The sequence below is a fragment of the Salmo salar genome, chromosome ssa16 (assembly GCF_905237065.1).
Source record: "Salmo salar chromosome ssa16, Ssal_v3.1, whole genome shotgun sequence".
Lineage (NCBI taxonomy): Eukaryota > Metazoa > Chordata > Actinopteri > Salmoniformes > Salmonidae > Salmo > Salmo salar.
In genome coordinates, this window is record NC_059457.1 from 32009522 (window position 1) to 32153700 (window position 144179).

General features: G+C 42.7%; 4 protein-coding genes, 1 non-coding gene and 1 pseudogene across 7 annotated transcripts; 4 read left to right on the top strand and 2 right to left on the bottom strand.

Annotated features, from left to right (window-relative positions):
• Positions 1-3376: 3376 nt before the first annotated feature.
• On the bottom strand, positions 3377-3459 carry trnal-cag (transfer RNA leucine (anticodon CAG)). Its single transcript has one exon. It is a non-coding gene; the product is annotated as a tRNA-Leu (tRNA).
• Positions 3460-5444: 1985 nt separating this feature from the next.
• On the top strand, positions 5445-16401 carry LOC106573712 (protein-glutamine gamma-glutamyltransferase 2-like). The gene is made up of 13 exons (XM_014149013.2): positions 5445-6466; positions 7468-7638; positions 7804-8034; positions 8380-8498; positions 9112-9240; positions 9332-9509; positions 10714-10852; positions 10963-11066; positions 11222-11464; positions 11671-11937; positions 12206-12366; positions 12543-12679; positions 15272-16401. The coding sequence occupies exons 1-13, from the start codon at positions 6451-6453 to the stop codon at positions 15417-15419; spliced, it is 2043 nt and encodes a 680-aa protein (XP_014004488.1). The 5' UTR covers positions 5445-6450; the 3' UTR covers positions 15420-16401.
• A 4687-nt stretch (positions 16402-21088) lies between these two features.
• LOC106573790 (alanine--tRNA ligase, cytoplasmic-like) lies at positions 21089-27641 on the top strand (annotated as a pseudogene).
• Positions 27642-32670: 5029 nt separating this feature from the next.
• Positions 32671-80047, bottom strand: LOC106573711 (CMP-N-acetylneuraminate-beta-galactosamide-alpha-2,3-sialyltransferase 2). The gene is made up of 6 exons (XM_045696665.1): positions 79551-80047; positions 39085-41450; positions 36269-36467; positions 34161-34206; positions 33898-34017; positions 32671-33798 (listed from the first exon to the last, which is right to left on the bottom strand). Exons 2-6 carry the CDS (start codon positions 39647-39649, stop codon positions 33625-33627), a joined length of 1104 nt encoding a protein of 367 aa, XP_045552621.1. The 5' UTR covers positions 39650-41450; positions 79551-80047; the 3' UTR covers positions 32671-33624.
• A 3435-nt stretch (positions 80048-83482) lies between these two features.
• LOC100196565 (splicing factor 3b, subunit 3) lies at positions 83483-84642 on the top strand. The gene has a single exon (NM_001141594.2). The coding sequence runs from the start codon at positions 84133-84135 to the stop codon at positions 84454-84456; it is 324 nt and encodes a 107-aa protein (NP_001135066.1). The 5' UTR covers positions 83483-84132; the 3' UTR covers positions 84457-84642.
• A 40567-nt stretch (positions 84643-125209) lies between these two features.
• LOC106573710 (interleukin-34) lies at positions 125210-133416 on the top strand. 3 transcript variants are annotated; one of them, XM_014149010.2, is made up of 7 exons: positions 125210-125446; positions 127079-127216; positions 129232-129335; positions 129533-129610; positions 129834-130016; positions 130111-130273; positions 131017-133416. In XM_014149010.2, exons 2-7 carry the CDS (start codon positions 127177-127179, stop codon positions 131070-131072), a joined length of 624 nt encoding a protein of 207 aa, XP_014004485.1. In that variant the 5' UTR covers positions 125210-125446; positions 127079-127176; the 3' UTR covers positions 131073-133416. The 3 variants fall into 3 exon arrangements, with proteins under 3 accessions (XP_014004485.1, XP_014004484.1, XP_014004486.1); XM_014149009.2 differs by lacking the exon at positions 125210-125446 and adding an exon at positions 125486-125861; XM_014149011.2 differs by lacking the exon at positions 125210-125446 and adding an exon at positions 125879-126735.
• The last annotated feature ends 10763 nt before the right edge of the window (positions 133417-144179 follow it).

Sequence of the window (144179 nt, forward strand, 5' to 3'; positions counted from 1 at the left end):
CTGGACTAAAGCATCCGCCAACTCCTGGACAGTCTGTGGTGCAACGTGGCGTTGGTGGATGGAGCGAGACATGATGTCCCAGATGTGCTCAATTGGATTCAGGTCTGGGGAACGGGCGGGCCAGTCCATAGCATCAATGCCTTCCTCTTGCAGGAACTGATGACACACTCCAGCCACATGAGGTCTAGCATTGTCTTGCATTAGGAGGAACCCAGGGCCAACCGCACCAGCATATGGTCTCACAAGGGGTCTGAGGATCTCATCTCGGTACCTAATGGCAGTCAGGCTACCTCTGGCGAGCACATGGAGGGCTGTGCGGCCCCCCAAAGAAATGCCACCCCACACGATGACTGACCCACCGCCAAACCGGTCATGCTGGAGGATGTTGCAGGCAGCAGAACGTTCTCCACTGCGTCTCCAGACTCTGTCACGTCTGTCACGTGCTCAGTGTGAACCTGCTTTCATCTGTGAATAGCACAGGGCGCCAGTGGCGAATTTGCCATTCTTGGTGTTCTCTGGCAAATGCCAAACGTCCTGCACGGTGTTGGGCTGTAAGCACAACCCCCACCTATGGATGTCGGGCCCTCATACCACCCTCATGGAGTCTGTTTCTGACCGTTTGAGCAGACACATGCACATTTGTGGCCTGCTGGAGGTCATTTTGCAGGGCTCTGGCAGTGCTCCTCCTGCTCCTCCTTGCACAAAGGCGGTCCTGCTGCTGGGTTGTTGCCCTCCTACGGCCTCCTCCACGTCTCCTGATGTACTGGCCTGTCTCCTGGTAGCGCCTCCATGCTCTGGACACTACGCTGACAGACACAGCAAACCTTCTTGACACAGCTCGCATTGATGTGCCATCCTGGATGAGCTGCACTACCTGAGCCACTTGTGTGGGTTGTAGACTCCGTCTCATGCTACCACTAGAGTGAAAGCACCGCCAGCATTCAAAAGTGACCAAAACATCAGCCAGGAAGCATAGGAACTGAGAAGTGGTCTGTGGTTACCACCTGCAGAACCACTCCTTTATTGGGGGTGTCTTGCTAATTGCCTATAATTTCCACCTGTTGTCTATTCCATTTGCACAACAGCATGTGAAATTTATTGTCAATCAGTGTTGCTTCCTAAGTGGACAGTTTGATTTCACAGAAGTGTGATTGACTTGGAGTTACATTGTGTTGTTTAAGTGTTCCCTTAATTTTTTTGAGCAGTATAGATAATAAGCAAAAGTGAAATAACCTCTCTAGGGTATGTGGGACGAAATCGTCCCACCTACTCAACAGCCAGTGGAATCCCGTGGCGCGATATTCAAATACCTTAGAAATGCTATTACTTCAATTTCTCAAACATATGACTATTTTACACCATTTTAAAGACAAGACTCTCGTTAATCTAACCACACTGTCCGATTTCAAAAAGGCTTTACAACGAAAGCAAAACATTAGATTATGTCAGCAGAGTACCCAGCCAGAAATAATCAGACACCCATTTTTCAAACTAGCATATAATGTCACATAAACCCAAACCACAGCTAAATGCAGCACTAACCTTTGATGATCTTCATCAGATGACACTCCTAGGACATTATGTTATACAATACATGCATGTTTTGTTCAATCAAGTTCATATTTATATCAAAAAACAGCTTTTTACATTAGCATGTGACGTTCAGAACTAGCATACCCACCGCAAACTTCCGGTGAATTTACTAAATTACTCACGATAAACGTTCACAAAAAGCATAACAATTATTTTAAGAATTATAGATACAGAACTCCTTTATGCAATCGCTATGTCCGATTTTAAAATAGCTTTTCGGCAAAAGCACATTTTGCAATATTCTGAGTAGATAGCTCGCCATCACGGGCTAGCTATTTTGACACCCACCAAGTTTGGCACTCACCAAACTCAGATTTACTATAAGAAAAATTGGATTACCTTTGGTGTTCTTCGTCAGAATGCACTCCCAGGACTTCTACTTCAATAACAAATGTTGGTTTGGTTCAAAATAATCCATAGTTAAGTTCAAATATCCTCTGTTTTGTTCGTGCGTTCAAGACACTATCTGAAGGGTGACGCGCCCGGCGCGTTTCATGACAAAACAATTCTAAATATTCCATTACCGTACTTCGAAGCATGTCAACCGCTGTTCAAAATCAATTTTTATGCAATTTTTCTCGTAAAAAAGCGATAATATTCCGACCGGGAAACCCTGTTTTCGTTCAAAGACTAAAAATCTAAAATGGACTCTTCTCGTGCACGCGCGTCCCAGTCTCATTGTTCTCTGATCGACCACTTACCAAATGCGCTACTGTTTTTCAGCCATGGCCTGCAAAGTCATCATTCAACGTTCTGCCGCCTTCTGAGAGCCTATGGGAGCCGTAGAAAGTGTCACGTTACAGCAGAGATCCTCAGTTTTCAATAAAGAGAGTGTAGAAGGCCAAGAAATGGTCAGAGAGGGCACTTCCTGTAAGGAATCTTCTCAGGTTTTTGCCTGCCATATGAGTTCTGTTATACTCACAGACACCATTCAAACAGTTTTAGAAACTTTAGGGTGTTTTCTATCCAAATCAAACAATTATATGCATATTCTAGTTTCTGGGCAGTAGTAATAACCAGATTAAATCGGGTACGTTTTTTATCCGGCCGTGCAAATACTGCCCCCTACCCTAGAGAGGATAAACAATAAAAAATGAACAGTAAACATTACTCTCTCTCTCTCCACTTGTGTGTGTATGTTTGCTTTGTATGTAATGAGCAATATCTAGCCAGTTCAGACTGAATTAGGAATTTACATGGTCAGATAAGTGTTTCTTATATACGTTTGTCATATTTCTGCTGTTGGGAAGAGAATAGGATGTTATGCAGAAAAATATGTTGGAAGGACAAAGCTATATATGTTTACGCACATGGAAGTCAGTGATTCATGTTTACTAGGTTAATGAGGCAATACAAACGTGATGTGACTAAAATGAAAGGTAATTTAGTTGACTAAAATGGCCTACTGTTTTCATCATTTTGACAGTAACTAGACTTAATCATTATTCAAATGACAAAAATGTGACTAAGACTTAATGATATTTTAGTCAAAATGACTAAGACTAGACTAAATCTAAAAAAGAGTGCCAACATGAGCACTGTGCCGTAACTTTCACATCACCGCCGTCATTTTACTTTCTATGAATTTGTAACAGTCTACGAATGTGTGTCAACAATCTCGAATACTGTCACGCGCACATAGGGCCAAATCTAACGTTGAGACAAAATAACAAATAACCTACTACCACATGTAACTAGTGGGTGTAGATTCACTTCTGGTTAGTTAACAGTATCTTTCCTGATACCTACAACAAGACAATTACATTTCCTTTCCTAAAAGGAATGTCAGAAGTGGGATTCGAACCCACGCCTCCAGGGGAGACTGCGACCTGAACGCAGCGCCTTAGACCGCTCGGCCATCCTGACGTTCACTTGTCAGAAAATTATAACACTTATGAACACAGACTTCGGACTAGCGCTTGTCTAATAAGACAGTTGAAAAGATAGTTAGTGATAATAGTACGGCGAATAACAACTGATCTAATCAGACGGTTGAAAATATAGTTCGTGGTAATAGTACGGCGAATAACAACTGATCTAATCAGACGGTTGAAAATATAGTTCGTGGTAATAGTACGGCGAATAACAACTGATCTAATCAGACGGTTGAAAATATAGTTAGTGATAATAGTACGGCGAATAACAACTGAATAAGTCATGAAACAAGGAAGTTTATCTGCGAGCAAGCAAGCAAATGAGCAGCTAGCTATCATGCATAATTCCTAGCAGCTAGCTAACGTTAGCATGTGGTTTCAAACTCTAGGCAGATAATTCTGTCTCCTGATATGACCTCCTCCTGGCATCACTGCACGCACTCCGCCTGTGTTGATGGAGATGTCTACACACCAAGTGCCACGGCTGCGTACTTGGGGAAGGAAGGAGCAAGAACAAGACCTCCTGAGGACCACAGACAACTTTAAATCTCTTATTCATAGTCTGTGTACATGTTGACAGAGGTGTCTGACTCGCTGTCCTTACTTCAGTGTTACTGTTGTAGTGAAAGAGGGGATTCATGACTCACCTGGGGTGTAATTTCAGGGAATCACTCGATCTGGGTTGTCCCTGCCCTGTGTGTCTACACAACCAGCCTACAGCAGCAATGCTTCCTAAGGTAGGATGGGCTATGCTCCAAAAATACTCCCGCTCTGTTATTAAAACTTGGCTTATCCACTCACTGACTGTATATCACTATAAACCAGACTTGACCTTTACAGCCTGCCATGTTGTTTTCATATCCTCTCTGACCTCCCAAGAAGGGAGTCACATAGTAGTGGTGTGTGACTGGTCATACTGGTCAACTGTCATCATTACCTAGGTGATATGTGGATGAAGTTCTGTGAGCAGTAGACACCCCATTTTCCCGAAATCTTACTGTCACAGCATTCCTCAGTTCAATGTCTAACACACTTATCTCTCTCTTTTGGGTGGGGCAGAGTGATCACCGGATTGTTTGCCCCCTTTGTCAGCAGGACAGAGGGGCTTCTGTGTGTCAGCAAAAGCAAGCACCACCCAAGCATGTAACAGCACAGTGAGAATCTGCTGCCATCAGAGTGATTAGAGATGTTATTGTTAGAGATGTTATTGTTCCCTCCACTTTCCACTCACACAATTCCATAGGCCTCATTTCTTATTTATAGTCACTGAGAATTAACCAAATATGTCACACACTGTAGCAAAGGGGCTCAGTGCTGTCATGGTGATGAAGAAATTTCCCTCATATTGTTTATCTTGTAGTGTGTCTCCTTACTCCATTATTGGAATATGACTTCCTGACACACGGTCTGGCTGGCAAACACACATACCTCTTACACACTCACCATTCCATTACTCATAAATTGTATCTTCACACAGCCTAATAAGTACAACTGATAGTGAGCATGTACACACTCAAAAAGTACTCTATTATATTTTTTTACTATATTGTATATTAGTAATAGAATGGTGGACTTGAATCCTATGACTTGGACTTAAGTTGAGTCTCACAAATTTAATAATGACTTGAACTTGGAGCGTTGACCCTCATGACATGACATTGAATGACAGATGATATATGAGATGATATTTCAACACCATGCGTTCCAGTATAAAAATATCCCTTCTTGCTTTTACTATTATTCTTTAACTTTGGGACATAGAGACATCATATGGATAAGTAAAAAGATCACCGTTATGATATTTCAACACAATGTATTTTAGTAGAAATACCCTTCCCACTTTTCACATAATTTCAGTAGAAATACACTTTCAGCTTTTTATTTAACTAAGCAAGTCAGTTAAGAACAAATCATTTTTTTACAATGACAGCCTACCCCAGCCAAACCATAACCTGGACAACACTGGGCCAATTGTGCCTCACCCTATGGGACACTCAATCACAGCCAGTTGTGATACAGCCTGGAACTGAATTAGGGTCTGTAGTGGTGCCTCTAGCACTGAGATGCAGTGCTTTACACCGCTGAGCCACTCAGGAGCCCCAGCTTTCACTGTATTGGATGTGTAATCGATGTCCTATAGTTGATGTTAAACATTTGTTTAAATGGATGTTTAACTTTTTATTTAAATCCAGCTTGGGTTTGATTATTTTGCTTTACCATGTGCCAGGAAAAATAGCTCCAGTCAATGTCCTGGACTGCAATTCAGCTGAACAAAATCTTATTTTCCTTCTCAAGTATATCATGCTGTAAACTTATTCAACTTGTATATTTTGTAATTGGTGACTTTCAGGCTTTATACAGAAAGAAAAAAAGTGGCCATATATGCAAAATTGTATATGATGCAAAACATTTACTGGAAAACTGTTGGATTAGTAAAAGTGTGCCCTATGCCCTGAACCCTTTATCCGCTTAACAAAGAACACAGTGTCTGAGCTTAGATCACAGTGGGAGAAAAAGGTTCCCGCACACGGCTGACACAAACTATAGTAAATATTTGGGCTCTCATGCTTTTTTCAGTGGAAGTAAAATATTGAAGTAGGCAGAGCTTGTGCTTCCCAATTCAAGCTTGTACACACACACACACACGCATGGGCACGCATCCAATCACGCACGTACACACACATGCACCCACAGATTGTGGGTACACCTCTGTTCTGGATCTCCACAGAGTGTGATGTCAGAGGTCAGGGAGAACAGTGAACGGGAGGTGTGTATGGGTGAACATGTGTATTGGAGCACTAGGACAGAGCCATTCCTCTCCAGTATAAATACTGGGTCCTGGTGGAGACGGGTAGAAAAGTGATGCATACACCTTCAGGACTGTGTGAAAAGACAAAAGAGGAGTCAAACGTATCATAAAAGGAGGTTACACGGCAGAGAAGAGAAGATTCACAGAGGAGTTATTCACCACAAAGAGTGGAGAATGGCCGACCAAAACGGTAAGGGATTTAGCATTATTTCACATATTTTTTTAAACCATTGGTAGTGCCCTCCGAAGTAGAGGAGACAAATATTCCAAGCAATTTCTATATCTGTGAAAAATGTGCTGCCGGAGGAATTCACAGCAGTGTGCTAAGGTCACTCATTCTAATTTAAGCAATGCATACCAGGAGAGCATGAGACCAACAGGCTCACACGCGCTAATCATACAAATATGAGGATGGAGCAGAGGTGTTATCTGACAAAGTTTATTCTCAAATGTGTACATTTCTAAATTTAAACAGAATATACAGTAGATCTGTGTTTCTCCTTGTCAAAAATGAAAGTTGGTCTGTCTCTGTCTGTGTCTCTGTGTGTGATCATAGTATATGGCACACAAGTGTGTCTAACCTCAGGAATGGCTGGAGGATGACTTCAGTTTGATGGCTTAGATTGGTCTCTTTTGTGCCAATCTGACCTGGCAAACCAGGTCTATACTTACTTATTACTTGATGGTTTATAAAGTATATCTGCAAAAAGCATCAAACTTTGTTATTATTCACCTCTGTTCTTTAAAAAAAGCTTTCTCCCGCGCTACTGTTACAATATAGTATTAACATACATTTCTGGCAATCATTGTCATAACCCTTTAATATCAAAACAGCAATGTTAATGTTTTCACACAGTGCCACATGCTTGAGTGGAGTTGTCTACCTACAGTAGCTTCTATAAATATGAAGTGGGGTCCTTGACTTTATGACTCACACTGATAGTCAGGCTCAAATAGATGACTTGCCTGACCTTTCTGTGGTTTGACCTGTACAACATGGGACCATTATGATTGATATGACTAAACTAGAGATCTCTCTAGAAATATGAATATCTACAAGAGTAATAGTACAGGTGTGGTCTGGTTACCCCCTAAGACATCCTTTTGAACTCATTATTTGTAACTATACAGTAGAATAGGTTTTTATTAGAAGTGACTGAACCCTATGCTTTTTCTTTCATTGTGTTCCAGGTGTATTCATGGGGATGGACCTGCGTTGCCAGGTGAACAGCCATGCCCATCGTACAGAGGAGATGGACGTGGAAAGGCTGCTGGTTCGTAGGGGGCAGCCCTTCTCCCTTGCCTTGCAGTGCTTCACAACCCTGCCCCCTAAACACAAACTAGCCATGATCTTGCATCTAGGTAAGCAACTCAAGGACAAGGACCATAAGCTTAAGTCAGCAATAGAGTGGATACTACTGCACAGTGGGAGGAGGAGTTAGTTATGATTGACAGATATAAAAATAAAATGGTCTGGTAAAACAGCCTTGACTGACAGTATATGTGTGGTTTTGTTTGTGTGTTTAGGTAAGGAGGGTGAGGTGGTTGTGAAGGTGTTGGATGCCCGTGCTGGCAGTGACAAGTGGTGGTTCCGCCAGCAGGGGGCTCAGAGTGAGGTGCTGCTGACGATCCACAGCCCAGCAGACGCCCCTGTGGGACTCTACAGTGTGACAGTGCTGCTCCTCTCCCCTGACGGACACATCCTGGAGAAGACAACACCAGACACGTTCTACCTGCTCTTCAACCCCTGGTGCAAAGGTGAGCTCACATGCATGCGCTGCGTGCACATGCACACACACACTAGTTGAATCAGTAAAGAAATATTGAAAGTGCTCAGTGTTGTGGCACTGCACCGAGTCCTGTTTTATATGCTCTTTTGGTAAGGTGGAGGGCTCAGGGAAGATACTGTCTTCAGTTGCGTATTTGTGTCCGTCCCTGTAATTACTTTGAAATACATTTGAGCCGAACATGAAATTATAACAACATATAGAAAAATATGAAATTAGTGGAACAGATTGCTTATATGAAAGTTGTCAGTTGTGTGATATCACTACAATAAGAATGCCTCACTCTTCTCTGGGTCTTTGTTTTTCTCCCTCCCAGCTGACTCTGTGTACCTCCCTGATGAGGAGCTGCTAGAGGAGTACATCCTGAATGAAAATGGCCTCCTTTACCAGGGTTCCTGGGACCAGATTTCCTCACTACCCTGGAACTTTGGACAGGTAGCAAACATACAGCACTTCTGAAGGACAGACAGCCAACACAGCTGAGACAGAATAGAGAGCCCAAACCTGTTGATCCCATTATCAACCCATCGATCCAATGAGAACCAGATCTCAGTGATGTGCAGCCTGAATCACAGTTCTAGCTGAGGCGGTTCCAAACTGAAAGATAAACAACGGGGCATGTGGGTGGGTGTTGGCAGCTAGTGGTTTCTGTCAAGTCTGAAGGCTTGATGGTGGCCTGTGTGAATTGTCACAGCTTGGTGTCGTTTGGAGACACCATGCACCAGCTGGCAGAGGAAATGTCTTTGGTGGATGTAAGACATTTTTACACTGGATGTGTGAAAATGCCAACCACTCAAACATGGGTTTGTCTCATCTGAGAGAGACAGAGACATAGTCACATAGAAATTGAGAAAGAGACAGACAAACAACCTGCATGGCTTATTGTCTACATCTAGTGAGGAGAAAGTACATAGAGTCACAGTCACACTCAACAATTCTATGTATGTATTTTAACACTGGTTTGAGATTTGTATCTATATCATCATGAGCTCACTTAATGCATTCTCATAATATTTTTACGTATAATCCCTCATGTCATTTTTCATAGTTTGAACAAGATGTGGTGGACATCTGTTTTGAAATCCTGGACAATTCACCTGCTGCACTGACAAACCCAGAGATGGACACAGCCAACCGAGCAGACCCAGTGTACGTGAGCAGGACAATTACTGCCATGGTAAGGTTCACCCTATAACTTCATTATTTCTACACATTGGGAATAGTTATAATCTCACAGTAATTAACCTACCTACTCTACACCTGTGCAGGTGAACGCTAATGATGACCGTGGCGTGGTGTCGGGGCGTTGGGACGGGAAGTACGATGACGGGGTGCCGCCCACACGTTGGACTGGCAGTGTGCCCATCCTCAGGCGCTGGAGTGAGGCCGGGGCACAGAGGGTGCGCTACGGACAGTGCTGGGTGTTCTCAGGCGTAGCCTGTACAGGTGAGAGACACATATGTGGACAATTACAAATAGCTAGGTGTCTGGTTAGACTGTAAACTCTCCTTCCAGACTCACATTAAGCATCACCAATCCAAAATTAAATCTAGAATCGGCTTCCTATTTTCCAACAAAGGATCCTTCACTCATGCTGCCAAACATACTCTCGTAAAACTGATTATCCTACCGATCCTTGACTTCGGCGATGTCATTTATAAAATAGCCTCCAACACTACTCAGCAAATTGGATGCAGTCTATCACAGTGCCATCTGTTTTGTCGCCAAAGCCCCATATACTACCCACCACTGCGACCTGTATGCTCTCGTTGGCTGGCCCTCGCTTCATATTCGTTGCCAAACCCACTGGCTCCAGGTCATCTATAAGTCTTTGCTAGGTAAAGCTCCGCCTTATCTCAGCTCACTGGTCACCATAGCAGCACCCGCTCCAGCAGGTATATTTCACTGGTCACCCCCAAAGCCTATTCCCCCTTTGGCCACCTTTCCTTCCAGTTCTCTGCTGCCAATGACTGGAACGAATTGCAAAAATCACTGAAGCTGGAGACTCATATCTCCCTCACTAACTTTAAGCATCAGCTGTCAGAGCAGCTCACAGATCACTGCACCTGTACATAGCCCATCTATGAATAGCCCATCCAACTACCTCATCCCCATACTGTTATTTATTTATTTATTTTGCTTCTTTGCACCCCAGTATATCTACTTCCACATTCATCTTCTGCATATCTATCACTCCAGTGTTTAATTGCTAAATTGTAATTACTTCGCCACTACGGCCTATTTATTGCCTTTCCTTCCTAATCTTACCTCATTTGCACACACTGTATATAGATTTTCTTTATATTGTGTTATTGACTGTACGTTTGTTTATTCCATGTGTAACTCTGTGTTGTTGTTTGTGTCGCAATGCTTTGCTTTATCTTGGCCAGGTCGCAGTTGTAAATGAGAACTTGTTCTCAACTGGCCTACCTGGTTAAATAAAGGTGAAATAAAAATAAAATAAAAACATAGGAGACAACACATTGACACAAGATGGCTCTCTCTCTTTGGCTCTCTCTCAGCTAATTTCCTAACACTCTCTGGTTCTATATTTGCACTATCAAATATTTCATTCAGCTACACTATATTAGGCTATAAACAGACTATATGCTGTTTGCTGATTGGTTACTTTCTCTCACCCATCACACAGTTCTTCGCTGTCTGGGCATACCCACTCGCCCAGTTACAAACTACTCCTCTGCCCATGACACTGATGGCAACCTGAATGTGGACTATCTGTACGATGAGCAGCTGGAGAGTGTATCTGAAAGCAGGAAGGACATGATCTGGTAAGGCTCACAACCTACACTTCCATAGTTTTCATGTTGCTTTCATTTCTAGATATCAGCTTAGAATTATGCAGAATCAGCACTGTATGTGTGTGTGTGTGTGTGTGTAGGAACTACCATTGCTGGGTGGAGTCCTGGATGGACAGGGAGGATCTTCCTAAAGGCTATGATGGGTGGCAGGCTCTGGATCCCACCCCACAGGAGAGGAGTGATGGTACGGTCCCACTTCATATTCATGACCAGTCTTGGTTTACTAAGCCCCTTTAAAGCTATTTTTTATGGTTGGGCTACTACAGGAAGTTACATTTCATACATGTTTTTTCTGTAAAGCTGTTTTTCTTGCCCTCATCCCTATCTCCTCCTTCTCAGGGGTGTACTGTTGTGGGCCCTGTCCAGTGAAGGCAGTGAGGGATGGTGATGTGGGGATGAAGTATGATGCAGCCTTCGTGTTCTCTGAGGTGAACGCAGACCTGGTCACCTGGATAGTCTACCCAGATGGCCAACGCTCACAAGTTTCCCTCAACCAGAATACAGTGGGCCAAAACATCAGCACCAAGAGTGTGTACGGAGACTACAGAGAGGACATCACTAAACATTACAAATACCCCGAAGGTATTCACTTCCTTCCTTTAAACAAACATACTGTAATGTTCACACCTGCACAAATACTAGCACAGATGGGAAGAGAACCTAAAGAGTACAGTAAGTAGACTGTTACACACTACAAATACCCCCAAGAGAAGGGTGTAACTTTGGACACATACCACACGAACACACCGTTAATTTAACAGTATGACATCCTCCTTCCTTTCTACCAGGTTCAGTGAAGGAGCGTGAGGTGTATGAGAAGGCAGGACGGCGGGTAACGCAGCCGAATGGAGCACCAGGGCAGCTGGAGCTGAAGATCAAACACGCCCAGGCCATCCTGGGGACAGACTTTGATGTGATAGTGGAGGTGCACAACGTGGGTGGGGAGGACACCCCAGCCCAGCTGACTGTGACGTCCAACGCTGTCACCTACAACAGCCTCCACCGGGGGGAGTGCCATAGGAAGACTGCCAGCCTGACTGTGCCAGCCCAGAAAGGTGGGCCTCAACTGCCATCACACAATCAAACGTTTTCGTGAAGTTTATCATTGTGCAATAGGCGAGAGGAATCAAGAATCATGACTGAAAACTTTGAACTAGTGTGAGACCCTGTGTTTGATTTGTTTTTTACTGGCACTGGGTCAGTCTGACCCCTGGTGTTCTTGTATGTTTAGGAACCGAGTAAACAATGCAAAACTATACCATGGAAAAGGTGTGAAACAATACAATAACATACTTTCTCCTCTCATCCCTATTATTCTCAAAGCTCATAAGGAAGTGCTGCGGCTACGGTATGATCACTACGGGGCATGTGTGTCTGAGCATAACCTGATCAGGGTCACAGCACTACTCCAGGTCAGCGGCCAGCCCGAAGTCGTCTTACAAGAGGTCAACATCCAACTGAGCATGCCTCAGCTCCATGTCAAGGTACTATCTGGAACGGGAAATGGCTCTGGTGAAGCAATGCTTAAATTGAGTACTACTGGTCATGAGAATGGATATATTCAAGTGCAAACAGTGGTTTATAGTAATTGATTTAAGGTTGTTTGATACTGAAATGATAATTTCTGATGATGCCTGCACTGTCCATGTTCTTTCTCCAGGTAGTGGGAGATGCAGTTGTATCTCGGAAATTGATTGCCCACATCAGTTTCACCAATCCATTGCCTATTACCCTCAGAGGGGGCGTGTTTACTGTGGAGGGGGCAGGTCTGACAGCAGCGCGGGAGATCCAAGCACCGTAAGTATCTCTGTGTGTTGTATGTGAGAGAGGAGATCCAATCTTCATTGAATTTGTATACGCTTTTTCAGCAATGAGAGAATGTATGTAGACCTGAAACTCTTTCAAACCCAGGGCTCTTTAAAGATCTCGCACCCTGTGCAGCAGCTGAAGATTTAGAGAGGGATAGCATCTCAGAGAGCTCTTGGCTGCCACTGTAAATTCCTCAGCAAGGACATAGTCTGACCACATTGCAGGAGTAAAAATAACAAGATCTGCTTTTCTCTCGCTCCACCTCCCTTAAAAAGACAAAGAGAGAGCCTGACATATCCTCCTCATCATAGGCCAAAGACGACTAACCCCGCCCAGCGTGGCTCTCCAGGACCACAGGCCAAATGTTACCACACATAACCTCAAAAAGAGCTGCCAGTGTAAACATATGCCCTCAGACTAAACACAGGATAATTTCTCTGCCGGCCATCTGGTTGAATTTAACATTCTTTGACAAAACATCACACTTCCTGGATAGACCTAGCCTACCTAATTTTTTGGTCATCTCATGTAGCTCAAGTGTGAAGGAAAAAAAAAATCCACATTTTTATAGAAGCATTAGGGTTGGGCAGTCATATCGTTTCTGTACCATACTGGGGTATACGGTATAACCAAAGATTTTTTATAAATAACCCAAGACAGACCAGAACTTAATCATAGTGGGCCGAACAAACAAGGTGGGCAGAGCCAAGCATGAGCTAGTGAGATCCTATTGGTGTGTTCTAGCATTTATTCGCTCTCTGTGAAACGCGCGTGTGAAATACTCAATTCGTGTGAAATACTTCTAAACTCCTTCTAAACTATTTTTAAACATTGGCAAAGGGTAAAGTCTACAAAATGCAGTCCTCACGGTTTGTTACAGATTTTAGTTTTGGAAACAGAAAACTGTATGGAGATCAAATGTTTTATAGATGAGAAAATGTGCAGAATGTCGGCAAAAATCCATCTCGCTCCATCTTCTCCCACTGCCGGCCACTGGGCTTCCTCTCATCACCATATTTGGTAATGAGTGGAAACACCAACCGGATGCTTCACATTTATACATCCAGTAAAATACCTGGCTCATTGTTCCAGCCATGGTATTACTCAATGTGCATGCACACAAGGGGCTGTATTAAAAAAAACACACAAAAAAATACAAATTTAGGCAGCAGGGATCTTGATCCAGGAGGGGATTGAATGTCTCTGCTGTAAACAAGAAGCTTGATTTTGACATCTAGCCACATATCTAGCCAGTTAGCAAACCAAATGCATAGCTGGAGCCCTGAGATGAATAATTTATTTGACACATCTTAGATTTCTTATAGTCATACTTAATTTATAAGCAGTGGCGTATCAGTTTCCCCCAACCCAATAAACACTTTTTCAGGGGAGTATTGAAAATCATACCATCTGTATTTTGAAATACCCCGGCATACGGTATTAAAGGTACAGTATATCAGCCAAGCCTAAGCAGCACATAGCCACAACTGCAATTTCTGGCAGCTAATCGAGTTTAAAATTCCAGCAGACCTGAATGTTAAACAATTTGTGTGGTCTTTCCCAGAAATATATGGCTACAAAAAGTTTCTATTACCAGACAATGTTTCTGAATGAGCTGGTTTTTGGTTCAGTGTTAAAATACACTGAACAAAAATATAAACGCAACATGCAACAATTTAAACGATTTTACTGTTACAGTTCAATTAAAGAAATCAGTCAATTGAAATAAATTCATTAGGCCCTAATCTCTGGACTTCACATGATTGGGCAGGGGCACAGCCATGGGTGGCTTGGGAGGACAGAGGCCCACCCACTTGGGAGCCAGGCCCAGCCAATCAGAATTTGTTTTTACCCACAAAACTGCTTTATTACAGACAGAAACACTCCTCCGTTTCATCAGCTGTCCAGGTGGCTGGTCTCAGTCGATCACACAGGTGATGGAGCCGGATGTGGAGGTCCTGGGCTGGCGTGGTTACACATGGTCTGTGGTTGTGAGGCTGGTTGGAAGTACTGCCAAATTCTCTAAAAAGACAGAGGCAGTTTATGGTAGAGAAATGAGCATTCAATTCTCTGGCAACAGCTCTGGTGGACATTCCTGCAGTCAGCATGCCAATTGCACCCTACATCAAAACTTGAGGCCTCTGTGGCATTGTGTTGTGTGACAAAACTGCACATTTTAGTGCCTTTTATTGTCCCCCAGCACAAGGCGCACCTGTGTAATGATCCTGATGTTTAATCAGCTTTTTGATATTCCACACCTGTCAGGTAGATTATCTTGGCAAAGGCCAAATGTGCACTGACAGGTATGTAAACAAATTTGTGCCCAAAATTGGAGAGAAATAAGCTTTTTGTGCATATGGAAAAATGCTGGGATCTTTTATTTCAGCTCATGAAACATGGGACCAACACTTTCCATGTTGCGTTTATATTTTTGTTCAGTATAGCGTGACATGTTTGACATGGCCTCATTGAACACAGCAGGAGACCTCCATTAGTATTTTAACCCTTAGTGGAACAGAGCAAGACTGAGTTGAAAGAACAATGTGTGCTTGTAGTGAAACGATTTCTTTTCTCCTACAGAGATGACATTGGACCAGGTCAAGAGGTCAAGGTCAAGTTGTCCTTCAAGCCCACCCGAGCAGGCCTGAGAAAACTGATGGTCGACTTTGATGCAGACAGAATAAGGGATGTTAAAGGCATTGCCACTTTGATTGTGAGAAACAAGTGAACGATCAATTAACAATGTATATCATATCATGTATATTTCTATATAAAAAAAATTACCCTGTAAATGCAATATGAAAGTGAGTTGCAAAATCATGTGTTGTTTTTTTCTATTGTTCTTGATGATCTTATGAAGGGATTTACAAACCTTGGCAAAGAAAGGTGGGTCTCTGAATCCAAAAGTATTGCTAGAGTCCGGAGACTAAATCTATTTGTGAGACAAATATAACCATACCCTTTGTCACGTAGAGTAGGCCAGAAGGCTAAACTGAAAAACCTAACCTCTATCAAATAAAATGATGGCGGAGCCGCAAAAGTACTTCTCTGCAAGGGTGTTTATTTATATAGTGAATCCGGAAGAAAAACAACAGCCATCCAAAGTATACATTATGGAGACAGCTTAAAAACAAACCAAAATGGTTCCCCCCTTGATCTGAAAGAGAGGCTCCTTTTGTAGGGGAAGCTCCTCCCATCAGAACATACCCAGCACTAATTAATTAAGCATTAAGCAATTACCTTCATCAAAGCCTACATTTTCCACTCAGCTAAACATAATTAATTATATTTGGAAAGTATTCAGACCCCCGTGACGTTTTCCACATTTGTGACTTTTTCCACATTTTGTTACGTTACTGTCACGTCCTGACCAGTATAAGGGGTTATTTGTTATTGTAGTTTGGTCAGGGCGTGGCAGGGGTGTGTTTGTTTTGTGTTATCGGGGTTTTGGGGTATGGTTCTATGTTTTTGTATTTCTATGTTTTTTCTATGTTGTGTATTTCTTTGTGTTGGCCTGGTATGGCTCTCAATCAGGAACAGCAGCTGTACATCGTTGTTGCTGATTGGGAGCCATACTTAGGTAGCCCTTTTTTCCACCTGTCTTTTGTGGGAAGTTGGTTTTGCACTGCTGTGTATAGCCTGCAATACTGTTTAGCTGTCATTCGTTTTGTGTAAATGTTCTAATAAAAAGTATTATGAGCATTCACGTACCCGCTGCATTTTGGTCTACTCACTACGATGGCCGTGACAGTTACAGCTTTATTCTAAAATTGATTAGATAGTTTTTTTCCCCTCATCAATCTACACACAATATCCCAAAATACAAAAGCAAAAGCAGGTTTGTAGAAATGTTTGCAAATTCATTAAAAATAAAAAATGGAAATATCACATTTACATAAGTATTCAGACCCTTTACTCAGTACTTTGTTGAAGCTCTTTTACCAGCGATTAAAGCCTCGAGTCTTCTTGGTTATGACGCTACAGGTTTGGGGCAGTATGGAGCTCTGTCGAGTTAGATGGAGAGCATCGCTGCACAGCTATTTTCAGGTCTTTCCAGAGATGTTTGATTGGGTTCAAGTCTGGGCTCTGGCTGGGCCACTCAAGGACATTCAGAGACTTGAACCGAAGCCAATCCTGCGTTGTCTTGGCAGTGTGCTTAGGGTTGTTGCCCTGTTGGAAGGTGAACCTTCACCCCAGTCTGAGGTCCTGAATGCTCTGGAGCAAGTTTTCATCAAAGATCTCTCTGTACTTTGCTCGGTTCATCTTTCCCTCGATCCCGATTAGTCTTCCTGCCGCTGATGAACATCCCCACAGCATAATGCTGCAACCACCATGCTTCACCGTAGGAATGGTGCCAGGTTTCCTCCAGATGTGACACTTGGCATTCAGGCCAAAGAGTTCAATCTTGGTTTCATCAGGCCTGAGAATTTTCTTTCTCATGGTCTAAGAGTCCTTTAGGTGCCTTTTGGCAAACTACAAGCAGGCTGTCATGTGCCTTTTACTGAGGAGTGCCTTTTATTGAGGAGTGGCTTCTATCTGGCCACTCTACCATAAAGGCCTGATTGGTGAAGTGCTGGTTGTCCTTCTGGAAGGTTCTCCCATCTCCACAGAGGAACTCTGGAGCTCTGTCAGAGTGACCATCGTCACCTCCCTGACCAAGGCCCTTCTCCCCCGATTGCTCAGTTTGGTCGGGCGGCCAGCTCTAGGAAGTGTCTTGGTGGTTCCAAACTTCTTCCATTTTAAGAATGGAAGAACCTTCAATGCTGCATAAATGTTTTTTGGTACCCTTCCCCAGGTCTGGGCCTCGACACAATCCTGTCTCGGAGCTCTATGGACAATTCCTTCGATCTCATGTCTTGGTTTTTGCTCTGATATGCACTGTCAACAGTGGGACCTTATATAGACCGCTGTGTGCCTTTCCAAATCATGTCCAATCTATTGAATTTACCACAGGTGGACTCCAATCAAGTTGTAGAAACATCTCAAGGATGATCAATGGAAACAGGATGCATCTGAGCTCATTTTTGAGTCTCATAGTAAAGGGTCTGAATACTTATGTTAATAAGGTATTTCTGTTTTAGTTTAAAAAATGTGCAAAGAACACCCAACTGTTTTCGCATTGTCATGATGGGTTATTGTGTGTAGATTGATGAGGAAAACATTTGATTTAATCCATTTTAGAATAAATCTGTTGCGTAACAAAATGTGGAAAAAGGGCAGGGTTCTGAATTCTTTCTGAATGCACTGTAAGTCCGATTTGGATATGTTTGGCTGTTTTTGTTGCATAACATGTAGAAGCTGTCTCTATTCAGGTTAAGAAGGGACTGCTAAATGCTAACTCCCGTTCACATAAGCTGGTTAGCACAGCTAGCATACCGAAATCGGTGGCTGTAATCAAATACGTTTTTAACTGTAATTCAGTTGATTGGTAACGATGACAAGAACATGTGTTAGGGTTGACATCCCCATACAATCATTATACTCTGATTTGTACCGCAACATAGTGTGAAATACACATATAAACAATAGCCTAAATGTCGTCTAATTATGCTGGGGGGCAATGAGGAGACTCAGGATCTTTCCCCCCCACAGCTCTTTCCCCCACGTGTTTCCATGGCAATTCCATTGTTTTGGTCGAGTTCAATTGACCTCATCACCGCAACTATGCGTAGAACGCATCATCGGGTCGAACGGTCATCTAGCGCCAAACTGCGCATGTGCAGGTCCTCAAATCCAAGGCACTCCTTCGATACAAGGTTGTTTTTGACGAAAATGAATATGTTTGTCACTCACGTGGTTGGAGTAATAACATTTTTCAACTGCTTAACTTCTTGCGGATTAGTGGGACGCTCCCATTTCGACAATTTCCGATTTCCGATTAAAATGCTAATCAATTTATAACATTTTTGCCATGCGTTTTTCTGGATTTTTTTGTTGTTATTCTGTCTCTCACTGTTCAAATAAACCTACCATTAAAATTATAGACTGATCATTTCTTTGTCAGTGGGAAAACGTACAAAATCAGCAGGGGATCAAGTACTTTTTCCCCTCACTGTAATATATGCCTTACCCTTGAAGATCTTCTTCTGTTGGCACTCCAAAAGGTCCCAGTTACAAATGGTCCTTTTGTTCAATAATGTCCTTCTTTATATCCATAAAAACTCAGTTTAGCTGGCGCGCTTCAGTCAATAATCCACTCAGTTTCCCTCCTTCAAAATGCATACAAAATGAATCCCAAACGTTACCAATAAACTTATCCAAACAAGTAAATCAGCATTTATAATAAAAAAATAGGTCCCCTAATACGCAAATAAACGATAAAATTTAAGACGGAGAATCGTTATTGTCTTTACTGGAGAAAAATACCAGAGAGCCCGCTCTCATTCACACGCTTGGAAACACTACAGCCGAAATGGGAGCCACCTAGAATAACTACAATTTCTGGCTCATTTTTCCAAAAACCAGCCTGAAACCCTTCCTAAAGACTGTTGACATCTAGTGGAAGCCCTAGGAACTGCAATCGGGCACGATTTCGCCCTATTATAAAAGTGTCAGCCATTGAAATCAGTGGTAGGATGAAATATTTTTTGGGGGGGATGGTTTGTCCTAGGGGTTTCGCCTGCCATTTCAGTTCTGTTATACTCACAGACATTATTTTAACAGTTTTACAAGCTTTAGAGTGTTTGTGTCTATTCAGTGTCTATTCAAATCTACCAATTATATGCATATCCTAGCTTCTGGGCCTGAGTAGCAGGCAGTTTAATTTGGGCACGCTTTTCATCCGGGTGTCAAAATACCGCCCCCTATCCCAAAGAAGTTAAGACATTGGCTCGAATCTAGGTTGTGCCTTTAGTTTTAGAGAAATTGAACAACTAAGGAAGAATTTTTCACTTCTCTCATTGACTTCTCAAATCCCGGCCTGGTCTCTTTTGAACAGTCGCAATAATTTTTTTTTTCATGGTGCACAAGACACCTGTCTGATTTACGCCTGTCTCAGTGGACTTATACATTGCGGAGACCACGGTGATGGCACTGTCCATCACTCTTAAGAGATGATACTGAAATGGTATATGGTTTTTATGTAAAAAATAATGGTGCAACACTAATAAATCTAATATTTAGGGCTGCACAATATATCGGTGAACATATCGGAATCAGACTCAAATGATGTCAATTAGCCTATCAGAAGCTTCTAAAGCCATGACATAATTTTCTGGAATTTTCCAAGCTGTTTAAAGGCACAGTTAACTTAGCGTATGTAAACTTCTGACCCACTGGAATTGTGATACAGTGAATCATAAGTGAAATAATCTGTCTGTAAACAATTGTTGGAAAAATTACTTGTGTCATGCACAAAGTAGATGTCCTAACTGACTTGGCAAAACGATAGTTTGTTAATAACAATACATTTGTGGAGTGGTTGAAAAACGAGTTTTAATGACTCCTACCTAAGTGTATGTAAACTGTATGGTTTTGCATTAAAGTTTATAATATCAAAGGGAGTTCAATGAATTTATAGCTGCCTAGCCAGCTGTAAAACATGAACAGTCAGTGGTGAAAGTAATGGGTCTATTCTAAAGGCCTAGACTGACCCTGATGGTATTTTTTCAAGATTGAGAATGAGGCCAAACCGGCCATAAACAAGCTTTTTATACAAGGATGTCCTAGTGGAAGGAAGATCCCATTGGTGTTTTATTAGCCCAGACAAGGGATGTGCTGTAACATTGTTTTTTGCATGAACTTTGATGAAACTTACTCATTTTGCCAGAAGCAGATTAATGTTGTGTAGGGCCATTTTTTCAGTTCCTATTTGATGGCAAAATATTGCTTCAGCATTTGCAATGGAAGCAAGGATCAATAACATTTTAATTGGAACTTAAGCTTATTAGGTGCAGTGTTCACACCTGCCTACTTGAACTGGGCGATGTGGAGAAAGATCCTTTCGCGATAATTTGCCTGAATTATAAATACGATAAGTTTATAACATTAATCTGCTTTTTTTGTTTAAATGATCCTTTAAAGCACTACTACTAGTGTGATGGTTGTAGATGGTTGATGGTTGTAGATGGTTGATGGTTGTAGCCATTTGATGGTTGTAGATGGTTGATGGTTGTAGATGGTTGATGGTTGTAGATGGTTGCCCCATTAACAACCACCCCATATTTGCAAACTGATTTGATTTAAAATGTAATATTACTCTAGTATAGGCTACTTACCATAATGAACAATATCAGAAAAATGCCTGCGATAAGTGAATCGGTATGTTTGGTGTCAATCATTTTCTGTTTATTGTCCCAGCTCTACTGCCTACCCATACCCTCTCCTTCACTGGCAATTAATGTGTTTGTTACTAAAATGTTTTCCTATGTGTGTGCATGTGGGATCATTCCTTTCAGAATGTATTCTCCACTGACTGCTGCTCAGATCCGTGAGAAGTTCATTGACTTCCATCTTCATGAACACCAGTATGTCCATTCGTCCGCCACCATACCTTTGGACGACCTCACACTACTCTTCGCCAATGCTGGCATGAACCAGGTACGCTACAATAATATCACTGCCCATCCAACTATCCCTACCCCCTCCCTCCCATCTGCAGGTCCATAGTTAGTGTGGCCCTATTGGCTAATCACGACCTCTCACCTTAGTGACTATGTCTTAGCACAGTGGGATTATACCCTCTGGGAGTGTCTTGCCCTAAAGCAGATGTGTTCTAGTAGCTAGATACCAGTTCCACTCTCCTGATATCAGTTTGTCCATATTCAAAGCTTTTTTTCAGTTGTACTGTTATTAGACTATTTGAAGAAAGTCCCACTTGTACTCATCCCAATGGTTATCTCTCAATCTTTCTTATCTACCCTCTCTCTTCCCCCACCAACCACTCCCAGTTCTAACCTGTTTTCCTGAACACCATTGACCCGTCCCACCCCATGGCCAGACTCAAGCGTGCAGCTAACACACAGAAGTGCATCTGCGCTGGGGGCAAGCACAATGACCTGGATGATTTGGGCAAGGACGTGTACCACCACACCTTCTTTGAGATGATGGGCTCCTGGTCCTTCGGAGACTACTTTAAGGTAAACCAGGCAGACCAACCAACCGCCTGTTAGATAGTGTTGTCATCTTACCTGTTATGATGCAGCAACATTTAACAAGTCTCTCAAGATGGAAGGTGTTGATGTGTGTCAACGATTAACACTATGTAAATGTGGATGCATGTTAGAAAGGGGAATTGCTTTCTCTCATTTCCTTTCCTGCTGACTCCTCTCCCTGCAGCACCTTGCCTGTACCATGGCCCTGGAGTTGCTGACTAAGGAGTTTGGGATTCCCATCGAGTGCTTGTATGTCACCTACTTCGGGGGTCACGAATAAGCTGGGCTGGAGCCGGATCTGTAGTGTAAACAGACCTTGGGTGAGTGAGTTTCACAAGTAGGACATTCTGGTCAGAACTAATAGGGCTATTATGTATCCAAATCTACCTGAATGATACAAATATCCTGACCCCTTTCTACTCTTGTTAATGTGGTTAGTAACACTATGTGTTGGTTGATAAGTCTCTCAGGTAGAGGTCGACCGATTAATCGACTTGGCCGATTATGATGTCACTGAACCTGTTTCCCCCTCCTCACCAGGGAGTCTGAGACAGAGCTGAATCCCCTGCCTATGAAGTGTTGATACAGGCATGGGCCTGGAGCATCTTGTCTCTGTTCTGCAGAACAAGATCTCCAACTATGACACAGACATGTTCATCCCCTGCTTCCAGGCCATCCAGAAGGCAAGCACCACTGCCAGTCATTATTTATTGAATCATGTGTTTTCTGTGCTCTGAATGGCCTAGCTGACTGTACCATCGCCCTCTCTGATGAGGGCAGGCTAGACAACACAGGGAGAGGGTGCCCTTTTAACTGTCTGGCTGTCTTTGTTCTATGCTTGTCTGAACATCAGTCTGTTAATGTGCACATGTTAACCCTCTCCCACTGTTTGTGTGCAGTTGTGTTGCTCTCACGAGAAGCTGGGTGCTCAGAGAGGCTTCTTTGCCACCTTAGTTGATGTGGTGGTAGAGTCCCTAGTATGGAAACTCATCCCACTCCTACTCTTCATGTTATTAACTATCTATATCTCTCTCTCCCTCTTAGTCATCCCCCTTACCTGTCTTCCTCTGCTGTCCCCTCTCTCCAGGGTGATGACTACCCTGAGCTGAAGAAGGACTATGACATGGTGAAGGATATCGTCAATGAGGAGGAGGAGCAGTTCCTCAAGACATTCAGCAGGGGGCGAAAGATCCTGGACAGAAAGATCCAGAGTCTGGGAGACAGCAAGACCATCCCTGCTACTGAAGGGCCACATTAGAATATGGGATCAATTAGAAACATTTAAGTTGTTGTCAAAACAGAATGTTTCTGAACCCGTTTCTCTCCTCTTTCTCTCCCTGTGTAGGTGACACAGGTTGCCTGGTTGCTGTATAACACATACGGTTTCCCCAATGGATCTCACTGCCCTCATCGCTGAGGAGAGGGGGATGATGGTGGACGTTACAGAGGGGGATGATGGTGGATGTTGGAGAAATGGTGACCAGTAGAAAGGATAGAGCCTTGGATTGGCATGGGATTTTATGTGAATTTCTGCATTTGCCTGTCTTGAGTACTGCTTTGCGTATGTACAAAGACAGGAATGCTTTCCTCTCTGTCAGCATTTCTCAGTCAGTATTGCACTATTAAGTGAGAAGTGCCTTGCTCTGCTGATTAGATAAATCAGTATTTACAGTACATTACAGATCCATCACATTGCAGTGGTAATTCATACTGAAAAGCTCCTTTCCACATAGCAGGGAAGAATCACTTCAATAAAGCCATATGATATCAGTGCTAAACATGCAAGTTGGCTTTCTATCTAAAGAATGAGTATGATGCTTCAGCATAATGAATGACTGATCCAGCATTAGAGTAAAGTTAGTTGCAGGTTTTTTGCAATGGAAAAAGAACTGAGATTGGGGATTTGGACTAAGGCTTTCTCCTCCATGTCCCGCCTGCTCTGGTTAAGTCCCAGGGGAAGGGCTCTGGGGATGAGGACCACGTCATGCTGGACATCTATGTCATCGAGGACCTACGCAATAAGGGCATCGCTGCTACTGATGACTCACCCAAGTACAGCTACAGTGCTGACAACAGTGGCAAATATGGTAAGACACAAACAAAATCAACTCAATTTCATTAACCAACTCAGATGGTTTGCTTGATATTTATTCAAATCAGTTTCTTGCTTGTGTCAGTTTTTTAATCCCTTTATATGTTTCTGTGGTTGTCCCACAGTTTGAGCAGGCTGTAGAAACAGTGTTGGTTCTGAGAAAGGAGCGTGCCTTCGTGGATGAGGTAACAACAGGGCAGGAATGTGGGGTTCTGCTGGACCATACCTCATTCTATGCTGAGCAGGGAGGACAGAGCTTTAACGGGGGCTACATGCTGAGGAAGGACGACTCTGGAGATGACGTAAGGACAGGACAATCAAACTATAGCCGTTATTGTAACAAGCATATCAAGCCGTTGAAACAATGTAAGGACAAGCCACAGGGAGGAGAGGTCCATATCACACAAGAAATTCATTACATCTCTCTCTATTGTCCAAACTCCACCGCCTCTCTCCCAGGCTGGTCATAGGCCCATCATGAGTAACCACACTGCCACCCACATCCTGCACATTACCCTGCGGGGGGTCCTGGGAGAGGCTGACCAGCGTGGCTCTTGACCGCCTGCACTTTGACTTCACCGTCAAGGGTGCTCTGAGCACAGGAGTGGTGCGACACACAGAGGAGATTGCCTGCGCCATGATCCATGACGCAAAGGTGAGAGGTCATAGGCCACTGAAAGTATGAGTAGGGGTATGTTATTATCTGTTTGATCAAGTTTGTATTTATACAGATCTTTGGTTTCTGGTGTTATTGATCTCAGGCCTTTTGTCTACTGTTTTATTTACACATTCCTGGGCTGTTTTGCTGCTTCTTTGACAAACAACACCATTGCACCTTAACATTCCGCCTATCTCCCTTTTACTGTTATACAATATGTCACCCCAAGGCGCCTGTCATTGCATTCTGTGAGGAGGAGAAAATAATGTTTTCAAGCACTTATTACCAAGTCACGACATCCACTCTTTCTCTGTCTTTCTACAGCCTGTCTATGTCATGGATGCCCCCCCGGCAGCAGCTAAAGCCGTCCAGGAATTGCGTGCTGTGTTTGAGACCTACCCTAACCCTGTGCACGTGGTGTCCATCTATCAAGGCTCAGGAGAAGACCCAGATGCAGACGGTTTCAAAGTAACAAAAGTTTATTACAAAAATTGGGGGTCTGGCAAGCAACATGTCAAGGGCAAACAGATGTCAGTAATCCAGAGCAGAGTCAGGAAGGTACAGAACGGCAGGCAGGCTCCGGGTCAGGGTAGGCAGAATGGTCAAAACCAGGAAAGCTAGAAAACAGGAAGAGAAAGACAGGAGCACAGAAAAACTGCTGGTAGGCATGACGAAACAAAACAAACTGGCAACAGACTAATAGAGAACACAGGTATAAATACACTGGGTATAATGAGGAAGATGGGCGACACCTGGAGGGAGGTGTAGTTGAGCACAAAGACAGGTGAAACAGATCAGGGTGTGACACCATCGGCATCCCCGTGGCTGACCTCCTGGCTGACCCCAGCAGCGCTGCTGGCTCTTTCACCTCCATTGAGTTCTGCAGAGGAACGTGAGTACAAAGCGCACCTTGAGTTCAGAGGGCCAGTCCCTTGGAAATGGAGCAAATACATTTATTTGCATAATAACATCTGATGATCAGAAATACAAAGATTTTGTTTGAGAATTTACTGTGTAAGGTATTCATTTGTATTCCTTACATGTATAACTTCAGGCACTTGCGGAACTCTGGCCATGCTGCACCTTTTGTCATCGTGTCAGAGGAGGCCATCCCCAAGGGAATCCGCCTTATCGTTGCAGTGACAGGAGCAGAGGCACAGAACGTGAGTGGACAGAAAGGTTCCTAACTGTTGCTGGATGGTTTGAAATTGATGTACTTCATTATACTACAACCAGTTATTTAACAAAAAATCAGATGATCCATATAGATATAGCTCTTTTTATAGCAGCTATTTACTCAACAGTAACTGCCTGTTTTGTTCTCTAACATTAACTTGAACCCCCGCCTCATGCTGCTCTGTCCAGGCCCAGAGGAAAGCAGATGCTCTGACATAGTCTCTGTCTGCTAAGGGGGAGAAAGTGAAGGCTCAGACCACCCCCAATAAAGATGTGCAGAAGGAAATCGCTGACATGACAGAGGTGAGAGCTGTTACAGCACTGTCTGTCTGTCTGTCTGTCTGTCTGTCTGTCTGTCTGTCTGTCTGTCTGTCTGTCTGTCTGTCTGTCTGTCTGTCTGTCTGTCTGTCTGTCTGTCTGTCTGTCTGTCTGTCTGTCTGTCTGTCTGTCTGTCTGTCTGTCTGTCTGTCTGTCTGTCTGTCTGTCTGTCTGTCTGTTAACTTATTCAGTCTCTGTTCTGTGTTGTTGCAGTCTCTGGGCATCACGGTGATCTCCTAGTGGGAGGAAGATGAGATGAGGGAAGCTTTGAAGGGACTGAAGAAGACCATGGATGACCTAGACCGTTCCAACAAGGCTGATGTCCAGAAGAGGGTGAGAGAGAGAGCGGAGGGCCAGGTTTAGGCTAAGAGGGGTTGATATAGGTTTTATGACCGGGTGAAGGGATTAGTACATGTCAGAAAATTGTATGCAGGGCAATTCTATAAGTGTTGATCTCCTCCCCCAGGTTCTTGAAAAGACCAAGGGGATGATTGACAGCAGTCCTAACCAGCCACTGGTAGTCATGGAGATGGAAAATGGAGTCTCTGCCAAGGTAACAATAGTATCCTTTCCTTTCCACTGCATCCCAAAAACTCCAATACCACAACACAGCACAGAGATCCCTCAATTCTAACCATAAGTGTAATTCTAACCTGGTGTTTGTCTGCATCTCTCTGTCCAAGGCTCTGAATGAGCCAAATGTATTTGCATCCATGCACACTATAATTCACAGATGAGCTCCTTATTTGTGCTTAATGCAATAACTTGCATATTTTGTTGGGACAGTATCTTATCTGTTGACTCTCTCCTCTATCAGGACGTTGCCAACCAAGGTCTGAAGGCCAGTGAGTGTGTGCAGGAGCTTAGCCCTCTGATGGATGGCAAGGGTGGTGGCAAGGATATGTCTGCCCAGGGCACTGGCAGGAACACACACTGTATAGAAAAGACACTACAGATGGCCAACCAATTTGCCCGCCTTAAACTGGGTGAAAACTAATATGGAGGAGGAGACTGGGGTGTGGTGAAGAATTGTAGGGAAAACCATTACCACCCCCACTGGAATGTTCCAGCTCTGTTATCTGTGACTCTGGACATTCCAGACAGGAAATTGTAAAGGAACATTCACCCATCTAATGGTTAGAAAGGGAAGAAGATGCACGAGCCCTCTGTCTCTCTCTCTGAAACGGAGATGCACCTGCAATTTAAGGAGGATATCAAGGTTTAATCCGATGCACAATTCTGATGGCTCCTTCAATGGTCTGTGTGCTCAAAGGAGGCTAATCACTTTGATTGGGTAACTGAATGGTGATCGGTGTATGCGAGATGCTAACCCGACAGCCTTCTACCTGATCTGTCCTCTAGTAGTCAAAGCCCAACAACTATCCTCTTAAACCATTCATTTTAAACTAATGATGGAAATACTCAATGGTAAACTGCTTCTGTTCATTGCCTGTTCCTCTCTATTCCAGTGGTCTCTCCATGCCATTGTGTTTGTGTCTCACCTCCCTGCCCTGACTGTGGGGAGATTGTAATGTAGATTCACACCTAGTACAGTAGCCATGAAGGACAGAAGCAACCTTAGCCTCTGTCAGTGCCGCTAGCTTTGTAACGGTCTTGTTGTCCGACATCTCTTTCATATGTAGTGTCCAATAAATAATTGTCAATTAATTAAGTGGATGACATAACATTGTTAATTAAATAAGTGGATGACGTCATTGTTAATTAAATAAGTGGATGACATGACATTGTTAATTAAATAAGTGGATGACGTCATTGTTAATTAAATAAGTGGATGACATGACATTGTTAATTAAATAAGTGGATGACATGACATTGTTAATTAAATAAGTGGATGACGTCATTGTTAATTAAATAAGTGGATGACGTCATTGTTAATTAAATAAGTGGATGACGTCATTGTTAATTAAATAAGTGGATGACATGACATTGTTAATTAAATAAGTGGATGACATGACATTGTTAATTAAATAAGTGGATGACATAACATTGTTAATTAAATAAGTGGATGACGTCATTGTTAATTAAATAAGTGGATGACATGTCATTGTTAATTAAATAAGTGGATGACATGACATTGTTAATTAAATAAGTGGATGACATAACATTGTTAATTAAATAAGTGGATGACGTCATTGTTAATTAAATAAGTGGATGACATGTCATTGTTAATTAAATAAGTGGATGACATGACATTGTTAATTAAATAAGTGGATGACATGACATTGTCAAATCTGTGAAATGCATTTTATTGCCCCTTCCTAAGAATGCATTGTGATTGGTCCATGTCTGATGCATTCCATGTTGTGGAATAAAAATACTGGTAATGCTTGATTTCTGTTGCATTCTTTCCACGAATACTAGTAGTTAGATCTCTCTTCTCCTGTAGTTTATGGGCGATGGTACTGTAAGATGACCTGTTTGACTGGTCAGTCAGATGCTAGGTAAAGATGTCAAGCTTTAGTACAGGGCAGATGCTGTCGCTGCTCCTACTACCCCACTTAAGAAAAGATCCACAAAGCCACATTTGTTTCAATTTGCTTTTATTTTACAATAGCATATGATAAAAACAGTCCATCATACAGATCGAGATTTAAAATAGAGATGGAGTACTGACTGACCCAATGATAGTCATAATACTAATGAGGATTCTATTGGTAATAGTAGTAATACGATAGTAACACTATGTACACTGTTGTCGGTGAATACTGTTTTTGTGCACAAGAGAACTCTAATGAAGAGCTGGAGATGCAGATCACCAAAACAATGCAACAGAATGGATACAGTATGTGTCATAAGTAACCATTTAGGTAACGCTACAAACCAGAACCAATACACTCAAATACATAAAAAGAAACAATCCATTATCCAACGATACACTTAGGGAAAGCAGAGTGGAAAGGGATCTCACCTTTCACACAGTCAATTTCCCAAAAGGTGCACTGCAATTGAACAACATAATAGGGGAAATACTGTATCCTTACTATGTGAAAACAAAATGATGCAAGTTGAGCTAGGATGTGGCGTTCAATTTCAGTGGGCTAGCTTTATTGATACAGTGCTACCTGTCCCAGACCTGCTGTTTTCAACTCTCTAGAGACAGCAGGAGCGGTAGAGATACTCTCAAAGATCGGCTATGAAAAAGCCAACTGACACTTACTCTTGTGTTACTGACTTGTTGCACCCTCGACAACTACTATGATTATTATTATTTGACCATGCTGGTCATTTATGAACATTTGAACATCTTGGCCATGTGCTGTTATAATCTCCACCCGGCACAGCCAGAAGAGGACTGGCCACCCCTCATAGCCTGGTTCCTCTCTAGGTTTCTTCCTAGGGAGTTTTTCCTAGCCACCGTGCTTCTACATCTGCATTGCTTGCTGTTTGGGGTTTTAGGCTGGGTTTCTGTACAGCACTTTGAGATATCAGCTGATGTAAGAAGGGCTATATAAATACATTTGATTTGATACATTACATATGGGCCTTATATACTGTTGGATAAACATTTATCAGTTCCAAAAGTGATAGGGAGTAATGGAATTAAAGATATAGAAGTCATTAGAACAATGTCAATTATGTTTGATTCTCTTTGGTGAAGTATTGCACATTCTATTTCTGGCATGAACAGCACCACCCAGAAAGTGGTGGGAATATTTAGAAACTTTCCATGTAAAACATGGTGGAGATGTTTTAAGCGCTAGATACATTGCCATTGGCTGTCATCTTGGAACACGTTAGCTCACCGACAATGGCAAAACACAGATTGAGCACAGCAAATTAATTCAGCCATCGTCATATCACCCAAAACTAGTCGTCACAGATCGAGTTCATGTCAAGGTAATGTGTTCTGTGTAAAAAGTAACGTAAAGGAAGCCTTTCTACGTGGCTCCTAGAGAAAGGCAGAGTGAAACGTATGTGTGTGGGTCCAGAAGGCACAGCTCTCAGCCAGGCCGAGACCAGGGGTGTGTATAATGTACGGTGTGTGGTCTAAATCAGGGAAAAGAAGCCATTTGAATCCCTCAGAATGTGCATGTGTAAGAGACATGACTAACAAACAGTAAGATTTGAATAGCACATGCAGGTATTTATAGTAGGTGTGTGAATGTGCATGACTACCAAAACTTCAGATAGCACTGTACTGTAGCTGAGGTTTATGGTGCACTATGGGAAAGGTACTGTATGTCCAACAATGGGAAAAGGCACGCAAGCATGGACGTGTGTGTTGTCACATGGCTGTAAATAAATGATATGTGTCTTTGTTAAGAGGGCTCTTCCTGAAAATCAAACTTCGACAAAACTAAGAGAATCACATTTCTTTCTTCAGCTCTCGCTCTCTCTCTCTCACACACACATGCATGCACAACTATGGCTGTGATGGTCATGGAATTTTGGATGACGGCTATTGGTCAGCCAAATGACCACGGTCACCCGGCTGACCCATCTTCAGTCAGCTGTTCTTTCCACACACGCAATGTTTGTAAAAACGGTTATGAGGGTTATTTTAGTTTCATGACGGTCTACATCCATAACCGGCAGTTACACGGTTATATGCTAATTGCGCCAGCCCTAAGCACAACATACTTAAAGTAGGCGTGTGTGTCAGGTGGAGACACTTACTTGAAACCAACTAAAATTCCACACAAAAATTAGACATAGTAATGGAGTCAGTTACACTGATCTGAGACCTTCCCAGATCAATGTCATGGTGTCAGATAACAACATGACATCATGATAGGATTACACAACAGCACACATTGTAAACTGGTTGGAGCACTGGGGTGAGGGCCAGAATGTCACATTTGGCTAATAACTACTGCAGCCAGGACTAATGTCTGAATTTTTGTCAGAGTTCCTAAACTCTGTTTATAACTACCGATCTGATTTGAAACTATAATGGCATTTTTTACCTGCAGTCGGTTTAGTTATGTTAAGCCATATTACTCTCAGCTATCAAGTGGTCATCATTAGACACAGAAGAGGCAGCCTTCAGTTTGTGCTATGCATGCATAATGTCTGGGCTTCAGAGTGATGCAGTATCCCTTAACAGGCAGCAGGAGGCGGCAGGCCATCTTAGAGTGGGATCTTTTTACTCAGTCTTTTATTCTTAGTGGTATTAGCTTGAATTGACCAAGAACATTGTGTGAACTCGTGTATGGGTGGGAGAGTGTGTATGTACCTTCAGAAAGTATTCACACCCCTTGACTTTTCCCACAGTTTGTTGTGTTAAAGGCTGAATTGAAAATGTATTACATTTTAATTTTTTGTCACTGGCCTACACACAATAAATACCCCCAAAATATAAAAGTGGAATGATGTTTTCTGATATGTTTACAAATTAATAAAAAGCTGAAATGTCTTGAGTCAATAAGTATACAACCCCTTTGTTATGGCAAGCCAAAATACGTTCAGAAGTTAAAATGTGCCTAACAAGCAACATGGACTCACTCTGTGTGCAATAATACTGCTTAACAAGATTTTTGAATGACTACCTCATCTCTGTACCCCACACATACAAGTATCTGTAAGGTCCTTCAGCTGAGCAGTGAATTTAAAAAAAGATTCAACCACAAAGACCAGGGAGGTTTTCCAATGCCTCGCAAAGAAGGGCACCTATTGGTAGATGGGTAAAAAAAAGAAAAACAAAAAAGGCATTGAATATCCCTTTGTGGTGAACTTATTAATTATACTTTGGATGATGTATCAATACACCTAGCCACTACAAAGATACAAGCGTCCTTCCTAACTCAGTTTCCGGAGAGGAAGGAAACCTCTCAGGGATCTCACCATGAGGCCAGTTACAGAGTTTAATGGCTGTGACAGGAGAAAACTGAGGATGGAGCAACAACATTGTAGTTACTCTACAATACGAACCTAAATGACAGAGTGAAAGGGAATCCTGTAAAGAATCTTCCAAAACATGCACCCTGTTTACAAAAAGGCACTGAAGTAACACTGAAAAACATTTGGCAAAGCAATTCACTTTTTGTCCTGAATACAAAGTATTCTGTTTCGAGCAAATCCAACACAACACGTCACTGAGCACCTCTACATATTTTCAAGCATAGTGGTGGCTGCATCATGTCATTGGTAATGCTTGTCATCAGTAAGGACTAGGGAGATTTTAGGATGAAAAGAAACGGAATAGAACTAAGCACAGGCAAAATCCTATAGGAAAAACTGGTTCAGTCTGCTTTCCAAAAGACACTGGGACAAATTCACCTTTTAGCAGGACAATAACCTGGCAGCGTGAGTGGCACAGCGGTCTAAGGCACTGCATCTCAGTGCAAGATGTGTCACTACAGTCCCTGGTTCAGATCCAGGCTGTATCACATCTGGTGGTGATTGGGAGTCCCATAGGGCGGAACACAATTGGCCCAGTGTCGTTCGGGGTAGGAATTTGTTCTTAACCGACTTGCCTAGTTAAATAATGGTTAAATATATATTTTCAAATAACCTAAAACACAAGGCCAAATATACACTGGAGTGAGACTTAGATTTACCCAGAAAGACTCACAGCTGTAATCCCTGCAAAAGGTGATTCTAAAATGTATTGACTCAGGGGTGTGAATACTTATGTAAATGAGATATTTCTATATTTCATTTACAATTAATTTGAAAAAATATCTAAAAACATGTTTTCACCTTGTCATTATGGGCTCTGTGTGTAGATTGGTGATATTGTTTTTTAATCCATTTTGAATTCAGGGTGCAATACTTTCTGAAGGCACTGTACAGTATATGTGTGAATGAGTGGTTTTAGTCTTATCTGTACGTCTGCTTGTGTTTGTGTCTGCTTGTGTTTGTGTCTGCTTGTGTTGTTGACCGTGTGTAAGCCTCTCCCCAATTTACCTAATCAGCAAGATGATTAGTCACTTAAAATGGTTAACACAAATAAAAGGGTTAATAGCGTATATGTGGTCAAATCCCTGTGGGCTGTACATACCTTCAACATGATAGTCATGTAATTATAACAGGAAGTCTTATTTTGAAGTAGCCTCTGGGCTTGAAAGCATGTAAACTTCAACTACCTAGTCAACTACCTAGTACTCCCAGCTCCATGCAGGTGTGGCTAGAGAGAGGGCTTTAGCAGCAGCTCTGCAGGTGGGTGTGGACATGGCAGGGATAGCTCAGTGACCGTCACTGGTTGCCATGGTATTTATGGTGGGGGCGACAGAGTGGAAGGGGGCTGAGTCTCTGGGCTTGAGACCCCCAAGGCGTGTGATGACTCAACCCCCAATGGCTGAGCAAGAGGGGGGATCGTGGATGGGACTGGTTCACAGGTCCATACAGTGGCTAGGCCAGACTTATCTGCCCCCTCTATAGTTCTGTCGTTTCTATAGAGGTAGTAGGCCTGTTGGGGGCAGAGTGTAATCACATGTAGTTCGACCCAAAACCACCATCATCTTACCATCCTGCACAATGGGAACATGATTAGCAGGCATTGTATAATGTACTGTTTTGGATCCCTCTCTATGCAAAGCACAAAGAAGCAGATGACAACATAAAAAATCCTTGTGGTGATGGGTGTTCCGGTGTTCCTGTAAACCTGTCCAGCCCAACACACCTCCAGCCCTCGTCACTTTCCTGGGAAGATGGTGATCTTGCCAGCCTTAACCAGCGAGTCAATGACCAGGGCCTCATAATCTGCATCATGCACCCCTGTTTTCCGGAACTCTCCAGAGTAGCGGTTCTGCTCCCAATAGTGGTGCCAGTTGCCTCGACTGTCAGCGCCAAAGCCAAACACATTCACCTGGAATATAAGATAACGTTTTAAAACAGGCAGAGAGACTGGCTGAGAGACGTGTCTGTATTGTGTGTTTGTGTGAAAGTGTGTTAGCGAGGTCCTCACCTCGTCACACACGTGCAGAGCGAAGAACAGAACTAGCATGCCTGTGGAAGGGTAGCGGCCATGGTGCCTGGTCCAGCGGTCATGGATGTACTTGAAGAAGGCTGGATTGAAGATCTGAACCTGGGGAGATGAGATAGCAGCACAGTGTACCATGCTGGGTTTACCAATGACATTGGAGCCAGAGAAATGTATTTACAATTCTGCACTATTGAACAAATACATGACAAAGGTTGGATGGAGAGATTATAAATATAGATTAGCACCTTGTCTTTGTCCACCCGTAGAAACTGCTTCACAGGGGCGTAGGTACTGAAAGAGAGAGATAAAGGGAGAGAGAAAGAGACTTAGCACACTTTTATCCTTTAATTTGTAAATTGCTGTGAAATGATTGACTGATTCACAGATGGCACGTTGTTCCTTTTTCCACAGAGAGAGTGCTCTGTTGATGATGCGCTCTGACCTGGAATGGGATCAGAGAGAGAGAGAGAGAGAGAGAGAGAGAGAGAGAGAGAGAGAGAGAGAGAGAGAGAGAGAGAGAGAGAAAGACAGAGAGATAGAAAGACAGAGAGATAGAAAGACAGAGAGATAGAAAGACAGAGAGAGAGAGAGAGCGAGAGAGAGAGAGAGAGAGAGAGAGAGAGCGCAGCGTGAGAATGTGTTCGTGAAGGTGTGATTGTGAAGCCAGCATTTCACTTTGAACAAAATGTGCTAGTGCGAAAAGGTGTGTTTATGTTAAACAATATAAATGGACTCAGGGCCGGCCTGCTCACTAGGCAGGATTAGGCGTCTGCCTAAGGCTGCAGATTGACGAAGGCAGCACTTTCTGAACTAAACTGACCAAGACGCAACTCCAACAACAACACATAAATCCTCACACAATTCTGCCCCCCATAAATGACAATTTCTCTCAACCAGGGGCATTAGGGCTTTTTAGACGAGCGTTGATTCCACCCTGGATAAACAGTGCCCACTTTGTCAAAGGCAGGGGCGCAAAATATTTTGCTTGTCCAATCCCTGCGCGCCTCTCCAAGGTGCTGTTGGAGAGACGCATCGCTGCGGAGCTCCACCAACGTTCTGTCAAGAAAATTATCTAACATAAATCATGTAGCAGATATAGGATATGGTAGAAAGAGTGTGTGGATTTTTCTGTAGGCTACTGGCTGGAGATAAAATGTCAATGTAATGAGATGGACACTTTTTAACATCATGCAGTTTTCTCCAATAATATAGCCTAACCCAAATGGTGCTCAATCAAATACAAAATGTGCTGTCATGTTAACAAACAACATATCCTAAAAACAGAACAGGGCAAAGTAAAATGGACAATCACAACCATCGTCATGATCAGTGGTTTCAAGTTTGTATCGGTACATTTTTGACAACCTGATCATAGCGAAAAAGAGAATACTTCTGCATTTCCCGCTGTATATATGTAACAGTATAGCTTCCGTCCACTCTCCTCGCCCCGAACCAGGGACCCTGTGCACACATCAACAACTGACACCCACGAAGCATTGTTACCCAACACGCCACAAAAGCCGCGGCCCTTGCAGAGCAAGGGGAACAAATACTTCACGGTCTCAAAGCGAGTGACGTCACTGATTGAAACGCTATTAGCGCGCACCACCTCTAACTAGCCATTTCACATCGGTTACATAAACACATTGCAAATAGGCTCACGATAACTTCTGATAAAGTTGGGTAGCTGATATTCAGAGCTTAAATAGACTAATTGATTAGTCACAGGAATCAGGACTAATAAAGCCAATTCAACAGCCTGTTTTATAAATGGTGGGCCTACCACATGGATGGGCATTCATACAATTCCATTGTGGGGCAACACAGTATGCTACATCCCATTAAGCACAAGCCAACGTCTTTTGGACATCTTTTTGGGGTATTTTACAAACAGTAGGCTTATCACATAGATGGGCATTCATAAAATGTAATTTCAGGCAACCCTGTAGGGTGCACCTCAGTAAGCACGGACTGATGCCGACGCCTTTTGGACATCTTTTTTTGGTGCAGTCCGGACCGGCCCTGATTTCCACATCCGGTACGGACCAAATCTGAACCAATCATAGAGGTCTATAAATTACGTATTTTCAACCTTCATTCAGAACCAAAAATGAGCCTGATTTCAACATCTGAAAAATAAGTTAAAATAAGTATTCTAAACATACGGAAAATCCATACTTTCACCATTCATTCAGAACCTAAATTGAATCTTTTAGTTGTCTTTTCAACGTCATTTTGCTTACTGGGACTTTTTAAAGTCTAGGTAGCATTTTTTGGTCTAGCTTAGGGCTGCAGAACGGCAAGGACCGGAACTGAATGGACTGTGTGTGTGTGCTGGCAGTTTTGTTCTCACAAGCGAATCTGTCCAGTGGAGAGTGCGCTGGTGATCCACAGCAGGTCCAGGGTCTTGAAGGGCACCAGGACGAAGCTGACATTGGCTGCCAGGTTCTTGGCACTCTCTGGGTACATGAAGTGGTGGGTGGTGTGGCTGCCTGCGTCCTCCTCATAGCCCAGCGTGGGAGCCAGATTGATCCTGACAGACACAGGTAATCAGACCATGATGGGAGCAGCTTCAATGATAGACGAACACATAAACAGAGGGATATCAAGACATCTAGACAAGACTTGCCTAGTTAAATAAAACTCTCTCTCCCTACAATAACTGTAAATAGCCTACAGTAGCATAATAGCACAACACATAATATAACTTACTAGTTACTAAACAGATTAACCTAACCTATGTTCTAAACCCCCTCAGCTACTAAACAGATTAACCTAACCTATGTTCTAAACCCCCTCAGCTACTAAACAGATTAACCTAACCTATGTTCTAAACCCCCTCAGCTACTAAACAGATTAACCTAACCTATGTTCTAAACCCCCTCAGCTACTAAACAGATTAACCTAACCTATGTTCTAAACCCCCTCAACTACTAAACAGATTAACCTAACCTATGTTCTAAACCCCCCCCCCCCCCCCCCCCCCCTCCCCCCCCCCCCCCCCCCCCCCCCCCCCCCCTTTGTGGTTGTGCTTGGCGGGGGCCCGCCCCCCGCGCGGTGGGGGGGTTCCCCCCCCGGGCCGGGGGGGCGGGGGGGGGGGCCGGGGGGGGGGGGGGGGAAAAAGTTAAAAAATACTCACCAAAAACAGTTCCATCAGGCTATTGGAACCCCCTTTAAATACCTCTCTCTCACACAGCTCTCACTCGCTCTCTCACACAGCACTCTCTCTCACACAGCACTCTCTCTCTCTCACACACAGCACTCTCTCTCTCTCACACAGCTCTCTCTCACACACACAGCTCTCTCTCTCTCACACACACAGCTCTCTCTCTCACACAGCACTCTCTCTCTCTCTCTCTCTCACACAGAACTCTCTCTCACACAGCTCCCACTCGCTCTCTCACACAGCTCTCACTCGCTCTCTCACACAGCTCTCTCTCTCACACAGCACTCTCTCTCACACAGCACTCTCTCTCACACAGCACTCTCTCTCACACGGCACTCTCTCTCTCTCACGGCACTCTCTCTCGCTCGCTCGGTCACGGCACTCTCTCTCTCTCTCTCTCTCTCATGGCACTCTCTCTCTCTCTCTCACGGCACTCTCTCTCTCTCTCTCTCACGGCACTCTCTCTCTCTCTCTCTCACGGCACTCTCTCTCTCTTTCACGGCACTCTCTCTCCCTCTCACACAGCACTCTCTCTCTCCCTCTCACACAGCACTCTCTCTCTCCCTCTCACACAGCACTCTCTCCCTCTCACACAGCACTCTCTCCCTCTCACACAGCACTCTCTCCCTCTCACACAGCACTCTCTCCCTCTCACACAGCACTCTCTCCCTCTCACACAGCACTCTCTCCCTCTCACACAGCACTCTCTCACATACCACTCTCTCTCACATACCTCTCTCTCTCTCTCTCTCTCTCTCTCTCTCTCTCTCTCACACAGCACTCTCTGTCTCTCTCTCTCCAGCTTCTCCCCGTGCCACCCCCTCCCCAATTCTAAGTTTCCCCTGCATGACCTCTCCCCAATGCTCCCTCCCCCTCCTCGATACCGGCACCTGGCACAGCACACCGGCTTTCTGCAGGGTCACTAATTCTTGGCAGATGTTCAGTGGGCACTGCTGCTGCCAAACAGTGTCTTTACTGCTCTGCTCCACTCCTGCTCTGCTCCTCTCAGGCTCCATTGTAGAGAAACTATGACATGCTCTTCATTGCTGGTCTGCCTCTGTTTGCAATCACCTAATTATCGAGTGGGATATATACTGAACAAAAACATGAACACAACATGCTACAATTTCAACAACTTTACTGAGTTACAGTTCATATAAGGAAATCAGTCAATTTAAATCAATTCATTGGGCCATCATCTATGGATTTCACATCACTGGCCAGTTACACGTGGGCTGCGGTTGTGAGGCCGGTTGGACGTACTGCCAAATTCTCTAAAACAACTGTGTTGCATCACAACCATCCATCTACATAGGGACTTATGGTAGAGAAATGAACATTCAATTCTCTGGCAACAGCTCTGGTGGACATTCCTACAGTCAGCATGCCAATTGCACGCTTCCTTAAAACTTGAGACATCTGTGGCATTGTGTTGTGTGACAAAACTGCACATTTTAGAGTGGCCTTTTATTGTCCCCAGCACAAGGTACACCTGTGTAATGATCGTGATGTTTAATCAGCTTCTTGATATGCCACACCTGTCAGGTGGATGGATTATCTTGGCAAAGGAGAAATGCTCACTGACAGGGATGTAAACAAATGTGTGCCCATTTTAGAGAAATAAGCTTTTAATGCATATGGGCTCTTTTATTTCAGCTCATGATGAAAAATGGGACCAACACTTTACATGTTGCGTTTATATTTTTGTTCAGCATACATAAAGCAAGGCCAGAAACTCAAGGATGTGACACTAAATAAGTTACACTTCTGACCAAACAGAAAGTAATTTACATTTCTAAATGCTACTTCTCACAGGTCAGCATCTTTCTCTCACACGTCTTCTACCTCAGTGTTCATGTCTGTTAAAAATAACAACCTCTTTTAGCTACGTAATTACCTGGGCGTGCTTTCCTGTCTGTGATTCAAACAGAATTACGGGGTTATTTTTCCACTGGACCTCTACAGCTCTGTCTGACTTGTTCATTTCAATTTTCAGACATTACTCAATGTCCTCTTTAACAGACACATCATGTGCTTGCCTTCCTTTAATATGATTGGCAGAGCTGCTCTCGTTCTTTCCAGGGAGACCAGAAGAACGATAGAGGATGGGTAAAATGGAGTAAAACATAGAAGCTGTTCAGCTGGATCACTTACCACCCACCAGTAGTAGACGTCTGAAGGCAGCTGGATGTTGTCCCGTGTCCACACAGGGGAGATGTCTGGGTTGTAGTTCTCATCAAACCAGTCCGACACCCCAGGGTCCCCCACACAGCGGGGACAGGCACATGTCTTCTGCTGCTGGGTGCTCTCCAGTGGGCCCAGCTGGTGGACACCAGAATAGTTGGGCACTAGTTTGACTCGGCTGGACTTCTCCCACCCGGGGGGCTCCAGGTAGGGCAGGCCAACGCCCCCCCTCAGAGAGATGGAGAAGAAGAGGGAGGTGAGAAAGGCAAGGCCCAGGGAGCCCAGCAGAACCCACACCCTCAATGAGCACCGCATGCCCCCTCCGCCGACCCTGGCCCCTGCCGTCCGACCACCCCGCTCCACGCTGGTCCCGCCTGTCAACATGGGCCTCAGCTCCCCTGACCTTTGGACCTTCACCCCTCCAGGGCTGCCCCACACCCAGCCCCAACCCCAGTGCCCCTCCCTGTGCTGGGTGACGGAGGGCACCCGGCCCCCCCAATTCCATGCGCCGTTTCCTGCCACCGTCCCCACCCTGCTGGCCTCAGCTCCACTCAGTGTGCTGGCTGGCTCACGCTGGCTCAGAGAGAACACTCTCCCAGCGCGACAGACAGAGAGAGGGAGAGCCGCTGCTCCACAGCGAGTCTCTCAGTGTCTCACACTAAACAGTTTGTCAGAGAGTCTGTCTGTTGCTTCTCTCCGTCTCTCCGCACACAGCTTCCCCTCTTCACACCTATCACCCACCAGCCCGGCTCTCCACTCCCTGCACTGCTCCAGTCCTGGATGGGAGCTCCAGCAGTGTCTGCACATACAAAACTCTGACGAACTCTGCACAAATTGTACACTGCTAGAGTCTGAGAAACTGTCAGAGCTTATCACGCTGTGTTAGCAGTCATATCCACCTATAGTGATATCCATGGTAAAAGTCAGGTAGCGAGTCATTAGTGTCATCTCAGCCGTCCTTGTAAGTAGCCCACCCTGGTGTTTGGAGGTCCTCTGTCAAGTGCTGAAGCAGTCTTCTGATTAGTATGCTCTAGCGGGCTAGACGGGAGAAGGAGGGTAAAAGGCGGCGGCGACTGCAGGCAGGCTGGCATGAAAGAAGTGCCATCGAGTCTCTAGTCAACCTGAACAAATAACACGTCTCCCCCTCTCTCTTCTCACTTCTCTGCCCCTGTCTCGCGCAAGCTTTATTTTTTCTGTCAGAAGATCCACTTTGGAGATTCTGAGACTTGCAGAAAGAGCAGAGCTACACAGGACCTTGTGTTCTCCTCTGCTAGAACATAGGGCCAGGTGTCCTGTAGTCTAGTTGTCATTGAGACTGTGAGTGGTGTGTGTCTCTGTGTGGCAGACTGAGCATCTACCAGCCCTCCAGAGAATATGGGCACAAATATTCATAGCAGTTTGGCCTCAAAAAGTCTGCGCGACCATCAGAATTCCTGTGCTCTTCAGCCAGAGAAAAAGCAATACTGTAAAACCTCCTAAAGTAATCAAAGCATTCTGGCCGTAATGACAAAGAGGATTGCCACAGAGTCTTAAGAAAAGTAGATATGAGGACCTTAGAAGGGCTTACCAATGAATGCCCTGAAAGGAACTGAGGCTATGAGTGTCTGGATTAAAAAAAGACAAATCAATCAGAAGAAAAAAATCCCATCTGGTGCTGAACATCAAACAGGACAAGAGGAAAGGGGAGCTCAGCAGCTGTCCAGCAGTGGAGATTCTTTGTATATTTGTGTGTGAGTGTATGTGAGGCTGGGCCACTGCCTGCCAGTAGCTGTAGGGTTTAATTGAATTCTGCTGTGTAGTGTTGGTGGAAGTGCAGGCTTTGTCACGATGATGTGCCCTGACCTGCTGCTCTCCCTAATCTCCAAATCTGTAATCTCGGCACTGCAGTCGCTTGCCCACCACATTACCACTCTCTTCCCTCTCTCTGCCAGCCAGATGCCAACCTTCTGCCCAGTGTCCCTCCAGTGCCCTGCAAAGTGGTGCAGTCCTGCTGTTAGACAGTCCTTGTCTGTGTGTGTGTCCACCTCTTGATCCCTGACACAAAGACAGCCTCACAGGGGAACTGAGGAGCAGATAGACACCGTGGCCCCTGTAGCCCCTGTAGCTCCTGCTCCCTATCTGCTTGTTTCCAGGTCCCTGTCCTCCTGAGACACCAACACACCGCTGTTCAGAAAGTGGTGGACAGCTGGAGAGGAGAGAGAGGAGATAATATCAGTGAGGGTGTGAATCAATAGACTGTGCATTTATAACACACAGGCATCGTGGCATTTCCGGCAATAGAGATACTGACATTTACCTGGGTTTTTGACTTCATGACAGTGTTTGATTTGAAAGCTTTTGTGTCGTTCAAGTTATTGTGTCTGCTGTAAAGAAAGCCCCCTTGTCTGAGCCCCTCTCGGCCTTTACTCTTTCCTTGGACTTTATATTCAAAACAAACCCCAAACCTCTTGAAAAATAAGATGAACCTACTTACCCTACCAGAATAGCACAGAATAATGATGCTTATCAGACGTTACATTTGTGGTTTGGTGCTTGTCAAGTCTGTTCAGCTACCACATACCCAAACACAAACAACCCAAAACAAAACAAAGCCCCATTCATTAGGAGCATATCTAATTGAACAGAATTAGAGTTTGTTATATCTCAGTATAGCAGCCTCTTCATCTCCCTTATTCCCCTGCCTCAGCCAAAAAACACTTTCCATCTCTACTGCTAAATGCATTTTGTGACTTCGTCTATCCCCCAAAACACCTCATCTCGCTCTCTCTCTCGCTCAGGCCAGTCTCTGAGGGAAGAACAGGGGATGTGCTTCTATCTTTGGGCCTCTGTGGGGACCGGAGCTTACAGATGAAAGGAGACAGAGTATCTGCAGCAGGGCCAAAGCACTGGGTCGACAAAGACCAGACATGACATGTAGAAAGAAAGGGACAATCACCAAATAATGTTACACAGTGACTGGCCCATAATACGTTTGTGCTGAAAACCACATTTGAATGCAGCTCTTAAACTCTCGGGCCACAGTGTAGGTAGGCCCTACGTAGATGGATGGTTGTGATGCAACACCTGTGCTAATTACATGTTTGAGTCATTGGTAATGGATGGATCAGTCATATAAATATAATCTCTCATTCTAGTTCAGTAGGATCAGTGTTTGTACTCTAACTATGCCATCCAATGAAAAATGTCCTTGCTTTCTCCAAAGAAAAGACTTCCGGTTTCCATGGCTACATACCGGACTGTTCCCTCTGTGCGATTGTGCAGAGATGCGTGTTACTCTCACTGAATCAGATTTATAGAAAGACTTACATACAGGAAAGACTGTTGATCCACAAACATTTCAAAGTTTACAAATGGGCCAGCCTGGACTTGCCAAAATGCTTCCAAAAAGCTTGGGAACCATCCCAAAAAAAGACAGAACAATAGCATACAGCACACACAAATACTTAGGAAGAAGAGATCAGTAAAATATACAATAGCATAATAGCTAAACATGTGGTCATATGGCAGGCAGCTGAAGGATGCTGCCTCAGCTTCAGATTAAATGATGGGCACTGAGATTATATGTGTGGGAGTACCGCTAAAGCGTCGATAATGCCTTGATTTTTCACCAATTAGAACATTTTTAGATGACATATTCACCAGTAAGCGTTGCATTTGTTCCTTGAAGCTGCAGAGCCCACGTAAGTGTCCTTGAAAACAGGGAAATTGGAAAAGCGCAAGAAAGTGGGATGGTCAGGGCGAGAGATTGAAAGAAGGAGTGTGGGAGTTGGAGGGAGATACAGGAGAGAGGATTGAGACTTAAGTGATTGCAACCTGTAGAGATACGCTATCTATCTTCACTGTGACAGGAACATAGAGTACCAGCAACAAGCACAGGCACTGATCCCCTACAGGCCCAGCTCGCAGGCACAGCTTTAAAACGGAACAAAATGGCTCTCTACCCCATGGCAAAATGGGTAGAATTGCAGGAAATGTACTTTAAAACTTTAATTATTCTCAAATGTTTTGAATGCAAGGTGCCCCCCAACCAAATCTCACTTAGGGCTTCAAAAGGGCTAGGGCCGGCCCTGATCCCCTATTTGAATATGTGAAGAAAAGCATAATCATGTTGGAGAGAGAGTTTACCTAGTGACAATCTGGCTTACACTCTTGCAGTGTCTGCATGGATCATCTTTACCACAGAGATGATCTTTTCTAATCAAATTCACTGACGTCAATCTAAATATCTCAAAGCTGGAAAAGCCAACAGACAAGCACACATTGGCGGATGAGATGGACACGCTCTAAATACAAGCATAGCCATATGAGATTGGCTGGGCTTGACTCTGGACCCACTCACTGCTCCTGCATGATGCAGCTATCGTGGTGCATGTCAAGTCCAGGAGTGACCTCACCCAAGTCTCTTCCATCAACCAACACTTCTATAAACACACATGTATGCAAGAACACATGTGCAGCTTGCGCACAACCACACACAAACACAGTAAGACTCTTTGTTCCATCTCTGTCCTGATTGTCTACACAGGGTTGTGGGGGGTTGGAGCGGTGAGGCCCCTCTGTTGCCCTGGAAACATTGCCTCACAGCTGGCTGCCATGGCAATGTAGCAAAACGTAGAAAAAGATATTCCATGGACAACACTGTGTAGCCGCATTAAGAAAGTTCATGCATAGCTGTTGGTTACAGGCTCTATCAAATCAGTGGAGGCTGCTGAGGGGAGGACAGCTCATAATAATGTCTGGAACAGAGTGAAGGGAATAGCATCAAACACATGGAAACCATGTGTTCGATGTATTTGATACTATTCCACTAATTCTGCTCCAGCCATTACCACAAGCCCGTCCTCCCCAATTAAGGTGCCACAGACCGCCTGTGCTATCAATCAATCAATCAATCAATCAAACGTATTTCTAAAGCCCTTTTTACATCAGCAGATGTCACAAAGCGCTTATACAGAAACCCAGCCTAAAACCCCTAAAATTCCATCTATATTGGATGCCTTATTCTGTGGACTGAGACTTTACAATGCAGCCACAATGACAGTGTTTGCTTGCCTCTGTCGATTAATCTGAACAAAATACACAGATTTTCAATGGCTGGACCGAGAGGCCTAATCAAATTTAAAGCATTTAAGCGTTATCAAATCAAATTGTATTTGTCACATGCGTCGAATACAACAGGTGTAGACCTTACAGTGAAATGCTTACCTGTCTGTCAAAGATTTTCAGAGGGGACTGGACCTGGGGCTTTCCTTAAGGAAATCAATGTGAAATAACTGTCTGACTTTTCTGTGGGATTGTAACCAAGAGTAGGCCTAAATCTACAGTAAATCTACTTTCCTCATACAATATCAGAGTTAACCCGTATAATTCCAAGGTGAGAGTCTGTTTGAGAGCTGCATGTGTGGGGTCAGCATCAGCAAATCTCCATCAGCAAATTAAAACACTCACGCTCAATCAAGGCTTGTTGATATTTAAATATGAATGTAAAAAAATGTTTTTTTTTTCAAAGTGAGATACAAAAATGTGTGAACCTCAGATCTGAGGACCCTCGGTAGAAAGGATCTCATGATGAGGCGTGTAGTAGAGGCTAGCTACAGCTCTGTGTATCAGAAGGTAGGTAGCCTAGCAGTTAAGAGTGTTGGGCCAGTAAACGAAAGGTGAGAAAGGTGAAAAATCTGTTGATGTGCCCTTGAGCAAGGCACTTAACCCTAATTGCTCTGCTAAATGCCTACAATGTTAAAATTAGATACTCTGACAGCTCCAGTGGAGTATTGTTCCTTCTCTGTTGTATGTCCCTAGCTAACAACAAACATTCCCACAACTTTAGAGAACGTTCACTTAGGTAATTACCTACGGTTTTCCTAGTGATGTGCAAGGACTGTTTCCGAGAGACCATTAACGTCAAACAGAACTTACCTGGAACGTGGCTACCATGTTCTCAGAACATAAGACACTAATGTTCTAGACACGTTTCATGGGAACTTTGCAAGAACATTCATGTGTCCAGTTTTCTGAGGGTTTGGATAATATTTCATCAACGTCACACCAAACATGTTCACAGAATATAAGATATTAATGTTCTAGACTCATTTCATGGAAATGTTGCAAGCAACGTCACACCAAACACACACAGAACATGATTGCCATGTTCTCAGAATATAAGATATTCTTGTTCTAGATATGTTTCATGGGAACATTGCAAGAACATTCCTGAGTCCAATTACGTTTAACACCCCTGGAGGTGTTTGTCTAGTTCCCAGCTTGTTCATGGGACTTCCCTGAAGACGTTTTCAAGACGTCCATCTGGTGGTCCCAAAGAAACTTTCTCCCCCCAAAAATGTGTTTCTTTACACACCACCCCATGTCACTGTTGCCAAGCCCATCAAGGCTGTGATTGGTAAACCAGTTATCCAATCACAGCTCTTTGTCTGTTAGCAAGCTTAGGGAGACACACACACACAAACGGTGCTTTTGACATACAATGTTTGCAACTTACATATTTGACACACTTGGACATACATGATTACATTGTGTATGTTCAATTATACAGTAATTATTATTCAATAATAACGACTTTGAGCTGCCAAGGAGAGCCCCTGAGGACAACGAGGGCCACATGCTTAAGGACCTCTATGCAAGTCATTCAAGGGTGTTAACCCTTGCAAGGCTGCCGGCCCAGACGGTATCCCTAGCTGTGCCCACAGGCTGTTATCCCCACCTGCTTCAAGATGTGCACTATCACCACCATGCCCAAGAAAGGGAAAATATCTGAACTTAATGACTACCGACCTATATCACTCACTTCCGTCATCATGAAGTGCTTCGAGAGGCTAGTCAAAGACCACATCACCTACTCCCCGACACACTCAACCCTCTCCAATTCCCCTACCGCCCTGACAGATCCACGGATGATGCAATCGCCATTGCACTGCACACTGTCCTCACCCACCTTGACAAAAGGGAGGGAGGAGGTGAGGGCCCTGGCAGAGTGGTGCCAGGAAAATAACCTCTCCCTCAACGTCAACAAAATGAAGGAGCTGATCATGGACTTCAGGAGACAGCAGAGGGAGAACACCCCCATCCACATCGACGGGATGGGGAAAAGTCTGAAATGGTCTACCCACACAGACAGTGTGGTGAAGAAGGTGAAACTGCATCTTCAACCTCAGGAGGCTGAAGAAATCTGGCTTGGCCTCTAAGACCCTCAAACTTTGACAAATGCACCATTGAGAGCATCATGTTGGGCTGTATCACCACCTGGTTCGGAAATTGTACTGATCGCAACCGCAGGGCTCTCCAGAGGGTGGTGCAGTCTACCCAACGCATCACCGGGGGCACACTGACTGCCCTCCAAGACATTTACAGAACCCGATGTTACAGGAAAGCCAAAAAGATCATCAAGGACATCAACCACCCGAGCCACGGTCTATTCACCCCGCAATCATCCAGAAGGCGAGATCACTACAGGTTACAGGTGCATTAAAACTGAAAAACAGCTTCTATCTCAAGGCCATCAGACTGAATTTAGTCACAGCCACTAGCCGACTACCACCCGGTTACTCAAATCAAATCAAATGTTATGTGTCACATGCCCCGAATACAACAGGTGTAGACCTTACAGTGAAATGCTAACTTACAAGCCCTTAACCAACAATGTAGTTTTAAGAAAATAGAGTTAAGTAAATATTTATTTAATAAACTATAACGAGGCTACACACAGGGGGTACTGGTACTGAATCAATGTGCGGAGGTACAGGTTAGTCGAGGTCATTTGTACATGTAGGTAGGGGTAAAGTGACTATGCATAGATAATAAAACAGCGAGTAGCATTACTGTAAAAAAAAAAAAAAAAGGGTGGGCAGTGTCAATGCAAATGGTCCAGATGGCCATTTGATTAATTGTTCAGCAGTCTTACAGCTTGAGGTTAGAAGATGTTAAGGAGCCTTTTGGACCTAGACTTGGTGCTCTGGTACCACATGCCATGTGGTAGCAGAAAGAACAGTCTATCACTTGGGTGACTGGAGTCTTTGCACATTTTTGGGGCATTCCTCTGACACCGCCTAGTATATAGGTCCTAGATAGCAGGAAGCTTGGCCCCAGTGATGTACTGGGCCGAATTGACTACCCTCTGTAGCGCCCTTGTTGTGCCCGCTTCATGACTTTCCTGGTGTGTTTGGACCTTGATAGTTTGTTGGTGATGTGGACACCAAGAAACTTGAAACTCTCGACCCGCACCACTACAGCCCGTCGATGTGAATGGGGGTGAGTTTGGCCTTCCTTTTCCTGAAGTCCACGATCAACTCCTTTGTCTTGCTCACGTTGAGGGAGAGGTTGTTGTCCTGGCACCACACTGCCAGGTCTCTGACCTCCTCCTTATAGGCTGTCTCATTGTTTTCTGTGATCAGATCTACCACCATTGTGTCATCAGCTAACTTAATGATGGTGTTGGAGTTGTGTTTGGCCACCCAGTCATAGGTGAACAGGGAGTACAGGAGGAGACTAAGCACGCACCCCTGAGGGGCCCCGTGTTTTAATTTTAATTTTTTTATTTCACCTTTATTTAACCAGGTAGGCAAGTTGAGAACAAGTTCTCATTTACAATTGCGACCTGGCCAAGATAAGCAAAGCAGTTCGACAACATACAAAAACACAGAGTTACACATGGAGTAAAACAACATACAATCAATGATACAGTAGACAAAAATAAGACTATATACAATGTGAGCAAATTATGTGAGATAAGGGAGGTAAAGGCAAAAAAGGCCATGGTGGCAAAGTAAATAAAGTGTAGCATGTAAAACACTGGAATGGTAGATTTATAATTTGAAGAAAGTTCAAAGTTAAAATAGAAATAATATGGTGCAAAGGAGCAAAATAATAAATAAAATAAATAAATACAGTAGGGGTAGTAGTTTGGGCTAAATTATAGATGGGCCATGTACAGGTGCAGTGATCTGGGAGCTGCTCTGATAGCTGGTGCTTAAAGCTAGTGAGGGAGATAAGTGTTTCCAGTTTCAGAGATTTTTGTAGTTCGTTCCAGTCATTAGCAGCAGAGAACTGGAAGGAGAGACGACCAAAGGAGGAGTTGGCTTTAGGGGTGACCAGAGAGATATACCTGCTGGAGCGCGTGCTACAGGTGGGTGCTGCTATGGTGACCAGTGAGCGGAGATAAGGGGGGACTTTACCTAGCAGGGTCTTGTAGATGACCTGGAGCCAATGTGTTTGGCGACGATTATGAAGCGAAGGCCAGCCAACGAGAGCGTACAGGTCGCAGTAGTGGGTAGTATATGGGGCTTTGGTGACAAAACGGATGGCACTGTGATAGACTGCATCCAGCTTGTTGAGTAGGGTATTGGAGGCTATTTTGTAAATGACATCGCCGAAGTCGAGGAATGGTAGGATGGTCAGTTTTACGAGGGTATGTTTGGCAGCATGAGTGAAGGATGCTTTGTTGCGAAATAGGAAGCCAATTCTAGATTTAACTTTGGATTGGAGATGATTGATGTGAGTCTGGATTTGTATTTGTAGTTGTCCACAAATTCTAAGTCAGAACCGTCCAGAGAAGTGATGCTGGACAGGCGGGCAGGTGCAGGCAGCGATCGTGTTGAGGATCAACGTAGAAGATGTGTTGTTACCTACCCTTACCACCTGGGGGCGGCCCATCAGGAAGTCCAGAATCCAGTTACAGAGGGAGGTGTTTAGTCCCAGGGTCCTTAGCTTAGTGATGAGCTTTGTGGGCACTATGATGTTGACCGCTGAGCTGTAGTCAAAGACCAGCATTCTCACATAAGTGTTATTTTTGTCCAGGTGGGAAACGGCAGTGTGGAGTGCGATTGAGATTGCCTCATCTGTGGATCTGTTGGGGCGGTATGCGAATGGGTCTAGGGTCTCTGGTATGACGGTGTTGATGTGAGCCATGACCAACCTTTCAAAGCACTTCATGGCTACTGACGTGAGTGCTATGGGGTGGTAGCATTTAGGCAGGTTACCTTTGCTTTCTTGGGCACAGGGACTATGGTGGTCTGCTTGAAACATGTAGGTATAACAGACTTGGTCAGGGAGCGGTCTGTTTGGAGCCCCATATTTTAGCAACAACAAATAAAACAAAACCCAACATTCTTTTTTGGGGGGGGGGGGCATTAATATGTGTCACATATCAGTTTGCAAACAATGTAAAAAATATACACTACCAAAGTTTGGGGTCACTTAGAAATGTCCTTGTTTTTTTAAAGAAAAGCACATTTTTTGTCCATTAAAATAACATCAAATTGATCAGTGTAGACATTGTTAATGTTGTAAATTACTATTGTAGCTGGAAACGGCCGATTTTTTTTATGGAATATCTACATTGGCGTACAGAGGCCAATTATCAGCATCCTGTGTTCCAATGGTACGTTGTGTTAGCTAATCCAAGTTTATCATTTTAAAAGGCTAATTGATCATTAGAAAAACTTTTTGTAATTATGTTAGCACAGCTCAAAACTGTTGGGCTGATTAAAGAAGCAATAAAACTGGCCTTCTTTAGACGAGTTGAGTATCTGGAGCATCAGCATTTGTGGGTTCGATTACAGGCTCAAAATGGCCAGAAACAAAGAACTTTCTTCTCAAACTCGTCAGTCTATTCTTGTTCTGAGAAATTAAGGCTATTCTATTACGAGAAATTGCCAAGAAACTGAAGATCTCGTACAACGCTGTGTACTACTCCATTCACAGAACAGTGCAAACTTGCTCAAACCAGAATAGAAAGAGGAGTGGGAGGCCCCGGTGCACAACTGAGCAAGAGGACATGTACATTACAGTGTCTAGTTTGAGAAACAAGTCCTCAACTGGCAGCTTCATTAAATAGTACCCGCAAAACACCAGTCTTAACGTCAACAGTGAAGAGGCGACCCTGGGATGCTGGTCTTCTAGGCAGAGTTGCAAAGAAAAAGAGTCCTTTAGATGCCTTTTGGCAAACTCCAAGCGGGCTGTCATGTGCCTTTTACTGGAGTGGCTTCCATCTAGCCATTCCATAAAGGCCCGATTGGTGGAGTGCTGAAGAAATGGTTGTCCTTCTGGAATGTTCTCCCATCTCCACAGAGGTACTCTGGAGCTCTGTCAGAGCTCTGACCAATAACACGATGGTGTTATTGGTCACCTCCCTGACCAAGGCCCTTCTCCCACGATTCCTCAGTTTGGCCAGGTGGTCACCTCTAGGAAGAGTCTTGGTGGTTCCAAACTTCTTCCATTTAAGAATGATGGAGGTCACTGTTTTTGGGGACCTTCAATGCTGCAGAAATGTTTTGGTACCTTTCCCCAGATCTGTGCCTTGATACAATCCTGTCTTGGAGCGCTATGGCCAATTCCTTTCGACCTCATGACTTGGTTTTTGCTCTGACATGCATTGTCAACTGTGGGACCTTACATAGACAGGTGTGTGCCTTTCCACATCATGTCCAATCAATTGAATTTACCACAGGAGGACTCTAGTCAAGTTGTAGAAACATCTCAAGGAAGATCAATGGAAACAGGATGCACCTGAGCTCAATTCCGAGTCTCATAGCAAAGGGTCAGAATACTTATGCAAATAAGATATTTTTGTTTTTAATTTTTAATACATTTGCAACATTTTCTAAAAACCTGTTTTTGTTTTGTCATTATGGGGTATTGTGTGGTGTGATTGATGAGTAAACAATTTCATTTAATCCATTTTAGAATATGGCTATAACAAAATGTGGAAAAAGGTAAGGGGTCTGAATATTGTGGTATTTTGTGTTGTGATTGATGAGTAAAAAATGTAATTTAATCCATTTTAGATTGGCTGTAACATAACAAAATGTGGAAAAAGGGAAGGGGCCTGAATATTTCCGAATGCACTGTATGTACAAGTGCATCAAAACCGGGATTGAAAGACTGAAAAACAGTTTCAAACTCCAGGCCATCAGACTGTTGAATAGCCATCACACCATCTCCTGTAGTAAGAGACAAAGAGTCACAAAACTCACACACACACACCTCATACACTGTTTGTGGGTATCCGTAACCTTGCCAACAGACAAAGAGCTGTGAATGGACCAGTAGTTCACCAATAAGGGCCTTAATGGGCTCGCTAACACTGTAATGATGTGTAATGAAACAACGTTTCTTTGGGACCATCAGATGCCGTCAGGCGTCATCTTTAGGGACGCCCCCGGAACAAACCAGAAAACTCCTGTACTCACATATACACTCACATACACGCATATGCCCATGCTCACAAACACACGCACATACACACACTCAATCAATCAATCAAGTCAAATTTATTTGTAAAGCCCTTTTTATATCAGCCGATGTCACAAAGTGCTGTACAGAAACCCAGCCTAAAACCCCAAACAGCAAGCAATGCAGATGTAGAAGCCTGGTGGCTAGGAAAAACTCTCTAGAAAAGGTAGGAACCCAGGAAGAAACCTAGAGAGGAACCAGGCTCTGAGGGGTGGCCAGTAGTCTTCTGGCTGTGCCAGGTGGAGATTATAACAGTACATGGCCATGATGTTCAAACGTTCATAGATGACCAGCAGGGTCAAATAATAATACTCACAGCCAAAGCTGCTGTCCCATGTATAGAGACATTAACCCTTTACACTCATGGGAATTGGCCTAAATGGATCAGGCTAAATGTAAATGTTTCTTACAGAAGGAATATGATAAGCATATGCATAAGTATTAGGGCTGTAACGGTACATGTATTCGTACCAAACCATTCGATACTGGGACCTCGGTTTGGTACAAAAGCGTTCGGTACGAGGACCTCGGTTCGGTCCGCACTGTGAACCCGAATGAATAAATTAAAAAATCTAACTTAATAATAAAAATGTCTATAGGCTATGCCTATGCTACGTTGTATGCCATTGCCTCGTGAGTAAATCTGAGCTGAAAAAAACATTCTAGGCTATTCCGTTAAAACAACTACAGCATATTCGCACGTTGTAATCAAAATTAGAATCTTAAAAAGTGGTGGATTTAAAGAGTGGTGCATGTAGCTTGTTGTTGTTGGCCAATCACAAGTCAAAGCGCCACTTAAATGATAATGCCCAAGAAGCCGGTGTTTGGAGGGTATATTGGCACGGGTGGTGTTAGGCAAACCATGCCAATATATCCTCCAAACACCGGCTTCTTGGGTATTATCACTTTTATACAACAGGTTACCAACATATTCAAATAATGATTTACATATTTTCATTAAAAACGTTATATTGATGAATTTATTCATACTATTTCATCCTTCCACAAGATATAGTCCTGAGACAAATCTAGGGTTACTACCCAAGCCGGCTGGTCGTTCGATCTATCGGTTTGGTTAAGCTAGCCAGCAACGGCTAACTTACAGTCACGTCAAACAGTTCAGCCAGAATAACAGCAAAGTATCTGCATTTACGTTTGTTTAAGCTGTTTTCTATTTGATATTTATTTGGGTACGTCCATAACAATGAGCTATGATGCGCGATTTTGCCTGGCATAGACAATGTGCTCTATTGTCAAGACACTGTTGTTCAAAGGACATAGCTGTGTTGTTGGCTGTGTTGTTGGCTAACACAATCACTTCAAACTGAAGCTGGAAAGACAGCAAACTAGCTGTATTTAGTTTTGTTTGACCTGTTTTCTATTGACTTTTCTTTGTATATATCCATAAAAAATGATGCCAGCTGATTCATAATTTGGACTGGCCCGACTCCCAACACGTTCATTACTATGGGACAGCTGGAGATCGAATTTGAATATTGAAATAATGTTGCAAATGACGGAGAGACAGACAGCAAGGTTTATACAAATCGCCACTGTTGAAAATAAAATGCTAGTCTGAAGGAAATGGGAGATAATGACTAGATGCTTTTCATAGAGGAGATCAAATGTAAAAACTGCCTGGCTGGGCTGATGACAGTGGATTGCGAGTGAGATGTAACAGAGTAAATAGGCATTTCAACATCATAGCTTCAACCGGTGGTAATTTGTGGAAAAGACACCGGCTGGAATGCGCTTTTAACCAATCAGCATCCAGGATTAGACCCACCCGTTGTATAACACAATCATAGAGCCTCCTTGTGTGGCAAAGCAGTTAGGAGATTATCTAATCAATGGAAGATGGGATTAAAATTATGGAATAATTAAAAGTTAAATGAGAAGTATATGCTACAACGAATAAGAGCCAACAGGTTGGCTGATATTTAATACTTTGAATGGAGGTTTTGTAACTTGTAACTGTAGGACAGTATAAAAGTGCATGCAGATTCAATTAGCTTAGCTAGCCGGCTTAGCTAACTTAGCTAGCCGGCTTAGCTAGCCAACTTAGCTAGCCAACTTAGCTAGCTAACTTAGCTGGCTAGCCACGTAGTCTACAGTTCTGAGGCCGGTTGGACGTACTGCCAAATTCTCTAAAAATAAATTGGAGGTGGCTTATGGTAGAGAAATTAACATTAAATTCTCTGGCAACCGCTCTGGTGGACATTCCTGCAGTCAGCATGCCAATTGCACTCTCCCTCAAAACTTGAGACATCTGTGGCATTTTGTTGTATGACAAAACTGCACATTTTAGAGTGGCCTTTTATTGTCCCCAGCACAAGGTGCACCTGTGTAATGATCATGATTCAGCTTTTTGATATGCCACACCTGTCAGGTGTATAGATTATCTTGGCAAAGAAGAAATGCTTACTAACATGGATGTAAACAAATGTGTGCACAAAATTGAACAGAAATAAGCTTTTTTTGCGCGTATGGAACATTTCTGTTGCGTTTATATATTTTTTTACATGTTGCGTTCATATTTTTGTTCAGTATCATTTTAATGTACTTTTGTGTTCTATTGCCAGCATGACTAGCTAAGTTATAAAATGCGATCTTATTGTATTAAGCTTTCAAAAGGCATTTCTGAAAAACAGATCGTAATTTTGGTGCACACAGAAAGGAGTCATGAGTGCGTTCAGCTGTATGTTCCGATTTTCTTCACAATAGACAAACATAGGCTCATTCTGTTCAGAACAACCAAGTGTATGACGACATGTCTTCTTGTAACTGAACATCAAAACATAGTCCAATTTAGGCGCTTCTCAGTGCCCAAATCTGCCATTTTCAACCCTTATACGGGTTTGAGTGTAAAGGGCTACATACACACTAGACACTTCCTGTTTCTTTTAGACGTTTTTTCACACTGTGTATGTATTTACTGTATTCTTCAAATAGCTCACTCTAATATATCTACTACTATACATTGCATTGTGTTAAACTGTTTATACACATCGCATGTTTATATACTGGATTATGGACATAGCCCACTGTAATATGTCGACTGCTGTACATATTCTTAGTGTTTTTTTGTTGTTGTGTATATACACATAGATTGTACTAGGATTACTGATAGCGTTATTTGGGTTGTTAATTGGATTCATTCTGAAATGTTATTCTTTTTGTACTTGCCTAACATTTTACTGTACCGTTAGGAGCTAGTAACACAAACACTTCGCTGCACCCACTATAAAATCTGCTAAACTGTGTATGCGACCAATAAACATTAATTTGATGTATTAGTAGCAGTAGCAATTATCCAATGAAAAGGGAAACGGTGGTAGGCTACAAGATGGGGTGGATATCAAGGTCTGAATCCCTCCTCAAATAAAAAGTGTGTGTGGGAGAAATGCGATATTAGATTCAGGAAGCATCTTTACTTCTGCAAGGGTTGAGTACACACCAAATTTCCCAGGTGAGGAGAAACTTGTTACTGACAAGATCAAAAGCCTGACTGCACAAAGCCATCACATTTTCTGTGATGCCTGTCTCTACCAGGAGACTTTCCCATCTGTTAGGAATCCAGAGCCAGTAACGGCAGTAGCAGAGCGAACATACACACACACACACACACACACACACACACACACACACACACACACACACACACACACACACACACACACACACACACACACACACACACACACACACACACACACACACACACACACACACACACACACACACACGGGAAGCACTTTTTTGAAGAAGACGGGCATTTTCATGCTCCTTTTTGCTTCAAAAAGGAGTTTCCCAAAGTGGAGTAAGGACGGATGTCGCAGTCCAACTTCAAATCCAGATAGCTATGCAACCCGCCACGGTTTGCCTTGGCCAGCATGTTTTCTAATCGAGCCCAACATCAACATACAATATCTTCCCTTCTATATGACATACCTATCTATCTACATGGCGACCTGCCTATTTACGGCAAACTCAGTGGTCCTTGTGCACAAGGACGTTACAGTAGGTTGCTTTGGAATTGAATCATTGAGTGAAGTAGCCTATTTGATGTCATAATGGAGGATGCTCCTTACATTAACCCACTTTGACAGCACTCTGTATGGCCTTAGAAGTGAGTACTCTAGTTACAGCTGTGTCGCCTGACTTCTGCAAGCAGTTTGAATTCCCTGGTTAGCGTATTAACCTAGTTAAATATAAAATGTATGAATGTTTGTTGAGCTCAATTGGATTATACTTCAGAGTGGACTAAATATAAGTCTACATGTCTAGCCCCTTACAAAATGTCCTCTATAGTGGATCGGAAAAATCTGTAACGCTAAATTAAGGTACCCTTTAAAACCTCTTCAGCGTCTCATCCCGTCAGCGGGATCAAAATCCAGCGAAAAATCATATCGCCATTAGCATAACAAAATTTTATCATTTGAAAAAAAAAAAAAAAAACGTTTTATAGATACACCTCTCCTGAATCGACCCACGTCGTCCGATTTCAAAAAGGTTTTACAGGAAAAGCAAATCATTAGATTATGTTAGAGGAGTCCATCGTAAAAAGCAGCAACATAGCCATTTTCCGACCAACCACATGCATCACAAATAACCAAAAAACAGCTAAATGCAGCACTAACCTTTTACAAACTTCATCAGATGACACACCTAGGACATCATGTTACACAATGCATGCATTCTTTTGTTCAATAAAGTTCATATTTATATATGAAAACAGCATTTTACATCGGCGTCTGACGTTGACTAACTATTTTCCCGTCAAAAGCATCCGATGAAACAGTGCTACAATTTACTGAATTACTATTCGAAAACATGTTTAAAATGTAATATTGTCATTCTAAGATTTATAGATGAATATCTCTTGAAAGCACCTGTCATACCAGATTTAAAAATAACTTTACTGGGTAATCACACTTAGCGATAAAAGGGGATGCGATACTCAGAAAATGAGCTAGTAAATACAGCTCGGCGCCATCTTGGAACAATCGCATATCACATCTAATGTTGTATAATATTGTCAATAATCCCTTACCTTTAGTTGTCTTCATTAGAAAGCACTTCCAGGAATCCCAGGTCCACAACAGATGTATTTTCGGTCGAAAAAGTCCATCCTTTATGTTCCATTAGCTTGCTGTTGTTAGTGCTGTTGTTTTTTTTCACATTTAGGTTCGTTCAAACATGTCAAACGTTGTATAACATAAATCTTCAGGGCCTGTTTCAACAAGAGAGCCAATAAGATTCGAGGGGGATGATTTCATTGTGTTTCAAAACGTTTCCAAAGGTGGGGGTAGACAGGGCCGCCGGCGTCATAATGGTGATGGCCCTCCCGCTGTGACCAATTTCCAACGCGTCTCATTCACCGAGTTTCGACAGTAGAAGGCTCAAAACACTTTGTAAAGACTGGCGACATCTTGTGGAAGCAATAGGAAGTGCTCAATAAACGATATCTCACGGTGTGAATAATAGGCGACGACGTGAAGTTGAGTCCACAATTCAGAATTCCACTTCCTGGTTCAATCGGTCTCGGGGTTTTGACTGCCATATGAGTTCTGTTATACTCACAGACACCATTCAAACAGTTTTAGAAACTTTAGGGTGTTTTCTATCCACAGGTATTAATTATATGCATATCCTAGCTTCTGAGTCTGATTAGTAGGCCGTTGAAAATGGGCACGAATTTCTTCCAAAATGCGCTGTGGCGCCCCCTATCCTAGGGTAACGTCAAGAGGTTTTAAGTGGGTTTTAAATTGTTTATTATAGAGAGAGTTAAATATTAGCATGCACTTTTAAAATCATTGTTATTGGTTAAATATTGCGTGATTGTCATTTTGGTGCATGCCAAACAAGGTTTCTACATGGTTACAAAGTTAGTAGTCCTTTAAGACAGCTAGATGCTTTATAGGGCCTGGGAGATATTTAGGGAAGGGAAAGGGGATACCTAGTCTGTTGCATTCAACAAAAATGTTTCTTCCACATTTAGAATCAGAGAGGTGCGGGGGGGCTGCATTAATTGACATCTACGTCATCGGCGCCTGGGGAGGAGTTGTTGTTAAACTGCATTGCTCAAAGGTAAAACAGCAGATTTTTCCAGCTTGCCGGCTCGGGGATTCAAACCAGCGACTATTTGGTTACTGGCACAATGTTTTTAACCATTAGGCTACCTGCCGCCTCGCCACTATTACCCAGCAGTGCCACTGACATTATAGTCCCAAAACAGGACATTGAATTTGCGCCGAGACCTCAGCACTATATTGGTGAATGAGCACAGACTCAAACTGACTCACTGCGTCTCTTATCCAATCTATTCCAACAAACCATGGGCAGAATGACTCCTACATTCTGTCGGTCACATAATCAAAATTCATATCAGTGAGAGTAGAGTTTATTAATTAGGCTGAAGCAAATGCATGTCAGATGAAATCAACATGAATTCACATCTCAATAATACACTGAACAAAACATGTAAAGTGTTAGTCCCATGTTTCATGAGCTGAAATACAAGATTCCAGAAATGTTCCAAATGCACTAAAGCTTATTGAGCTCAAATTTTGTTTACATCCCTGTTAGTGAGCATTTCTCATTTGCACAATTTTTTATTTAACCTGTATTTAACTAGGAAAGTCAGTTAAGAACAAATTCTTATTTACAATGACAGCCTAACGGGGAACAGTGGGTTAACTTCCTTGTGTAGGGGCAAAACAACAGAGTTTTACCTTGTGAGCTCAGGGATTCGATCCAGCAACCTTTCAGTTACAAGCCCAACGCTCTAACCTCTAGGCTACCTGCCGCCTCAAAATAATCCATCCACCTGACAAGTGTGGCATATCAAGAAGCTGATTAAACAGCATGATCATTACACAAGTGCACCTTGTGCTGGGGACAAAAAGGCCACTCTAAAATGTCCAGTTCTGTCACACAACACAATTGGCATGCTGACTGCAGAAATGTCCACCAGAGCTGTTGCCAGATAATTTAATGTTAATTTCTCTACCATAAGCCACCTCCTACATCGTTTTAGAGAATTTGGCAGTACGTCCAGCTGGCCTCACAACCGCAGACCACGTGTAACCATGCCAGCCAAGGACCTCTACATCCGGGCTTCTTCACCGGAGGAATTGTCTGAAACCAGTCCCCCGGACAACTGATGAAATTCTGGGTTTGCACAACCAAAGAATTTCTGAAAAACTGTCTCAGAGAAGCTCATCTGCTCGATCATCATCCTCACCAGAGTCTTGACCTGACTTCAGTCCAGAGTCGTAACCGACTACAGTGGGCAAATTCTCACCTTCGATGGCCGCTGAACCATGAAGAAACTTCTCCAGTGTAATCGCAGACAGCGTGTATGGCGTTGTGTAGGCGAGCGGTTTGCCAATGTCAACGTTGTGAATAGAGTGCCCCATTGTGGCGGTGGGGTTATGTTTTGGGCAGGCATAAGATACTGTCAACAAACACAATTGCATTTTACTGATGGCAATTTGAATGCACAGAGATACCTTGACGAGATCCTGAGGCCCATTGTTGTGCCATTCATCCGCCGCCATCACCTCATGTTGTTTCAGCATGATAATGCACAGCCCTATGTCGCAAGGATCTGTACACAATTCCTGGAAGCTGAAAAATGTCCCAGTTCTTGCATGGCCTGTATACTCACCAGACATGTCACCCATTGAGCAAGTTTGGGATGCTCTGGATCGACGTATACGACAGTGCGTTCCAGTTCCCGCCAATATCCAGAAAAGTTGCACAGCCATTGAAGAGGGGTGGGACAACATTCCACAAGCCACAAAGAGCCTGATCAACTCTATGTGAAGGAGAAGTGTCGCGCTGCATGAGGCAAATGGTGGTCACACCAGATACTGACTGGTTTTCTTATCCACACCCCTACCTTTTAAAAAAAAGGTATCTGTATTCCCAGTAATGTGAAATGCATAGATTAGGGCCTAATGAATTCATTTCAATTGAACTGATTTCCTTATATGAACTATAACTCAGTATAATCTTTGAAATTGTTGCGTTTACATTTTTGTTCAGTGAAAATTCATTCACACAGCTTACACAGCTCACACAGTATAAACAAAGTGTTCTTAGTGTGTGTGTTTGTGTGCTAATTACAACATAACTGTTTGTTGTAAACATTGTTTGAGTGAGTAAAAGACTACATGAAACGGTGTCCAAAGTAAACAGGGTACGGAAAATATAGCCAGTCTTTTAGACAATCTGCACCATTGAGCAGGATGCCTAGGCTCTGTCTAGGTTTGAATATTTTCCCGGTATCTAACAAACATTAGAGAATAAATCACTTTTCACCCGGGTAAGCCAGTATTTCCCACCAAAACCGGAAGTGTTATTCAAAAGCATTTAAATAGGCTGGATTTGATTAGAGCTTTGATCTAAAATTCAAGCCTGATTCAACCTGAGCCTGATGAGACATACATTAAATACATTTCATGAGTCTTACAATAAAGACATTTAATGAGCCCTACATTAAAGACATTTAATGAGCCCTACATTAGACATTTTATGAGCCCTACATTACAGACATTTAATGAGCCCTACATTACAGACATTTAATGAGCCCTACATTACATTAGACATTTTATGAGCCCTACATTACAGACATTTAATGAGCCCAAGCCCAAAAAAGGCCAAATGATTTTGTCCTAATTCCAATAAATAGCTATATGATATAGGCTACTGCACATTACGCATGAGAGAAAAACATAAAAGACCATAGATGTAGCTAGCTATATGCTCTCTTGGGTAAATAAATGAAATTAGCTCCAGTAGGCTAATCTTTTTGAGTGTGAACTGTATTACTGTATTACTGTATTGTATTATATGGACTAGAATTTGGCACATCGTTCAAACATGATAAAGCAGGGAGAGAACATGAGATTCTGGTGCAGCACAAAGTTACAAGTATAGCGAATTTGAATTTTAGAAAAATAATAGGGCCTATTTGTATATTTAGTAGGCTGAGGCATATATACACTGCTCAAAAAAATAAAGGGAACACTTAAACAACACAATGTAACTCCAAGTCAATCACACTTCTGTGAAATCAAACTGTCCACTTAGGAAGCAACACTGATTGACAATAAATTTCACATGCTGTTGTGCAAATGGAATAGACAACAGGTGGAAATTACAGGCTATTAGCAAGACACCCCCAATAAAGGAGTGGTTCTGCAGGTGGTGACCACAGACCACTTCTCAGTTCCTATGCTTCCTGGCTGATGTTTTGGTCACTTTTGAATGCTGGCGGTGCTTTCACTCTAGTGGTAGCATGAGACGGAGTCTACAACCCACACAAGTGGCTCAGGTAGTGCAGCTCATCCAGGATGGCACATCAATGCGAGCTATGGCAAGAAGGTTTGCTGTGTCTGTCAGCGTAGTGTCCAGAGCATGGAGGCGCTACCAGGAGACAGGCCAGTACATCAGGAGACGTGGAGGAGGCCGTAGGAGGGCAACAACCCAGCAGCAGGACCGCTACCTCCGCCTTTGTGCAAGGAGGAGCACTGCCAGAGCCCTGCAAAATGACCTCCAGCAGGCCACAAATGTGCATGTGTCTGCTCAAACGGTCAGAAACAGACTCCATGAGGGTGGTATGAGGGCCCGACGTCCACAGGTGGGGGTTGTGCTTACAGCCCAACACCGTGCAGGACGTTTGGCATTTGCCAGAGAACACCAAGATTGGCAAATTCGCCACTGGCGCCCTGTGCTCTTCACAGATGAAAGCAGGTTCACACTGAGCACGTGACAGACGTGACAGAGTCTGGAGATGCCGTGGAGAACGTTCTGTTGCCTGCAACATCCTCCAGCATGACCGGTTTGGCGGTGGGTCAGTCATGGTGTGGGGTGGCATTTCTTTGGGGGGCCGCACAGCCCTCCATGTGCTCGCCAGAGGTAGCCTGACTGCCATTAGGTACCGAGATGAGATCCTCAGATCCCTTGTGAGACCATATGCTGGTGCGGTTGGCCCTGGGTTCCTCCTAATGCAAGACAATGCTAGACCTCGTGGCTGGAGTGTGTCAGCAGTTCCTGCAAGCGGAAGGCATTGATGCTATGGACTGGCCCACCCGTTCCCCAGACCTGAATCCAATTGAGCACATCTGGGAGATCATGTCTCGCTCCATCCACCAACGCCACGTTGCACCACAGACTATCCAGGAGTTGGCGGATGCTTTAGTCCAGGTCTGGGAGGAGATCCCTCAGGAGACCATCCGCCACCTCATCAGGAGCATGCCCGGCGTTGTAGGGAGGTCATACAGGCACATGGAGGCCACACACACTACTGAGCCTCATTTTGACTTGTTTTAAGGACATTACATCAAAGTTGGATCAGCCTGTAGTGTGGTTTTCCACTTTAATTTTGAGTGTGACTCCAAATCCAAACCTCCATGGGTTGATAAATTGGATTTCCATTGATTATTTTTGTGTGATTTTGTTGTCAGCACATTCAACTATGTAAAGAAAAAAGTATTTAATAATATTATTTCATTCATTCAGATCTAGGATGTGTTATTTTAGTGTTCCCTTTATTTTTTGGAGCAGTGTATATAGCTTTCATAATATTTCCCCTCTATTGTTGCTTCATCAGTTAAATGAAATCAGTTTTGTTGTCCTTATCTTCATCAATCTAATGACATGCTTGAATAATATAGGACTAGAATGAGACACAGAAGGCTTTCACTTCTCTTCACGCGGACTGAATGGTTACGGGTCTGAATAAATAACTGCTATAGCCTACCGCCATCACGCGTTTGCCCTTCTTTCAAACTACCCGTGAGTTCTATTGGCTGCTATAGTTAACATTCAGCAAACAAGAGCTTGCGTCCCTCTTCGAATAGTCTATTTGTATAAGAAACGCTAAAATAATTCCATAATGTCCAGCAAGCTATTCTAGTTTAGCTTTTTCTGCATGGGACTCCAAGAGCTAAAGGGCTCTGTAAGTTTGGATGGGGAGCGTCGCTGCTCAGCTATTTTCAGATGTCTCCAGAGATGTTCGACCGGGTTCAAGTCTGGGCTCTGGCTGGGCCACTCAACGACATTCAGAGAACTGTCAGGAAGTCACTCCTGCATTGTCTTGGCAAGGACCTTAAGTACGCTGCCAAGACAACGCAGGAGTGGCTTCCGGACAAGTCTCTGAATGTCCCTGAGCCGCCCAACCAGAGCCCGGACTTGAACCCGATCGAACTGAAAATAGCTGTGCAGCAACTCTCCCCATCCAACCTGACAGAGTTTGAGAGGATCTGCAGAGGAAAATGTGAGGAATGTATATCTAAACAAACCCCTGTATTATAAAAGTAAGAGAGTAACTACAGAAACACAAAATGTAATATTGATATGGACCAATAATGCTGTTTTTTTAGGGAGGTACGACTGTATTTTACAGTATTGCTGATTATAGTTAAAGTGTGCCTGTTTCAAGATAGGGAACTAAGAGAGAGAATGGAGACATGTTGTACTAAGAATGAAAACATAGGTCGCTCTAAACCTCGAGCCCCTTGCAAAAATTATGAGTCAGAAATTTGGAAACCAAACAGAGAAATGGACTAAATGGACAAATGGAGCATCCCCTTCAGATGGGACCCTCAGTACAGAGAGACTTGGAAAAGTTAGAGAAAAGCTGGAAGAGGCAGAGAAGGGACACAAGAAAATAAAAGTTAAATGGGATGATTTTCAAAAAGGGAAAGAGAAGTGGACGATATGGAAGGACAGAACAGTGAAAGGATTAATGGTGAAGCAAGTATGGGCTCCCGAGTGGCGCAGCGATCTAAGGCACTGCATCTCAGTGCAAGAGGCAACACTACAGTCCCAGGTTCGAATCCAGGCTGAATCACATTTGGCTGTGATTAGTAGTCCCATAGGGCAGCGCACAATTGGCCCAGCATTGTTTGGGGTAGGCCGTCATTGTAAATAAGAATTTGTTTTTAACTGACTTGCCTATTTAAATAAAGGTTAAATAAAAAAATAAAGTAGACAAAGAAAAGGTAACAGAGGAAAGTGAGAGAAGGCCACGAGCAAAGAGAACAGCCCATATCCAGCATTTCCAACAGCCCCACCGGAGGCTCAGTCCTTACTGCAGCTGATGTTCTACAGCGGTTGAGGACGGGGAGAGGTGGGAACTCTGGACCCCTGGAAAGAAGCGGTTGGAAATGTTATAACTGTGGTAAACCAGGACATTTAGCCAGAGACTGCCAAGAAAATTAAGGCAGGGAGGACTGGAATGGACCCGCCAGAAACATGACGGTGGATGACCTTTTTGGAGGTGGACAATAGGATTACATTTATTTATTTTATTTTATTTTTGTAACATTTTTTGTAATTTAGCAGACGCTCTTATCCAGAGCGACTTACAATAGTGAATGCATACATTTCATAAATTTTTTCCCCGTACTGGTCCCCCGTGGGTGAGGCGGGATGAAGAAGGGGAACCACCCCTACAGATGCTGCACCTTACAACCTTCTCAACAGATAACCCACTAATTGACATTGAAATACTAGGAGAAAAAAAAATACAATCCTAGTAGACACAGTCCTGAAAAAAAAAGGATCTGCCTTAAGATGTATTCCCTCCAAAAGAACAATGCAAACTGTCGGCGCATCGGGAATCCCCTCTATCGAACCCCTCACATACCTCCTCCCAGTGGCATGGGAAACTGGGAAATGGAGACATCGATGCCTGTATTCATCATCATGCCCAGTAAATCTACTGGGAAGAGACCTCATGTGCAAAATGAATACTCACCTCTCCTGTGACTCAGTTGACGTCTCCATTCAGTCACTAACAAATGAAGTTTTCCCATGTATGGCACAGTCCTACTATGCCTGGTATTTGTGGAATGAAAACTCAGAGAAACTGGGAGGTTCCCAGTAGAGGTCGACCGATTAATCGGAATGGCCGATTAATTGGGGCCGATTTCAAGTTTTCATAACAACCGGTAATCGGTATTTTTGGCCACCGATTTGCCGATTAAAAAAATATATATATATGTACGCCTTTATTTAATTAACTAGGCAAGTCAGATTAAGAACACATTCTTATTTTCAATGACGGCCTAGGAACGGGGTTAACTGCCTTGTTCAAGGGGGATTCGTTTTTGCAACCTTCCGGTTACTAGTCCAACACTCTAACCACCTGCCTTACATTGCACTCCACGAGGAGCCTGCATGGCAGGCTGACTACCTGTTACGCGAGTGCAGCAAGAAGCCAAGGTAAGTTGCTAGCTAGCATTAAACTTATCTTATAAAAAAACGATCAATCTTAACATAATCACTAGTTAACTACACATGGTTGATGATATTACTAGTTTATCTAACGTGTCCTGCGTTGCATATAATCAATGCGGTGCCTGTTAATTTCTCATTGAATCACAGCATACTTCGCCAAACAGGTGTTGATTTAACAAGCGCATTTGCGAAAAAAGCACTGTCGTTGCACCAATGTACCTAACCATAAACATCAATGCCTTTCTTTAAAATCAATAAACAAATATATATTTTTAAACCTGCATATTTAGTTAATATTGCCTGCTAACATGAAATTGTGTCACATCTCTAGCGTTCATTGCACGCAGAGTCCGGGTATATGCAACAGTTTGGGCCGCCTGGCTCGTTGCGAACTAATTTGCCAGAATTTTACGTAATTATGACATAACATTGAAGTTTGGGCAATGTAACAGGAATATTTAGACTTAGGGATGCCACCCGTTAGATAAAATACGGAACGGTTCCGTATTTCACTGACAAGAAAAACGTTTTGTTTTCGAGATGACAGTTTCCAGATTCGACCATATTAATGACCTAAGGCTCATATTTCTGTGTGTTATTATGTTATAATTAAGTCTATGATTTGATAGAGCAGTCTGACTGAGTGATGATAGGCAGCAGCAGGCTCGTAAGCATTCATTCAAAACAGCACTTAAGTGCGTTTTGCCAGCAGCCCTTCACAATGCATTGCACTGTTCATGACTTCAAGCCTATCAACTCCCATGATTAGGCTGGTGTAACCAATGTGAAATGGCTAGCTAGTTAGCCGGGTGCGCGCTAATAGCGTTTCAAACGTCACTCGCTCTGAGACTTGGAGTGGTTGTTCCCCTTGCTCTGCATGGGTAACACTGCTTCGAGGGTGGCTGTTGTCGATGTGTTCCTGGTTCGAGCACAGGTAGGAGCGAGGAGAGGGACGGAAGCTATACTGTTACACTGGCAATACTAAAGTGCCTATAAGAACATCCAATAGTCAAGGTATATGAAATACAAATCGTATAGAGAGAAATAGTCCTATAATTCCTATAATAACTACAACCTAAAACTTCTTACCTGGGAATATTGAAGACTCATGTTAAAAGGAACCACCAGCTTTCATATGTTCTCATGTTCTGAGCAAGGAAACTAAACGTTAGCTTTTTTACATGGCACATATTGCACTTTTACTTTCTTCTCCAACACTTTATTTTTTGCATTATTTAAACCAAATTGAACATGTTTCATTATTTATTTGAAGCTAAATTGATTTTATTGATGTATTATATTAAAATAAGTGTTCATTCAGTATTGTTGTAATTGTCATTATTACAAATAAAAAAAATGAAAAAACATCGTCCGATTAATCGGTATCGTTTTTTTGGGTCTTCCAATAATCGGTATCGGCGTTGAAAAATCATAATCGGTCGACCTCTAGTTCCCAGACACCTTCAGTGCACAACAGCAGTTCCCTCCATTGAAGAAGACCAAGCCTATGATACACGCTGGAACAAACTCCTGGAAAAAAAATTGAATTGATGGAAGGTGTTATGGAAGCAACTGATTGGGTGGCATGGAAAGCAAATGGGAAATGGTCACCCTCAACAGCTACCTTTTTCTCACCCTATTGGGCAGCAGCAAGAGTAAGAAGCACAAAACTACCCCGAAGCCACAGAAGAAGTAATGGTAGTGGCTGAAACAAATGACACGATTCCATAGCTACAGGAAGTGCCAGACAAAATACGGGTTAAGGGGAAGACGGACATTGGCAAAATGAAAGGAGCAACGCCATTGGTGGTTGTACCAAAAAGCACCCACAGGCCTTACAAGGCCCAGGACCCCTGAACAAAGAGGCAGAAAAGGGCATTATCCCAGTACACGCCGCATTATCCCAGTACACACAGCATTGGTGGAGGCTGGCGCTATTATACCATGCCCAAATTCACCTTGTAGCACCCCAATCCTCCCAGTAATAAAACCCTCAGGGGAATTCAAATTCGGTGACCATTATCTCCACCTGGAAGCTGTGTTCTCAGTTTTTGATTTGGCTAATGCACTGTTCAGCATTCCACTAGCTGAGGAATCGGAAGATTGTTTCTCTTTCACATTCGTCAAAAAAATTAAGAAAAATTAAGTGGAAGCCTATCATGAGGACATGAAGTCGTTGTTGATCTTAGCAGAAAATGGCATAAAGTTTCACCATAAAAAATGCAGTTGTGTAGAAGTTCAGTTAAACATTTGGGTCATGATATTACTTGAGGTTCGCGCCCTCTCAAAAGACAGATTTGAATCAATAAAGGTACAGTTGAAGTCGGAAGTTTAGATATACCTTAGCCAAATACATTTAAACCCAGTTTTTCACAATTCCTGACATTTAATCCAAGTAAAAATTCCCTGTCTTAGGTCAGTTAGGATCACCACTTTATTTTAAGAATGTGAAATGTCAGAATAATAGTAGAGAGAATGATTTATTTCAGCTTTTATTTCTTTCATCACATTCCCAGTGAGTCAGAAGTTTACATACACTGTCACGTCCTGGCCAGTATATAAGGTTAATTGTTTTGTAGTTTGGTCAGGGCGTGGCAGGGGGTATTTGTTTTATGTGGTTCGGGGTGGTGTGTTTGTGTAAAGGGTGTTTGATTTAGTATTTCCGGGTTTTGGTTTATGTTTAGTTAATTCTATGGTTAGTCTAGTGTGTGTGTTTCTATGTTTGGTTGATTGGGGTTGGGACTCTCAGTTGAAGGCAGGTGTTGTCTATCTGCCTTTGATTGAGAGTCCCATATATTAGGGTGTGTTTGTATGTGTTATTTGTGGGTGATTGTTCTGTGTGTAAGCCGTATGCTTTACCAGACTGTTTGTAGTTGTTCGTTCGTTTCGTTATTTTGTATGTTCATTTTTGTAGTTAATAAAAATCAAGATGAGCATACACGTACCTGCTGCGTATTGGTCCTCCTTCACCGACGACAACCGTGACATACACTCAATTAGTATTTGGTAGCATTGTCTTTAAATTGTTTAATTTTGGTCAAATGTTTCGGGTAGCCTTCCACAAGCTTTCCACAATAAGTTGGGTGAATTTTGGTCCATTCCTCCTAACAGAGTTTGTGTAACTGAGTCAGGTTTGTAGGCCTCCTTGCTCGCACAAGCTTTTTCAGTTCTGCCCACATATTTTCTATAGGATTGAGGTCAGGGCTTTGTGGTGGCTACTCAAATACCTTGACTTTGTTGTCCTTAAGCCATTTTGCCACAACTTTGGAAGTATGCTTGGGGTCATTGTCCATTTGGAATACCCATTTGCGACAAAGCTTTAACTTCCTGACTGATGTCTTGAGATGTTGCTTCAATATATCCACATAATTTTCCTTCCTCATGATGCCATCTATTTTGTGAAGTGCACCAGTCCCTCCTGCAGCAAAGCACCCCCACAACATGATGCTACCACCCCCGTGCTTCACGGTTGGGATGGTGTTCTTCGGTTTGCAAGCCTCCCCCTTTTTCCTCCAAACATAACGATGGTCATTATGGCCAAACAGTTCTATTTTTGTTTCATCAGACCAGAGGACATTTCTCCAAAAAGTACAATCTTTGTCCCCATGTGCAGTTGCAAACCGTAGTCTGACTTTTTTATGGTGGTTTTGGAGCAGTGGTTTCTTCCTTGCTGAGTGGCCATTCAGGTTATGTCGATATAGGACTCGTTTTACTGTGGATATAGATATAGTTTCCTCCAGCATCTACACAAGGTCCTTTGCTGTTGTTCTTGGATTGATCTGCACTTTTGCACCAAAGTACGTTCATCTCTAGGAGACAGAACGCGTCTCCTTCCAGAGCGGTATGACGGCTGCGTGGTCCCATGGTGTTTATACTTGCATACTATTGTTTGTACAGACGAACGTGGTACCTTCAGGCGTTTGGAAATTGCTCTCGAGGATAAACCAGACTTGTGGAGGTCTACAATTTTTCTTGATTTTCCCATGATGTCAAGCAAAGAGGCACTGAGTTTGAAGGTAGGCCTTGAAATACATACACAGGTACATCTCCAATTGACTCAAATTATGTAAATTAGCCTATCAGAAGCTTCTAAAGCCATGACATAATTTTCTGGAATTTTCCAAGCTGTTTAAAGGCACAGTTAACTTAGCGTATGTAAACTTCTGACCCACTGGAATTGTGATACAGTGAATGATAAGTGAAATAATCTGTCTGTAAACAATTGTTGGAAAAATTACTTGTGTCATGCACAAAGTAGATGTCCTAACCGACTTGCCAAAATTATGGGTCCCGTGTAGCTCAGTTGGTAGAGCATGGTGTTTGCAACGCCAGGATTGTGGGTTTGATTCCCACGGGGGACCAGTACGGGGAAGAAAAAAAAAATGTATGAAATGTATGCATTCACTACTGTAAGTTGCTCTGGATAAGAGTGTCTGCTAAATGACTAAAATGTATAGTTTGTTAACAAGACATTTGTGGAGTGGTTGAAAAATGTGTTTTAATGACTCCAACCTAAGTGTACGCAAACTTCCGACTTCAACTGTAGTTATAGAAGACCTTGTGAAAATAAAACCTGTCTCCCAACCATCCCAATAGAAAGCTAACTGACTGCAGCCTGGTGTATACAGGGTAATGGGTCTGTCTACCTAGGTGAAAATGTGTGCAATTGTACAATGGAGAATCAAATTGCTCACTGACAGTTCATGATTTGCAGATGGGCAGACCCTCAAAGATTACATTGCAGGAACTTCTAGAAGCCACTCTGACAATGAAGATAACAAGTGGGAGGTGACAGCTTGGCTGTTAACTATGTTTGGATCATGGTCTGTGAACCTTGCAAAATGGGCTATATTGGGAATATTTGTCCTTGTGTGTGTGTGATAATGCTGTTGTAAGGCTCTGTGCTCTTCACGGGTCTCAGCAACTATCATTTTCACCTCTGCCACTGCAGGGGAAACAGTTAGTTTGATTGGGCTAAAATAAATGCCATTTGCTGATGAGAATGATGAAGCTAATGAGGACTATAAGGAACTCACTGAAGGTCATGAAAAGTATAACCATGGTCTCTCCCCTGCGTATGAGGACAGTATTGCCAGAAATTAAATTGTGTAATTAAGCATGTGTGTAACTATAGTGAAGGTCTTAAGTTAAACCATTCTACTGCAATGGTTTTACAAGTGTTATGGCTATGGACTAATGATCAGTTACTAGTTTGATTGTACAACCCAGAATTAAGGGTTTGAAAGGATAAAGTGTCTGGTTTTGTGTTGATTTCGCTGACTTTTATAAGAAGTATTTTAATAGAACCTCTTTTGATAGTTTAAGCCATAATCTAATACTTACCATAAAAATGTACAATAGTTATCACAGAGTGAAAAAAGGAGGGAGTGTGATGGATATTTATTTGTGTGCATATAACTGTGTTTAGCACAATGCTGTTTTATAATAACCTGTCTTGGTTGGATTCTTGCGAGTGACGAATTGACTGCACAAAGGAGTTAACCCACGTGGTCCCGTGTGGCTCATTTGGTAGAGCATGGTGTTTGCAACGCCAGGGTTGTGGGTTCGTAAAAATGTTAACCACTTTATCACTCATAAGCAATTTGGCAATACGCCCAGAACATTGCTCTGGGAACTAGAACTAGAAGGAGTGATACAATATCTCAGTTCAAAAGTAAGAAGCCTTGTGTGTTATAAATCAGTCACATACAGGAACAAACCATGCTTATATGACTTGTTTGTGTAGCAGTACTTTGACTTTGAGTCTTTAGTGGTGATATTCCACGACACTACCAACACCAGAATTCAAGCATTTTTACACTTCCCAATTTTTTTTTTTTTACATTTTCCAAACTGCACCAATTGCGGTGCAGATTCCCTCCATGCCTCCCTTTTCGCGGTCTTAAATCATTCTTCTCGCCATCGCTCTCTTTCTTTGATACTCCATGAGATTCCTTTCTGATAAGCCATTCTTAAGTACCCGTAGAGCTACTGTATATCCCTTTCCTGCACCCCCTTTGAGAACTCATCTGACCACCATGGCACCACCCGCCCGCCCTCTTCCTCCCCCCGAACACACTGAAACGGTCACATCTGCAGCTGATATAATTATAGACTTTACTGCCTCATGGCACTCATCCACAGACCCCTCCATTGATAACTTTACTGCCTCATGGCACTCATCCACAGACCCCTCCATTGATAACTTTACTGCCTCATGGCACTCATCCACAGACCCCTCCATTGATAACTTTACTGCCTCATGGCACTCATCCACAGACCCCTCCATTGATAACTTTACTGCCTCATGGTACTCATCCACAGACCCCTCCATTGATAACTTTACTGCCTCATGGTACTCATCCACAGACCCCTCCATTGATAACTTTACTGCCTCATGGTACTCATCCACAGACCCCTCCATTGATAACTTTACTGCCTCATGGTACTCATCCACAGACCCCTCCATTGATAAATTTACTGCCTCATCGTACTCATCCACAGACCCCTCCATTGATAACTTTTGTCCCGCCTGCTCACACAGGTGCTTGAGCATCTTCAAGTTAGCTTTCTCAAAGCAACATCTCATGGTTCACATGGTTTTTACATGGTTTTTAGAGTGAAGTACATCGGAAAAAAGCAAAAGAAAACTGCAAGACTGAATAGAAAGAAAAAACAAGCAACAAACAAAGAAGATAGGCTTTTGAAAACTACAATTTTATGAAAAATAGTTATTTATCTTAGCTAGCTGAATTGTTTACCAGTTGCTAAGCAGTTGCTAGGGACTCTTTTGGAAGAAGCTAGCTAGCTAACGAAGAACAACAAAGAATATCTAGTTAACAGAAGAAAAGAAAGAGAAAATCAGGACAGAAGAAAAAGGATATCAAAGTGAAACAGTTCTCTAAAGACACAGGAGACAATAATACAAGAAACAACACTTCTGTAGCTTGTCAACTATGTGTCTGTCTATCCCTGTTCTCTCCTCTCTGCACAGGCCATACAAACGCTTCACACCGCGTGGCCGCTGCCACTCCAACCTGGTGGTCCCAGCGCGCACGACCCACGTGGAGTTCCAGGTCTCCGGCAGCCTCTGGAACTGCCGGTCTGCAGCCAACAAGGCTGAGTTCATCTCAGCCTATGCTACCCTCCAGTCCCTAGACTTCCTGGCGCTGACGGAAACATGGATTACCACAGATAACACTGCTACTCCTACTGCTCTCTCTTCGTCTGCCCACGTGTTCTTGCATACCCCTAGAGCATCGAGCCAGCGGGGTGGTGGCACTGGAATCCTCATCTCTCCCAAGTGGACATTCTCTCTTTCTCCCCTGACCCATCTGTCTATCTCCTCATTTGAATTCCATGCTGTCACAGTTACCAGCCCTTTCAAGCTTAACATCCTTATCATTTATCGCCCTCCAGGTTCCCTTGGAGAGTTCATCAATGAGCTTGACGCCTTGATAAGTTCCTTTCCTGAGGATGGCTCACCTCTCACAGTTCTGGGTGACTTTAACCTCCCCACGTCTACCTTTGACTCATTTCTCTCTGCCTCCTTCTTTCCACTCCTCTCCTCTTTTGACCTCACCCTCTCACCTTCCCCCCTACTCACAAGGCAGGCAATACGCTTGACCTCATCTTTACTAGATGCTGTTCTTCCACTAATCTCATTGCAACTCCCCTCCAAATCTCCGACCACTACCTTGTATCCTTTTCCCTCTTGCTCTCATCCAACACTTCTCACTCTGCCCCTACTCGGATGGTATTGCGCCGTCCCAACCTTCGCTCTCTCTCTCCCGCTACTCTCTCCTCTTCCATCCTATCATCTCTTCCCTCTGCTCAAACCTTCTCCAACCTATCTCCTGATTCTGCCTCCTCAACCCTCCTCTCCTCCCTTTCTGCATCCTTTGATTTTCTCTGTCCCCTATCCTCCAGGCCGGCTCGGTCCTCCCCTCCTGCTCCGTGGCTCGACGACTCACTACGAGCTCAGAGAACAGGGCTCCGGGCAGCCGAGCGGAAATGGAGGAAAACTCGCCTCCCCTGCGGACCTGGCATCCTTTCACTCACTCCTCTCTACATTCTCCTCTTCTGTCTCTGCTGCTAAAGCCACTTTCTACCACTCTAAATTCCAAGCATCTGCCTCTAACCCTAGGAAGCTCTTTGCTACCTTCTCCTCCCTCCTGAATCCTCCTCCCCCTCCCCCCTCCTCCCTCTCTGCGGATGACTTCGTCAACCATTTTGAAAAGAAGGTTGACGATATCCGATCCTCGTTTGCTAAGTCAAACGACACCGCTGGTCCTGCTCACACTGCCCTACCCTGTGCTTTGACCTCTTTCTCCCCTCTCTCTCCAGATGAAATCTCGCGTCTTGTGACGGCCGGCCGCCCAACAACCTGCCCACTTGACCCTATCCCCTCCTCTCTTCTCCAGACCATTTCCGGAGACCTTCTCCCCTTCCTCACCTCGCTCATCAACTCATCCTTGACCGCTGGCTACGTCCCTTCCGTCTTCAAGAGAGCGAGAGTTGCACCCCTTCTGAAAAAACCTACACTCGATCCCTCCGATGTCAACAACTACAGACCAGTATCCCTTCTTTCTTTTCTCTCCAAAACTCTTGAACGTGCCGTCCTTGGCCAGCTCTCCTGCTATCTCTCTCAGAATGACCTTCTTGATCCTAATCAGTCAGGTTTCAAGACTGGGCATTCAACTGAGACTGCTCTTCTCTGTGTCACGGAGGCTCTCCGCACTGCTAAAGCTAACTCTCTCTCCTCTGCTCTCATACTTCTAGACCTATCTGCTGCCTTTGATACTGTGAACCATCAGATCCTCCTCTCCACCCTCTCCGAGTTGGGCATCTCCGGCGTGGCCCACGCTTGGATTGCGTCCTACCTGACAGGTCGCTCCTACCAGGTGGCGTGGCGAGAATCTGTCTCCGCACCATGCGCTCTCACCACTGGTGTAACCCAGGGCTCTGTTCTAGGCCCTCTCCTATTCTCGCTATACACCAAGTCACTTGGCTCTGTCATATCCTCACATGGTCTCTCCTATCATTGCTATGCAGACGACACACAATTAATCTTCTCCTTTCCCCCTTCTGATAACCAGGCGGCGAATCGCATCTCTGCATGTCTGTCAGACATATCAGTGTGGATGACGGATCACCAGCTCAAGCTGAACCTCGGCAAGACGGAGCTACTCTTCCTCCCGGGGAAGGACTGCCCGTTCCATGATCTAGCCATCACGGTTGACAACTCCCTTGTGTCCTCCTCCCAGAGTGCTAAGAACCTTGGCGTGATCCTGGACAACACCCTGTCGTTCTCCACTAACATCAAGGCGGTGACCCGATCCTGTAGGTTCATGCTCTACAACATTCGCAGAGTACGACCCTGCCTCACACAGGAAGCGGCGCAGGTCCTAATCCAGGCACTTGTCATCTCCCGTCTGGATTACTGCAACTCGCTGTTGGCTGGGCTCCCTGCCTGTGCCATTAAACCCCTACAACTCATCCAGAACGCCGCAGCCCGTCTGGTGTTCAACCTTCCCAAGTTCTCTCACGTCACCCCGCTCCTCCGCTCTCTCCACTGGCTTCCAGTTGAAGCTCGCATCCGCTACAAGACCATGGTGATTGCCTACAGAGCTGTAAAGGGAACGGCACCTCCATACCTTCAGGCTCTGATCAGGCCCTACACCCAAACAAGGGCACTGCGTTCATCCACCACTGGCCTGCTGGCCCCCCTACCTCTGAGGAAGCACAGTTCCCGCTCAGCCCAGTCAAAACTGTTCGCTGCTCTGGCACCCCAATGGTGGAACAAGCTCCCTCACGACGCCAGGACAGCGGAGTCAATCACCACCTTCCGGAGACACCTGAAACCCCACCTCTTTAAGGAATACCTAGGATAGGATAAAGTAATCCTTCTAAACCCCCCCCTTAAAATATTTAGATGCACTATTGTAAAGTGGTTGTTCCACTGGATATCATAAGGTGAATTCACCATTTTGTAAGTCGCTCTGGATAAGAGCGTCTGCTAAATGACTTAAATGTAAAATGTAATGTAATGTTATTGCCTCTACTCTGCATACAAACATCCACATTGACCTTACACCGAACTTGAAAATGATCACTCCCTACCGTGGTTTCTCTCATCACTTCCCATTCACACCTCCCTGCCACCACTGCAGATAACAATGTCAAGTCCAAGCATGACTCTGTCCCCCTCACGTCATTAACACATACTAATCCCCTGTTATGCATAAATTATTCAACTCCCATTGTTCTTTATATTTACTTCCCCAGATTTCATTATGGGCATTAAAATCACCACACCATATTACCTTCCTACCCCTACACATCCTATCAATCACGTCTAACTGTGCTAACATGAGAGGTTTGGAGGGGTTATAGAAATTAACTATAACAATGTTACCTCTATTCCTACATATTTTTATCTCCGTAGGACAAGCCCCATCCGACCCCTCCAATTCTATCACACCGTACCAAACTGAATCCCAGAATCACAAACTTCAGTTGAGGTTTGAGCCATGTCTCTTGTACACACACTACATCTGGTACTACATCCATGTAATATACAAACTTCTTAAACTCCTGCCCGTTAGATATTAAGCTTCTAGTGTTCAATTGAAGGACCTAAATAGGTTGTTCCAAACCATCACCTCTTGGCCGATTCAAAATCTCATGCATCATTACTTCAGTTGCTTCTGTAATTCCCAGAAAATCTTTGGCCACGCATACCACAATGCGTGTAGACTTTTTCTTAACCTGACCACTCATATTCATCACACTACACATGAACGCCAAGAAGTCAAACCTGTTCACCACCAACAATTATTTTGTGACCACACACTGATGGGCACATGTCTTGAAGACCCCAGTTTGTACTACTCCCTAATCTCCCCCTTCCATTGGAGGCTGGTGCATCAATTTCCTCACAGGTTATGTCCTTTGAACTCGCCGTGCTGCTTCAGCATACGTTACCTTGTTTGTGATCTTATATCTCTGTACCTCACTATGTTCCCCCCGCAGTTACAGTATCTTGCCTTGGCCTCCACCCCACACCTGCCATAATCATGTGGCCCCCCACACTCCGCACAACATCTCTGCACTGGCACAAACTCCCTAACATAAAAGCTGATGAATCCTAGATGTACTCGTCTCAGAAGATTCCCTTCAAACTCTAACAGCGCCATAGTGCTTTCTACTCCACCCTATCTTTTCTTACTGCTCATTCGCCTCGCATCATCCACTTTCCCCCCGGTCACCTCCCTCAAACTCCTCCATTGACACCTCTAACAGAACCCCCGCAATCAGCGATCACCCCTCTCACTTTCACCCTACTGCCAGGGATATGGCATCTCACCTTACCTCCATTTAGCGCCTCCATTTTCAGTATCTTGACCCTCTGAACTATATTAACCACAACATTATTGGATGTAACATTTTAGTGGTTGTTCTCCTGTACCTCATCGCCCTGTCGGTTTGCTCTCCTAGATTCCCCCCTTCCGTCTATGTCCCCATCTGTGCTAAATCCACCCTTGTCTATGTCCCCATCTGTGGTAAATCCACCTTCGTCTATGTCCCCATCTGTGGTAAATCCACCCTCGTCTATGTCCCCATCTGTGATAAATCCACCCTCGTCTATGTCCCCATCTGTGGTAAATCCACCCTCGTCTATGTCCCCATCTGTGGTAAATCCACCCTCGTCTATGTCCCCATCTGTGGTAAATCCACCCTCGTCTATGTCCCCATCTGTGGTAAATCCACCCTCTTCTATGTCCCCATCTGTGGTAAATCCACCCTCTTCTATGTCCCCATCTGTGGTAAATCCACCCTCGTCTATGTCCCCATCTGTGGTAAATCCACCCTCGTCTATGTCCCCATCTGTGGTAAATCCACCCTCTTCTATGTCCCCATCTGTGGTAAATCCACCCTCGTCTATGTCTCCATCTGTGGTAAATCCACCCTTGTACCCTTTTCTGAACCTATCCTTTTTCCTGGACCATCGTTTAGGTAGACTCACCACTGATCCTACTACCGTCATCCTACTCAGACTTACTCCCAATTGAGCTACCTGCCATGCCTACCTTGGTCTCAGTACAGCTGTCTAGATCCGCTAACCAAACGCACCACTGCGTTCACTTCCGAAACCGAATGTTATGATTGAACACAAAAAAAACACATGCAAAAATCTATATGTCCAAAGTCAAATTCTGCGCTTATCTGGTATGTCATGAAACCGCGGTCCTGCCGATGACGTCGCCCACTGTATGTGCTTTTGGTAGTATGACTGTGTCCAGACCAGTGCCGACCCGTTATTCAGGGCAGGTGGGGAAACTATTATTTTATTTTTATGTTTTGCATTTTATTTTGGCATTAATATGTGTCACATATCAGTTTGCAAACAATGTACAAAAATATATATATATCATTGAGTTAATAAAGCCGCATACAAACATGGTCTCTTTTTTGTTATCTTGAGTAAGGCAGCTCCAAAATGCAAGCCAGCAGAAAATATGGAGCGTTGCGCCGTGATTGGCTCAGTGTTCTGTCACTCATGGGGACACCACATCACCGCCAAGTCTAAGGGTAGAGCTAGAAAATGAATGCCCCTTGGGTGCTACCATAGAGTTACATTAGAAGTGCCCATCCAAGAAGACTCAAGGTCATTGGCCACAGATAAAATGACATCAAATCACATATCTACAGTAGCTTTGATTGGACTCATCATGTCAACATCATACTTTCAAAATCTTAGCTAGCAGTCATCATCATGAATCAAGTCGACAATCTACTGGAAAATCATTTTTAATCCTTGTCATATGAAGATAAATAATGAAGAGAAATTGTAGATAAAACATTTAGGTGCTCATCGGCGATTGGACATAAACATTACACAACAAGTTGGAAATTGAAATTCAACAATGAGTGGTTTGGAAGGAATCAGTGGCTAACTGCAATTATTGCAAAGCAATCATTAGCTTGCTATTCAGTGGAGTGGCTGTGTGGTCCCAAGTCTAAGATTAAAGGTATCTTTTCCTAGTTTAAAATTATAAACATTCAACATTGGCCATGCTGACAATGAAGCATGATTTGTGCTACGCTCAAAACAACTGTTAACTCGCAACTGCAAAATCTGACTTTAGTGAGTTCAAGACAACTGGGAACTCAGGAAAAATGAGCTACAACTGGGAAAATACATTTTGAACTTTCAATACAACTCAGAATTGTAAATTAGGAACTCGGGCCTCTTTCTATAGCTATGACCTGAAGATCACTGACGCCATCATGATTCAACCTTTTTCTTCCCCGAGTTCCCAGTTGTCTTGAAAGCACCATAAATCCAGAGAATGCCAGACTTTGATGACGAAGTTTGATGACAAAATTTGCCCATGAAGGACCGCCGCACCCCCTTCCTGTTCAAGTGAGCAAAGCACAACAAGTTGAGTCCAAAAATGTATTGTATGTTGCTGCATAAATGATGTAATCTGCCAGGGAGGTAAGTATACTGTATCTAAGAAAGTAATACTAAGTGTATGTTGTGTAGTAAGCTGTTAGTAGCCCATGTGCCTCACCCTAATAAATTGGTCTATTTTCACCTCTTAATTTCACCTACTGTTCTAACTTGGTGGTGCACATGTAGCCTATAACCTGTTTTTGATTACAGAGCTTTCATTGTCTGCTTATATGCCCCCTTTATTTTTCCTACGGTTCTGACATGTTGTACAGGGAGTAAGAACGGTCCATGTTCTGAATTCTGTCGCTATACATTTCAAAAGTGCTGAACAAATAGTTATATTGACTACGTCCGTCCTTGCTCGCTCATGAATGTCTTAATCGAAACTACAGATTGCCTCTTATCCGCTTGTCGTCCCCTTATGCTATAGTTTGCACATCTCAATTGTCAGTAGAGACCACATTTGTTTAAGCAAGTCAGCCATATCAGCTATGTTTTTTTTAAAGACAGTAAATGAGGCAGAATGAACTGTTTTGCTGCCAGACAAGACTCCACTGATAGCCAGGTGTAGCAGTGGTAAGGTGTTGGGACACCTGCTGTTGGGACAGCTTTATGTAGGCCCTAACAGTTTGTGGGCACCGTTTGTCACCGTTATGGTGGAATTAATGTATTGTTTAGTGTTGTGTTGTGTAGTGGCTTTGCTGGCATGCATCCCACTTTTTTTTTTGCCCCACCAAGATCTACATGCTAAAATTGCCACCGGTCCAGACTGAGGAGAAATCCTCACATAATGCATCCCTGACCACCTCAGATCTGAACACAATCAGACAAAGCGACTTTAGTGTGTCGAAACCTGTCTTTTCAATGCAAGCTTCGTATTCTGACAGCAGAAGTTGCATGTAAGTGTCAAGTGTAGACAACAGTACTGCGCACCGATTTTACATTTAGAATCCGGTGAAAAATGTCTGTAGTTAGATGTCTACAGCGGGTGGTCCCTAAAACACAGCGTGCTTAACAATCGATCGGCAGACGAACGCTAGATCGTGTGTGAACCTTAAGAAACGTGGTCCTCAGAACGTTATGTGCTAGCTGGGCTGAGAACAATATACAAAGAGGCGATATCTCCCTCCTGCATGGGGGACCAGAGACGGTAAGGGGACCAACAAACAGGAACAGGGGGATACAACAGATGCATTCAATAGAAATAGACTAGCCTATATCCCCAACATCTCGTCATTCATTCACAAATATAGGCTATTCATCCCCAACACAGCCTAGTGTATAGTCTAATGAAAATGTAATTTAAACAATATTCTTGAGTCTTACCTTTTAAATCTTCTGATTTCGCCAGTGTATAAAACTCGAAAGCAATCCCTTTATGTGTGCTGCGTTCCCCCCCTCCAAAAAAAATATATTCTGATTTAAATTATTTTATGCATCTACCTATACATCTAGCCTATGTTTCTGCCTCTGTGCACTCAGGTTGTCGGAATATAACTGCATTTCTACTTTACGCAACAATGTATCAGAGTGAGAGATGATATGTCTGTTTCAGCCTGAGCCGTGACGAATCCAGATGTGAGGCTGTATTGTGATATGTAGCCAAGGCAAAAATAAAACAGATTTGGAGGCGGTTTCACGGACTTAAATTCGACAGGTCGGGCAGTGTTTAAAGCGAGGAAGGACCACGAAGCTCAGCTCAAACCGTTCATGGCTAGAAACCCCGATGGCTGTGGTATATGCACAGTGGTAGCCCCGGAAAAATGAGCCCACCCCGCATTCCTCAAACGCGCTAAAACGGCTTTGGGATTTGTAGTCCTACTGGTCATACACGCTCTTTTCAACGCCACAGCCACAGCTGTGTGAATTCGGTAAATCCATGGTAAATTGTGTGCTTCAAGGGAACTGTAGTTTCATCATGTTCAACAAGACGCGGGCACCGTCCTGAAAATACAGGCACGCGCAAATAACAGATTAATGATGATGATGATTAAATACATTACTAGTCAAAAGTTTGGACACATCTACTCATTCATGGGTTTTTCTTTATTTTTTACTATTTTCTACATTGTAAAATAAATAGTGAAGACATCAAAACTATGAAATAACACATATGGAATCATGTAGTAACCAAAATAGTGTTCAACAAAAAAGTTGCCACCCTTTGCCTTGATGACAGTTTTGCAAACTATTGGCATCAACCAGCTTCATGAGGTAGTCACCTGGAATGCATTTCAATTAACAGGTGTACCTTGTTAAAAGTTAATTTGTGGAATTTCTTTCCCCCTTAATGCATTTGGGCCAATCAGTTGTGTTGTGACAAGGTAGGGGTGGTATACAGAAGATAGCCCTATTTGGTAAAAGACCAAGTCCATATTATGTCAAGAACAGCTCAAATAAGCAAAGATAAATGACAGCCTATCATTTAAGACATGAAGGTCAGTCAAAATGGAACATTTCAAGAACTTTGAAAGTTACTTCAGGTGCAGTCCCAAAAACCATCAAGTGCTATGATGAAACTGGCTCTCATGAGGACCGCCACAGGAAAGGAAGACCCAGAGTTAGCTCTGCTTCAGAGGATAAGTTCATTAGTGTTACCAGCCTCAGAAATTGCAGCCCAAATAAATGCTTCATAGAGTTCAACAGACACATCTCAACATCAACTGTTCAGAGGAGACCGGGTGAATCAGTCCTTCATGGTCGAATTGCTGCAAAGAAACCACTACTAAAAGACACCAATAATTAGAGACTTGCTTGGGCCAAGAAACACGAGCAATGGACAATAGGACCGAGTTTGGGAAACCCTGCTATAGGCGGCTCTTCATTATGTATATTTAACTTTCCCCCAAAACTGTATATGCTGCTTCACATATTCTATTTCAGAATCTTTACATTTCGTTTTTGTGAGCTACAGTGATTTATTCTAACACATTGTGGAGTTTTATGAGGGGGAAATCTTTTTCCGAGTCTGCACTGACTACCTGCATCATAGTTCCTGTATTTGCCTGCATATTTCATCCCACTGAGCCACCTCAGCTTCTAAGCAAAGCATATGCATTGTCTTCACCTAGTGGAATAGTTCGCCAACTGTTAAATGTGTTGACGTTGGCCGCATTTTCATACTTTTTTTGATAATTTAAACAATTGACAGTAGATTTTCCATTTTCGATAGATACATCAAATAAAACTTATTTGGCGTAACATCTTTGAGCTCCATATTACGTCCTTATAATTGTGTCGCTAGGTTTCAGGCACGTTGTGGACCGAATTTGTTTAATGACGTCGCCGATCATGAAGGACCCACGATCGACAGAAAGCGTTTACCCGTAAACGTATCGGTACATTCAGGGTGCGAATGAAATTTGTCAACCAGTTGATATTAACTTCATCCCAGATGCTACACCGGTAAATCATTTGCATACAATACAATATTGAAAACAAAATATATATCAATAGAAAAATGGTTACGTGTTTCTCAATTTTGAAGATGACCGGTTTTGGGTAGACGACTGGATGAATGAAAGCCAGCTGTTTTTTTTAGGCTAGTATGCAAGCCAAGTATTGCAAAGTTGCTTTGTCTATTTCATGAAGTATTTTTGTAATGGTAGGCTCCTGTTCTTGTGTTTTCGGTGGTAAAGTCGGACCTGGCTTGTTGCAGCAGCGACCAGTGGGTTTGTGTACAATCCACTTAACAAAGTTGGCGTGCTAACCTTAGCTAGCTACAGTAGTCTAATTTAGCTAAATAGTTACGGTTTTGTTTAATCAATGTTGACTAGCTAGCTATCGTCAAGAGATGACAATGCTTTTTCTTGCACATTTTGTGCAGTATCAACGACGATCATTACTTTGTTGCTTTATAATAGCTGAGGTCTCTAGCCAATAGATACCCTTTCATATAAAAGCTACTGCTAGCTACGTTACTAGTTATGTTAAACACTTCCAACAATGCTCAACTTTTTTGTGTGTAACAATTTACTAATCCTTTCTCCCACAGCACCTGGTGTTGCTGTGGCCTATTTGACCTGCACCTGAAGGTTGAGAACCAGCCACTATGTTTCTGTATAACCTGACCCTGCAGCGTGCCACTGGCGTCTCCCACGCCATCCATGGCAACTTCTCAGGTACATACACACAATATACAAAAGTATGTGGACACCCTTTCGGCTACTTCAGCTGCACCCGTTGCTGACAGGTGTATAAAATCGAGCACACAGCCATGCAATCTCCATAGACAAATATTGTCAGTAGAATGGTTTTACTGAAGAGCTCAGTGACTTTCAATGTGGCACCGTCATAGGATGCCACCTTTCCAACAAGTCAGTTCTGTTATTGTGAAGTGGAAATGTCTAGCAGTGATTGGCCACACAAACACAGAATGGGACCGCCGAGTGCTGTAGCACTTAAAAATCGTCTCTCCTCGGTTGCAACACTCACTACCAGAGTTCCAAACTGCCTCTGGAAGCAACGTCAGCACAATAACTGTTCTTTGGGAGCTTCATGAAATGGATTTCCATGGCCGAGCAGACGCACACAAGCCTAAGATCACCATGCCCAGTTTGGGGAAGGCCCTTTCCTATTTCAGAATAACAATTCCACCGTGCACAAAGCAAGGTCCATACAGAAATGGTTTATCGAGATCAGTGTGGAAGAACTTGACTGGCCTGCACAGAGCCCTGACCTCAACCCCATCGGGATGAATTGGATCACCGACTGCAAGCCAGGCCTAATCGCCCAACATCAGTGCCCGACCTCACTAATGCTCTTGTGGCTGAATGGAAGAAAGTCCCTGCAGCAATGTTCTAACATCTAGTGGAAAGCCTTCCCAGAAGAGTGGAGGCTGTTATTGCAGCAAAGGGGGACCAAATTCATATTAATGAGCAGGTGTCCACATACTTTTGGTCATGTAGTGTAACATCCCCTCTTGTGCTTGCTCATCCCTGAGTGTGTGTATGTATGGGGTGAAAGTAAGCCGAAACAGAGTAACGGCAAAATAAATAGTGTAGCTACACCATACCAGTTGAACATGAGCCTATCACAGTAATTAAAACAAATATGCCAAGAACTGGAAGCTTTCACACTATCATTACTGCATGTCCGTTGCATGGAAAATGAGCGAATGGACTTGAATGTGCAGTTGATGCATCAATTCAGGTTGCATGTGTGTGCTTGATGAATGGCCATCACTGAATGTAATTCATGAAACTTTTTGGTGTATTGTAAGAGATGTCTTTGCATTTCTAAAATGGTAGGTGCACAGTGCACTGTATGGATGCTGGAATTATTTTAGTGTACAAAAGTGTGTAGGTAGCCAGGCTTACAGGTGCCTTTTGAAATGATTGTTTGACAATCAGATGAGAACATCATCATAACTGGTTTTGGTAATGCCACATTTAAAGGTAATACATGTTTCATTAAATGACTAATATTTACTAATAGGCCCACAGAGACCCTATTAAATTAGTATTGATTCTATATGTAATACTATGTTTAGAATGAAACAGAAAAGTGCAAGCGTGTGCACACTGAAGAGGTCCCATACCAGGAAGAAATCTACTTTCACCCCGAGTATATACTGTATAAAATTGATGTCACCTATGATCATTTTTAGGAATATTTATTGACTTGCCTTGCAGGAACCAAGATGCAGGAGATAGTTGTTTCCACGGGGAAGATCATTGAGCTCCTGCGTCCAGATGCCAACAAAGGGAAGATTAACACCCTGCTCACCATGGAGGTGTTTGGCATTATCCGCTCCCTTATGGCCTTCAGGCTGACTGGAGGAACTAAAGGTGTGTGTTATGTGTCTCTGCCTGTACACCTGAGATTGCATTTTGGTATATAGATATGACTCAATCTTGGTGCCAGAAGAGTAGTTGCTGTGTGTAATGTAGATTCATATTTTCTATGTATGTGGTTAAAAAGCTCTGATTTTGAAATCTCGAGACATTTGTGCTTTTCATGCCTAGACTACATTGTGGTGGGCAGTGACTCAGGCCGCATATTGATCCTGGAGTACCACCCCTCCAAGAACATGTTTGAGAAGATCCACCAGGAGACCTTTGGCAAGAGTGGCTGTCGTCGCATCGTCCCTGGACAGTTCCTTGCCGTCGACCCCAAGGGCAGGGCAGTCATGATAGGTAAATCAGCTCAGGGAACTGAGAGGGAGATTGTTTTGGAAAGAGTTGGTAACGGTAATTTTGTTGTTGTTGACATCTGTGACTTGATGGGATAATCCCCTATTGCAATGAACGGTTTTCATCTCAGAGTTGTAGTTTACTGATTACCTCTGTTTCCAGGTGTTGTAGTTTACTGATTACCTCTGTGTTTCCAGGTGCCATTGAGAAGCAGAAGCTGGTGTACATCCTGAACAGAGATGCAGCAGCACGTCTCACCATCTCCTCTCCCCTGGAGGCTCACAAGGCCAACACGCTGGTGTACCACGTGGTAGGAGTGGACGTGGGCTTTGAGAACCCAATGTTCGCCTGTCTAGAGATGGACTATGAGGTGAGAGCCCAGCACTGACCCCTATGATATGTGAATTGGCTCATGCACTCTTGTTACGTTCCACCTACTTGGACTTCTTTACACAGGCTCAGATGTGCTGCTACTTTATTCGCTATCTACCCACCCAAGTGTTGTTGAAATGATGAGTCTTCATGTCTCTTCTCTGACAAACCACTGGAGAGAGCTTAAACACCTCTGATCCCAACACAGCTGCTCTGCTACTTCAGCTGTCCTGTAAATCCTCATCCTGTTTGTTTCCACTGACCCACAGTATGTGACCTATTACTTCTGCCTCCTTCCAGGAAGCTGACAATGACCCCACTGGAGAGGCTGCATCCAACACCCACCAGACACTGACCTTCTATGAGCTGGAGCTCGGTCTGAACCACGTGGTGCGCAAGTACAGCGAGGCCCTGGAGGAGCACGGCAACTTCCTCATCACAGGTAGCTACTTATTATTTCCAGTAGAGGGTGGTCAGAGCCAGGTTATGAGTTGTTTGCAGCCTTCCCTCTTCTGTTCTACTGATGAGGTCTGCCCTTGCGCATTGCTTTTCTCTTCTTCCTGCTGGGGTGAAGATTAGTCCTCATATTGTTTGGATGACTGCACACCCACTGGCTGGGAAATGGCCAAAGTGCCACTATAGAGAGAAAGAATCTCTACAGAAAAGTTGGGTTGATGTGATTATCATGTCTCTTCCCTGACTATGCACTGAAGAGAGCTTCTGATTTCAACACAAACAAGCGCACTGTTGTAGCTGTTCTGTTAGTGCCTTCTAAGCCTGGATTGTTTTTAACTCTACAGTGTAAACCAGGTATGTTAATCGGTTAGCTGCCGAAAATACATTTGACTGGTCGTGCTTATCGCGCTCTAGGTTAATTTGAATGATTGTGTGGAATTAAATTGGCGTGTGTATTGTTGTTAGTCGTCATGCATCTTATTTATTGAATTTAGAGCCTAGTTTGAGGCGCTGAATAGTGCGAGAGCTCGTCAAAAAGCATGTACTGGAGTGAAACGTGCTTCTGTAAGCCCAGTCATTGAGCAACAAATAACAATTCTAAATGCGATTGCATGTTGAACTTTGATGGCCACAGTTAAAATGTGAGCTTGAGGCAGTAATTGTTTGAAAGCTAAACCTTTTACTTGATGTCAAATAATGAGGCATGTCTTGCTTCAAAGTAGCCTTGCGAAAATCTAGCCATAAATGTTGAGTCAATTATTTTATCAAGACTTCCTCATGCCATTAACCAGCATTTCTCTCCTGTTCTATTTGGTTTCATATAAACTTTATTTTGTTGTCCAGAAGCCAAAGGAACAGTCCTAGTCATATTAGCAACTAGGGTTGGGCAGTTTCCAGATTTTCATATCGTCATAAAAACACAAAATAGACCATTAAGCATCTGTTACCAGAATGCTAACACATTAGCACATTTCCATGGAGGCTGCTAGCTAAATATGCTAATGAGTGCAAACGAAAAATAAACAAATTGCAAACACGAGCAATCCAGCTCATGAAGTTGTACTCATACGGTGCATTCGGAAAGTATTCGGAGCCCTTGACTTTTTCCACATTTTGTTATGTTACAGCCTTGTTCTAAAATGTATTAATTAAAACATTTTCCCTCACCAATCTACACATAATACCCCATAATGACAAAGCAAACAGTTTTAATTTTTTTGCACATTTATTAAAAATAAAAATAGATACCGTATTTACATAAGTATTCAGACCCTTTGCTATGAGACTTGAAATTGAACTCGGGTGCATCGTGTTTCCATCGATCATCCTTGAGATGTTTCTACATTTTACATTTACATTTTAGTCATTTAGCAGACACTCTTATCCAGAGCGACTTACAGTAGTGAATACATACATTTCATGCATTTATTTTTTTTGTACTGGCCCCCCGTGGGAATCGAACCCACAACCCTGGCGTTGCAAACACCATGCTCTACCAACTGAGCAACTTGATTGCAGTCCACCTGTGGTAAATTCAGTTGATTGGACATGATTTGGAAAGGTGCACACCTGTCTATATAATGTCCCACAGTTGACAGTGCATGTCAGAGAAAAAACCCAGCCATGAAGTCGAAGGAATTGTCCGTAGAGCTCCAAGACAGGATTGTGTCGAGGCACATCTGGGGAAGGGTACCAAAACATATCTGCAACATTGAAGGTTCCCAAGAACACAGTGACCTCCATTCTTAAATTGAGGAATTTGGTCACCCTGACACAACTCCAGAGTTCTTCTGTGGAGATGGGAGAACCTTCCAGAAGGACAACCATCTCTGCAGCACTCTACCAATCAGGCCTTTACGGTAGAATGGCCAGACAAAAGCCTCTCTTCAGTAAAAGGCATATGACAGCCAGCTTGGAGTTTGCCAAAAGGCACCTAAAGGACTCTGACCATGAGAAACAAGATTCCCTGGTCTGATGAAACCCTGCTTGAACTCGTTGGCCTGAAGTGTTATGTCGGGAGTAAACCTGGCACCGTCCCTAAGGTGAAGCATGGTGGTGGCAGCATGCTGTGGGGATGTTTTATAGTGGCAGGGACTGGGAGACTAGTCAGGATCAAAGGAAAGAGATCCTTGATGAAAACCTTCTCCAGAGCGCTCAGGACCTCAGACTGGGGCGAATGTTCACCTTCCAACAGGACAACGACCCTAAGCACACAGCCAAGACAACGCAGGAGTGGCTTCGGGACAAGTCTCTGAATGTTCTTGAGTAGCCCAGCCAGAGCCCACATTTTAACCTGATCGAATATCTCCGGAGAGACTTGAAAATAGCTGTGCATCGACGCTCCCCATCCAACCTGACAGCTTGAGGATCTGCAGAGAAGAATGGGAGGAACTTCCCAAATACAGGTGTGCCAACTTTGTAGTGTCATACCCAAGAAGACTCCAGGCTGTAATCACTGCCAAAGGTGATTCAGCAAAGTACTGAGTAAAGGGTCTGAATACTTATGTAAATGTGTTATTTTCATATACTTTTTTTTTTTTAAACCTGTTTTTGCTTTGTCGTTATGGGGTATGGTATGTAGCTCGAGGGGGGGAAACGATTTCATGTATTTTTTGTTACGTTACAGCCGTATTCTAATGTGGGGAAGTCAAGGGGTCTGAATACTTTCCAAATCCTAGTTACTATTAAATTCCCCTCTTTCTAAATATCTAACTCAGATTTAGGTTAGATGTGCTGTTTAGAACTGTTTTCCCATGAATTGCATTTTGCTAATGTTTGAAAATTATGTTTTCGTACAGCAGTTGCATGTTTAGTAATAGGCTGTAGTCTTTTGACTGGAAGACTATAGGTTTGCTATTGTTGCATGTTTCTGTCAAACTCTTAATGAAAAATGTATGTATGTTTGGTATCAGAGAGGAAGAGGCAAAGCGAGATGTTTCGCTCTTGACCAAAATTGGTCCCAAATAATCCCAATGCGTTTCTGTGGTCTTTATTTTGGGCCTAAACTTGTCGCCTGCCTCCCCACCTTGGAATAACTATTATTGTTAGGGCGGAGACATAAGCATTTCATCATTATATACAGGTCTCTGATAGTATTTTACTGTTTTGATCATTTTTGGACTGGTTAATGAGGGTCAGTTAGTCGGCAGCATAATTGACTGAAATTTGCATCCCTAGTGTAAACATTGTCATCGTGACCCCCTCTTTTGTCCAGTTCCTGGAGGCTCTGATGGTCCCAGTGGAGTTCTCATCTGTTCAGAGAACTACATCACCTACAAAAACTTTGGCGATCAGCCTGACATTCGCTGTCCCATCCCGTGCAGAAGGGTGAGGTTTTGTAAAAAATGTACTAACAAAGGACTTGGCTAACCAGACCAGTCGTGTTGAATTTGTGAATGTTTGTATGGATCAGTTTTAAGTTATTGTACTATCCACACAGTGCCGTCATTCTTTATTTTGCCCTAAACACAGAATGACCTGGATGATTCTGAGAGAGGCATGATCTTCGTCTGCTCAGCCACCCACAAGACCAAGTCCATGTTCTTCTTCCTGGCCCAAACGGAGTAGGGGGACATCTTCAAGGTCACCCTGGAGACGGATGAGGAGATGGTGAGGGCAGCAGGGTGCAGTCTGAGATGGAAACTGGGGGAGGGCAGCAAAGAGTGCTGTTGAAGTGATGAGTCTTCATGTCTCTTCTCTGACAACATGGAGATGACATAAACACCTGATCTCAGCACAAACCCACACAGGTCAGTGTTCACATGATGGGATTCCGTCTCATTCAACCTGTATTCAACCTGTATTCCCCAGGTTACAGAGATGAGGATGAAGTACTTTGACACCATTCCTGTAGCCACAGCCACGTGTGTGCTGAAGACCGGCTTCTTATTTGTCTCTTCAGAGTTCGGCAACCAGTAAGTCATTCATTTCGCTAGAATCCCCCTCAATACCACACATTACTGAGACATCCATCTTTATCATCTTGCTCTTCTGTGTGAATCGGTGTGTTCATGGTCTCCTCCCTTCTCTCTCTGCTAGTTACCTTTACCAGATAGCCCATCTGGGAGATGATGATGATGAAGAGCCAGAGTTCTCCTCTGCCATGCCCCTGGAGGAGGGAGATGCCTTCTTCTTCCAGCCACGCCCCCTCAAGAACCTGGTGCTGGTGGACGAGCAGGAGAACCTCTCCCCATGTCCTGCCAGGTGTGTGTATTTATGATGGATCTCTGTTGGCAGCAGCTAGTCTTCCTGGGGTCCAGTCAAATGAAGGCACTTGTACAATTTTAAAAACATTACAATACATTCACAACAGAATGCCCTCAGACTCCTACTCTACTACCACATATCTACAACACAAAATCGATGTCTGTATGTTACTGTGTATATATACATACATGTGTCTGTGCCTATGTTTGTGTTGCTTCACAGTCCCTGCTGTTCCATAAGGTGTATTTTCATCTTTTTTTAAATTGAATTTTACTGCTCGCATGAGTTACTTGATGTGGAATAGAGTTCCATGTATTCATGGCTCTATGTAGTACTGTGCTTCTCCCATAGTCTGTTCTGGACTTGGGGACTTTTAGGAGACCTCTGGTGGCATGTCTTGTGGGGTATGCATGGGTGTCTGAGCTGTGTGCCAGTAGTTTAAACAGACCGCTTGGTGCATTCAACATGTCAATACCTCTCACAAATAGAAGTAGTGATGAAGTCAATCTCTCCTCCACTTTGAGCCATGAGAGATTGACATGCATGTTATTAATGTGTACGTCCAAGGGCTAGCCGTGCTGCCCTGTTTTGAGCCAATTGCAATTTTCCTAAGTCCCTCTTTGTGGCACCTGACCTCACGACTGAACAGTAGTCCAGCTGCGACAAAACTAGGGCCTGTAGGACCTGTCTTTTTGATAGTGCTGTTAAGAAGGTAGAGCAGCACTTTATTATAGACCAACTTCTCCCCATCTTAACTACTGTTATATCAATATGATTTGACCATGACCGTTTACAATCTAGGGTTACTCCAAGCAGTTTACTCACCTCAACTTACTCTATTTCCACATGATTTAGTTGAGGTTTAGGATTTAGTGAATGATTTGTCCCAAATAATGCTTTTAGTTTTTGAAATATTTAGGAGTAACTTATTCCTTGCCACCCATTCTGAAACTAACTTCAACTCTTAAGTGTTGCAGTCATTTAAGTCACTGTAGAAGCTGACATGTTTAGTGTTGAGTCATCCGCATAGGGGCGGCAGGTAACCTAGTGGTTGGGCCAGTAACCGGAAGGTTGCTGGATCGAATCCCCGCGCTGACAAGGTAAAAATCTGTTCTGCCCTTGAGCCAGACAGTTAACCCACTGTTCCCCGGGTGCCGACGATATGATGTTAAGGCAGCCCCCCGCACCTCTCTGATTCAGAGGGGTTGGGTTTAATGCGGAGGAAACATTTCAGTTGAATACGTTCAGCTGTTCAACTGATTAGGTATCCTCCCCTTTCCCTTACATAGACACACTGGCTTTACGCATGTCCCGGGGAATTCCTAAAGTAGACCGCTGCCCCGGGGAATTCCTAATTCTACCTGGATTATGTTGAAGAGGCTTTCATTTAATTACAGCCTCTGCTCTGTTAGACAGGTCACTTTTTATCCACAATATAGCAGGAGGTGTAAAGCCATAACACATTGGTTTTGCCAACAGCAGACTATGATTGATAATGTCAAAAGCCGCACTGAAGTCTAACAAAACAGCCCCCCCAATCTTTTTATCATCAATTTCTCTCAGCCAATCAGCAGTCATTTGTGTAAGTGCTGATCTTGTTGAATGTCCTTCACTATAAGCCAGGGGCGAAAATCTGATATCCACTTTGGAGGGGACAATTACATGAAATTTTCTCAAGAGCAATTCCTGATAGGGACACCAAAAGTAGTGCTGTAACACATAGCCTACATTGTAATATGGTAAATGTATATTGAGGAACCAAAGAAATAAGGTGTTTGCCGTACTCCTAACTACCGGTACCCAAAACTACACAACTAATCATAACAGCAATACCATTGCCTTTAACAAATCTTAGTTCAGTCACCAGTTTAAGTTGAGAGTGGGGGTATCCATGGCATTTTCCAATTATGTTCCTATTTTACAAGTCAAAAAAATTGAGAACCTTTCATAATGTTGCCAAACAAAGACTCAACAAACTTACCTGAGACTCCCTGTCTCTGCCAGTCTGTCCCTGCATATCTGTCCCCAACTCTGCTGTCTGTGTGCCATCTGTTGCCTGCTCTGCCTAATGACATCATTGTGAAACATTTCCATTAGAATTTCATTTCTTTCTTATGAACATTTTATCAACTAGTCTTTGAGATATTAGGCTACTAGGGTTCTTACTATGCGTTTTGGTGTATTGAAAAATACTCTGATGTCCATCTTTTATTTTTCTGCCATTTTTCTACCTGGCTGGCTGGCTGGCTACACACACAGTGTGTAGGTTATTTACAGTAGGAGATGGGCTTCTATCATCTTAAATCATTCTATTTGGGCTTCGATCTAAAAGGTAGCTAGCAAATGTGAAACGGATTAAAATGACAAGAGTTGACAGCTGTATGAGTTCACCATTTACACAACATATGCTGCAACCTTTTGTAATTTTAATAGTTTGTTTCATATTGGCTGGCTTCCAACAATAGCTGAATTTGCAAAGCTAGCGAGCACCAATTCAGTTTCAGTGGTGTTTGCTATAATCTTTGCTACCCGGGTTAAATAAAGGTGAAATAAAATAAATAAATAAAAGTTCCCTTGCGACAACTTAGCTTTTGCAACGAGACCATTAAATATATTTAAGACAATGGTAGAAGAGAGTGTAGTTCTGTTCAGTTTGGACTTCAGTTTATCGCTAACCTTATCACAGGGACTTTGAAGCACTAACTTACATCATCTGCATGCTGATTCCATCTTTGACGACGCCACATAAATGGAATAGGTACTAGCTAGCTTAATAGTTCATATTTGCGCACTAGCTCTGCATATTCAGCTAGTGTGTGTGCGCGATTGACTGGATGAACCTCACGGCAGTTACGTGCAAACTAAGGAACTGGCAGTGGATCAAACCATTGAGGCAAAGGGGGGGGGGGTCGCAATCTTTTGAAACTTAAAAACGCGCTATTAAGTGTCTATAATCAGCACAATTGCTTTCATTGCGTATTATTTAAATTACATAGTTATGTTTCAGTGATATATTGGGGGGGACAAATCATATTTTTCCCAGGATGGGGGTTGTCGTGTCCCCCCGTCCCCCCCGGGATTTCCGCCCCTGCTATAAGCGTGATGAAAGTCTTGTTAATTTGTTTACTGTAAAATAGCATTGCATCTGGTCAAACAATTGTTTACTAAGGGTTGGTCGCCTATTTGGTCGCCTATTTGGTCGCCTATTTGAGACGGTAAAGGGGGCTTTACTATTCTTAGGTAGCGGAATTACTTGTTTCCCTCCAACCCTGAGGGCACACACTTTCTAGTAGGCTTAAATGGACTATATGGCAAATAGGAGTGACAATATCGTCCGCTATTATCATCAGTAATTTTCCATCCAAGTTGTCAGACCTCGGTGGCATATCATTGATGATAGACAATACTTTTTTCACCTCTTCCACACTACCTTTACAGAATTCAAAATTACAATGCTTGTCTTACATAATTTGGTCAGATTTGGATGTGTAGTGTCAGTATTTATTGCTGGCATGTCATGCATACATTTGTTAATCTTGCCAATTAAAAAATAATGAAAGTAGTGGACATTATCAGTTGTGAAGAATGAGCCATCTGATTCAATGAATGAGGGAGTTTGCCTTTTTTCCCAAAATGTAATTTAAGGTGCTCCAAAGCTTTGTACTATCATTCTTTATTTAATTTATCTTTGTTTCATAGTGTAGTTAATTATTTGTATTCAGTTTAACCACATGATTTCTCAATTTGCAATATGTTTGCCAATCGGCTGTGCAGCCAGACTTATTTGCTGTTACTTTTTGCCTCATCCCTCTCAACCATACAATTTTTCAATTCCTCATCAATCCACAGGGATTTAAGTTTTCAGTCATTTTCTTAATGGGAGCATGCTTATTATCAACTGGAATAAGCAATTTCATAATTGTGTCAAGTACAGTATCATGTGTACAGCTGATTCTCAAGATCTTGCACACTAATGAGATGCTATTGAGCCCACACTACTACACTGTCTGAGCCAAGGACTACATGCTTTCTGGTAAGTTTTGATTACAATACTGGTTAGGGCGAATATTTTATGATATACATGATTTTTTGTTAACTACTAAATAGTAGCCTACAGCAAAGTGTGTTTAAATCATTTCTAACTTAACAATTTCTGCTAGTTAGTTTTTGCTACCATGTGGGATTTAGCGTGCTTGAGCCTGCTAACTGAGGAGTGTTAATTCACCTGTTTTCATACACGTTTCATTTTAAACATTTATCTTGTTTAATCTAACTGCTTAACTATTTAACTGTACATGGAATTGTATTCATTTTTTTACTCATTCTTTTCTAATCTTTACAGGAAAATGCCATCTGATGTGTGGAAACATTTCACTGCAGCTAATGTAGAAGGAAAAGCTGTGTACATTTGCAAATACTGTGCCAAATATGTGAAGAATGCAACAAAGATGCAGAATCATCTGGCCAAGTGCATAAAGTTCCCTCAGCGCTCACAACAAGCAACCTCTGACAAAAGTCCCTCTACTTCTAGTCGAGGTGAAAATTATGAATCAGATAGCAACAGCTCATGGTCCTCCTGGAATCAGAAGTTTTTTTGACTCAATGGAGGAATGTAGTCAGAGAAATAATGTATTTTTCGAGCGGTGTATGCAACTGGTTCACCTCTGATGCTCACAGGCAATGTATATTAGAAGAGATTTCTGAATGTTCTTCGCCCAGCATACACCCCTCCAATCAGACATGCTTTATCTACTCATTTGCTGGATGCAGAGTTCAACAGAGTTCAAGTGAAGGTCAAGCAAATCATAGAGAAAGCAGACTGTATTGCAATCATCTCTGATGGGTGGTTGAATGTTCGTGGGCAAGGAATAATTAACTACATCATCTCCACCCTTCAACTAGTATTCTACAAGAGCACAGACACAAGGGACAACAGACACACCGGTCTCTACATTGTAGATGAGCTGAAGGCAGTCATCAATGACCTTGGACCACAGAAGGTATTTGCACTGGTGACAGACAATGCTGCGAACATGAAGGCTGCTTGGTCTAAAGTGGAGGAGTCCTACCCTCACATCACACCCACTGGCTGTGCTGCTCATGCATTGAATCTGCTCCTCAAGAACATCATGGCACTGAAAACAATGGATACACTCTACAAGAGAGTCAAGGAAATGGTTAGGTATGTGAAGGGTCATCAAGTTATAGCAGCAATCTACCTCACCAAGCAATGTGAGAAGAATAAGAGCACAACAATGAAGCTGCCCAGCAACACCTGTTGGGGTGGTGTGGTCATCATGTTTGACAGTTTCCTGGAGGGGAAGGAGTCTCTCCAAGAAATGTCCATATCAGTCTGCCGATATGTACAGCCCCATCAAGAGGATCCTCCTGGATGATGTATTTTGGGAGAGAGTGGAAAGCAGCCTGAAACCTATAGCAGTAGCCATTGCACGGATTGTGGGAGACAATGCCATCCTGTCTGATGTTCAGACTCTGCTTGCAGATGTAAGGGAAGAAATCCGTACTGCCCTGCCCATTTCATTATTGCTCCAAGCAGAGGAAACTGCAGTTCTGAAATGCATCAAAAAGCGTGAAGACTTCTGCTTGAAGCCCATACACGCCACAGCGTACATGTTGGACCCCAAGTAAGCTGGCAAGAGCATCCTGTCTGGTGCAGAGATCAACAAGGCCTATGGTGTCATCACTACTGTCTTGCCACCTTGGCCTGTATGAGGGTAAGGTTCTTGGCAGTCTGGCGAAGTATACTTTGGAACTGCAAAGGCTTTTGGATGGAGATGCAATATGGCAGTCGTGCCAACATATCTCATCAGCCACCTGGTGGAAGAGACTTTGTGGATCTGAGGCTCTTTCCCCTGTTGCCTCCATCATCCTCCAAATCCCACCAACATCAGCCGCCTCAGAGCGCAACTGGACCTTGTTTGGGAACACACACACCAAAGCACACAACAGGCTGACCAATACAACGGTTGAAAAATTGGTGGCCATCTGGGCAAATTTGAGGCTTTTTGAGCCTGACAACGAGCCGTACTCAACAAGGTTGGAAAGTGACAGTGAAGATGAAGCCTCAGTCTGATGTTCAAGAGGTGGACATTGAGGAGGTCCAGAAGACATGGAAGCCTGAGAGGAAGACAACCAAAGTTTCTAGACTAAAGCTATCATTTTACAGATGTATGTTGAAAACCTTTTTGGGAAATGCGATGGATCATTCAATATTCCCTTTTGTTGTTCAGTGAAATGATCCTATGTGAGGAGTCAACTCATTTTAATTAAAGTTCAGTTTGTAACTAAATTGTTTTTTTATTTCTATAGGAAGGATTTAATCATTGCAATTAGGTCTACTTATGATAAGGTTTATGTTTGTCTCCATATGATATGGTAAATATATCCAATGCAAAAAAAATCTACATTTTAAATAGTATTAGTATTAATTTGCATATTCCCGTTATTTCCATAAAGTTTCCACGACTGAATATTCCCCAAAATGTGCAACCCTATGTGCGTGTCAATAGTTTTGATTTCCATAGATTTTTGTAATTAAGGTAGGTTTGCCCCTTTTCCTCTTGTACTCAACTGAGGTGTTTTCCCACTTTTGGATACGGTATGGCTCACCACATGCGGGCAGAGGCCAGACAGCTTCACAATGAAACTGATTTTTGCGCGCTTGCCGTACGGGTTAGCAGGAGGATAAAGATTCTTCTGAAGTCTTGGGGCAGGGTTTGAGGAGAGGGATGTTATGCTGTTGCAGTGATGAATCATGTCTCTTCTCTGACTAAATGGTTTTCAATAAAACTTCACAAGGTTTAGAGTTTGATTTGCCTGCAGGGGAGCAAGGAGACCCACAGCTCTGCTAAAACCACTGACAACTGTGTGCTGTTTTCAAGGAATTGTTAACGAAATGCCAACTATTTGGTCTTGAAGAGCCTAGTCAGACCTACAGATTCCTGATTATTCCATGCAAAACAATTGTGCCCATTTTAGCTTTGTTATACAGCAAGTAACTGCATGATCATGTAATTTCAGATGCGTAGGGTAGCCTCACGATATTTCTCAATATTAGGCACCATTGGATATTTGCGTGATATAAAATGAACGTGAACTATACCTGACGAGTATGAGTGGTTTAGGTTCATTTAAAAAAAATTGTGGGCGCTGCCTGTCACGCAGCAGAAGGGCGCATTTGCCGTGGTACTGTTAGATGTTTACTTTGCAAGTACCAGTATATTCTTTGTACAGTTGGCTAAACATACTGTATAGTGAGTGGTAATTAGACCTAATGTACTTTTTTTCTCCAACCAATGTAGGCCTACCTAGCGAAGTCAGCTAACATGATCCTCTTAAACATTGTTTTTAACTACCTTTGCTGCTGACAGACATTTAGGCTATTGATTTATGGACCACATCAAATTGGCTAGCTAATTGATCACGTCAATATGGCTAGTTAACTAACTTTCTGGGGATAAACTAGATTACTATATTATTTGATTTGCTTGCCATCTATAGTGGTGTTGACAATAGTCCAACTGACAACTTCACCAGGACGAGGACAATTTGCCCCCCAGCAGCCAATTTAATGTATTGTGACATTTAATTAAAACCTATATATAATAATGGAGAGTTTAAGAACCTCTGATCTCCACATTATACATAGACACTGTGCCTGTTTTACTTGATATTCTAACTCCGACAGAATACTGATCTCGTCACTGGCTCATTCTCCTACTCATCTCTCTTACTCTTTGTCCGTCTCTAGATTGCTGACCTGGCTAATGAGGACACTCCCCAGCTGTATGTGGCCTGTGGCAGGGGACCCAAATCCTCCCTCAGACATGGACTGGAGGTATGTGTACTGCTATTCCACCTCCCAGAAAGTGCTCTTACACACACATTCACACTGTGTGTGACATACCACAGTAGTATTTGAGCAATGACTACATTTGAACAAACTTATGCAGATACTCAGTCACATGAACACCAGAAAACAGATTTGGGTAGAGTTTGGTTTCTAGGTTTTCATTAGAAGCTGTAAAAGTGATGATATTCATGTCTCTTCTCTGACAAAGCACTGGAGAGAATGTGTATACCTCTGATCCCAGCAGATCTCAACATCTTAATGCACAGGATGGTAAATGCTCAGCTTAGAAGACGGTGAGTATGTATCTGATCAGTGCTTGTTCCCTCCAGGTGTCAGATGGCTGTATCTGAGCTGCCCGGTAACCCCAATGCTGTGTGGACTGTGCGCCGACACTTTGAAGGTATTTGTTAAAGGTCCAATGCAGCCGTTTTGGTCTCAATATCAAATTATTTCAGGGTAACAAAGTACCTTACTGTGATTGTTAGCAGAGAAGTTTCTCAAGCAAGAATTTTGCTGGGACTGTCTGGGAGTGGTTTGAGTGGGGAGGGGAAAACAAACATTGGCTGTTATTGGCTGAGCGATTTGGAACTCTTTCTTTTTGGTCTGTTAACTAATTTACTGCATGGTGATTTACTCTCCCACCAAAACAAGCTGAAATGTTTTTTTTTTTTTTCAAACCACATCTGCAGCATTTGGTTGCAGTTATTATAAACTCAGCAAAAAAAGAAATGTCCTCTCACTGTCAACTGTGTTTATTTTCAGCGAACTTAACTAGATTCAACAACTGAGACATAAACTGAACAAGTCCCACAGAAATTGAATAATGTGTCCCTGAACAAAGGGGGGGCGGGGGGTCAAAATCAAAAGTAACAGTCAGTATCTGGTATGGCCACCAGCTGCATTAAGTACTGCAATGGACTGCACCAGATTTGTCAATTCTTGCTGTGAGATGTTACCCCACTATTCCACCAAGGTACCTGCAAGTTCCCAGACATTTCTGGGGGGAATGGCCCTATCCCTCACCCTCTGATCCAACAGGTCCCAGATGTGCTCCATGGGATTGAGATCCGGGGTCTTCGCTGGCCATGGCAGAAGACTGACTTTCCTGTCTTGCAGGAAATCACGCACAGAACGAGCAGTATGGCTGGTGGCATTGTCATGCTGGAGGGTCATGTCAGGATGAGCCTGCAGGAAGGGTACCACATGAGGGAGGAGGATGTCTTCCCTGTAACGCACAGCGTTGAGATTTCCTGGAATGACAACAAGCTCAGTCTGATGATGCTGTGACACACCTCCCCAGACCATGACGGACCCTCCACCTCCGAATCGATCCCCTCCAGAGTACAGGCCTCGGTGTAACGCTCTAACGTTCCTTCGACGATAAACGCGAATCCGACCATCACCCCTGGTGAGACAAAACCGCGACTCGTCAGTGAAGAGCACTTTTTGCCAGTCCTGTCTGGTCCAGCGACGGTGGGTTTATGCCCATAGGTGACGTTGTTGCCAGTGATGTCTGGTGAGGACCTGCCTTACAACAAGCCTACAAGCCCTTTGTCTGCAATAGGCTGAGAGAGGCTGGACTGTCTGATCACTGATAAGAAATCAGTTCCCAAGTATTCCCATGCATAGTCGAGAGACACGTGATCGTATACAAATGGTAAGCAAGGTTGGAAATTGTTTTAGTCTAACATCTGTTTGGGCTTCTTGCGGTCAATTTTCCAGCCCCCGGACTATCCACTCCAGGAAAGAAATCGGCCCGCTGCTGAATCTAGTTGATGATCGCTGGTCTAGGTTAAATGTTAATTAGCATAATATAGTGGAATGAATTTGCCTTGTGCATTTTCATTAGTCGTCATGTAGCCGATCTTATTTATCCAACACAACTATCACCCGCATAGCATACTGCAGCGCCTCAGCTGGTTGCTGCTGAAGTAAAATGCTATTTTTATAAGCCCATTCATTGCGCAACAATTCTAAATGTGATAGTGTTGGTGCACGAGTTCGAGCTACTATTTATTATTTCTAAACTGGCAATTGAAGCGCAACTCCCATTCAAGTGCAGGTAACAGGCTGTCAGTGCATTATAACCACTTTACAATGTGAGCTGGAGGCAGTATACATTTTGAAAACGTACTTAATTCTTTGAAACCTGAATGTTTTACTTAATATGAGGCATGTCTTACCTTGCTTCAAAGTAGCCTATAGGCAAATTCCAACCATGGAAACAGAGGCGTTTCTTATGTAAAGACTTCATAGGCGGCGAGTACGCTTCAAATTTAGGGAAGCTTACAATTCATCCTGACATTTCTACCGATCTGCGTGCCAGTTATGAGTTGCATATGTGCATTTTCTTTGGAACAGTTTCCTTTCAATGTTTTCGTTATTCAATCATTGTATGGGGGGGGGTTCTACTAAGCTCTATGGAATTGTTTTAACGTCATAACAAGGATCATTTAGCTATTTGATTTTGAAAAAAAATATTATTTGATTAAACATTTTCATTTGGCCTTACTGCTATTAGCCCATACAAACACATTGAATAGCAGATTCACTACATGGAACAACAGTCCCTCCAAGAAATCTAAAGGAAGTTTGTTCTGAAGTGTCTGTCCTCTTTTCTTAAATTGGTATGATTTATTATTATTATTATTATATTTTTTTTTTTTAAGTACCCGTCTCCATATATACTTAAATGTTTTCAACTGGGACCAGGGGACCTTCAGACTAGTCTTGTGAGTCCTTTGGGTGTGTAGCCTAAACCGTTCGGACGCTACAGACAGAAGTTAGCAGATTGGCTGTACTGACTTCAGTCGAGTCCCAAGATGCTTGTGGGGGTCGTAGAGCAAAACTGAACACCATTGTATTAGTGAAAGTCATCTTTCCATAGAGGGGTCATAATAGTTTGTAGGTCGAACCATTTGGACGCTAGACAATTTTGTTTGAAGTCCGATTTTTAGGTTTTCTCACGGGCCGATATTTAGGTTTTCTCACCACTGACAAACCCCGCTGTAGCTCTGTCACCTTTCACCGTGGACGTGTGACATGGATGGATGTGGTGGAATGAGATGCATCCAATGCAACAAAAAAAACGGGCGTCTCTAGCTTAAACCGATGGATTTCTATTGGGAATTTTTTATTATGCTAATTAGAATTACACAGGGGCACTAACATCGCCGCTAGGGGGTTAATCATTATCTCAATTAAAATGATACAAATCTAAAAGTTTAAATTGATGTGAGTGCACCAGTCTCTGCCATATTGACACATTGATACACTGGGATCCATTGGCGTCTGAAGAAATAATTCCATGGAACTCATAGCCTATAGGCCAATGCCGCAATAGGCCTGTAACTTCAATTGTCAACTAAGTAAAAATACTTAGTGACAAATAAAAACAAAAAATATGATATTCAGCTTCTTTCAGTCGCATTCATCTCTCTACTCAGCCTGTCTGCCTCCCTTTCTATGTCTTGAGTTACTCTTTGTATCAATTCCCCATTACAAATGTTTACTACTTGTGACATGTGTAATGGAGAATTGATAAAAATAAACAATAAAATGGCAAACTATTCACACAATGAAACAATGAATGCGTAAGAATTGGTTGAGACAGCTGAGCCATTCTGGAGAGATCTTCACCCCCTTGTCTACATTTATTAATTATACTCGACGCATTATCTTCACACACATATTTTAGATACTTTTCACTTACAGCCGCAACTCAATAATCAGCTAGGCTTATTGGCACGCGCTCTGCTCAAATTGTGGGCTTCCCAAATAGAGGCCTAATATCTTATGATTTGAAAGAATCCACAGCTACAGTGCCTTCAAAGTATTCATACCCCTTGACTTATTCCACATTTTGTTGTATTACAGCCTGAATGAAAAATTGATTAAATATTTCTCTCACCCATCTACACCCAATACTGCATAATGACCAAGGGGAAATCAATGTTTTTAGACATTTTGCAAATGTATAAAAATTAAATGCTGAAATATTTCATTTACATAAGCACCTTTGGTAGCAATTACAGCTGTGAGTCTTTCTGGGTACGTCTGTAAGCGCTTTATACACCTGGATTCTTCAACATTTGTACATTCATCTTCAAAATTCTTCATGTTCTGTCAAATTGGTGGTTGACCATTAAACCAAAACTGTAGCTCGGCCACTCAGGAACATTCACTGTCTTCTTGATAAGCAACTCGTGTATATTTGGCCTTTGTTTTAGGTTATTGTCCTGCTGAAAGGTGAATTCGTCTCCCAGTGTCTGTTGGAAAGCAGACTGAACCAGGTTTTCATATAGGATTTTGCCTGTGCTTAGCTCCATTCAGTTTATTTTTTATCCAGAAAAATTTCCCCGGTCATGCTGTGGGATGTTTTTTTTAGCAGCAGGGACTGGGAGACTAGTCAGGATTGAGGGAAAGATGAATGACGCAAAGCACAGATCCTTAATGAGAACTTGCTCCAGAGCGCTCAGGACCTCAGACTGGGACAAAAGTTCACCTTCTAACAGGACAACGACCCTAAGCACACAGCCAAGTTAACACAGGTGTGTCTCTGAATGTCCTTGAGTGGCCCTGCCAGAGTTTTTATTTTTAATACATTTGCTAACATTTCTAAAAAAGTTTTTAATTTGTCATTATGGGGTATTGTGTGTAGATTGAGGGGTGGGGGACAATTTAATCAATTTTAAAAGGTTCTAATGTAACAACATTTGGAATTTCCGAATGCACTGTAGATGTAAAGTTCACGTACACTACCCGTCAAAAGTTTTTTTTAAACACCTACTCATTCAAGGGTTTTTCTTTATTTTTACTATACTGAAGATATCAAAACTATGAAATAACACATATGGAATCATGTAGTAACCAAAGAAGTGTTAAACAAATCAAAATATATTTGAGATTCTTCAAATAGCCACCCTTTGCCTTGACTGCTTTGCACACTCTTGGCATTCTCTGAACCAGCTTCATGAGGTTCATGAATGCATTTCAATTGTTAAAAGTTAATTTGTGGAATTTCGTTCCTTCTGAATGCGTTTGAGGCTGTCAGGTGTGTTGTGACAAGGTAGTGGTGGTACACAGAAGATGGCCCTATTTGGTAAAAGACCAGGTCCATATTATGACAAGAACAGCTCAAATAAGAGAAATGACAGTCCATCATTACTTTAAGACATGAAGGTCAGTCAATACAGAACTTTGAAAGTTACTTCAGGTGCAGTCGCAAAAACCATCAAGTGCTATGATGAAACTGATTCTTCTCATGAGGACCGCCACAGAAAAGGAAGACCTAGAGTTACCTCTGCTGCAGAAGATACGTTCATTAGCGTTACCAGCCTCAGAAGTTGCAGCCCAAATAAATGCTTCACAGTTCAAGCAAAACAGACACATCTCATCAACTGTTCAGAGGAGACTGCGTGAATCAGGTCTTCATGGTCAAATTGCTGCAAAGAAACCACTACTAAAGCACACCAATAAGAAGAAGAAACTTGTTTGGGCCAAGAAACACGAGCAATGGACATTAGACCGGTGGAAATTTGTCCTTTGTTCTGGATTCCAAATTGGAGATTTTTGGTTCCAACTGCTGTGTCTTTGTGAGATGTGGTGTGGGTGAATGGATGATCTCTGCATGTGTATTTCCCACCGTATAGCATGGAGGAGGAGGTGTGAGGGTGCTTTGCTGGTGACACTGTCTGATTTTATTTAGAATTCACACTTAACCATTATGGCTACCACAGCATTCTGCAGCGATCTGGTTTGGGCTTAGTGAGACTATCATTTTGTTTTTCAACAGGACAATGACCAAACACCTCCAGGATGTGTAAGGGCTATTTTACCAAGAATGAGAGTGATGGCGTGCCGCATCAGATGACCTGGCCTCCACAATCCCCCGACCTCAACCAAATTGAGATGGTTTGTGATGAGTCGGACTGCAAAGACAAGAAAAAGCAGCCAACAAGTGCTCAGCATATCCGGGAACTCCTTCGACTGTTGGAAAAGCATTCCAGGTGAAGCTGGTTGAGAGAATGACAGTGTGCAAAGCTGTCGTTGGCTATTTGAAGAATCTCATATAAAATATATTTTGATTTGTTTAACACTTTATTGGTTACTACATGATTCCATATGTGTTATTTCACGGTTTTGATGTCTCCACTATTATTCTACAATGTAGAAAATAGTAAAATAAAGAAAAACCCTTGAATCAGTAGGTGTTCTAGAACTTTTGACCAGTAGAAGGTTTTGCGGAAGTAAGATTTATCTGGCCATCAATGGTCGAAGAGCACTCTCAAATTATTCGGATTTATTAGTAATCAAGTTAGGCAAATTTTTCTATCTGGCATTTGTAATTGATCTGAGTAGCATAATGGACCTGCAATTTTGACATTCTCCACTTCTGCTCTGCCTGTCTTTTTTTAAAATGGATTTATTTCCTCATTCCAAAGAGCTCTCTGTTTTAAATGTGTTTTTTTTTTCAACATTAGTGGAGCTGTAGCGTTAATGGTTGCTCTTAACTTGCTATTAAAGTTATCAACTAAATCATCACAAGAGGAAGGCAATGTGGGTGGACCCCTTAATGGGTTACGCATCCAATGCATATTAGTCCAGTACATTTACTGAACCCATTTAGTTTTCTGTCACATTTTCCTAATGGAAACCCTGCTCTGCCAGTATATTCTCAGAAATCATGTGATTTCAGAGCTTTATCCTGTCATGGTGTAGTACAGTGGCCTGGCTCACTTTCACTCTGACTTTCATCCTTGACTTGGCTCATACAGCTGGTTCGCCTGCACAAGTCCGGCATTGTACCTTCTACACGCTGGTTTACAGAAGTAGATTTCAAGATTGTTATGCAATGCACTGGGTTAGTGAAGAATACAAATAAAGCTATAGGACTGATAGTAATTGCTTCATGTACCAAATTAGGAGAGATTGTTCCGTAGTCTCAGGGCACAGTTTGAGAGGGAATGTTGTGATTCATTTCTCATGTCTCTCTTACAAGTGACATCAGTAAGGGATCATAGCTTTCATCTGGTCAGTCCACGTCTGTTTTGTACACTCGGTTGTCAGGAACCGGCTCAAAGTTCCTATCAAAAAGGGAGACAACGTGGAGATAATGAATAACAAAATATATATATTAACTGAAGTAAACTAAATACAATTAACAATGGTGTGTGTGTAGTCAGTAATCAGTAGTGTAAGTGAGTGTTAGCGTGCATAAATGTGATAATTACAAGACCATGGTGCTTGCCTACGGAGCTGTGAAGGGAACGGCACCTCCATACCTTCAGGCTCTGATCAGGCCCTACACCCAAACAAGGGCACTGCGTTCATCCACCTCTGGCCTGCTGGCCCCCCTACCTCTGAGGAAGCACAGTTCCCGCTCAGCCCAGTCAAAACTGTTCGCTGCTCTGGCACCCCAATGGTGGAACAAGCTCCCTCACGACGCCAGGACAGCGGAGTCAATCACCACCTTCCGGAGACACCTGGATAAAGTAATCCTTCTAACCCCCCCCCTTAAAAGATTTAGATGCACTATTGTAAAGTGGTTGTTCCACTGGATATCATAAGGTGAATGCACCAATTTGTAAGTCGCTCTGGATAAGAGCGTCTGCTAAATGACTTAAATGTAAATGTAAATAATGAGGGGTGTTGAAAGGTGCCAAATGCATGGAGAGAGTCTCTGACGACCATCCCTGCTCCGCCCACCGACATCCTATTAAGGAAAACAAGAGCAAAGAGAGAGAATTGGGCAGACAGAGTGGGAGGGTCGTCACACGGTGTATGCTGAGATCAGAGGTGTTTTGCTCTCTCCATTGATAGTTTAAAACAGACATGGACTGACCAGGTGCAAGCTATGATCCCTTACTGATGTCACTTGTTAAATCCACTTCAATCAGTGTAGATGAAGGGGAGGAGACTGGTTAAAGAATCATTTTAGGCTTGAGATGTGGATTGTGTGTGTGTGCCATTCAGGGGGTGAATGGGCAAGACAAAAGATTTGAACGGTGTGGGGTAGGGTAGTAACTGTGTGTATCAACAATGGCCCACCACCCATAGAACATCCAGCCAACTTGACACAACTGTGAGAAGCAATGGAGTCAACATGGGCCAGAATCCCTGTGAAACGCTTTCAACACCTTGTCCATACCCTGACGAATTGAGGCTGTTCTGAGGGCGAAAAGGGATGCAACTCAATATTAGGAAGGTGTTCTTAATGTTTTGTACACTATGTACATACAGACACACTATGAATAAATACATATAGGTTATGATATTATGCTTCATGTATCAGATGAATACTGAACAAATGATTCACTTCATGATACTGTTGAACACTCACTGTCCAGATATCCCCTTGGTGTGAAACTCTTTCTCATTTAAACACCTATCCTCCAGATGAGTTGGACACCTACATCATTGTGTCCTTCGTCAACGCCACCCTGGTTCTGTCTATTGGAGAGACTGTAGAGGAAGTGACAGACTCTGGTTTCCTGCTCTCTGCTGGGGGAGGATGCGCTGGTGCAGGTCAGTATAACACCCACCCTACACACGCCTATGAAGGGCCCTGAACATGCTTTTTATGTTCTGGAGGGAATACAATGCTGATGGTGAAAGTGATAAAAAGCTGAAGGGAGATGTAATATTGCTGTTGAAGGGATGAGTCTTCATGTCTCTTCTCTGACAGAATGATGTGGAGAGCTTAAACACATCTGATCTCAGCATTATACACAGGCATGGACACCCTGGCCAGGCCCCTTCCCCAGCCCTGTGTAAACTGTTAATGTTCTTGTGCAGGTGTATCCTGATGGGTTTCGTCACATCCGTGCTGATAAGCGTGTGAATGAGTGGGAGACTCCAGGGAAATAGACCATTACGCACTGTGCAGTCAACCAGAGGCAGTTGGTCATTGCTCTGAAGCATAGTAATTCTCAATTATAGCATAGATATTTAAGTTATGAGGGATATGTCCCATTACTTTTTCTCAAGTTATTCCTGTTCCCGTTATTGCCGTTATGCCATTAATATCTTGTGATACTGCCTTTGTCTCCCTCTTAGGATTCTGGCCTTGGAGAAGCTGGGTGCCTTGTTCAACCAGGTGGCCTTCCCCCTGCAGTACACACCTCGCAAGTTTGTCATCCAACAACCTGATCCTCATAGAGACTGATCACAATGCCTACACAGAGGCCACCAAGGCCCAGCGTAAGCAGCAAATGGCAGAGGTAGGGTTCTGACCAACAGGATTTGATGGACTGAGAGGGTGGGAACAGGGTGACTTTGACTGAGGCGACATGTTGTACACCCAGGCTTTGTAGCTTGTGTAGGCTAATATTAGGAAAGTGGTGTTATAAGATGCGTAGGGCTGGCACAATTACTGTGTAACCGACGGTTATGGATGAAGACTGTAAAATTACTGTTCTAACCGTTTTTGTGTGGTTGAGTCCTGTTTCTGCTGTAACGTGGACTCTACAACGTGATGCAACTTTGTTGTGCCTTGCAGAAACAAGCAAGGTCTTGTAGCAAACAAGTCTGCAGCATATGCAGTCAAGAGCAGAGAAGAAAATGTGCGCCTTTAAACAAAAAATATACAGCACCAGTCAAAAGTTTGGACACATCAACTCATTCAAGGGTTTTTTACTATTTTCTACATTGTAGAATAATAGTGAAGACATCAAAGCATCACCTTCATGCTTCACGGTGGGAACCACACATGCGGAGATCATCCGTTCACCTACTCTGCGTCTCACAAAGACACGGCAGTTGGAACCAAAAATTTCACATTTGGACTCATCAGACCAAAGGACAGATTTCCATTCTTGGCCCAAGCAAGTCTCTTCTTCTTATTGGTGTCCTTTAGTAGTGTTTTTTGTTGTTGCAGCAATTCAACCATCAGGACCTGATTCACGCAGTCTCCTCTGAAGTCTGTTTTTCTTGAACTCTGAAGCATTTATCTTGGCTGCAATTTCTGAGGCTGGTAACTCTACTGAACTTATTCTCTGCAACAGAGGTAACTCTGGGTCTTCCTTTCCTGTGGCAGTCCTCTTGCGAGCCAGTTTCATCATAGCACTTGATGGTTTTTGCGACTGCACCTGAAGTAACTTTCAAAGTTCTTGAAATGATCCGCATTGACTGACCACCATGTCTTAAAGTCATGATGGACTGTCGTTTCTCTTATTTGAGCTGTTCTTGCCATAATATGGACTTGGTCTTTTACCAAATAGGGCTATCTTCTGTATGCCACCCCTACCTTGTCACAACACAACTGATTGTCTTAAATGCATTAAGAAGGTAAGAAATTCCACAAATTAACTTTTAACAAGGCACACCTGTTATTTGAAATGCATTCCAGGTGGCTACCTCATGAAGCTGGTTGAAAGAATGCCAAGTGTGCAAAGCTGTCATCTAGGCAGTGTGGCTACAAATATAAAATATATGTTGATTTGTTTAACACTTTACTACATGATTCAATGTGTTATTTCATAGTTTTGATGTCTTCACTATTATTCTACAATGTAAAAAATAGTCAAAAATAAATAAAAAACCCTTGAATGAGTAGGTGTGTCCAAACTTTTGACTGGTACTGTATAAAGTTTATTTTTTATTTTGGGGTTATTACAGTGACTTTAGAAATTTGGCTGACCAGTAACCGTCATTCAAAATTTCATGGCCGTCACAGCCGTGAAGACACGCCAAATTTCAATAGAAATAATCGTAAGTATTTTTTTATAGCGCTTTTATAAAACCCAGAGGCTTAATTCAGGGCAGGGTTTGAGAATGGGGATGTTCTGCTGTTGAAGTGACGTTTATGCACAAGGTGAGTGACAGAAGATATGACTAAGATATGACTAATCCAGTGGTTTCTGGCTCTGGCTGGTTGACCACAGCTGTGCACAGGAATTCTCCAGCTGTTATTTCAGAAAGGTCATAATTGTGCTGAGAGTCAGAGTACTATCATACTTGCCACCACCCCCTCCCCTTTACCGAATTCCCAGAGGGACAATGGTTACTTTTTTGAACCCTTTTCCAGTCATATCAGTATTCTACACTTTATTAATAGAATCAGAAACTTGAAGCTTTCACACATGACCCTTTCTTTTAAAGATTACGTTGAATTCACATGTCAATGACGAATAAACACTGTTGTTGAGATGGTAAATTAACAGGGATATGCATCTTTCCCTTTCAAGACTATTGGATACATATCTAGATATATGGGCTTCAATACAGTATAAGAATAATACGTTTTAGTTGGAAACAGTTCGGTGGTATATGAGAGAAGATTTGTTGCGTAAACATTCATTTTCCATACAAATTAGCTAGGGTATAAGCCCTATTTGCATGGGACTAGTATTACTAAAGAACGTGTGTGTGTGTGTTAGATATACACACTACCATTCAAAAGTTTGGGGTCACTTAGAAATGTCCTTGGTTTTGAAAGAAAAGCACTTTTTTTGTCCATTTTTAAAATAACATCAAATTGATCAGAAATACAGCGTAGACATTGTTAATGTTGTAAATGACTATTGTAGTTGGAAACGGCAGATTGTATTTTAATGGAATATCTACATTTATCAGCAACCATCACTCCTGTGTTCCAATGGCACGTTGTGTTAGCTAATCCAAGTTTATCATTTTAAAAGGCTAATTGATCGTTAGAAAACCCTTTTGCAATTGTTAGCACAGCTGAAAACTGTTGTTCTGATTTAGAGAAGCAATAAAACTGGCCTTTAGACTAGTTGAGTATCTGGAGCAGCAACATTTGTGGGTTCGATTACAGGCTCAAAATGGCCAGAATCAAAGACCTTTCTTTTGAAACTCGTCAGTCTATACTTGTTCTGACGAATGCTAATCCATGTCAGAAATTGCCAAGAAACTGAAGATCTCATACAACGCTGTGTACTACTCCCTTCACAGAGCAGCGCAAACTGTCTCTAACCAAAATATTAAGGAGTGGGAAGCTCCGGTCCTCAACTGGAAGGTTCATTAAATTGTACCCGCAAAACACCAGTCTTAACGTCAGCAGTGAAGAGACAACTTCAGGACGCTGGCCTTCCATGGAAGAGTTGCAAAGAAAAAGCCATATCTTAGACTGGCCAATAAAAATAAAAGATTAAGATGGGCAAAAGAACACAGACACTGGACAGAGGAACTCTGCCTAGAAGGCCAGCATCCCGGAGTCGCCTCTTCACTGTTGATGTTGAGACTGGTGTTTTGCGGGTACTATTTAATGAAGCTGCCAGTTGAGGACTTGTGAGGCGTCTGTTTCTCAAACTAGACACTAATGTACTTGTCCTCTTGATCAGTTGTGCGCCGGGGCCTCCCACAAATTACTGTGTAACTCCAGTAGGGTAACATCTGAAAAATAGTGCACTTGTTAGTGTGTTCTAGTGCTCGACCAGTCGGCGAAAGCCAACATCACCCACGACAGAGAACGGTTGATTGTCAAGGGCAATGAATTCCATTATCTTGGCGTTAATGGATTTCGCCTTAGTTGTCTCGCTGAAATGTTCTTACTCTGTCAAATGACTGCTCAACTTGTTGACTGCTCGATCCACACAGCAGACATTGTGGGCTAGGTTAGAAAAGCTGTGTTGCACGTGTAGCGCAAACTTTTACGTGGCGTCATTACACCATGTACCTACGTTACATAAGTATGCACGTCAGCTTTGACATCGGTTTTTAACATCGGTGTTAAACTAGACATCGGGCTGATGTTGGCATTTTTGGCCAATTCCGATTTCGTGCATCCCTAATATGAGCACAACTTTGGATTTCACCCCATCTCAAAATTGAATGGTTTTGACCGTTATGTCGTTTTTATGGAGTGATCTTCTCCTTTTCCTTTGGCCATGCAGTGCTCCTCACAAACGTGATTGCTGTCCTCATTATGAAATTATGAGCTTTACCCTGTATATCAAAACATTACCATATACACTGATTTGTTTAAGGCAAAACTACGAAAAGTATTGCTGATAGTGAAACTAAACAATCCAAATAAAATATATTAAGCCCCGTTCAGCAGGTATAGCAAGAAGTGAGTTGTCTCTGGTAGCTTACTTTTGCATTTCAATTCAGAAGGTGCCGTGCAGATGTTGCAGATCAGGAACAGATCGCCTACCTTGCGTTGGTCAGTGCGCAGGGCTGGGCTGGGCACAGTGCTCAGTTTGATTAGGCTAATGATATTGCCTGAGGTTGTTCGGCAAGCAAAATTACTTGTAGATCAATAAGAAAATTAGGTATTTTCGGAAGTTACAAAGATTGTAATATGTGCAAAAACTAACTTGTGAACCGGCAATTCGTAACGTTTGAATACATTTGCTGACCGACGCATGCTACGTTTGGATCGGTTTGGGGTCTGTATGTGGACACCCCTTACAATTAGTGGATTCAGCTATATCAGCCACACCTGTTGCTTTCAGGTGTATAAACTCAAGCACCCAGACATGCAATCCCCATAGACAAACACTGGTTGTAGAATGGCCCGTACTTAAGAGCTCAGTGACTTTCAAAGTGGCACCGTCTTAAGATGCCACCTTTCCAACAAGTCAGTTTGTCAAATTTCTGCCCTGCTATAGCTACCCTGGTCATTTTTAGGTGCTGTTCTCGTGACGTGGAAACGTCTAGGAGCAACAATGGCTGTGCCGCAAAGTGGTAGGCCCCTCAAGTTAACAGAACAGGATCACGGAGTGCTGTAGCGCGTAAAAGTTATATTCTCGGTTACAACACTCAATATTGAGTTCCAAACTGCCTCTGGAAGAAATATCAACACAAGGACTGTTCGTCGGGAGCTTGATGAAATGGGTTTCCTTGGCCGAGCAGCCGCACAAAAGCCTAAGATCACCATGCGCAATGTCGAGCGTCGGCTGGAGTGGTGTAAAACTCGCCACCATTGGACTCAGTGGAAGCAGTGGAAATGCGTTCTCCGGAGTGATGAATCGCGCTTCAACATTTGGGAGTCCGATGGACGAATCTGGGTTTGGCGGATGCCAGGAGAACACTACCTGCCCCAATGCATAGTGCCAACTGTAAAGTTTGGTGGAGGAATAATGGTCCGGAGCTGTTTTTTTATGGTTCGGGCTAGGCCCCTTACTTCCAGTGAAGGGAAATATTTACACTACAGCATACAATGACATTCTTGACGATCCTGTGCTTCCAACTTTGTGGCAACAGTTTGGGGAAGGCCCGACCTTACTAATGCCTCTGTGGCTCATTGGAAGCAAGTCCCAGTAGCAATGTTCCAACATCCAGTGGAAAGCCTTCCCAGATGAGTGGAGGCTGTTATAGCAGCAAAGGGGGACCAACTCCATATTAATGCCCATAATTTTGGCATGAGATGTTCGACAAGCAGGTGTCCATATCCTTTTGGCTATGTAGTGTATCTTGAACATTTTGAAACAAGGACTGATACGTATTGGTGGGTTGTTACATCCCTATAAATGAATGTTGTTTTGATTGTCAGACTCCAGTGGAGGACGTTCCTCTGGCAATCCCTCCGTTCCAGGGCAGTGTGCTGGTGGCCGTTGGCAAACTGCTGCGCATCTACGACCTGCGCAAGAAGAAGCTGTTGCTCAAGTGTGAGAACAAGGTGAGACGGGGGACTGACGTCTCTCTCTCACACACACACACACACCTCAGTACTGAGTTCTTCACCTCCAGTGTTGGCTCAGTTAAAAGGTAGATGCAACAAAACAAAATGAATGTGTGTGTGTATATATAGGGGGAGGGAGAGAGAGAGGGACCCTACTGTGTTATGATTATATCCCTGGTATGTTTTTGGTTTCACACTCAATTACCAATGGATCCTGAAGTTTGCTATTCTTACATGTTACAATGTTGACACAGAGGAAGTGTCTGCTGGAAAACTAACCTAAATACTAACTTCAGGTTAAGGTCTCAAAGTAATCAAGGTAACCACTTGAATTATTAGTGATTGGGAAGGTGATTGCTTTGTAAGAATCTCCTTTCAAAAGCGAAGAGGGCAAGGATAAAAGGCCACCGCATCATGCATTGTACCAGAGGACATTTTACCACAGTCAACCTCTTGTTTAGGTTCCACACCTTTCAAATAAAATCCATATGGCAGTAGTAGGTCAGTTGATGACAGATATTTAGTTGTTTAATGATGTCATCTGTCTCGTTTCCAGCAGGTCCCCAACCTGGTGACAGGCATCCACACCATCGGTCAGCGGGTCATAGTGACTGACGTACAGGAGAGTCTGTTCTGGGTGCGCTACAAGCGTAGCAAGAATCAGCTGATCATCTTTGCCAACGAAACCCATCCTCGCTGGGTCACCACCGCCTGCCTGCTGGACTACGACACCATGGCTTCAGCCGACAAGTTTGGCAACATCACCATTGTATGTGGTCGCTCTTTATTGTTCCTTTCTGACAGTGATGTTGGGTGTTATACTGTTTTGTACCTTTTCTGTAGACCCCTCACATTAACAGTTTGATCCAATTGATGATATTTCAATGATGCCACAAACATATTGAAGGCTTTTATTGCGGGAGATGTTCGTATTTACACTTTGTACCTTCTTAGGTGCGCCTGCCCCCCAACTCCAGTGACGACGTGGATGAGGACCCAAGTGGGAACAAGGCATTGTGGGATAGGGGTCTGCTGAACGGAGCCTCTCAAAGGTACAGTCTTTCTGCTCCCCTGTCACAGTATCACAGCTCTGTAAAGACAGGAGCCCATGGGGAACTCTGCTTCTATCTAATTAAGTAATCTGTCTGTCTCTCTGGATCAGTTTGTCTTGGTGGTGTTGTGGTTTGCCTCATCCCAGACCCGGCCTATAACAGACCTGCTTTCCAGGCCAAATCGCTGTTTAACATGCTGTTTTCCATTTAGCTGTTTATTGGAAGCAACTGTTTTTATGAGCAACTTTTTTTTTTAGGTAGTCAGTAGGAAATTCCCTCCACTTTGACTTATTGTGGGCAAGTGGTAAAAAGGGTGCATGTAAGCAGTGTTTTCTGGGTGGGGAGTGTGAAGTGAGTTAGAATGTTTCTGTAATGGCCATGTCTGTCTGACACGGTACCATGTGTCTTGTTCTGTGTCAGGCTGAAGTGATCATAAACTACCACATCGGGGAGACGGTGCTGTCGCTGCAGAAGACCACACTGATACCCGGCGGCTCAGAGTCTCTGGTCTACACAACACTTGTCTGGAGGCATCCTGGTGCCCTTCACTTCCCATGAGGTACCTGACGCACACACTCACACATTCATTAAAGACCTAAAGTACACATCATCTGTATTGAGAACTGTCTTCGTTGGCAGGACTTGAAAACAGGGGTGTTATGTTCATAGAATAAGGTATTAGAATACTAGAATGTACATTAACCTTCTTATGATGGGATTTTGGTCAGGGAGTTGGTCAACCATGGTTTGCCAGTGCTGTGATAAGATATTGTCTAAAATAATTAATTTGAGTTTTTCTCCATTGTATGTTTGTTAGCTAGCTAGCCAGACAGTTTGAGGAATGTTTCCATACATTTTCTAATTAACTGACAACATTCCATTCAAACAATACATTCAAACCACAGCCGTACACTGGCTGACACCAGTTGATGATAGGACTTAGACAAGTTGTAATGCAACAAGTACTGATATTGTACCATATAATGGTACCCACAGCTTTCCAAGAAAACAACAATTTTGACATTTGTAGTTTGTTTACTTATATTTTAGAGGCTATTTGTATACATTTGTATAAAACCTTTATAAACTGTATTTATAATTATGACAATATTTTAGGTTGACAATTCTATTACACAATTTCTGTTATCCCTTTTATTTTCCTTTAAGTAAAATCAGGTTTTATGCCTCTACTGCCATTAATTCCTATTAGAGTGGTTTGGATTTGTTCCTGACCAATATGGCTGGCATTTTCATCCCATTCTGGAACTTTGAAGGTTGATGACATAGCCCCTCTAGTAATTTTAATAGGCTATGGCTATGTTGTTGAAGTGATGTCATGTTTCTTCTCTGACAAACCAATGAAGAGAGCTTAAACATCTCTGATCTCAGCATATACACAGATCATCTTTTTCTCATTCCTTCCTGAACCATTTGACTTAATATAATGTATGTGAATGTTTTGATATATTGATTGCACTTATTAATCTATGGTATGCCTCTTATCTGTCCTCAGGACCATGACTTCTTTCAGCACTTGGAGATGCACATGCGCTCAGAGTTCCCCCCCCCCTCTGTGTGGGAGGGACCACCTCAGCTTCCACTCCTACTACTACCCTGTAAAGGTGGGTACTAACTCATTTAAGATGACTTAGTATTTCCATAGGATGGTGGGACAAAGAAAGCCACACATTATACTCCCTGCTACTAATTCCTCAGCATGTAAATGGAATGTGTACAGAGGACACCACAATGTTTACAAATTAAGTCTGGTACCAAATCCACTGGGTGAAATGTTATGCCAAGAACCAACGTGTGTGTGTGTGTGTGTGTGTGTGTGTGTGGGGTGTGTCTCTTTCCAAGTCCAGTACATTTGGCAAGATCATTAGACATGCTGTGAATTAAGTCTGTGTCGAACATGATGGCAGAAATAAATCAGAAGCCTTGTTCTTTGGCCATGCAGACAGTCTGCCTACTGTTTCTGATCTTCTTCCTCTGTCCTGTCTATCGGTGTGTCTGCGGAATGTGATAGACGGAGATCTGTGTGAGCAGTTCAACTCCATGGACCCCCACAAGCAGAAGTGTTGCTGAAGAGCTGGACCGTACACCACCTGAGGTCTCAAAGAAAGTGGAGGACATCCGCACACGTTATGCCTTCTAGAACCCTGGTGTTCTGTACATGCACAAATACACTCACACATAAAAACTGTCATTTACAACAACTGACATGTTGAGACTGTGGTGGAAATCAGCAGCACACCTGTTCCGCTGTGTTAACATGAAGAGGAGGAGGAGCTTTCATGGTTTCCTGACGAGAAGTCGGCAGAACACATTTTTCAAAGTCTTCATCTGTAGGGGCTCAGATTTGTCCTTTAGGCCCTGATTTGTTTGTTAGGCCTATAAATACTATAATACTAATAATAATCTATGGTGAATATTTACCCTGTGGTTTTCACTCATAGGATGCCATTTAAACCTAGCTGGATTCTTTATAATGTTTCATGTGTATATCATCAGTGCTATAGTCGCATTGATTGGGTTTTAATGCATGGCCTGGTAAACCCTTTGATATAATTAGGTCAACTGTTTTTGCGTTGTGTATTTGTTGAAACAATCTTGAGTCTTTTTGCTGTAATTGAGTGCCACAGATGAAAATGACTTGTGTTCTTTTTGATAATTTTAATCCTAAAAAGATTTTGGATTCTCAAACAGCTCTTTTTTTTTATGGGCTTAAAAGGTGTGTTTCTTGCTGGACAAATTGTCCACATCTATTGTACAAGATTACAGGATTGTGTACAATAGCAAAGTAATACAGCTGGATGGTGAACCTTTTTCCTCTTAATAGTCCTGTAAACTCCAAACACCAGCCACAATCACCATTCCATATTAGTCACGGGAAAAGGGGGGCAGGCTATTTTGTAAATAAAGTACTGCCTTGTCTGTGTCACACTAGCTATGTTCCCATTAACTAGCCCAATGTTTTTTTTCCTTTTTTCTATTTTTTAAAGTTTGCATAAAAAATAAATGTGACAATTGCCTGCTAGGGTGTTTCCATTTAACTATCTTATCCATAAAAACAGCTGGTCGTAATGTCACAAAAAAAAATACTTTCACAACCTACAGTAGCTAGGTTTCCATCCAATTGGCAAGATTTTCATGTGAATATTTAAAAATCCACCAAAGATGTTTCCATCAAATTGACTTGTTGCAGATAAAAGCCTGTGCATGATGACATGGTGCACAAAAAAATACCTTTGCGATTAAATTCCCATGTACCGAAAAAACATTTTAATGGGATTCTATTGCATTTTGAACTCTACTGGTTTTCTCACCAATGGAATAGCATTCATTACTCAGAACAAGAATAGACTGAGTTTCAGGTCTTTGTTTCTGGCCATTTTGAGCCTGTAATCGAACCCACAAATGCTGATGCTCCAGATGCTCAACTAGTCTAAAGAAGGCCCGTTTTATTGCTTCTTTAATCAGGACAACAGTTTTCAGCTGTGCTAACATTGCAAAAGGGTTTTCTAATGATCAATTAGCCTTTTAAAATGATAAACTTGGATTAGCTAACACAAACGTGCTATTAGAATACAGGAGTGATGGTTGCTGATAATGGGCCTCTGTACGTCTATGTAGATATTCCATAAAAAATCTGCCATTTCCAGTTACAATAGTCATTTACAACATTAACAATGTCTACACTGTGTTTCTGATCAATTTGATGTTATTTTAATGGACAAATGGTGCTTTTCTTTCAAAAACAAGGACATTTCTATGTGACCCCAAACTTTTGAATGGTTGTGTGTGTGTATATATAACTGACCCCAAAGTTTTGAACAGTAGTGTATATACTGTAGGCAGCAGCCTCTAATGCAGGGGTGGGCAAACGTTTTGGTTCGAGGGCCACATTGGGATTTTGAAATTGAAGACGGCCCCATTTATTTGGAGGACAAATTGTTTGTTAAAATCAATTTGCGGGGATGACACATTGGTGTGGCTGGCTTCCGAGTTAAGTTGGCATTGTGTCAAGAAGCAGTGCGGCTTGGCTGGGTCGTGTTTCGGAGGACACACGGCTCTCGAGGATCACCTCTGCCGAGTCCGTATGGGAGTTGCAGCGATGGGACAAGACTAACTTACATTTTTTTTTAAATAATTGTACCTTTATTTAACTAGGCAAGTCAGTTAAGAACATTCTTATTTACAATGACGGCCTAGGAACAGAGGGTTAACTCCCTTGTTCAGGGGCAGAACGACAGATTTTTACCTTGTTAGTTCAGGGATTCGATTTTGCAGCTTTTCAGTTACTAGTCAGTTACTATGGGACTCCCAATCACAGCCAGATGTGATGCAGCCTGGATTTGAACCAGGGACTGCAGTGATGCCTCTTGCACTGAGATGCAGTGCCTTAGACTGCTGCGCCACTCAGGAGCCCACTCGGGAACTACCAATTGGATACCATGAAATTGGGGACAAAAAAGGGGTAATGTCTCACGGACTGGATTGAAGTGCCTGGCGGGCCGGATGTGGGCCGTACTTTGCCCCCCCCTTGCTCTAATGTGCTAGTGATGGCTATTTAACAGTCTGATGGCCTTGATATAGAAGCTGTTTTTCAGTCTCAGTCCCAGCTTTGCTGCACATGTACTGACCTGGCATTGTGGATGATAGAGGGATGAACAGGCAGTGGCTCGGGTGGTTGTTGTCCTTGATGATCTTTTTGGCCTTCCTGTGACATCGGGTGCTGTAGGTGTCCTGGAGGGCTGGTCGTTTCTCCCCAGTGATGCGTTTGGCAGACCGCACCACCTTGTGGAGAGTCTGGCGGTTGCGGGCGGTGCAGTTGCCGTACCAGGCGGTGATGCAGCCCGACAGGATGCTCTCAATTGTGCATTTGTAAAACTTTGAGGGTTTTAGGTTCCAAGCCAAATTTCTTCAGCCTCCTGATGTTGAAGAGGCGCTGTCTTCACCACACTGTGTGGGTGGACCATTTCAGTTTGTCAGGGATTTGTACGCTGAGGAACTTGAAGCTTTCCACCTTCTCCACTGCGGTCCCATCGATGTGGATAGGGGGGTGCTCCCTTTGCTGTTTCCTGAAGTCCACGATCATCTCGTTTTATTGACGTTGAGTGAGAGGTTATATTCTTGGCACCACACTCCCAGAGCCCTCACCTCCTTCCTGTAGGCTGTCTGGTCATTGTTGGTAATCAAGCCTACTACTGTCTGCAAACTCGATGATTGAGTTTAGGCGTGCGTGGCCACGCAGTCATGGGTGAACAGGGAGTACAGGAGGGGGCTGAGCACGAGCCCCAGTGTTGAGGATCGGCGAAGTAGAGGTGTTGTTTTCTACCTTTGCCACCTAGGGGCAGCCCGTCAGAAAGTCCAGGTCCCAGTTGCACAGGGCGGGGTTAAGACCCAGGGCCTCGAGCTTAATGATGAGCTTGGAGGGTACTGTGGTGTTGAATGCTGAGCTATAGTCAATGAGCAGCATTCTTACATAGGTATTCCTCTTGTCCAGATGGGATAGGTCAGTGTGAAGTGCGATGGCATCGTCTGTGGATTGTAAGCAAATTGATTTCATCGTAAGCAAATTGAAGTGGGTCTAGGGTGACAGGTAAGGTAGAGGTGATATGAATCTTCACTGAACGTTGATACATGTAAACTATTCATATATAGGATATGCGCAGCACTTTGCCTCAATTTATCGATTCAGTTATTGTTTTCTTGTTCAAACCGCAAGCAACATCTGTCAAACTCAAGACATTTCTCTCAAAACACAGGGATGTCGATTCGCACAGGACTAGTATTATCAGAGGACTTTGGAGTTAGTCGAAAAACAGTAGGTTATTCTGGCTGGAATTGTAAGTCTCCTGCCATGTAAAAAAAATTACTGACATGGCAGATTACAGATGTGTTTTGTGCTTGTGCACAATTACATTACCTGACCTCCCCAGTAAAAGTAATCCCGTCCAAATAGCGTTATAGTGGGAGGACTACATGTCACCTCGACTACAAGTTTACTTCAATGTGATGGTTATTATATAAATATTTGCGCTTAAAAGCGTCTCAACCGACATTTCTCGCATAATTCATTTTACCAACACAGACCTATTGGCATTGTCACGAAGTCAGATAAAATGCAAATGTGAGAGCATGTGACTTCAATTGAATGTTTTTTACTTGATTATCATTGTGGGTGTTACTAAGGCAATTCGTCAATGTTGTGACGTGTATTATGACATTCAAATATCATCTTTTATATTTCCAGATAAGGCACTGATGCCCAACAACTATACTGACATCGATCAGTGGGTTAGCAGTGGGTTATGCTGAGTCACTTCTCCTTTTCATTTCAACGTGTCATTCAACAGCAGAACATTATACTATCATGCCATTGTTGAGGTTTGTGTTGTGCCATTCTTGAGGTTGGTGAGATTGCCAGGAAGATACAGTGCATTAGGAAAGTATTCAGACCCCATTACTTTTTCCACATTTTGTTATGTTCAAGCCTTATTTTAAAATTGATTTTTTTTTTTAATCCCTTAACAATCTACACACAATTCCCCATAGTGACAAAGCAAAAACAGTTTTTTATGTTTTTTTTATACATTTGCAAAAATGTATATCTCAAGTATTCAGAACCTTCACTGAGGTCTTTGATGAGGCCCCTTAGGCAGCGATTACAGCTTTGATTCTTCTTGGGTATGACACTACAAGATTGACACACTTGTATTTGGGGAGTTTCTCCCATTCTTCTCTGCAGATCCTCTCAAGCTCCGTCAGGTTGGATGGGGAGCGTAACTGTACAGCTATTATCAGGTTTCTCCAGAGATGTTCAAGTCCGGGTTCTGGCTGGGCCATTCACGGACATTCGGAGACTTGTCCCGAAGCCACTCCTGCGTTGTCTTGGCTGTGTGCTTATGGTTGTTGTCCTGTTGGAAGATGAACCTTCGCCCCAGTCTGAGGTCCTGAGCGTTCTGGAGCAGGTTTTCATGAAGGATCTCTGTATTTTGCTCCGTTTGTCTTTTCCTCGATCCTGACAAGTCTCCCTGCCGTTAAAAAACATCCCCACAGTATGACGCCGCCACCACCATGCTTCACCGTAGGGATAGTGCCAGGTTTCCTCCAGATGTGACACTTGGCATTCAGGCCAAAGAGTTGAATCTTAGTTTCATCAGACCAATCTTATTTCTCATGTTCTGAGAGTCCTTTAGGTGCCTTTTGGCAAACTCCAAGCGGGCTGTCTTTGTGCCTTTTACTGAGGAGTGGCTTCAGTCTGGCCACTCTACCATAACGGTCAGATTGGTGGAGTGCTGCAGAGATGGTTGTCCTTCTGGAAGGTTCTCCCAACTCCACAGAGGAACTCTGGAGCTCTGTCAGAATGACCATCGGGTTCTTGGTCACCTCCCTGACCAAGGCCCTTCCTTCTCCCCCGATTGCTCAGTTTGGCTGGGCGGCCACCTCTAGGAAGAGTCTTAGTTGTTCCAAACATCTTCCATTTAAGAATGATGGAGGCCACTGTCTTCTTGGGGACCTTCAATGCTGCAGAAATGGTTTTGTACCCTTCCCCAGATCTGTGCCATGTCAATGTGTACTCTCAAGATTAGATTAAAACATTTCTGCTGGCCAGGGAAAGACTTCCCAAATATGCACAAATGCATGCATTTTTTGCATAAACAGTTGTGTTTGGTAAGCTGTCTCAGACATTTCTTCTGTTCAATAGGTTATAATTTGTGTTCTTATTTACTTCAATGTGTTCTAAAGTAACTTAATTTTATTCAAACTTCCTGATGTTGTAACTGCAAGCAATAATTCAAACATTAGAAGACTAACTACACTGCTGAGCACCAGGGTCGTTCCACTTTGACCCTGTCCCTATTTTGAGGGTGTAAGGATGCTGAAGATGGACATTTCCATCACTGGAGAGTCATTGGTCTCCATCTTCTGGGACTTCCCCCCCTGATGTCAGTTAGTCTAGACTAGCAGATGGTGTCAAGAGAATGTCTCTTGGCCCGCTGCCTGAAATCTCAAATCAGGGTGCATCTCAATTGTCTAAAGGGGCTTCCTCTCCTTGATCTTCATTGATCTTGATGTGAAAACAAAATAAAACAATATTATGTATCTGATGTGTTTGCTTTCACCAGCATGTTTTCACACAGAGTAGATGAAGGGAAGGAAACATGGGTGTGAATGTATCAGAGGTGTTTGCTTTCACCAGCATGTTTTCACACAGAGCAAATGATGGGAAGGAAACAAGGGGGTGATGATGCCACTTTAAGACTGTTAGCTACCCACTCCTACTAGTGTGATGATGACATTTATTAAATTCTAATTATGCCTAGACTTTGATCTTACAGCTAACTAACGGATTATAATAATGAATGGGATTGGGTCAGAGGGCAAATTAATTTCAGCCAATACCTGAATATTCCTTTAACTGCAACATTCAGCTTTAGAAATTTGACTAAAACCAACTAACCACTCCTGAAGCCATTGAGGTACTGTATTATTTGCCAGATCTTGTCATTCCTGCCCACCTCACTACTGTGGGATAAAGGCCAAAGAATCCATAATGATCCACATGTGCGTTTGAGGTGGGATAATTTGGTACCCTAACTGTACCATTTATTTCTGTATCGTTGTCTAATGTTAGTGGGGCAAATTACTTTAAGTGTTACTCCTTAATCACTCTGATAAATAAAATAGTTTTTTTAGTGTACTTTTAACAGTGCTGAGATTTACTTCAAAGTGTAGCAATACAGATGACATCAGTTATTGATACAGACATGGTGGTGTAGCAGGAAGATTGGAATGCTGTGAACCAAGAGGTAGTGAGATCAAATCCCAGCTGAAGACATGTTGAATATGAATTACTGTATAAATGAACATGCACAATGTAATCATGTACAGTCGTGGCCAAAAGTTTTGAGAATGCATATATACATTTTCACAAAGTCTGCTGCCTCAGTTTGTATGATGGCAATTTGCATATACACCAGAATGTTATGAAGAGTGATCAGCTGAATTGCAATTAATTGCAACGTCCCTCTTTGCCATGCAAATCAAATGAACTAAATCCCCCAAAAACATTTCCACTGCATTTCAGCCCTGCCACAAAAGGACCAGCTGACATCATGTCAGTGATTCTCTCGTTAACACAGGTGTGAGTGTTGACGAGGACAGGGCTGGAGATCACTCTGTCATGCTGATTGAGTTCGAATAACAGACTGGAAGCTTCAAAAGGAGGGTGGTGCTTGGAATCATTGTTCTTCCTCTGTCAACGATGGTTACCTGCAAGGACACACGTGCCGTCATCATTGCTTTGCACAAAAAGCTTGCTCAGGAATGGCAGCAGACAGGTGTGAATGCATCTGCACGCACAGTGAGGCAAAGACTTTTGGAGGATGGCCTGGTGTCAAGAAGGGCAGCAAAGAAGCCACTTCTCTCCAGGAAAAACATCAGGGACAGACTGATATTCTGCAAAAGGTACAGGGATTGGACTGCTGAGGACTGGGGCAAAGTCATTTTCTCTGATGAATCCCCTTTCTGATTTGTTTGGGGCATCCGGGAAAAAAAGCTTGTCCGGAGAAGACAAGGTGAGCTTTACCATCAGTCCTGTGTCATGCCAACAGTAAAGCATCCTGAGACCATTCATGTGTGGGGTTGCTTCTCAGCCAAGGGAGTGGGCTCACTCACAATTTTGCCTAAGAACACCGCCAAGAATAAAGAATGGTACCAACACATCCTCCGAGAGCAACTTCTCCCAACCATCCAGGAACAGTTTGGTGACGAACAATGCCTTTTCCAGCATGATGGAGCACCTTGCCATAAGGCAAAAGTGATAACTAAGTGGCTCGGGGAACAAAACATCGATATTTTGGGTCCACGGACAGGAAACTCCCCAGACCTGAATCCCATTGAGAACTTGTGGTCAATCCTCTAGAGGCAAACAAAAACTCACAAATTCTGACAAACTCCAAGCATTGATTATGCAAGAATGGGCTACCATCAGTCAGGATGTGGCCCAGAAGTTAATTGACACCATGCCAGGGCGGATTGCAGAAGTCTTGAAAAAGAAGGGTCAACACTGCAAATATTGACTCTTTGTATGAACTTCATGTAATTGTCAATAAAAGCCTTTGACACTTATGAAATGCTTGTAATTATACTTCACTATTCCATAGTAACATCTGACAAAAATATCTAAAGACACTGAAGCAGCAAACTTTGTGACAATTAATACTTGTGTCATTCTCAACTTTTGGCCACGACTGTAGAGTGCATTCAGAAAGTATTAAGACTTTTTCCACATTCTGTTATGTTATAGCCTTATTTTACAATTGCTAAAATATTTTTTTATCCTCATCATTTACCCCATAATGACAAAGCGAAAACAGGTTTTAATTTTTTTTGCAAATGTATTAAAAATAAAAAACAGATACCTTATTTACATAAGTATTCAGACCCTTTGCTATGAGACTCGAAATTGAGCTTGGGTGCATCCTGTTTCCATTGATCATCCTTGATGTTTCTACAACTTGATTGGAGACCACCTGTGGTAAATTAAATTGAATGGACATGATTTGGAAAGGAACACACCTGACTATATAAGGTCCCACAGTTGACAGTGCATGTCAGAGAAAAAAACCAAGCCATGAGGTCGAAGGATTTATCCGTAGAGCTCCGAGACAGATTGTGTCGAGGCACAGATCTGGGGAAAGGTACCAAAACGTTTCTGCAGCATTGAAGGTCCCCAAGATCACAGTGGCCTCCATCATTCTTAAATGGAATAAGTTTGGAACCACCAAGACTCCTCTTAGAGCTGGCTGCCTGGCCAAACTGAGCAATCGGGGGAGAAGGGCCTTGGTCAAGGAGGTGACCAAGAACCCAATGGTCACTCTGACAGAGCTCCAGAGTTCCTCTGTGGAGATGGGAGAACCTTCCAGAAGGACAACCATCTCTGCAGCACTTTATGCAAAAAAATGCATGCATTTGTGCATATTTGGGAAGTCTTTCCCTGGCCAGCAGAAATGTTTTAACCTAATCTTGAGAGTACACATTGACATGGCACAGATCTGGGGAAGGGTACAAAACCATTTCTGCAGCATTGAAGGTCCCCAAGAAGACAGTGGCCTCCATCATTCTTAAATGGAAGATGTTTGGAACAACAAAGACACTTCCTAGAGGCCCAGCCAAACTGAGCAATCGGGGGAGAAGGGCCATGGTCAGGGATGTGACCAAGAACCCGATGGTCACTCTGACAGAGCTCCAGAGTTCCTCTGTGGAGATGGGAGAACTTTCCAGAAGGACAACCATCTCTGCAGCACTCCACCAATCTGGCCTTTATGGTATGGCTAGATGGAAGCCATTCCTCAGTAAAAGGCACATGACAGTCCGCTTGAAGTTTGCCAAAAGGCATCTAAAGGACTCCAACCATGAGAAACAAGATTCTCTGGTATGATGAAACAAAAATTTAACTCTTTGGCCTGAATACCAAACGTCACGACTGGAGGAAACCTGGCACCATCCCTACAGTGAAGCATGGTGGTGGCAGCATCATACGTTGGGGATGTTTTTTAGTGGCAGGGCCTGGGAGACTATTCAGGATCGAGGGAAAGATGAATGGAGCAAAATACAGAGAGATCCTTGACAAAAACCTGTTCCAGAGCACTTAGGACCACAGACAATGACCCTAAGCACACAGCCTAGACAATGCAGGAGTGGCTTTGGGACAAGTCTCCGAATGTCCTTGAGTGGCCCAGCCAGAGCCCGGACTTGAACCCAATTGAACATCTCTGTAGATGTTTTTTCCTACATTTCTTCATGTTGGAGCTAAGTTTGGCATGCTAGTAGATACCCATAGACTTCCATTCATTGCATCAACGCTAGTTAGCATTGACTCGCGAGACAACCTCTAAATTCCTTCATACTGGACAAATAGACATAAAAATTGTATCATCTGACTCTGGGGAAGTAGATGAAGGGCATCATTGCTAAATGGCAAAGTATCCCTTTAAGTTCAGGTAATACTTTGACTGAAAAGTTGAGTAAACAAACAAAGCTGTGGAACCAGTTACTTAATCATATTTAGTTGAAACAGCTATTTAAAAAAATTACAGTGTATGTTGGCCTCACAGATGACCTAGAGTTGTATTTATAAAGCCATTTTACATCAGCAGTTGTCACAAAGTGCTTTTCAGAAACCCAGCCTAATACTCCAAAGAGCAAGCAACGCAGATGTAGAAGCTCTGTGGCTAGTAAAAACTCCCTAGAAAGGCGGGAACCTAGGATGACAACAAGAGAGGAACCAGCCTCTGAGGGGTGGCCAGAGAGAAAGATGGGAGACAGTGATGTGTGAATGTCATGCAATGATGTGATTGTGAATACATCGCATACATGCCTGGACCAGTGATTTTGAGCACATGGGAAAAGTTGAAAGCCTATAAGGACACTAACGTGGAGTCCTGTCCTCACCTACAATTATTAAACGCAAAGAATGTGTTTCAGAGGGCAGTCTGGTCAGGGATGAGATCGCATTATTTCAGAGAGAGGTAGGTGCATTGGTTGGAAAGTGAAAGTAAAAACCCGTGACATCTGGGCCTGTAGAAGCATGTTTTTTTAACAGGCTCTGCCCTCATTCGGAGCTGCTGCTGGAGACGAACAGATTCGCAATTAATATTTTCACATTTTGGAGAGCTGGGGGCCAAAGAGGGCAAGAAAGGGAGGCATCGTTTATTTTCCAAAATTCGCTTTGGTCTGAGACGGGGTTTTGTTCTGGGTGTTGCCACACTCAGATAATCTGTTGAAGACGACACTTCGTGCCAATGTCACTGGCCGGATTAACGCACGCGTTGTTTCCAAGATTTGTAAATCATTTGTGTGGGGCATGTGTGCTTTTGATCGTTGCTGCTGCGGGTTATTCTGAAGATACTGGAGTGTTGAAGTGACGGTTTTCGGTTGTTACAGGTGTGATTGTGCAAGTTTGAATATTGAATTACAATTTGTTACGCTTTGCGCAAATATTGGAACTGCTGCGCTTCATAGGCTGCTGCGTTGCCCACTTTTGTTATACAGTCATACATATTGTTATTAAAAGATAATAAGTAAGACTAACAGGCTATTACGGAATATTGACGCTGAGGTTGGAAACACGAAAGTGCTCTTTTGATATTGTAGGCTATATGGATATATAATAAAGACCCCTGGGATCCATCCATCCATTGGATAGAGAATGTAACATTTGCCCTCATTCGTTAGAGGCGTATTGCGTTGTTATTTGTCAGTGTATGCTGACGATATTATGCTATGCATTTTATTGTTATATACAGTACCATGTGTGTCCAGACATGTGTCATTTATTTTGCCACTGTCCTGCACCTTTCTACAAGTTACAGCTATGATGTGTGATTAATTTTCTTGATATAAATTGTATCATTTTCCATCATTTTTGGGGGAAACTGATCATGGAAATTCACATGTGAATGAATAATCACATCATTCACATTCGGCGTACTCAGACCCACATTTGAACTTGATGACGGTCTCTCTAGATTTCAAATGAATGATTAATAGATTGTATCACTGATATATTAATCGTATATTAATATATTAATCAACGTTGTATTTATAACTCTGTAATAACCGTATTATATTGGCGTTACTGCAAGTGAATGTGCGTTATAGATTCATTATTCGAATTATTATTTAATTGACAAAGATGGCAGAGCATTTACAGCCATTTATTGTAATAATTCCTGGTTAAGTGAGGGAAAGTCATTACTAGAGTGGAGTTCTTGATACACTAGTTTTGGCAATGCAGTACTTTAAACTTCAAACTCAGGTAATGACCCATCTCTCCTTTTGACAAAGTGGTTGGTGCCCTAGATGTACACACGTGTGTCTGCCATGAAATATAAACTGTACATTGCTTATTTTCTGTCCGTTCAACCTCAAAATCTCTGAGAAAGGCCTTGAGGCTGATACATAAAGTGTAATAAAGAGCAGTGATACTAGCAAGAGCAGTGATACTAGCAAGAGCAGTGCGGGGTTTCTTATTTTTTCTCTGTTCTTTCAACCTGACAAGGGTACTGTGTTTGTAGCTATTCAGAAAAAATCAAATTAATACCAATGAAGAAAGTGGATGTTGAAATGTCTAAAAATGCCTGTCTGTGTTGCTGTTACAGGCTAACAAGGAGCGAAAAGGGCCTGGTGGTGCTCCGGAACAGTGTGGGCTCTGAGTCGGAGGCCTCCAGCGTGTTTCAACAGGGACCTCAGTTGGAGTATGGTCCGGCCAACATCCTTGCTCCTGGGTGGGCTATTTGGTAAGAGAAGTGCTGTTGTGTATGTTCATGTGTGAAGAATTACGTATCAGGCCAAAGGCTAGAGTCTTCTTGACATATTGTTGGGAAAGAATCTAGCTTCCAAAAATGTGGTGGGGTCAGAACTGGGATGATGTGTAGTGGTAGTTTAGTTTGACATCATGGATGTTATTCCTGGTTTCATTAATAAGTTATGCTTTTGTTGCAATGGGCTGGGTGAGACCTCATCACATCAACCACTTATAAGTTTAAAGCTAAGAGGCCCTTAATAGTGTGAGGAAGTACATCTACAGTGGAGACCATTGAGAATTGTTTGTACCATGCGCACATTCAGCAACTGAGCCCCAGTTTGTCTTTGGAGAGTGAGAGTGCTAAATCTAATTAATATTTAAGAGATGATAGTTCTTCAGTTTACAGAGAGCACTATTACCATAAATCATCACTGACAAACAATGTATATTGCAAAGAGCTCAAGCTAGAAAGTTTCAAAGGAGAGAGACAGTAGAAAACATCTATGGGTATTTCCTATCTCAGATAGAGAACCCCCCCCCCAAAAAAAAGTTTTTGCGTAGGTCCGGTTTCTGTTGCAAAAAAAAATGATAGCAGTTAAATCTTGGTATCTTTGATTCTAACCACGTCCTGTAACAGAGACAAAGAGAGAGAGACACATACAGGAGTAAAAGAAAGATCGGAAGAAGGTGTAATTATTGAAGACAATAGAGGGGAGGTGGGGTGAGTGAGGTATATAAATATCTGATGTTTGAGCTCCTGACTGTATATGGACTTGTTTGGTGTATACAGATTGTGCGGTGAGGCATATTCCTAGTGCTTTGTGAAGTGTGTTGTGAAGTGTGTTGTGAGGTCTTGGAGACTTTGCTGACTCCGAGTCTCTATACAGCCGTCTGCATCCAAGCCCTGGCCCACAATATCTAACCACACAGTGATCAACAACAGACTGGCTTTGGACTACATGCCACCACTCATTCTGCCCCCGGCTATGTACAGTCAGAGCTAGTTACTCCTGAGAAGAAAATACCCTTTTGTCAAAATAGGCACTACTGTCTCAATCTGAGTTTAGACCACAGGACCAAACCGAACAATCCTGTGTTCACAAACATAATAGCAAAACTTTTCTGCTGACCGTGACTGTGTATTGGATGTCTCCTGCCCTTGACCACATGCAGATTATGGTGGTATAATGGAGTTTACCAACTTTTTTTTGCCCAACAGTTTACCCACCTTTTGCAGAGAAATGCATTGAAAATATAGGCAGCACTACTTTTTCCCCCACTGCGACCGGCATTTTTTTGACCACTACAAAAGTTGTGTAGAACCTAAAAGGGTTATTTGGCTGTCCCCATAAGATAACACTTTGTAGAACCTTTTTTGGTACTAGGTAGAACCCTTTTGGGTTTCATGTATAACCCCTTTCCACAGAGGCTTCTACATGGAACCCCAAAGGGTTATACCTTGAACCCAAATGGGTTCTACCTGGAACCAAAAAGTGTTCACCTATGGGGACAGCCAAAGAACCCTTTTTGAACCCATTTTTCTAAGAGTGTACATTACTGATTATGGTGAAGCGTTTTAGAGGAGATTATTGTTGTGAAAATTAAGGTGTTTACTCAGTATTATAATTTCCGCAGATGGGGCTCTCCTTTAGATTGGTGGATTCTCAGTGAGATAATGAGTCTGATGGAAAGAAGAGGTCATATTTCAGCATAATTAATTTGAGCGCAGCCAGCCAGCCAGCCAGCCACAGAGGTCTAGCTAGGAGCGATGGTCTGTCTTTGCACTGTGAGAGATGTCTCAATGTCTTTACTCATCTGAGTTCAGTTCTCACACCATTATACCACTTCAATGGTGGTGGTAAAAACAATAAAAAATAATTAAACACCAAATTAGTGCACTAGGCCTTTATTACTCCGGGATGAGCAGAGAAAAATACTTGGGTAGCTATCCAGGAACAGTGTTGGAGAGCCCTGTATTATATGATATGAATGTTGTGCCCCCTGTAGGTTTGATGTGGGTAATACCGGTTTTGATGACACCTACAACATTGGCCCAGTGCACGTCGTTGAAGACATTGGAAACCAAACTCACCGACAGAAGACGCAACTTGGTAAGAATGGTTCAGGATATCAAGACAGTGACTTGCAAGTTTGGAATATGAATGAAATTAGACACACATTAAGGAAGACTAGTGTGTGGATCACTGCACAGAATAATTATATTGAAATTTGATATATATGGAAAAGAAAGGTGGTATATTTTTGTACAAACACAATCTGACACAAAAATCGTTCCTGTCTTTAACAGAAGCACAATTTCCCCATTAATTACACCATCAGAGTTCACTATGAAGAGCTGTTCAAGCTCAGCAATATCAGCAGGCTGGTGAGTCCCTCCATTTGTTTCCTAACCCTTATCATTATCACTCTTGTAACTTGTTCAGTCATATGAAAAATCAACGTATCATACCATCCACTCACTCACCCTTCATCTACTTTGCTTCCTTATTCTCCTTCCTTTATCTTCAACCTTCACTCTTATCACTCTATACATCTCTATCTGTTCCTCCTCCTATCCCGCTCCCCACTATGTCACTTTATCTCCTCAGAGGGTGAGGGTGGATGATCTGGAGGAGGGGGACCTGCAGGATGTGTGGCTGTTGGTCAACCAAGAGGTGTTGAAGAGGATCTTGAGAGTCCTGCCAGTGAGACACCCCTCCTACAAGTACACCTCCGATCTGGAAGATCTCTTCAGGAAGATCCAGCAGGTGTTCCCACCACAGAGTGATGAGGTGTGTAAGACTGGCCATAGTGTCACTGCTCTGCTCATCTCTCTGTGGACAAACTTAACTCATAATGGTCATGTACTGTATGTTTATCTCTCAGAGAGAGCCCCCAGAGCGAATAGAGGAGATCTACAATAGAGTGAAGGAGCCCAACTCAAAAGGGTGGAGGTTCGTGACCCCCAAATCCCTGTTGGATAACTGCTATAGGACAATGCACTGTCTCTTCAAAAACTGCTTTCCCAGTGAAGATGGAGAGCAAGACTGTGAGTGCACTTCATTCCCTTATTATATTTCCTGTCTTCTCTTACCTCTACTCTCACCTCTACACTAACCTCTCTATGTTGGCATTTTCCCCAGGAACACAAACCCACTCAACTGGTTTGGCATGTTGTGTCAATTGTATCTCTTCAATGTCTGTAGACACTACCTTGTTCTTATTCAACACTGTTTAAAGAGAGATAGTTGTCTGTGCCACAGGTACCCATGAGGTCTCTGACTTAAAAGGAGAGGGACTTGGACAGGCCTGTTAATATCTCCTGTTAGCCTATTCATAAATCATTTACACATCCTATATAGGTTAACACATGACTGTATCATTCACTTTTAACCACACAGGTTAATTGCATCAGCACCTCTTAAGGTATATTTGTTCCATGTTTTACAGAGAGATCAGTAGAGTTGTTGAGGCTAGAGCACATCTGTTAACAATTTAATAGAAGGCCTTACATATGGAAAACGTAAAGCATGAAGGAGTATAAAGCACTCGTGCAGAACATGAGTCATGAATCTAAAAAATCATTTGAAGAAAAAACAGCAACAACGATGTAGCGCACATGTTGGATTGGTTTAGAGCTTACTTCATGGCTAGGATGTTCAAAGCAGGCCCATAAACGTTTAATGAAGTGTCACTGATCATTCAAAATAGCTGGTATGCTTTTATCAGAAATATTTAGACATGATTTTAAGATGATTGATCTCAGTCACTTAAACTATTTTCTTACTTCAGATTGTAGCTCTCTTCACTGGCGGAAGGGCAGAAAGAGACAACTACAGGCAACCTGAGGTGGACGCTATTTCCAAACACTGCAAATATACACTGAGTGTAAAAAACATTAAGTACACCTTCTTAATATTTAGTTGCACCCCACCCGTTTTTGCCCTCAGAGCAGCCTCAATTCGTCAGAGCTTGTTGACTCTAATGCTTCCCACAGTTGTGTCAAGTTGGCTGGATATCCTTTGGGTGGTGAACCATTCTTGATACACACAAGAAACTATTGAGCGTGAAAAACCCAGCAGAGTTTTAGTTCTTGACACAAACTGGTGCACCTGGCACCTACCACCATACCCTGTTCAAAGGCACTTCAATATTTTGTCTTGTCCGTTCACACTCTGAATGGCACACATATACACTCAATGTCTCAATTGTCTCAAGGCTTAAAAATCATTCTTTAACCTGTCTCCTCCCCTTCATCTACACTGATTGAAGTGGGTTTAGCTAACACGTGACATCGATAAGGGATCATAGCTTTCACCTGGATTCACCTGTTCAGTCTATGTCATGGAAAGAGCAGGTGTTCATAATGTTTTGTACACTCAGTGTATGTCCAATGTTGCAGTTGATCTGTATGCCATACCCCTCCCGTGTGAAGTTCTGATGTTGTTGCACCAACAATATGCCCTGAAAACTATTACCAACGGTATGCAACCCAAACGTCATCTGTTGCTATGGATGCCACAGTAAATACATTCCCTGTGGACTTTGCAGCTTTATCCACTCACTGTTATTGTCACAGCTTGCCTACAGTTTTGTTTACTTATCATTCTTTGCCTCCTATGTTGTATACTACTTTGAAAGAGATATTTTATAGTTTTCATATGTGTACTTATAATATATTGTCTGCTGATGTTTATGTTCTGTGTTTTGATTGTGGGTTCGACATGTGTTTATACATTTACATTTACATTTTAGTCATTTAGCAGACGCTCTTATCCAGAGCGACTTACAAATTGGTGCATTCACCTATAATATCCAGTGGAACAACCACTTTACAATAGTGCATCTAAGTCTTTTAAGGGGGGGGTTAGAAGGATTACTTTATCCAGTTGTATGGTATAGTGCAGGTGGCTATGCTCAAGCAGAGAGCTACAGTGTATGGCATTTCTATACTTTTTTTGCAATCTGGGAACACTTGTTGGTGACAGGTATTAACAACTGCTGCCAATATATTCAAAAATAAGAACAGAACCCAAACATAGCTACTTTCAGGACTGTTGTCGTCTTCTTTTGCTCAGTTTTTAGAGCATGGCGCTTCCTATGTCAGGATAGTGGGTTTGATTCCCAGGACCATCCATACTTAAAATGCATGCACGCATGACTGTAAGTCACTTTGTATAAAAGCGTCCGCTAAATGGCATATACTGAACAAAAATATAAACGCAACATGCAACAACATGGAATAACTGGTTCATTCTCAGCTTCCAGAAACTGTGTACAGATCCTTGCGACATGGGGCAGTGCATTATCATGCTGAAACATGAGATGATGGCGGCGGGTGAATAGCACGACAATGGGTCTCAGGATCTCGTCACGTGATCTCTGTGCATTCAAATTGCCATAGATAAAATGCAATTGTGTTCATTGTCTGTATTTTATGCCAGCTCATACCCTAATCCCACCGCCACCATGGGGCACTCTGTTCAGAACTTTGACATCAGCAAACCGCTCGCCCACACAACGCCATACACGTGGTCTGCGGTTGTGAGGCCAGTTGGACATACTGCCAAATTCTCTAAAATGACATTGGAGGTGGCTTATGGTAGAGAAATTAACATTAAATTCTCTGGCTACAGCTCTGGTGCACATTCTTGCAGTCAGTATGCCAATTGCACACTCACCTTTTAATGTCCCCAGCACAAGGTGCACCTGTGTAATGACCATGCTGTGTAATCAGCTTCTTGATATGCCACACCTGTCAGGTGGATGGACTTTCAGGGAAAAGGAGAAATGCTCACTAAGAGGGATGTAAACAAATTTGTGCACAAAATCTGAGAGAAATAAGCTTTTTGTGCGTATGGAAAATGTATGGGATCTTTTAATTCAGCTCATGAAACATGGGACCAACACTTTACATGTTGCCTTAATATTATAGTGAATGTGTTTGACGTTTAAGCAATTATGATATTTCTTTTTTCTATGTTTTTATAATTGATTTACGATATTTTGCTGACTTGCAGGCTTTGTCAGTGAATTCCAGCAATGTCCAGCCACTCATGGTTTTGTCACTGCTTATTGATGCTGAAATAAAGCTATTTGTGCAATCTATTCACAGGTTCAACATGTTGAGAGTTGGGACACACTGCATTTCTTGTATGGTTACATTAAAAGAAAGAGTTTCTATATACACAAGACAGTGTCAAGTTATTTATTTGGAAAGCTATTAATATAATATGTGACAGCCATTGTGAAAAATACATGCCATTGACCATATGGACATTGTGTTCTCTTTTTCATGTTTAAAAATAAGTTTAGTTTAATGTCTCCTACATAACTATGATTGGGCCATGTATTTAAAAAATAGCACTGGATCAATTTCAGTTAATTAGAAACATTGCAAAACTCCACTGCCTAAAGTCATTCCCACTGAGCACTGCACTTTTTTTAAATCTCAATAGTCAGGTTTACATGTCCACCAATATCCTGTTAAAGTATTCTGTTTTTGAGTTGACATATAAACATCAAATCACTTCAAAAGTAGGCTATCTACGCAGTTCAATCCATCATAATTCCATAATAATTTATTTTTCTGATACTCCAAACTGGACCTTATAGCCTACTGGCTACTTTCACCCCTAATTTAGACAACTTTCTGCTTATAATTTTTGATATTTGGTAGGCCATATTATAATTTCTGACGTTTGGTAGGCCATTTGTTTGTCAACTGTAGTTAGATAATGCAGCTTTTCTTCTGATATTGGCTTCATAATAGTTTCTTCTTCTTTTTGTTGAGTTTAGTTACATTTCTCAATTGGCAAAGTGGGCAAATTTAGGCAAATTTTGTCTAAAGGAACAGTGAGACATTGTATTCATGCATACAAAAACAAACAATGAAAGACAAACATTGTAAGTTAACATTTTATAATAATGTTAGTGTGGCAGAGGTGGAACAATTATTGTTATCGATCAATAATGACAAACCTCCTGGCTTTGACAACTTAGATGTAAAGCTACTGAGGATGCTAGCTGACTCTATGGCCACTCCTATCTGTCATATATTTAAGGAAGGTGTTTGTCCTCAAGCCTGGAGGGAAACCAAAGTCATTCTGCTACCCAAGAGTGGTAAAGCGGCCTTTATTGGTTCTAACAGCATACATATCAGCTTGCTGCCAGCTCTTAGCAAACTGTTGGAAAAAATGGTGTTTGACCAAATACAATGCTATTTCTCTTCAAACAAATTGACAACAGACTTTCAGCATTCTTATAAAGGCACTCAACATGTACTGCACTGACACAAATGATTGATTGGTTGAAATAAATTTATAATAAGATGATTGTGGGAGATGTACTGTTAGATTTCAGTGCAGCCTTTGATATTATTGACCATAACCTGTTGTTGAGAAAACGTATGTTTTATTGCTTTTCAACCTCTGCCATATTGTGGATTCAGAGCTATCTATCTAATAGAACTCAGAGGGGTTTCTTTAATGGAAGCCTATCTAATGTCAAACATTTAGGGTGTGGTGTACTACAGGGCAGCTCTCTAGGCCCTCTACTTTTTCAATTTTTACCAATGACCTGCCACTGGCATTAAACAAAGCCTGTGTGTCCATGTATGCTGATAACTCAACTATATACATGTCAGCAACCACAGCTTATGAAGTCACTGAAACCCTTAACAAGGAGTTGCAGTCAGTTTTGGAATGGTTGGTCAGTAATAAACTGGTCCTGAACATCTAAAACTAAGAGCATTGTATTTGGTACAAATCATTCCCTAAGCTCTAGACCTCAGTTGAATCTGGTAATTAATGGTGTGGCTTTTGAACAAGTTGAGGAGACTAAATTACTTGGTGTTACCTTAGACTGTATACTGTCATGGTCAAAACATATAGATTCAATGGTTGTAAAGATGGGGAGAGGTATGCCCATAATAAATACACACTGTGCTTTTTTGACACCACATTCCAAAATGCAAGTCCTGCAGGCTCTAGTATTGTCTACTCTTGTTTACTGTCTAGCCATGTCGTCAAGTGCTGCAAAGAAAGAGTTAAGCTGCAGCTGGCCCAGAACAGAGCGGCCCATCTTGCTCTTCATTGTAATCAGAAGGCTAATATGATGTATATTGAACAAGAATGTAAATGCAACATGCTAAAATTTCAATAATTTTACTGAGTTACAGTTCATATAAGGTAATCCGTCAATTTAAATAAATAAATTAGGCCGTAATCTATGGATTTCACTTGACTGGGCAGGGGTGCAGGGTATAGACCCACCCAGTTGGGCACCAGGCCCACCCACTGGGGAGCCAGGCCCAGCCAATTATAAGGAGTTTTTTCCAACAAAAGGTCTTTATTACAGACAGAAACACTCCCCAGTTTCATCAACTGTCCAGGTGCTGGTCTCAGACGATTCCGCAGGTAAATATGCCAGATGTGGAGGTCCTGGGTTGTCGTGGTTATACATGGTCTGCGGTTGCAAGGCCAGTTGGACGTACTGCCAAATTCTCAAAAACGACATTGAAGGCGGCTTATGGTAAAGAAATGAACATTCAATTATCTGGCAACAGCGCCTGGTGGACATTCCTGCAGTCAGCATGCCAATTGCATGCTCGCTCAAAACTTGCGACATCTGTGCCATTGTGTTGTGTGACAAAACTGCGCATTTTAGAGAGGCCTTTTATTGTCCCTAGCACAAGGTGCATCTGTGTAATGATCATGCTGTTTAATCAGCTTCTTGATATGCCACACCTGTCAGGTAGGTGGATTATCAGGGTAAAGTATAAATGCTCACTAACAGGGATGTAAATAAATGTGTTCAATTTTTTGGAGAAATAAGCTTTTTGTGCGTATGTAAAATTTCTGGGATCTTTTATTTCACCTTATGAAACATGGGACCAACACTTTACATGTTCCGTTTGTATTTTTGTTCAGTATAAATACTATGCATGCCAGTCTCTCTTGGCTAGCCTCTTAGTGATCCCTTCACACGCCAATCCCGTTAGCGGGATAGATTTGACAACATCCATGGAAATTGCAGAGCGTCAAATTCAAACTACAGAAATATCAATATTCAACATTCACGAAAATATAAGTGTAATACATCAAAATAAAGCTTAACTTCTTGTTAATCCAGCCGCTGTGTCAGATTTCAAAAAGGCTTTACGGCGAAAGCACACCATGCGATTATCTGAGGACAGCGCCCCACATACAAACACATGACAATCATTTTCAACCAGGCAGGTGCGACACAAAAGTCAGAAATAACGATTAAATGCCTTACCTTTGAAGATCTTCTTCTTTTTGCAATCCTCAAATGTCTCAGTGACACAATGCATGGTCGTTTTGTTTGATAAATTCTTTCTTTATATCCCCTAAATGTCCATTTATTTGGCATGTTTGATTCAGAAATACATTGGTTCCAACTCGCCCAACATGACTACAAAGGAATCTAAAAAGTTACCTGTAAACTTCGTCCAAACAATTCAAACAACGTTTCTAATCCAACCTCAGGTACCCTAATATGTAAATAATTGATCAAATTTAAGACGGGATAATCTGTTTCCAATACCGAAGAAAAATAATACGGAGCGTGCTCCTGTTCACACGCAACAAAATACTAGAGACCTTCTGAGTGACACATGGAATGAATAGCACTACTTCTTAATTTCTCAAAAGAAAAACATCGAACAATTTCTAAAGACTGTTGACATCTAGTGGAAGCCATAGGAACTAGAACCAGGTTCCTAATAAATAGGGTTTCCCATAGAAATCCATTGGAAAATCCTATGACCTCAATTTCTTTTTCCCCTGGATGATTTGTCCTCGGGGTTTCGCCTGCCAAATCAGTTCTGTTATACTCACAGACATTATTTTAACAGTTTAGAAACTTTAGAGTGTTTTCTATCCAATGAATATCCTAGCTTCTGGACCTGAGTAACAGGCAGTTTACTTTGGGCATAGTTTTCATCCAGATGTCAAAATACTGCCCCCTAGCCTTAAGAAGCTCTAGGAGATGAGGAGAGACTGAAAACATCACTTCTTATTTTTATTAGAAACATGAATGTGTTGAAAATTCCAAATTGTTTGCATAGTCAACTTACACACAACTCTGACACACACACTTACTCCATCCAGAACAAATTCAAGAAAGCGTCCAGTATTATATAGAGCCATTATTGCATGGAACTCCCATCTCAAATTGCTCAAATGAACAGCAGACCTGGTTTAAAAAAACAGATAAAGCAACATCTCACAGCACAGCACCTATCCCCTATTTGACCTAGATATTTTGTCTGTAAATATTGATATGTAGGCTATGTGTGCCGTTTTTAAATGTATGTAGTTCTGTCCATGAGCTCTTCTTGTTTATTCATGTTCTGTATTATGTCATGTTTTGTGTGGAACCCAGGAAGAGTAGCTGCTTATTTCGCAACAGCTAATGGGGATTCTAATAAAATACCAAATATTCAGAAGAAATTAATTTGATTCTTGAAAATAAGAGTCCAACATGGTAGGTAAATCGGGCTTTTTATTATTTTAGGTTGAAATGAAACATTTTCCACTGCTCCCTCCTGCAAGTTGTTCTGGAAAGGATGATTAAACTTCAGTTGGACTTTAAACTTGCATTCTGCAGGATACGATGCAACCATGTCACCAGTCCACTCTAATATGTGTCCCTTTAATCAAATCAAATCCAATGTTATTTGTCACATGTACCGAATACAAAAGGTGTAAGCATTACAGTGAAATGCTTACTTAAAAGCCCTTAACCAACAATGCAGTTTAAAAAAAGAAATACCTAAAAGAAATAGGAATAAGAAATAAAAGTAACAAATAATTAAAGAGCAGCAGTAAAATAACAATAGCGAGGCTATATACAGGGGGTACCGGTACAGAGTCAATGTGCAGGGGCACAGGTTAGTTGAGGTAATTGAGGTAATATGTACACTACCGGTCCAAAATGTTTAGAACACCTACTCATTCAAGGGTTTTTCTTTATTTTTACTATTTTCTACATTGAAGACATCAAAACAATTAAATAACACATATGGAATCATGTAGTAACCAAAAAAGTGTTAAACAAATCAAAATATATTTTATATTTCAGATTCTTCAAATAGCCACCCTTTGCCTTAATGACAGCTTTGCACACTCTTGGCATTCTCTCAACCAGCTTCATGAGGTAGTCACCTGGAATGCATTTCAATTAACAGGTGTGGCTTGTTCAAAGTTAATATTGTGGAATTTCTTTCCTTCTTAATGCGTTTCAGCCAATCAGTTGTGTTGTGACAAGGTAGGGGGGCTATACAGAAGATAGCCCTATTTGGTAAAATGTCAAGTCCATATTATGGCAAGAACAGCTCAAATAAGCAAAGAGAAATGACAGTCCATCATTACTTTAAGACATGAAGGTCAGTCAATACGTAACATTTCAAGAACTTTGAAAGTTTCTTCAAGTGCAGTCTCAAAAACCAACACGCGCTATGATGAAACTGGCTCTAATGAGGACCGCCACAGGAATGGAAGACCCAGAGTTACCTCTGCTGCAGAGGATAAATTCATTTGAATTACTAGTCTCAGAAATTGCAGCCCAAATAAATGCTTCACAGAGTTCAAGTTACAGACACATCTCAACATCAACTGTTCAGAGGAAACTGTGTGAATCAGGCCTTCATGGATGAATTGCTGCAAAGAAACCATTACCTAAGGACACCAATAATAACCTGTTTGGGCTAGGGGGCAGTATTGAGAATTTTGGAAAAAATATGTGCCCATTTTTAACTGCCTCCTACACCAACTCAGAAGCTAGAATATGCATATTATTGTTCAGGTTTGGATAGAAAACACCCTAAAGTTTCTAAAACTGTTTGAATGGTGTCTGTGAGTATAACAGAACTCTTATGGCAGGCAAAAACCTGACAAGGTTTCATGCAGGAAGTGGCCTGTCTGACAAGGAGTCGTGCGTCTTGCATCTGTTTATTGAAGAGTAAGGATCTTAGCTGTAACGTGACAATTCCCAGGGCTCCAATAGGCTCTCAGAACCCGGGAAAAACCTGAACGATGACGAGGCAGCCTCTGGCTGAAACAGATTATCGCCTTATCCAAGTGGCCGATCAGAGGACCATTGAATGAGGCGCGTGCACGATTCGCCCCCGTGGAGAAATTTCATTCGGCTGTTTAGCTTATTGCAGATTCCCGGTCGGAATATTATCGCTTTTCTACGAGATAAATGGCATAAAAATTGGTTTTAAACAGTGGTTGACATGCTTCGACGTACGGTAATGGAATATCTAGACATTTTTTGTCACGCCATGCGCGCGACCGTTATTTACCATTCGTATAGTGTCTAGAACGCACGAACAAAACAGAGGATATTTGGATATAACGATGGATTATTTGGGACCAAACTTACATTTGTTATTGAAGTAGAAGTCCTGGGAGTGCATTCTGACGAAGAACAGGAAAGGTAAGAACATTTTTCTTATAGGAAATAGGATTTTGGTGAAGGCTAATCTTGCCGGGTGTCTAAATAGCTAGCCGTGATGGCTGGGCTATGTACTTAGAATATTGCAAAATGTGCTTCATCCGAAAAGCTGTTTTAAAATCGGACATATCGAGTGCATAGAGGAGTAATGTATCTATAATTCTTAAAATAATTGTTATGCTTTTTGTGAACGTTTATCGCGAGTAATTTAGCAAACTGTTAGTAAATTCCCCGGAAGTTTGCGGGGGTATGCTTTTTCTGAACGTCACATGCTAATGTAAAAGCTGTTTTTTGATATAAATATGAACTTGATTGAACAGACATGCATGTATTGTATAACATAATGTCCTAGGTGTGTCATCTGATGAAGATCATAAAAGGTTAGTGCTGCATTTAGCTGTGGTTTGGGTTTTTGTGACATTATATGCTAGCTTGAAAAATGGGTGTCTGATTATTTCTGGCTGGGCACTCTCCTGACATAATCTAATGTTTTGCTTTCGTTGTAAAGCCTTTTTGAAATCGGACAGTGTGGTTAGATTAAGGAGAGTCTTGTCTTTAAATAGCTGTAAAATAGTCATATGTTTGAGAAATTGAAGTAATAGTATTTCAAACGATTCAAAAATCGCGCCACTGAATTCAGGTGGCTGTTACGTAGGTGGGACGAATTCGTCCCGCCTTGCCCATAGAGGATAAGAAGAGACTTGCTTGGGCAAAGAAACACGGGCAATGGACATTAGACCGGTGGAAATTTGTTCTTTGGTCTGGATTCCAAATTGGCGATTTTTGGTTCCAACCGCCATGTCTTTGTGAGATGTGGTGTGGGTGAATGGATGATCTCCGTATGTGTATTTCCCACTGTAAAGCATGGAGGAGGAGGTGTTATGGTATGGGGGTGCTTTGCTGGTGACACTGTCAGTGATTTATTTAGAATTCAAGGCACCCTCAAGAAACCAGCATGGCTACCACAGCATTCTGCAGTGATACGCCATCCCATCTGGTTTAGGCTTAGTGGGACTATCATTTGTTTTTCAACAGGACAATGACCCAACACACCTCCAGGCTGTGTAAGGGCTATTTTACCAAGAAGGAGAGTGATGGAGTGCTGCATCAGATGACCTGGCCTCCACAATCCCACGATCTCAACAAAATTGAGATGGTTTGGGATGAGTCAGACTGCAGAGTGAAGGAAAAGCAGCCAGAAGTGCTCAGCATATTTGGGAACTCCTTCAAGACTGTTGGAAAAGCATTCCTCATGAAGCTGGTTGAGAGAATGCCAAGAGTGTGCAAAGCTATCATCAAGGCAATTTGAATAATCTCTAATATAAAATATATTTTGATTTGTTTACCACTTTTTTGGTTTCTACATGATTCCATATGTGTTATTTCATAGTTTTGGTGTCTTCACTATTATTCCACAATGTAGAAAATAGTAAAATAAGAAAAACCCTTGAATGAGTAGGTGTTCTAAAACTTTTGACCGGTATTGTATGTCTGTTAAATTGTCTGTCTGTCATGGTGTGCCCTAGGGCTCTGTACTTGGTCCCCTTTTATTTACTATTTATATAAATCATTTAGACAAAAATGTGCAAAATGCGCAACTTTACTTTTATGTTGATGATATATTATATATTGTTGTGCCTCATCTCTCACAAAAGCTATCCAGAACTTGCTTTTTATACTGTTCAACATACCTTGTGTCAATTGAAGTGCATCCTCAATGCTGACCAAAGCTAAACTAATGGTGTTTTCTAAAGCAAGAAATAGACCTCTGAACCTTTTATCACCTATTATTACCTGTCAGGGCAATGACATTGAGGCTGTAATCTCATATCTTGACATTTTAATTGATGACGGCCTCTCTTTTAAATTGCAGTTGGGATTTTAATTTTAGGAATAAGGCCTGTTTTTCTTTTGAAGCCAAAAGGAGGCTAGTATCAGCTACATTTTTTCCTATACTAGACTATGGTGATATTTTATATATGAATGTTTCCGCTCACTGTTTGAGATCAATTGACACCCTTTACCATGGAGCATTGAGATTTATTTTAAACTGCAAAACCTTTACGCACCACTGCACTTTATATTCCAGGGTTGGCTGGCCTTCTCTAGTTAATCGTAGGCTCAGTCACAGGTATACTTTTCTTTACAAAGCCATTATGGCGTTACTACCATTTTATTTTGGCATTTTTATTGTTCAGAAATGTGGTGGGTACTCTCTTCGTTCGCAATACTTTATCCTGCTAACTGTTCCAAATGTCCGAACTGAATTTGGTTAAATGGCTTTTATGTACTCTGCACCATTGGCTTGGTACGCATTAAAAAATAATTTTTAACTAGAAGAACTTGTCCCAATTGACGTTTTTAAATTATTGATGAAGGGTTTTGAGGCTGATTCCTTGACCTGTCAATGTTCTTAATTTGCTGTTTTATGATTTTGCTATACTCCTGTGAATTCTATGTTTTTTTTTACTAGATTACCTGTAGTTTTCATGTCTTCTGTCTGTAATTGTCTTGGCCAGGATGCTTTTGAAAAAGAGATTTCAAATCTCAATGAGCCCTTCCTGGTTAAATAAAGGTTAAATAAATAAATACATTTAACATTATCCAGCCTGCAGAGCAACCATTTTGTTTAGAATGGATGACCAGTCCTTTTGCTTAGCAACTATGCAAAATTAATTAATGATTGAGTGGCATCTGTAGCAACATGACCAAAATAACTAACAACCAGATTTAAACTACAACTACACTATACCATTCAAAATAGAGAATGTTGTAAAAGAATTAGTATTCAACTATCTATTTATAGTATTTTATAAATAAATAAGACAACATTAGAAGAAAGGATAATTAGCTAAATAATACATATTCAAAAATAAGGAACTGGAACACAAAAGTACTCAGAATCAACATGGTAGGGATAAAGACAGCAAACCGAGGACATAAAAGGCACAGTATGTGGGTATGTGCGGGTGTATTGTGATGGAAGGTGGGGTGTGTGTTTTTATGTTTGGAAAAGTGTGGAGTTAAGTGAATGCAAATCCCAGACCCCATGTACTGTATGTCTGCGAGCAGGGGTTGTGAGAGAGAGAGCTTTCAATTTTGTGCAGATATGGGATATAAACTCAGCAAAAAATGAAACGTCCTCTCACTGTCAACTGCGTTTTTTTTCAGCAAACTTAACATGTGTAAATATTTGTATGAACATAACAAGTTTCAACAACTGAGACATAAACTGAACATGTTCCACAGACATGCGACTAACAGAAATGGAATAATGTGTCCCTGAACAAAGGGGGGGGGTCAAAATCAAAAGTAACAGTCAGTATCTGGTGTGGCCACCAGCTGCATTAAGTACTGCAGTGCATCTCCTCCTCATGGACTGTACCAGATGTGCCAGTTCTTGCTGTGAGATGTTACCCCACTCTTCCACCAAGGCACCTGCAAGTTCCCGGACATTTCTGGGGGGAATGGCCCTGGCCCTAGCCCTCACCCTCCAATCCAACAGATCCCAGACGTCCTCAATGGGATTGAGATCCGGGCTCTTCACTGGCCATGGCAGAATACTGACATTTCTGTCTTGCAGGAAATCACGCACAGAACAAGCAGTATGGCTGGTGGCATTGTCATGCTGGAGGGTCATGTCAGGATGAGCCTGCAGGAAGGGTACCACATGAGGGAGGAGGATGTCTTCCCTGTAACGCACAGCGTTGAGATTTCCTGCAATGACAACAAGCTCAGTCTGATGATGCTGTGACACACCGCCCCAGATCATGACGGACCCTCCACCTCCAAATCGAACCCGCTCCAGAGTACAGGCCTCGGTGTAACGCTTATTCCTTCGGCGATAAACGCGAATCCGACCATCACCCCTGGTGAAACAAAACCGCGACTCGTCAGTGAAGAGCACTTTTTGCCAGTCCTGTCTGGTCCAGCGACGGTGGGTTTGTGCCCGTAGGCAACGTTGTTGCCAGTGATGTCTGGTGAGGACCTGCCTTACAACAGGTCTACAAGCCCTCAGTCCAGCCTCACTCAGCCTATTGCGGACAGTCTGAGCACTGAGGGAGGGATTGTGCGTTCCTGGTGTAACTTGGGCAGTTGTTGTTGCCATCCTGTACCTGTCCCGCAGGTGATGTTCGGATGTACCTTTCCTGTGCTAGTGTTGTTACAGATGGTCTGCCACTGCAAGGACGATCAGCTGTCCGTCCTGTCTCCCTGTAGCACTGTCTTAGGCGTCTCACAGTACGGACATTGCAATTTATGGCCCTGGCCACATCTGCAGTCCTCATGCCTCCTTGCATCATGCCTAAGGCACGTTCACGCAGATGAGCATCCTTCTTTTGGTGTTTTTCAGAGTCAGTAGAAAGGCCTCTTTAGTGTCCTAAGTTTTCATAACTGACCTTAATTGCCTACTGTCTGTAAGCTGTTAGTGTCTTAACAACCTTTCCACAGGTGCATGTTCATTAATTGTTTAT

Coding starts and splice junctions, on each gene's coding strand:
- LOC100196565 (NM_001141594.2), top strand. CDS start 84,133: ATGTGGTTAAAAAGCTCTGATTTTGAAATCTCGAGACATTTGTGCTTT.
- LOC106573710 (XM_014149010.2), top strand. CDS start 127,177: ATGGTCCGGCCAACATCCTTGCTCCTGGGTGGGCTATTTG. Junction 129,611..129,833: donor TCAGCAATATCAGCAGGCTG/GTGAGTCCCTCC, acceptor TTATCTCCTCAG/AGGGTGAGGGTGGATGATCT. Junction 130,274..131,016: donor TGAAGATGGAGAGCAAGACT/GTGAGTGCACTT, acceptor TTCTTACTTCAG/ATTGTAGCTCTCTTCACTGG.
- LOC106573712 (XM_014149013.2), top strand. Junction 9,241..9,331: donor GCAGGACAATTACTGCCATG/GTAAGGTTCACC, acceptor ACACCTGTGCAG/GTGAACGCTAATGATGACCG. Junction 11,465..11,670: donor ACATTACAAATACCCCGAAG/GTATTCACTTCC, acceptor CCTTTCTACCAG/GTTCAGTGAAGGAGCGTGAG.
- LOC106573711 (XM_045696665.1), bottom strand. CDS start 39,649: ATGTTGACAGGCGGGACCAGCGTGGAGCGGGGTGGTCGGACGGCAGGG. Junction 36,468..39,084: donor TCTGTTAAAGAGGACATTGA/GTAATGTCTGAA, acceptor CCATCATGGTCT/GATTACCTGTGTCTGTCAGG. Junction 34,018..34,160: donor TACGGGTGGACAAAGACAAG/GTGCTAATCTAT, acceptor TCATCTCCCCAG/GTTCAGATCTTCAATCCAGC.